The 143244-nt window shown below is 44.7% G+C and overlaps 2 protein-coding genes and 1 long non-coding RNA gene across 8 annotated transcripts; 1 reads left to right on the forward strand and 2 right to left on the reverse strand.

Annotated features, from left to right (window-relative positions):
* The first annotated feature begins 4640 nt into the window (after positions 1 to 4640).
* HPCAL1 (hippocalcin like 1) lies at positions 4641 to 85459 on the forward strand. Of its 6 annotated transcripts, none has more exons than XM_077175071.1 (6): positions 20814 to 21054; positions 36320 to 36366; positions 43323 to 43390; positions 79641 to 80043; positions 81161 to 81266; positions 84249 to 85459. In XM_077175071.1, the coding sequence occupies exons 4-6, from the start codon at positions 79666 to 79668 to the stop codon at positions 84344 to 84346; spliced, it is 582 nt and encodes a 193-aa protein (XP_077031186.1). In that variant the 5' UTR covers positions 20814 to 21054; positions 36320 to 36366; positions 43323 to 43390; positions 79641 to 79665; the 3' UTR covers positions 84347 to 85459. The 6 variants fall into 6 exon arrangements, with proteins under 6 accessions (XP_077031183.1, XP_077031186.1, XP_077031185.1 ...); XM_077175070.1 differs by lacking the exon at positions 43323 to 43390 and adding an exon at positions 73782 to 73904; XM_077175068.1 differs by lacking the exons at positions 20814 to 21054; positions 43323 to 43390 and adding an exon at positions 4641 to 4723.
* LOC143693536 (uncharacterized) lies at positions 5437 to 20617 on the reverse strand. The gene is made up of 3 exons (XR_013181297.1): positions 19190 to 20617; positions 15696 to 16177; positions 5437 to 6039 (listed from the first exon to the last, which is right to left on the reverse strand). It is a non-coding gene; the product is annotated as an uncharacterized LOC143693536 (long non-coding RNA).
* An 18265-nt stretch (positions 85460 to 103724) lies between the features above and the next one.
* ODC1 (ornithine decarboxylase 1) lies at positions 103725 to 113693 on the reverse strand. The gene is made up of 11 exons (XM_054628972.2): positions 113415 to 113693; positions 110414 to 110562; positions 110074 to 110247; positions 109733 to 109905; positions 109315 to 109449; positions 109052 to 109133; positions 108644 to 108727; positions 107202 to 107364; positions 107001 to 107113; positions 106515 to 106729; positions 103725 to 104202 (listed from the first exon to the last, which is right to left on the reverse strand). The coding sequence occupies exons 2-11, from the start codon at positions 110513 to 110515 to the stop codon at positions 104061 to 104063; spliced, it is 1383 nt and encodes a 460-aa protein (XP_054484947.1). The 5' UTR covers positions 110516 to 110562; positions 113415 to 113693; the 3' UTR covers positions 103725 to 104060.
* Between the last annotated feature and the right edge of the window lie 29551 nt (positions 113694 to 143244).

Below are 143244 nucleotides of genomic sequence, written 5' to 3' on the forward strand. Positions count from 1 at the left end.
AGGTGGATAGAGTGAGCTGGGGGAAAGCTGTGCTGGTGACAGAGCAGTGATATTGTTAATTCATACTGTGGTAACATTCAGAGGGCAACTTTTGGGTGTCTGCTCTGTTGAATGCTGGGTGAACATGTAATTGCCATCAACAAATGAGGACAAATGTCAGCTTTGCTTTGAGGCAAGAACACCCTTTAAATGAGGGTAAACTAAAGCCATGAAAGGCCCAAATTACTTGAAAATGTCATGTTCTGCAGTATGGTGCAGGGTAATACAGAGAAACATCTTTTGTGGGTAACTGAGCATGGAATCCTGGAGCTGTAACACTTGACCATGGAAGGTCTTCCATCAGCTTCTAACTTAATCTTGCATTTTCTACTTTCAGAAACTGTAACTGGGCATTTTAAAGGGGCTAAAGATGACTGCTAGCACCAAAATGTGACTTTTTTTTTAATGGCACTTGAGATAAACCTTGTTTAGTGTCTAATCTTTTATTTTACTAAATACTAATATTATTACTAGTAACTTGTATTTCATTACCTTTTCTCTGTGATTCCAGACTCTTGGAGGAGAAGAACATTTAAATTTTCACAGCTGTGTGAATTTAGAAATACTAAACAATTTCCTTTCTCAACTCCTGTTTTCAGTTGATTCTGCCTTGTCAAATAAGATTGAATCCAAATAATGACATATTATACTACCTATCCCAGAGGTTGGTGGCTTTGCAAGCTTCAGCAAATTCGATTCCATCACATTTGGAAAAAGCCTGACACAAACCAGTTTAATTTCCTTAAGTCAGAATTCTTGGAGCTCTTTAGTCTGAACTGCAGTGCCTCATTTTGGAGCAGGAAATGAAGCTCAGTAGGAGGGTTTGATTTGCAACTGGATCAGTTTTTTTTTTTCCCTCTCCTCAAATCTGGCCAAGACATAAACCTCTAAAAACACCCAAGACCCACTATTTCACTTACACTTTAGATATATGGTGCTGAGGGTGAGTTCTCAGGTGATTTCATCTCTGGACTTAAGGCTCCAGCCCAACATAATCTCAGGAACTCTTCCTCTGTAATCGGGCATGGGAGCCAAGGATGAAGGAATGCCACACTTGCAGTTCAGGCATATGGATGCATAAGGCAAAGCTGTGAAAAGCAGGTGGAGACAGACTAGTGAGTGGAGAACAGATGTAGAGATAGACAGGGTAATCTGGATGGTAGGAATAGGAGCAGGGTAAAAAGCACAGTAAGAAGCTGGGATATGAAGCAAGAGAAGACAGTGGGGAGGCAGGTGGGTTGGTAATCAATGGAACATATGACCTTCTAAGATCAAATTCAGGATGGGTGAGTTTCTTCAGCATGTCCAATAAATGGACTGGAAATAACATCAATTAAAATGTGAATGTCCTCCTACAGAGAAGGTGAAAGTTTGCTGTCAGCTCCATGAGCTGAGTTTGAAGGGATTCACAGATGGAAGCAGCCCATGAGGTAAGGACTGCTTCGGGGTGGAGCACAGAGGTGATTGAGGTGCCTCACACACACAAGAGATGATGGCTAGTGCATCAGAGGGAAGCAGAAATGCACTGAGACATTCCAGTATGAGGTCTCCTCAGGCACTGTGTGGGACAAGCCACCACAGAGGAACACTGCTGCCATATTAAGCAGACGAGTCTCTAGTGATAGCGTTTGAACAATACCATCAAAATGCTGGCAGACATGTTTCAGAACACTCTAATATCTTGTATAATATCAGCTAAGGAATGAATTGCTTTTCCAAGCTTCATCAAGAGAACTGGGACAGATTGGCAGAGCACATCATACTGCAGGATGCGTGACACTTTGAAGGAGGGAAGTACAGGAGACAGGATAGACTGAATTTAATACCTTTTGTATTAACCCTGACAGCAGAAAATAGAGCTCTGTGTGTTTCTATGCTAAACCTGAAGTGAACCATTCCCCATATATGCTGAACCCTAGAACTCATTGCCATCTGGGTTAAGGGTCTGCTTTTCTCCTCAAGGAAAGGACTGTGAAGGGTTGGCAGCATTTGAGCAGGGTTGATGCAGAGACATAATTAAAGGACAAGGCAGGTATTAAAATTAGTGGGTAGACACAGGGCATTGATCACAGGAAAGTGACAGTCCTGCAGCTGGAGCACAGACTGAGTGTGATACCTTGGCTGGGAGAAGAAGTGAAAAGCTGGCAAAGAAGTGAGGGATGCGGTGAGTCATGAAGGAAGGAGGATGGGGGGGGTGGGGTGTGGAGTGCTTTGTGCTTCCATTCAGTGCCAGGGAGATGTGAGCAGCAGTATTTCATTTGTAAATGACTGATGCAGGCTTGGTTTGAAGAAGTAGCTTTAAATCTCTGCAAAGTATTTTTTGGAGGTAACATTTGCAAGAGCAGTACATTTCCAATACGAGATCAGTGTTCTCAAATCCAGCTGAGGAGGCTTTTGTGGAAGGTGATTCACCTTGCAGGGAGATCAGGTGCACCCTTGTTGGGGAATGAGGGCCAGAAGACCACTGAGCAGTTTCAGCAGGCCCCCAGAGCAGCACTGAGGGGCTGTTGGCTCTCAGACCTCTCTTGAGAAGAGTTATGACATTCCCACATGGAAGGAACCTGTCCTGTGCTGCCAGTTACATCCTGAGTTTGACCACCTTGATGGGATGCAAAACAAGCCATCCCATGGTCACTGAATGGTTGTTTGTAGACTGTTAAAAAAATAATGGTTTTGTAAGAGCAAAATCAGTTAATTGAATTTACTCATTTGGAAATTTTTTCCTGAAGCCTTGTTTGAGATCTGCATGCATTTAGTATATGCATGTCTTGTAAGTGCCAGAAGAAATTGAATATGCAGGTCATGAAACAGACCTTTGGATGGCCTCTCATTTAGGGAAATGAACAGCTATTTCAAGCAAGACTGAAAATTTTCCCTCCAGGGAGATGCTTTTCTGGCAGAGATGGCCTAAACTGTCCTTTTTGATCACCATATAAATACAAAGAAGTGTGTTGGGGTCTTACTTTTAAAACTGGGCAGGTTTTAAACCCTCAAATACTGGATTTAGCAGAAACACATAATGTAACCATTTATTGTTAACAATATATTAATGTAAATTTCATATTGAGTGCTGCCTCACCTGCACTTGGACTGAGACTAAAACAGAGCAGTTCCTTGGCCCTGTCCCCTTCAGCCTCAGTCCCCAGCTGGGACCAAGCTCAGGGTTTCCTTCCTGCAGAGTGAAGGGAGAAGTTGCCATGATCAGAATCCTAACATGGACCTGGGCAATGTCTTGGTCCCTCTACATGTGACAGAGCCTTACAAATATTGTTTGTATTATGAATAGTTCCCTCAATAAGATTATTATTATCACTATGGGCTTTTCCTTGCCTTGCAAAGGTTTGCATTAGAGAAACCAGCCTTGAGACACATTTTCAGTGGAGAAGTAATGTGCTCAACATACCCAGAGAATTTAGGATTCATCCCAAAGTAACACTTTCCTGAAGACAGTTTCCATGGGACATTTTCTTTGAGTACTAATGATCTACCTTGGAAATATGATTTTACAACTTTACTCATGTTTTTCATATAAGTAAAAGAATATAAATCATGAGCTTTGGAGTCTGAGTCAGGGCAGATAGGTAACACTTGAGAGGGTTTGCAAACTGGTTCTCCTGCTGGCTGCATCATATTTCTATAAATGCCATTTTCACTGCTGATACCATCAATATAGGCCTAATGAAGCAACACTGTGTCGAGAGAAGGAAATACAGAGAGAAGGAAAAAAGCTTCAGTTTGGAGATGAAATTTACTTTTCTTTCTTCTTCTAGTCTCATTGGTTTTGTATTACTCATTTAATTCTGTGGTCACTTTTCAAGATCCCCCTGCAGGGGATTTTGCCTCTTTCTCTTCCCTGGGAAGAAGGTTATGCAGGAATTTTCCAGCTGTGTTCAAGTACTGAGCAAATATGAAATTTAAAAATGAATAATCTGTATTTTTAAAAGGTGAGAGCCAGACACCTTTCTCAGAGTTGCAGGAAATGATAGATGAAGTTTGGAAGGTTGTTATGAACATGAGTGGTGCTGCTGCCTGATCTATTTGTTATGTACTTAATTTGTGGCTTAGCTTTAAATGAAGCTAAATGCCAGCTGTCAATCTAGCTCAGAAATGGTACAAAATCTGGGATTCTGGCTGCAGAACTCATGTTGCTCAAGGCAACCTGCATTAATAGTTTAAGGTAGCCCGTCTTGCTTTTCCTACAGTACACAGCCATTTGGGTGATCTATATGCTACTGTCTACTGTAAGTGTTGGTGATACTTTCCATGTAGAAAATTCCATCAGTGTGACAGATATGCACTGCCAACACATCAAAATGGAAAGCCTGCTGCAATTCAAATAGAAATATCCTGGGAGGTTCTCAGCTATGTTGAATTAAGGCAGGAAGAATAGATCAAATGTTTTTTTCTGAGCTCAGTTAACTCCATGAGAACAGGACACAGCTGTGAGTCCCTTCAAGGCAGTACACTTGTCTGCCAAGTTAGAAGGCAATTATTCTTCATAAATCTGTCTTTTTAAATCCAGGCAGATCGATTGTCTCGTCCATCCTTTGCCTATGCAAGCAGCCAGAAAGGCTCTTTTAGCACCACCTACAACCAAGCACCCCTCTTTTCAGGAGAGCCCCACCATGGAGGTGATGGAAGCCCTGGCAGCCCTGCACATTCCTTTACAATGGTGGATGTAAAGGTATGTTCATTTTGCTCACATTTTTAGTGCTTTAACCAAGTTCCGGTTTTAAACATCATCCTGGCTTTAGGCATCTGACCTCTATGCAAAGAAATAGAATACTCCTAAAAATTTATTGTCTAGCTAATAGGCAGCAAAGTGTTGCAAGAAGACAGGGTGGTTTCCTTACATCCATGTCATGGTTACATCAGTGTAGAGCTTCCAGAGCTGCACTAAAATTGGCTTGCTTACAAGACAGTCATCTCCTAATAGCCCTATTTTGCCAAATCACCCAGGCTCTGAAAGTCAAAATGGCTTCTGCCCTTCCTGGTGACCTGTAATCATGAGTAGACATCCAGCAGATCCAGTGAAAGCAAAATCTGTTGTGAGCAAAACCTACATAAAAATATGTCCTCATTTTGATCTGAGTAACATGCTGGTGATTTCACTGGGGTTTTTTTCTTCTTTCAGATAGAGAGAATGCTTTTCAGTATTTGCAAAGTGCATTTTGAGATTGTTCCGACTACAGCCATTACTGCTACGGTGTGTCTTCTCTGGCTGACATTTGGCCCTAAAACCCCAACAAATGCTATAAGAAAGTGAGAGGAGCTGGCATAAATTGTTCTCTCCCATGCTGCAGTGGCACAGCAATGAAAGAAAGTGTGTTCATTTTTCTTTTCTTTGACTTTTATTTTAAAGACCATATTGATATATGTATCTATTATGTTATCATGAAACAAAGGAAGGAAATGAGATGTTTGTCCTTATTAATGAGCCTCCAGACAGAATCCAGCAAGAGAAGTGAGACAAGGAGAGATGAGGGGTAGGATGTGGTGTGGAACAGATTCAGCAGCAGGCCCTGGGCCAGCTGCTTGGTGGCGCTGGGTATGACTGGGGCAGCCTGGAGACACACCCTAATCACTGGCAACGTAAATACAGTGGAAAAGTATGTTCTTGGTCTGAACAAGTGTGGGAAATTCTGCTGGCATGTAGGAAGTTTCTGATTTAACTCTGTTGGCATCATAGAACAGTCCTCCAGCTCTTAGTCCCACCTCTGACCACAGTATGACCAACTTAAAAGTTAGGTGATATTGTCCACATTTCACTGAATTTTGAAACTCTAGGATGGAGAAAACATTGCTTCCCTGGATAACACATCCAATGCTGGACTATTCACCCTCATGATGAAAATGTCTTGCTTGATTCTCCTGCTGCATCTTTAACTTCTCTCCCTTGTCCTTTCAAGGTGTGTATCTGTGAAGAGGTGAAGCACCCTTTGAGATGCTTTGTCCTTCCCTGTAACCCACCATGCTATTCATCAGCAGGAGGCTTCTTGCCTGCAAAAAAGCAAATGAAGAAATTAGGCTTGAGCCAATATATTCATAATAGTTTCCGGGAGACTGAAAGGCCATGTGAATCTCAATTGTGAATAATTTCTGCTACAAAAGCAGAACAAATTCACAAAAGTGAACAGCTTGGCATTGGCACTTCCAGAACAGGAATTTGAGGGGGTTTTCTTTAATCTTGATTTTGAAGAGACTTAGAGATTGACAAGAAATGATGGAAAGAGTTAAATAACCTGGATGCTGAACAGAAACTCTGCTCTTATTTTGACCCATCTGTAATTTGTTGTTTATATTTCAGCTCCACACAAATGGACAGAAAAGCAATGAGCATTGCTTTCTCAGCTCCAGAGGAGACCAGAGCAAAGCCTGCTGGTGATTTCATGGGGGCTTTGCTCCAAAAGTGGTGAGGTGTCTTAGACAAGGGGGCTTCCACTTTCTCCCAGCATCTCCACTGCAGTGTTGAACTACATTTTTAAACCATGAAAATGTGGAAAACTGCAGCTGTGAATCCTCTGATAAATCACAGAAGAACAGGGCTAGAAAGAGTCACAAGGGCTCATTTAATTTTTTCTCCAGCCTCAAGGCAGGCTGTACCACTTCATCATTTCTAACCACCCCCTGTCTGACCTGCATGTAGGATGATGGAAATTTCAATCTCCCTAACTGCTGTCCTTACCTGCAGGATTTTTTTTTCCCATTCATGCTCTGAATTTTTGCTTGCTTTAATTCAAGCTCATTGCTCCTGCTTATGGTAGGCATCCATTTATGACAACATTTTATGTAGATGGGGGATTGTATTTCCCTTCAGGCTTCACATATTTAGGCTAAATCCATATTCAGTCAGCCTCTGCTCCTGGGGTGTTTTCTGCCCCTGTTTGGCAGCTGGGCTCTCTCCAAGCTCCACTCCTTAAGACCCAGCACATCACTCTGTCTGGTGTGGAAGGGTAATTTCCCATTGCATGGGCTCTTCTCCTACTATATCCACACTAGAACATCTATGTTTTCAATTGTCATTCTGCCCTTTTCCTGCCCACAGCTCCCACCTGCTTTGCTTTATCCATAAGCTTACAGGCATACTTTCCATTTCTCCATCATCTGAACCCTCAGCAGATGCTCTTCCCTTTAATTGACCCTAATGTTTTCAGACACAAGGGAAAAATATGTGATGCTTTACCTGCCACCCACTTTAGAGCCCTAAAAAGCTGAGTTTCAGAGAAATGGATTTTGTTCCCCTTGGAGCAGGAGCCCACAACAGAGCTGAATGCATTTTTGGCTGATCCAGTAATTCTTCCTTCCTTTCTCCATTTGCTTCATGTCGAGTCAAATAACTCCTGCACTTGCAAATGAAGGAGAGGATATCTGCTTATAGTACACACCCCTCTTGTGCACATTGAATGGCAATGGCATATAGGAGAGCCTTTTGCTTTGGAAGACACCAATGCTCTTGGTAAATGAAGTCTCTAGAAAATCTCAGCTCACCACTATGAAAAGAGTCCTTGTTTGATAATGTGCTAAGGCAGTTCCCAGTAACTTTGCCATAGCAGGGAGCTTGTGGGAACAGGAGCTGACACAGGACAGACCCTCTGCCAATTCACATATGTCCTCAGTCAGGAGGTATGACTGGAAGTGCCTGGTCCTGTGCCAAACAGGACACTGGACATTTAAACAGCTCCTCTGAAGTAGTGATAATCTCCTTGTTGGTCTCCTTGTGAGCAGCCTGCCCCTTCTGGCTTGCATAAAACTGAATTCTCAGGTGATCTGCTGCTGTTACTAAGGAAAAGCAATAAACTCCTGCCTCTCTGTGGGTATGTTCTTTTACCAGAAAACAGCAAATAAAGGCAGAGTTGGTCTGGAGGATCCTGTGTAGAGTCTTGTGGAGATCTGTGAGATGCTGAGGGCTCTGGGATTGCATATCTCTCATAAACTGGCTCCTCCAGCACTCAATTAAAACATGCCAAGTACACAGCCTGGCTGCATGTGTTAGCTCACAAACTATAAAAATGCCACATCTCCCTACCTGAGAGGGGTAAGTTAAATGGGCAATCCCAAAGATTCAACATCTAACTGGGCACAGAAATGACTGGCTTTAAACTTAGGAAAATGAAAGAAAACTTTTATGTTTGCTTGCTGATGACTCAGGGCTCAGGGTTAGTGTTCTCAAACTTGCCATGAAAACTATAGACTGGAAATATAACTGGTTAGGAAATTGAAGGTCTGTGTGTGCAAGCAACACATTAATGCCAGCATCTGGGGCATTGAAAAAAGCCTACATGTGATATGGTCTGCAAAAAACCTGGAATTTTATGAACTAGTGGTAACACAGTAGACATGGCAGTGGAAGCAATGTGCTGAATCACTGCTGAAACTCTTACAGGAAAGGTGACCCAGTCCAACACTTTCAGGAATACACAGTAGACATGGAAGTTGAAGGGAAACAGGTTAAACTAGCATGTAACAAAATATTTCAGAAAATATCACTCCCTATTTACACCTGGGGCATGAATGTTAACCTGAAACAATTGTGCTCCTTTCTTTCATGCTTTCCCTACCAAGCAGTGTTACTGTAGATTTCTTCTCAATTCACCAAGTTATCTGGTAGGGACTGCTTTCTCTCCCTGGGCTGAATCCACCCCAGGAGGAGCTGTCTGTAAGACTATACAATTCTGCCAAGTCTGAATTGGACCCACTATGCTCAGTTGTCCTACTAATGCATCTGTCTTGGGTCCAAGTGCTCTCCTGGTTTGAACTATAATTATCCTAAAACTAGATTTTTCTAAATTTCATTCCCTTGTAGCTTTTTATAGTTCTGTGAATTAATTATTCAGAGCTGTAGAAGTTCTCAGCAGTGCTTTTCCATAGCTTTTATGGACATGGATGCATTTCACTCATATAGAGCAGAGAACTTCAGATGGGGACAAGGGAAAGACTTTGTCCAAATGTTAAACACACTGAGTTCAGCACGTTCTCCTCTGACACCATCTTCTTGAATCTTTTGAGGCATAGATAATCTCTGAGGCTAAAATTCTCTGCATTCCCTCCCTGGCTTTTTTAGGCTTTAAAGTCTCCCTTTCCCTGTTAGAGGTTGATGCCACCTGTAGCACTGTGGGGCAGGTGGGGCTGCTGTGAGCATGAGGAGCAGGGTGGCTGCAGAGCTGAGCACTGCCAAAAGCACCTCCACATTTTGGCAGGGATGGGGCTGAGCTGCAGCTGGGGTGCAGTGGAGATGGGAGGACACAGCTTTCTAGCCTGGAACCAGAAGCTGGGGAGAAGTCAGCAATCTCATTTTGCTGCTGAGGGAGAGTAGATGTGTGTTTGGGAATGGCCAGATTCTTGGGGGAGAGGCATCTCTGGGAATGCAGGCAGGGGAAGATGTGTCCAAATAAATCATAAAGCTTTGTTTGAATTTCACTTGAGCAGGAAGTTAGTAGGAATATTTGAAGGTTCTGGAGGCATCAAATCACAGAATCATTGGGCTGCTACTGGCACAGCTCCTCTGGCTGGCTCAGCTAGGCCTGAGCAGTCCCCAGAGCAGGTGTGTGGGGAGATGTGCCCACATGGAGGTGCTGCTCCTGCTCTCAACAGGCTCACCCCATCCTCCCAGGGAGTTACAGCCCCTTCTTTCACTGGACCCTTTCCAGAGCACTCACACACTGGGGGTTCCCATCACCCAGAGCAGAGAAGGGGAAGGTCTGTGCTGCCCTGCCAGGCTGTGAGCAGGATGCTGCTTTCCCTGCCTTTGGCTCTGCAGAGGCAGCACAGCAGCAGCAGCAAATGAGATTGAGCCTCTTCTGCCTCCCACATCCTCCTCTGGGTAAATGCAGAGTGTGTACTTTAATTAGTGATGATACATGAGGGAGACAGGAGATGAAGCAACATTCAAATTAAGTATCTGCAGAGCTGGTAAGAAGGTAAATATGAGCTCCTAGACTTGGGGATTTTCTTCAGTCCCTTCTTTTGCCACAACAGTTTGAGTTTTAATTCAAAAAGCAAACAAATCGCTGCTGCAACATTTTTTTCCACCAAAACACAGCTTTGAGGTCCACCTCCACAGGGCTCTGAGCTTCATGGCACTGCAGAGCCCAGGGTGGGTTGATGGGGCTCCCACTGCAGCTGGGGCCAGGCCATTCTTCCCAGGCACAGCATTCCATCAGGCTGTTGTTTCCATGCTGCAAACCCACAGTGACACCTGCACCATGCCAACCCTCAACCTGCAGCAGATCTCCCTTTGACAGAGGCAAGCCACAGCAGGTTTGGAGTTTTTCCCCAGGAACAGAGGCTTCAGTGACTGCTAACTAGCCTGGCTCCTCTCTCCCACCCCTTTGCTCTGTCAGGGGAGCTGTGAGGACACCTCTGCCCCCAGCTCTGCATTTATTTCTGCTCCCATGATCAGGAATCCCTGCTCACAGCTGTGTCCTTTGTACCACTGCTCATCCTGGGACATCTGAACAGCTCCTACTGCACACTGAGCATCCTCTTTCCCACTGTGATGGACAGGACTTCAGAATGAAAGCGGGTGGGATGCTGAGCACAAATATTACACAGGTGCCAGAAGGATAAATTAAGGCTTATTGAATAATAAATTAACCTTGCATTAATTTTTTTTATAAGTGCTAAACTTCCTCTATGCCTTATATGACAGATTTTTGTTTGCTTTTGTAAGTAATAGAGTACTTAATTATTGGACAAAGCACGTTTCATAGCAAAAAATGTTTTTTAAAGCATTTTGAACTGATAAACAGCAAGTATTCCCACACCCTTTGCTATGATTTCACTTTAATAATGATTTTGGTGTTTCAGTATGAGTCAGTCAGAGGAATTGCTGAAGAAATTTTGCTAAAAACCTCTCTGAAAAAACAGTTATGAGTCAGAGGAAACACAACTGAATTTTACTGGCTCGGGACTGGCTTGGTTGGATCTGTAATTTCAGAAACCAAATTCCACATCTGGAGCTGTCTACAGTTTAGCTATTAATAGGATGTCTGTGTTTTTACTTCAATGCCACCAATGGGAGATGGGACCTTCCCTGAGGAAGGGGTGGCTGCCACCCATGCCAGGCACAGAGAACCCCACTACAACAGGAGAGTTCCTGCAGTGATGACTCAAAACAAGCAGCCTTGTTTCCAGTGGAAAAATGCATTGTCAGTCTGAAAGAAAAACTTAATTAGCAGAGGCCAGAAAAGGAAGACACTGGAAGACCCCAAAAGCTCCAGAGTCCCTACTTTTGCTTTCTGCCCTTGCCAGTGTAATTTGTTTATTTATCTTTTTGTTATCAGAAATTAAATTTTATGTGCCATTAAAGGCTGGCTGTTTCTGACAGGATACCGAAGAAAAGCAGCGGTTGTGTCATTTTTGGGAGCTCATGTGTGGAAGGCCAGAAACATGTTCTTTGCCTAGTTGAAGCCAAACTGTGTATTAATTAATCAGTGCTGAAACTCTTACAGGAAAGGTGACCCAGTCCAACACTTTTAGGAATACATCTAGTTTAGGAACTTATTAGATGCTCTTAATTATTTCTCAGTTTCTGTCAGCATAAAGGCATGCCTTTAAAACCTCTGTCAGAATAAATTTTGCTCAGATACCACCAGGATGGAGTAAATAACTGAATTTCTCTTACTTGCCTGGATATAATTTGATATGAAACACCTGGTATAATGATAATATAAAAAAATCTGGTGGTATTTGCATGGCATTTGGAGCTCAGAGGAGCTGCTGTGGCTCCAATAAGCTTTGTGCCTTTGAATGCTGTCAGGAGGATCAGCTGAGCATGGCTGTACCTTGCCAGGACACCAATGGGATGCTGATAATAACACAGCGTCACACATTGTCCAGGATCCTGCTAGTGGGCTCTTTTATTGGATTATTATCTGTTTGGAGAGGGGAAAATATCCTCTGCTTGAAGCAGATTGCCTCATGGTTTGTGTTGTGATAAAAGGTGATCAAACATCCATGGAAACTGTGAGATTTTTTTTTTAGTTGCAAAGTTGCTGCCTCTCTCTCTGTTGGTTTTATTTAAAAAGTGCATGTTTTGGTAGTGCTGTGGCAAAGGTAGTGCAGGATGCTGGGCAAGGCTGGAAAGCAGCCAGCCCTGGGGAGACGTCCTGCCATTCCAGCAGGAGTCCCCTACCCTTGGCTGTCACATCCCTCGGGGTGAGCAGCCCCAGCTGGGGCATCTGCTGCCCTGTGCCTGCCCCAGGCTGGCCACTGCAGCTTTGTGGGGTCCCCTGTTGGGCACTCACTTCAGGGAAACACACGGGGATGTTTCAGGCCAGGGAGTGAATGTGGCTGTCTGCATGCTTGGAATTAAGTGTGGTTTTCACTATTTGAAGTCAAAGCTTGAGGCAGGAGAATCAGGACATGCCTGCAGGAGCATGGAGGATCTGGTGATTATCTAAATGTGTAATCAATACCCCCATTTACTTACTAGTGTGCATTTGTCAAACGTCCAACAGTGTGATTACCCTATTTCAGTACTTTCTTCAGGCATAAAGCAACCTTTCCAAAATTACTAACTTTTTTCTCATTGAAAATGTTGTTAATTAATACTTTTAGTGTCCTCCCCTGTGATTTGCTTTCTCTTAATTACCAACATGAGCAATACAAGAGTGCTCAACTGCCAAAATTAAACTGACTTTCTCCAAATTGCACTGACTGATCCACATGGCTGTGCCTTCAGGTACTAAGCAGGAGATCTCAATCCCATGGGAAGTGCTGCTTTATGAGGCACTCTGTTTTCACAGAACCACAAATTTATTTGGGTTGGAAGGGACCTTTAAGAGTCATCTAGCCAAACCCCCTGAAATAAGCAGGGACATCTTCAACTAGATCAGGTTGCTCAGAGCCAACCTGCCCTTAAAAGTTTACAGGGATGGGGCATCCACCACATCTCTGGTGGATGTGCCAGTGTCTCACCATCCTCATCGTAAAACATTTTTTATTCTGTCTAGTCTAAATATGCCTTCTTTTAATTTAGACCCATTATACCAAGTCCTGCTACAACAGGCCCTGCTAAAAAGCCTGCCCCCATCTTTCTATAAGCCCACCTTAAGTGTGGGAATTAATGTCAATAATTAGTATTCCAGGGTGTTTTCATGCAGATGGGAGCAGCATGAGGACATGGGTGGCCCAGCAGTAAGGTTTGAGCCCTGGATGGGAAGTGCAAACATGGTGCCAAGGCCCTTAACCCCAGGGTGCTGGGGAAGCAGCATCCTGCTGCCAGTGCAATGGCCTGGCTTTTGCAGGGCTCTGGAAGATGTCCCAGAGTATGCAGGCTGGAAGGGCACTACAGCACCATCTTGTTGGCTCCAGCATCCCAGGAAGTGCTGTCAGAATTCTTTATCTTTCTCTTTTGTTCAGCCATATGAAAAAAAGTGGTCTCAGCAAAACTGAAAGTTGCTGTGGGGAAACACCAGACTTAGAATATTATTTTTCATTGCTCTGATTGAAAAAAAATACCTGGCTTTAGAAAAGCTTTGCAAGGCAAAAACTAATTTTCATTTAGACACATCAGTGGTTTTTTAATACTTATTTTCTGACTTTTCATTCTCCAGTTGTGTTTCAAAATAGAAAAGAGTAACAGCATTGGTACTTTCTGCTGCAGTGAAACACTTGAGTCTTCTTACTCTATTCCCCCTTTCTCAGCATAAATTTGCAATGTTCAATGACAAAACCAGAGTTCACTGTTACATCTCATAGAAATGAGTTGTTCAATGGCTACTTCTCTCTGTGGGAACTCATCCATTTCAAGGGCTCTCTGTTATTTTCTGCTCAGACAAATTAGACATGTTATTTTGTGTTTAGAAATTGCTGCTGCTGCTGCTGCCAGCATGAGGAAATAGCCTGGGTGGGAATGCCAAGCCCAGGTGGGAATGCCAGGGTATCATGGGCAGACACCCAAGGCCCTGTGGCTCTGCCCTGATGGTGGATATGTTTGTGCAGAGACCCCGTGGCACAGCAGGGCTGCTGGTAGATGCAACTGGAAATAATCATGAGCAGGCTATGGAGTGTAGGAAATTCCAATTTTTTTGCTAATAGATATAGCTAAAATGCCCCTGGCCCCAAACTTTGTTTGATGATGATTCCCAGCAAATACTGTAGCAAACCCCAGAGTGAAAATCTCTAGCAAAGCACCATAGCGAGAAATGAAGCTTTTACATTTCCCTTATTTAGCAAAGTCTTTCTCTTTTTGCGTAAGAAACTTGAATATTAAAATCTTGTCTAAAACACCTAACTTTAGTGTCTGACATAGCAACTGCAGCCTGGGAGGCAAAATCAGGTCCTTTTTAGGTTTCCATGTAATAAATGGGTAGACAACAGTAAATTAAATGAAAATGTGTCAGTTTAATTCATAAATTCTTCACCTCTGTCAAGCCTAATTTTTTTTAATATCTCCACCCTCAGTCTTTCTATTATGGGAGAGAAAAACCACGCAGCCAATTTTCCTTTATGTTGGTTTAATTGTTGCTCTTTTTGACTTTGAAAAGCATACCAAGTGTTCTCATATATGTAAATGTGCCTGATGGCTTTGGCTGTTCAAATACTGAGGCCCCCCCATAGGCACTGGGGTATCCCTGGGGTAACCTTAATACAAATGTAGGTAGAAAGTACATTTTTGTATTTGTCCAGCTGTGCAGGCTCACATCTGCTGTTCTCAGGCTTGGTGCCAGTCATTGCAGCTCTTTCCATTTATTTTTCCTCGCAGGGGAAGAAAGCACCCAAGACAATCACGCTAAGAAAAGAAGAGCAATCATGCAAAGGTGGACTATTGACACTGTTTTTGTTACTTTCTTTTTTCATCTATCTGATGTTACTGGCATTGTGGTAGGCATAGTAAGTAGGCTGGAGATGAAAAAGCATGCAAAAATTACATTACATATTGTGTTGTAGCTACATTCTCTGAACACTCATTTTCCCTTGCTTTATGTTATATTAGTTAAAGTAGACAAAGCGCCTTCGGAGGTAGCTAGCAGATTTCCTTCTCCTGCCTCTCCCCATCCTACAAGGTCATCTAAATTAGGCCAGGGAAGTACACTAGAAAATACTGCAGGGAACAATCTTGCTTTGGCAGGAAAACAAATTGTAAAAGTCTACCTGCTCTTTTTCACTCCCCAGTTTCTGTGATCCTGAACACTGGCAAAACCCCTTGGCATATTTGTTTGGGTAGTACATTAAATACTAGCTCTGCCTGTTCAGGTGATGCTGCTTGCCTGCACAGAAGATAAGAACCATGGATGCAGCTGGCATTTCCCAAGTTATGTTTGCCTGGCTGGTCTGACTTGGAAATGCAAAGGAGCACAAAGAGGGGTTAAAGCTCTTAAACAAAGAGGGGGCAAAGGTTCAAGCCCCAGCATCTGGTAGCAAAAATAAGAGGTTTTATAGATGAGTATCCATCAGTTTACCACTGGAATTCAAAATCTATCAAAGAAAATAATGTTCTGATAAACAATTTTTCCTATTTCCTCAAGCACCTGCCAACCAGCTTGGTTTTATCACAGGTAAATAACACAGGCTCATGTCTCCATTACTGTTCTCATTTGAATTTCTTTAAAGTGATCCCTCATTAAGGGATTTCAAAAAACAAGATTGAAAGAGGATTTTAAAAACAATTACATTGTCCTTTGAAAAGTTGCTTTCTTCTTCATCAAACATACCTTGTGAGGAAGTTCTGTGATGGAGGGGGCCTCAGGGCTGCTCCTCCAGCCTCTCCTGCAGCATTGTTCTGCAGATGGCCCAGCCAGGTAGGAGCTCCTTCCCAGGCAAAGCTGCTGGCCAGAAGCTTCCCTTGGGGAAGAGCTGTGTGCTTCCAGGTCTGCAGAGTGGGGGTGACCAGGATGTCCCAGCTCAGTGTCAGAAGACATGCTTTCGGCTGTCACTGCTTGCAGAGGAGGCAAGTCCTGGCTCTTCTGGGAGAGGCAGATCAGAGCCAGCCTGACCCACAACAGCCTCCCCTGCCAGATGCCTGGCCATGTTTGGAGCACTTTGTCACCTTCAGCACACCACCAGTGCTTTCCATCCCAGCAATCATGGCAGATATCAGAAGAGCAACGGGAAAAGAGGACCTCAATCCTTAATCCTTGCCAGCATTTTCTTCCTTTGCTCTTTGGTGCTGGGCTGGCCAGGTCAAGTCGATAAACTGCTCAAAAAAAGGTAAATACCACTTTAATCTCTTCCTCCAGTTAATCATGGCAAACCACAGGAAGGCAGATAGTAACTCAAGATTAGCAATAGCCTTATGAGGCTCACATTATTACAGAAGAAATTTTAAAAGCCACACACCTCAAATACCTTAGTTTCCATATAATCCTTTGATAATTAAACCCCAGACAGAAAAAAAAAAAAAAATCACACATTATCTTCAAATTCTGCATAGTTGGAATGATGCAAATGAATCAAATTTAATCCCTCTTTGTTTCTCACTCCTAACTGTGGAAACAGAATGAAAAGCAGAAAGAAAAATCAAACAAAAGGTGAGATGCCAAAGCAGTTTTAAATTTAAGTTTGTGAAGGTCCATGCTGGTCATCATGGGATTATTACAGATAGGCTTAGCAAACACATCCCATCAAAAGAAGAACTTTGAATAAGCCAAATATACCCAGTGGGACCAATTTTGCAAATGTTTTCACAGAATCAGAAAATCATTTAGGTTGGAAAAGACCTCTAAAATCATCAGGTCCAACAATTAACCTAACAGTGCCAAGCCCACCACTAAACCATGTCCTTAAGTGCTACATCCATGCATCTCTTAAATACCACCAGGAATGGTGACTATACCCCTCCACCCAGGGCAGCCCATTCCAATGCTTGACAATGCTTTCTATAAATAAATTTTTCCTAACATCCGATCTAAACTTTCTCTAGCAGCTTCCCTTGAGGTTGTTTCCTCTTACTCTACCACTTATTATCCTAGAGAAGAGACTGACATCCACCTAGCTACAACTTCCTTTCAGGTAGTTGCAGGAAGTGATAAGGTCCCCCATGAACCTCCTTTTCTCCAGGCTAAACACCCCGTCTCCCTCAGCTGCTCCTCATGAGACATGTTTTCTAGATCCTTCCCCAGCTCCATTGCTCTTCTGGGAGGGGAGAAGCAGCCCTCACAAACTCATTGTAGGAATGCATCTGCAGCCTCTTTTCATCTCAGATTGTTTGTGAGCAGTTGTCAGCTTTCTATGGCCATTTTTCTTAATTTCCCCAGGGATTTCTGTAGCTTAGGAATTGATCTTTAGCAAGCATTAAGACTCTAAATCATCTGTCATCTTGGTGGTATTTCTCTGATTGGCTGTCTATCTGGAGTGAACCAGCTTGCATGCTGGAAAGCTGCGATTCTTGAAGCAAGAAGTTGGGCATAAATAATAGCAACATCTCATTTGGATCTTGTTGTGTGTTCCCCAATAGTTGTTGAATACAGAATTATCTTCAGTGTTTATGCAATTTCTTGTGGGATAATACACATAACATTAGAGGGTCTGGAGAGAGCAGCAGCCACAGGCATTTTATAAGTAAGTACCCACTGCCTGTGGAATGTCCCTGACTCCCAACGCCGCCGGCAGTTCCTGACAGGCACATTCAGAGCTGGGCTGAGCAGGGTGCAGAGCAGCACAGAGACCCATCTGAGGATCCCCCCACACAGAACACAGTACTCACAGCTGCCAATCCCTGTTTGTTGTAGTGAGTTTTTATACTTTGTAATACTTTGAAGTAGTTTTGTTTTGTATCCCCATATTTTTCCCAAATGGTTTATCCCAAACTGTACCCCCCTCCCTTTACCTGTGTTATCCCTCTCCCAGGATGAGATCATCCCCAAACCCCCACCCTGGCTCTCTGTCAATCACTCAGCATCCCATCCCCTCCATCCAGAAGTTTCGGTCCAGGTCATCGAGTGATGAGCCAGAGGCCAGGCTCAGCCCCCCAAGCCTTGCCCCATACGCTGTCCTATATGTCTATCCCCCAGTACCCATCCCTCAGGGTCACTTATTGGTTGGTAAAATGTTATCTACTTTGGGTTTCCACCTCCCTTTAAATGTGACCTTGGCAATCTCCCGGGTCTCTCGGCAGGAGGCCCCCTGAGGTGCAGGAGCTCCTTTGGGATCCTAATAAAACCTTGGATTAACCCCTGCTAAGAGTCGGCCCTTTATCTTCTACCGATGTCTCTGGTGTCTCTTGTGCTGCAAAGGCGCCCAGCCCAGGTGCCCTCAGCACCCTCGGGGCACACACAGAGAGTGTCTCCCTGCCAGCCCAGGTGCCCTCAGCACCCTCGGGGCACACACAGACAGTGTCTCCCTGCTGTCAGCCCAGGTGCCCTCAGCACCCTCGGGGCACACACAGAGAGTGTCTCCCTGCCAGCCCAGGTGCCCTCAGTACCCTCGGGGCACACACAGAGAGTGTCTCCCTGTCAGCCCAGGTGCCCTCAGTACCCTCGGGGCACACACAGACAGTGTCTCCCTGCCAGCCCAGGTGCCCTCAGTACCCTCGGGGCACACACAGACAGTGTCTCCCTGCCAGCCCAGGTGCCCTCAGCACCCTCGGGGCACACACAGAGAGTGTCTCCCTGCCAGCCCAGGTGCCCTCAGCACCCTCGGGGCACACACAGAGAGTGTCTCCCTGCCAGCCCAGGTGCCCTCAGCACCCTCGGGGCACACACAGACAGTGTCTCCCCGCTGTCGGCCGTGTCGGGGCTGCCCCCCGGTCTCTGCCGACTCGGGACTGGCCCAGGGTTCCTGAGAGGCTCGCAGAGGGACCGAGACACCCATTGAACCTGAGCAGCCTGGAGAAGAGCCACTGCAGCCCCAGAAACAGGGTCTGCAGGTCTCATCTCAAAACCTGCCCACCACAGGTCACAGTGCCACACAGAGGGAAACCTGCTGCAGGTGACAACCACACTGATAATGAAAGTGGGGTTGAGCACCATAAACTGTTTTCTCTTGCCAGACGTGAGCCTGAGGGCTGTAAATCTTGGAGGAGGCCTCAAGTAGGTCACCTGTGCCATTGCCTCCTATTCCTGGGCAGGGAGGTGTTGTCACCTGTGCCAGCGCCCTGGCTGGCAGAGCAGCTGGGGAGGCACGGCCGGAGCCACAGCCCCATCCTTGAGTCCAGCTGTGCCTGCTGGCATGGGGAAGGCTTTGCTGGGAAATCAAGGGCATTACTCACGTGTCTCCTGAGAGGAGAATCCAGCTGCAAGCAGGTGAAGTTGGCAGCGTTGGTGGTTAGATAGAGTTTTCCATTATATGTTCCTGGTTGAATTGCTTCTTGTTTAAACTGTTCAGGTGCTTTAGTTTCCAAGTTTGTTCTTTTCCTTGGCTGACATTTTTATTATTTTCTTTTTAAACAGGCAGGATGGTTCAACTATTTCTGAAGGGCCTTGGAGAAAATGGTTATTGTTAAGTAACATTTTAATCTCTGTAACATTTTCTTCTCTTTGCATCTCTGTATCCAGTTTCAAGGTATTCCAGCTTTGGAGTACGTGTGAAAGGTTTGGTTTCTTTGTGTATTTTTGGTTGGTTTGTTTTTTTTTTATTTTTCCCTGTCCCTATGAAAATCTGTTGGACTTAATGCAAAGATAAGCTTTGAAAAACTGCTTTGATGGTTTGGAAATTTTTCTGTTTGTTTCCCCCCCCCGTTTTGTCACTTAATCTTTTAGTATCTTTTTCCCGGTGTGGCCTTGATTTCAGCTCTATTCAGTTCTTATCTCAAGACAGCCCTGAAGGTGCTTGTGGAGAATCCTATAAGGGGAGGCAGAGTGAAAGCTACCGATAAGGCACAGTGACAACTACATTAAATTCTCCATATATTTTTGACTTAAAAATGTGTTCGGCAGGAGCTGGGAGGGGGCAGGTGGGGAGGAATATCCTAACAGGAAGATTCACTTTATGCTACATGCCGTATTTCTTAGCAATGCTTCCAATCACCTCCCTCAGGAAACAGATTAGCATCAATCCCTAAATCCCCTCCATTTTGTGATGGGGTACGGGGAGATGCTCTGCGAGTTCATGTCTCGCACAGAACAGTGACCGAAGGGTGGGCGCCTGTCTCCAGCGAGAGGGACGGCACCCGTCCGGACTCAGCCGACGGCACCAAGTTCACCTGTGCCGCTCTCCACCCTGCTGGGGCCATGCCGGCACGGGATGGGGGCACTGCGGGGCAGGGGGCTTGTCCCATTGCTCTGCTCAGAGGGAAGCGCGGGGTCCATGTGCTGGGAAGGGGCTGCGCTCGCTTCCAGCACCCGCTCCAAGCGGCTACCGCTGCCGCGGTCCTCCCTCCGTCCCCGCGCACCCAGCGAAGCACTGGGCACCTTCAGCCGCGCTACGGGATACGTGCAGGGCCTGGGGCGAGCTGCGGCCGCGGGAGAGGTCCCTGTCCGGCGTTCCCTTGTTTGTTTACGGGGTAAAAACCACAAAAGAAAAAAAAAAAAAGAAAAAAAAAAAAGAAAATAAAGGGGGGGGTGGTGAAACCCTCCAATATCAAAAATTAGAACTTTTCCCGCGCCGCTCCCGGTGCCCGCGGTGCCGGTGGAGCCGGCAGCGAGCGCCAGCGGGGCGGGCGCAGCTCCCCGCGGGCGCGCAGCCCCCTCTCCGCGCTGCCCCCCCGGCCCCGCACTTCCTGCCCGCGGCGGGGCCCTGCAGGGCCGGGCAGGGCGATACCAAGTGTCCGGCGCGGCGGGAGCGGCGGCGGCGGGCGGCCCCAGCTCGGGGCTGGGCGCTGCGCACGCCGCGGAGCGGCCGCGGAGCGGCGGTGCGGTGCGCTCCGCCCCCCGGCGCGCCCGCTGCCCCGCCGGGGAAGTTGCGCTCCGTCCCTCGCTCTCCCTGGTCCCTCGGCGACGGCTCCTTCCTCCCCCTCCCTCCCTCCAATGCGCCTCCCGCTCATTTCCTCTTTTCCTCCCCGCTCGCCGCCGCTCCGCAGGCGCGCGGCTCGCCCGGGCGCCGCCGCGGAGTTGTAGCTCCCAGGAAGCCGCCGCGCCCCCGCGCAGCCGCCGCCGCCGCTTCCAGGCCGCCCCGGGACCCCGCTCCGCCAGCCGGGTAAGAAGCCGGGGCTGCTCCGCCGCTGCCCGCGGAGCGGCGCGGAAACTTCGGCGGGGCTGCGGGAGGTCTGCGCGCTCTCTCCTGCCGCGGGGACTGTCGGAGAGCGAAGCTGGAGGGAAGGGGGAGATTCCGGCTTTTGGCGGGGGTATTTTCGGGGAGAGAGGGCTCAGAACGTCCTGTCTGGATCGTGGGCGCGGGGCGCTCCGCGCATCTCTCACATCCCCGCGGGGCGCGGAGCGGGGCGGCTGCTCCCTTCGCCGCCCGGAGATGCGGAGCGGATCCAGGCGCCCTCTTCGCGCCCGGGGAATGCGAGCGGATCCCCCCTCTGCCGCCGCGGGGCTGCGGTGTCAGCGCTCGCCTCGCCCCGAGCGGAGGGAATTGCCAGCGTTTCCCCTGGCCTTAAAAAACCCCGAGCCGTGTGTATCTGTGTCCTTGCATGTCTGTGGGTGCATGGATATCTGTACATCTGTGTGTGCATATCCCCGTGCAGCCCGCGTGTGTGCTCGGCTGTGTGAGAGCCTCCCCGATGGTGAGGGGCGTTTCGCAGCTCTGCTTTATGGTGGTTAATGGTTTACCCGGAGAAGTTCCCGACGCATGAATGTTGCAGGGCCCTTTGAGTCAACTCCTACAGACCCGGACTTCCTATTGTCAACCTTCCCAATCGGCCTTTTAAAAATGCTGGCCTTTGCCTCTGGTGAGTTGGCTTTTTTGTCTGTCTCCTCGCCTGAGAGATGTTTGGGGCTGTGCTGGAAGCCGGGTGGCTGCGGCCAAGGTCACCCCAGTTCCCTGGAATCCGGGCAAGGGGGGACTCCCTACTCCTGTGAGGTTGTGGCAGCCAAGGCATCTGCCAGCCGCGGTTTGCATCAGGCTGCTGGGGGACCTGCTGGAGCACATGGCTCCAGCACACACTGCCAGCTGCCGAAGTAGGGAGAATTGCAAGAAATAAGAAATAAAACAAGGCAAGTGTGTTTACAAGAAAGTTTCTATGTAAATAAGTTCCTGCTCGGTTTGGGAAAAGGTCATCTAATGCATTGTCAGGAATGAAAGGTTTGCTGAGAAAAACAGCTGGGTGCTCAGTAGGTCTGTGTCTCCTGCTCATAGCTGGGTGATTTATACCTACGTGACAAAATCCTGAGCTTTTTCACAGGAATACTTGTAGTCAAGCACTATGGCAGAGCAATGTTCTGTAATCCCATTCACAAGTAAAAATCTGATAGGAAGGTCAGATTTTCTCTGTGTGAGGAAGAAAGGAGGAAACAATCACTCCCTCCCCAAAATATTTTCTGTTTTTCCTAATGGGAGACATTTGTCGTAATTTTAGGTTCAAAAGCTCCTCTTGCCTGACATGAAATTTGAGCAAAGGCTGGGGGACTGTTTCAGCAGCCACTGATATCATGCCGTCAATGCTGGAGTCCACCAGCATTGTTGGGTACTTTGGGCCAGGGAGCAGAGCCAGGAGGAGCCTCAGTGCTTGTTCCAGAGCCAAGTGTCTACCTTGCTCCTGACCCCTCAACTCTTCTCAGGTGCTTGGATGGGGACCCTGTGATTCAGGCGAATGGATCTTAGAGCAGAGTGTATTTGCCTTCATGTAGTGTGGTGGTGCCTGGGGAAGAAGGTAGATCATCTCACATTTTCCTTAGGTTTGGTGAGGAGGTGCTGGCCAGCCAGCATCACCTTGTCCTCACACCTATTCTCTGCATTTCCTTGTTTCTTGCCTTTCTCTGTGTAGAGGTGGAAGTGTAGGAAACTGTGAAGGGAAAAAATGGGTGCCACTGTCGAGTGGCTGTTGCAACACTGTCAGGAGCTCTGCTGAGGAGTCAGCTCTGCTGGCAAAAAAAGTGCTTTTGTTGGCATAGCTTAGCCTGTTCAGGGAATTGCTACAGTGCTGGAGTGGGGTTTGCTCTTGCAGCTGGCTGCTTGCACCGGCAGGAACTTGTGTAGACAAACCTTTCTAGCTCTCAGATGAGGCTGCCACTCTGTCGGTGCAGGCGATGCTTTGCTCGCTGCACGCCGCAGCTGGCACTGTGGTGCCCCCAATCTACCACCCGAGCTCATGGCCATGGAAGTAACATGGGCAGTTGTTGGGAGATGGGGATAGAGATTAATTTGTAGCCTAAACAACATTAAACTTGGATTATGACTCCACAAAAAAAAAAAAAAAAAAAAAAAAAAAAAAAAAAAAAGAAAAGAAAAAAACAGAAAAAAGAAAGCATGTAAGCATGTGATCTGGGTTTAGAAATGTTGCAATTAAAAATCCACATGTGACGTGATTTTTTTTTTTACAAGCAAGGCAGCATTCTTCTGAGTGTTGATTAATTTGACACAGGGGAGACAAGACTGCTGGTAGACCAAAGGGGCTGTGTGAATTAAAATTCTATATCATTGGGTTTTTTGCTCCCTTTCAGTGATGTGAAACTGTAAGCAATGATTTTGCGCTGTTTGCATGTGCAAGATGCAGTGATACTCATGGGAAGAGGATCTCACACTTTTCCGAAGAACTGCTGGAATTTCCTTCAAGCATGACTTTTAGGTCAGATTCAGGAAAAAATGCGATGTGTTTTACAGTTAATGGAAGAAATACGGACTCTTCTTTTTAAATGTTTTCCACCATATTCCTAGGATGCTTTTTTATATATGGGATTGGTTTCTTTTTTCATTAGAAAATTGTTTGTGTCTGGTATCTGCATCTTCATTGAGCTTAACTAGGATACAAGTTAAATTTCTTTTAGCAAGAGGCTTATCTTACATTGTGTTAACTGTGTTACTGTGTTGTGTGTGATCCTACCCATGGATAATGAAAGGATTTGCTTTTGCAAAATTGTTGAAGTTTAGCTTTAATGAACAGAACTTGTTTTCAATCACTGCCTAAAATTTCCATTGTTCCAATAACCCTCTATCAGCCGGAGAGTATAAGCAATGCAAACAGTTATCTTCACTACATCAGTCTTTTGCTGCATAAAAGGTTCCACAAGTCGGTTTTGTTTTGCTAACCTGCTAATTAACCCATTGATTTCTGCATTTCTCTACTCACCTGGATAGATATCCTCTGTTGTCATGCTCTGCTGGCAGAGTAATCGTGAATCCTTGAACAGTGAGGGCAAATGCCCTAGGAGGAGTTCCTTACTTTACCTCTCAGAGTCTTTCAGTGGATAGGAGAGAATTTGCATCTGACTCTCCTGGAAATGTGACCTTTCTGGAAGTCTGGTGTTGCTTAATGACTGGGAGACCCACAGGGTCCACCGCAGGATGAATTATGCATTCTCCTGCTCTGATTGTGATGGAATTAGAAGGCAGGAGCTGAGGGGGGGAGGGCAGATCAGTCTTGTAATCTAAGAAATGTGGCAGTTCTCCTGGATTGCACTGCATGAAAGATGCCTTTATTATTATTATTAAGAAATGCTGCTTATCATTTGCACAGTAGGTTTGTAGATCCCTGTGAGTAACCAGTGTGAAAGAAATGGCAATGTTACTTGGGTTGTTTCAGTGTTTCTTGTCCTGTAGGTGTGTATCTTTTTAAATTCAAAAAGACTAGCAAGTAATTTAAGGAATTCTCCCTGGTGATCAGTGTTAGTTGAGATACTTGGAAACCCATGCCAAGCAGTATTCTGTTCAGAAGATGCCAGCTACAACCTGGCCAGCCTTTTTCTTCCCTTGCATGCAATGTCTTCCCCAGTGATTGAGCTGCCTGTCTGAAGGGGCAAAATCTACTTGAAAAAGCAGCAAGAAAATTTAAACATAGCTGTAGTTGCATACACTTCAGGCATCAGCCTTTGAGAGCTTCTACCAGTTTTTTGGTGACTCCTTCAAATATGTTCTAACCATTTTTTCTTTTTCTGCCCTCTGTTTTTAAAGGAAATCAGGCTGTCTGATGGGGAAGAATGCAGCTTCATAATTGCATGTTTAACAGCTGGGGAGAAAAAAAGAAGGATGCTTGCTAGTATCTCAGTCGCTGTAATCTTAATGCTTTCAGAGAGGTGTTTAAGCTGATGGTATCCCCTTAAATATGCGCTTGGGTTGGAAAACGCTGGATTGGTGACAGAAACTTCAAGAGAGGAAGGCATGGCTTGCACCTACAGAGATACTTGCTGAAAAACAGGCGTACTGAGATCCTGATATGTTTGCCAAGAGCAACAGCTAAACTTGGGCAGCTGGTTTAGCAATTAAATAATGTTTTTGTTTTGGACAATGGGTTTATCATAATGAATTAGCTGGTGGACCAGTCAGAGTGGCAAAGGGGTTTGTTTTTGATTCCCCAACCATGCAGTATACCTGCTTTGGGCACTGGAAGTGCAAGAAGCATTTCACACGAATTGTCTGGGAGTGGGAGCGTGTACTTGTGTGTCCCTTGTGTGTAAACTCCAGATTCTTGTAATCTCTTGAAAATAAAAACGTGATGGATGATATAGCTTGGGCATGGAATAAGGAAATACATGGTGCCTTGTGCCTAGAAGTTGGCATGTGGCTCATGCAAAGTCATTTTAGAATAGTCGGGGGCGGCGGTGGGAGGAGGGAGGAAAAGAAATGCCTTCAGGGGGCTGGGAGCCAGGCGTGGGCGTGCTGCAAGCCGTCCTCGCCAGCCTTCCGTGCCGCTCCTCATTCACCTCTGCTCCGCACAGCCTGGCCTGCCTCTGTAGAAAGGAGCTTCTCCTTGCTCGGAGGTAGCAGGAATTTTTTTCGGGTTTCTTTTTTTCTTTCAAAAGGGCATTATGCGCAGGATGCTCTGTTCTTGGCAGCTCGCCCACTGTGTGAGGGGAGAGAGCTCACTGGTTTGGTCACAATGCAGATAGCCACTGTCAAAGCCAGTTAGCATAGGCAGGGCATCCTTTCCTTTTTCTCTTAAATATAGCTTTTAATTTTTTTTTTTTTTTAGCAGGCAAATTTAGTTTCTCCAAACACAATCACTTTCTCTTTCTTCAAACTTATCTGGGGAGAATTTCTTTGTAGGGCAGTTGGAGGTTGCTGGCTGGAAGCTGCCAGTGTGTGAGAGGGGAGTGGGAGTTCCATGGGAAGATGTCATGGATGCATAACCATTAGCACCAACTTTGGTTATGAAATGTGTGTTCAAAAAATAAAAGCAGCCAAACTTTGCAGTCCTTAGGGAAGGCCTAGAAGCAACACCTGTTCAGTATGTTAGAAGATGCTTGAAAACCCTCTATCTCCCTGGCCAGAGCTGAAGGAAAGGCAGCAGTTTGAAGCCACGGCTTGGGAGCAGGGGCCTGGCAGGAGCTGCCTGGCCAGTGCCTGTCACAGGCAGCTGCCTTTCATCATCTGCAGGGTGATCAAAGCACTGTCCTGGAACAAGCTGGGCTTTCTGCTTTTCCTTCTAGCTTCCATCCAATTCAAGGTTCTTTTTCAACAGTCAATACCCCTGTCTCTTGTGTCATCTCCCTGATCTCCCCTCCATGGTGTCCTCGCTTCTAAAGCTCTTGTACTGAGAGAGCTGGAGTCACTGTACAAGGGCAGGGGAGAAGAAAGTGGCATCAGTATAAAGCCCTCCATGGTTAGTCACCACAATTTTTCTTGGGCTGAGTTTTATTGCTCTTGAGCTCATGTATGTCATCTTTTCTTCAGAGGGGTTCTGGGAGGCTTTCCAGAAAATGGGTGCTCCTGTGTGGTAAGAGTTTATTAAAGGAGGCACTTATGCCAAATAAAACGTGGGTTGAAAACACAGATGTTTGACAGTAGTGGAATCACACGTGTTTCTGAAAGTCAGAACCATTTAAATGGGAATGAGCACGTGCTTGTGCCCAGCCTTTCTAGTGGCTTTGTGCAATGAACCCTGGATGGTTGCATCCAGGTGGAGGATGACAGACCAAGACCACCCCTGATGTAAGAAGCCTGATTTCCCCAAATCCCATGGCAAATGATTTCCCTTGGCTTAGGCATGACGTGAAGCAAACTGGCTGAAATCAGTTGTGGGAGACCTTTTAATTTCAGGTGGTTCCCTGCTCATCAGCTGGGGATGGTTTGCTGGGTGCTGCACTCTCAGGGATGCTGAAGCCCCTTCTCTGGATGTCAGGAGTTTGGTCACTGCACCTGCCTGTCCCCACAAGGAGCACAGTGTGAGCCTGAGGTGCTGTGATCCTCCGTGCCAGGCTCATCCCAGGAGCAGCAGCTCTGCCAGGACAGTCAGGGTTTCTTCTAGGGTTATCAGAAGATGCATCAAAAGATAATTTTTTTTTAATGGAAATTAGATTTCATTCCAGCTGAGGGTAATTGAAGCGGTGGTAATGGTCTGAAAGTAAATGAGATTCAGCTCTGTAGACTGCAGCCACAACTTTCTGTTCTGCTGGTGTCACGCTTCTTAAAGTGGCATTCATTCCTAAATCTGGCCCTAAAGCTCTGTTACAAGGAGCTCTGTTTGTCTCAGGAGACAGGAAAAGATCATGCTTTAACTCATTCTTTAGCCCTCATCTCCCATCTCCTTAAGGATTCCCTGAACCTGCAGGCTGAATTTCCCAGCCAGGTTTGTTCCCATGGGAAGCCTCCTGACCTGGTGGGATTTGTAAGGGAGCAAAGAATCCATCTTGTCCTGTTCAGATGGAGCAGCCCTCCAAAGCAGCTTGCAGTTTCAGGCTGAATAATCTGTGACTCCAGCAATGCTTCTTTACCAGTCACAAAGAAGAGAGGAATCTTTGCAGGGGAAATTCCATTGCTGACACCTGCCAAGGTACCACTGGACTGGACACCTCCATCCAGAATGGAGGATGGATGCAATTGCTGAGCCTCTCACGGGGAGGATCTCCCTGTCTCTCTTCTGACAAAATGTCTTGGTGTACATGGGGTTTGCCAGATCTGGTCTGTTCAGTCACACCAACTGTGGTTTCTCTTCTGTCAGGTTTCCTGGTGTTTGACTGTGTCTTTCATGGCCCCTGCTGGGGGCTGTTGGCAGGCTGTTCTCGTGTGTGCTGTAGCTTCCCAGAAGTCCTGTCCCTTAAGTAAGACACTCTGTTCTGAACTGATAGCACCAGAAACAGCTGAATTTACTGAGTGCTTGCTTTTATGGGTGTAATTCAGAAGGCACAGTTTGGAAATGAAGGTGCACTTGCTGGCCATTTTCAGAGGTCTGATTTGTTGCAGGACATATTCAAAGATGATCTTCCTCAGATTTGGCTGAGCCATCACCTTCTGAGCACTAGGGGCTTCATAGACAGGTGTTGGTTAGTCCCATTTGTGTTGGGACATTTTGAATTAGCTGTGCTGAGCTTTGTTTTCAGATGTTTGATGCCCACTGCTGGCGCTGGGGTCTTCAATGTATCCCTAATGGGTTTGATGGCTTTTTATGCTTGGTGGGGAGACATGCTTCTAACAAAAACTTCTGCATACTTGCTCAGTTCCAGGAAGGCATTGCAAAAACATTGTGGTAGAAATTTTGGTATCCTTAAGGTATATGCATGCAAAAGTCCAAACTGACTATTGAATATTAATGGCTCTTCAGTGGCTTGTGAGAAGTGTGCCTTGAGGTGGAGTAGCCTTAGACGGAAAGACGGAAAGACAGACTGTGGTATGTGAGTACCACGAGGGGTTTAATGCTGTGCCTGCAGCTCTCCATGCCAGCACACTCCCTGTGTCCTGCCCAGTGTTCAAATACAGGGGGGCCTGAGGAAGGTGTGCAGGTGCTGGGGCAGAGCAGTGCCACAGGCTGAGCCACTCAAGGCCAGCCACCACTGCCATGTCTCTCTGTGACAGTGACATCCCTGTGCCAGGTTCCGGGGCTCTGGCTGCAGCCTGTGGCTGCTGTGCTGCAGGGCTCGCAGGTGCCAGTTTGTCACTGCTTGTCTCCTCGCCTCCCCCATCTCACCCCGCTGCCCACATCAAGCCATGGAGATGCCAGGCTCCTGCTCATGATATCAGCCTCCATTTAAAGCCATTTCTTAACTGGTAATCAGAAGTGGGTGAAAGGAGAGGGAAAAATCCCTGACTGGAGTAGCAAAGGTGACAGGTCTCAAAGACGTCAGGGTGGTCACTGTCAGACTTCTCCAGGAGCCTGGCTTCTCACAGGTCATGGCTCCCACCGAGCAAAAAGACAAGGGGACTTCCAGCAGGGTTACCCTGGTGTCCCTGTGGCTCCTGAGGAGGAGTTTGCCCAGATGTGTTCCAGAGAGCCCTGCTGCTGGCTGAACCCATCTGCACGTGCCCTGGCTGTGCTGGGACAGGCTGTGCCAAGGTGAATTGTGGGCTGCAGGAGGGCTGCCTGTGAGGAAGGGACAGCCTGTCCTGGCAGAGCAGAGAAGACCCCTCAGCTTAGAAAAATCTTTGTCACCTGAGGTTGATATTTTACAGCCTCTGAAACTGCGATTGATGTGTGCTGGAAGTTTTGCACTTAATGTTGCTTTTCCAGCTCTCTGGAGGTTAACAAGACACTGGTGCATCTGGTTTTTGCTTCCCTTCCAAGATGGTTTTCCCCTTATAAAGATGAGAGTGTGTAGATTTTTTTAAATTAATAAATGATTTGCCCAGGAGCACTGGTTTGTGATAAACTTAATTTAAATGCAGCTGCATATTCTGTAGCTGGAGTGTGGTTTTATGTAGCATAAAAGAGCCTCAATATGCAGAGAGGATTAAGGTTATGTGAGGCACCTTGGCTCTGGCATAACAGCTTATACCACTATAATTTGGGGTTTGAATTAATTCAGGTTTCATTCAGTCCTTGGAAAATTTTTGAACTATTTCAACTATTGATCTCTTATATCCCTCCATCTGGTATCTTAGCTAATATAAATTAGTCTGCTGTAATAAAAGGCATTTGACATTAGGTCTTGTGTAGCTGATTAGCAAATCTTATTTTAGCAGATACCTCCCTATCTGTGACCTTCCTCATTCATTCTATCACTCCCAAATCTTTATTGTGTAACTTGAATGTAATGTTTAGTTTAGAGCATCCTATGAAGCAGGGAAATGCAACTCAAAAAGGGGCTAAAAAGGGGAAGAGAGAAACTTCCTGGCCAATGAATGTGTAATTGCACAATTTAGTTAATTGTATTGGAAAAAAGTTTAAGAGGAAATAGGATAAATAACTGGCACTGCTCTGTCCCTAGCTGTCTGTACTGTGTTTAGCTGAAGGCTGATTGCTAGTGTGCAAGTCAGACCAGGCAGTATGTGGCATTTGTCAATAGTCTTCTTGGGAAAAAAATCCCCAATATCCAAGCAGCTCTGTGATTCAGTAAGGGAAGTCAGGAGGGACAGGAGCCAAAACTGACATATAATGCAGAAATGCAACCTGGAAATTTGGGTTGGGGGAATTTCTTCTGCCTCCACCAAGATGAACATGTGGTGGAGTAGCCCATGATGTGTTTCATGAAAGGCCAGGTTGGCATGCAGGTTTCTCCTTTGCACAAGCTTCTTCTGGCTTCTGTTGATTTCCCTGCTGTTTCCCTTAACCTGGCAGGGATCACTGCTTGTTATGATGACATCAGTCAGAGATAAGACTCTTGTACAGAAGGCTTCAGGCTGTCAATGGTTTAACTACCACATTGCAGCTGTGTTCAATAAATAAACCTTTGGGAATTCTCAGAATGGGGGTTTTGGAGGTGTGGAACAACAGTTAGTCACTGCAGACCTAAGGTACTAATGTTGGTCCTACTGTTTTGGAATCTGCTCCAAGTGTTTCTGTGCTATAAGGAGAGCTCCAGCAGAGCAGATATGCAATGAACATATATAGGGCAGCATGGAGCATTTTCTAAAGTCCCACAGGAAAAATCTAAGGCAATAGATGTGTTCATTTGGTAGGATTTCTGTGACTTCTGTGAGCCCACCTCTGATGTCTCACAGCTAAGGCATGGTGTTCCTGCTTGGGCAGGAGTGTAAGTTACAGCCTTCCAGAGAAGGATGTTGGTCTCTTACTCACTTGGAGAGTTTATTTTAAGCTCCCAGGTGAATATCTTGTGCTCTCAAGGACTTGTTGACTTACCTGATAGACTGATTGCCAAGGGAAACTGAAGGAAAGCAGACAGAGATTATCCACCATCCCTGCCACACCCAGCAGACCCACTCTCCTTTGTTTTAATCTGGGTTTTTGTTTGTTTGGTTTGGGTTTTCTGTTTGTTTGTTTTGTTTTTTTGGTTTGGTTTTTTGTGGAATTAAATTGTTTTGGGTTTTGTTTGGTTTTTTGATGGTACAATAAGGGGTAATGGTTTTAAACAGAAGGAAGGTTGCTTTAGCCTAGATGGAAGGAACAAATCTTTTACTGTGGGAGTGGTGAATCATGGACACAGGTTGCTCAGAGAGGTGATTGATGCCCCATCCCTGAGAACATTCATGATGACATTGGAAGGCATTCTGAGCAACCTGATCTAGTTGAAGATGTCCCTGCTCATTGCAGGGGTGTTGTGCTGTATCACCTTTAAAGGTGCATTCTAAGCCAAACTTTTCTATGATTCTACCTCCACAATTCTTTGGGTTTTTTTCCCTGCTGAGGTGTGGACCTGGCTTTGCATTTCACTTCACTGTTGCAGGTTAAATTCACCAAGCAGTGTCAGGGTGGCTTTGTGAACAGATGTAAGTACCAGTGATACAGCAACAGGCTTCAGGTTGCACAAATTTATGTTGGAAGGTTGTCTAAGTAAACTGCAGAAGGGAAACCCTAGAGGCAGAGAGCTGGCAGGAATTGGACACGTGCTAAAAATGCAGGCTGCTTTACAGCATGTGAAATCAAAGCAGCCTGGGAGCCTGTTGAAGCTGTTCAGTCAATAGGTGTAGAAGATGTTCCAAATAAGCAATACATGGCCTCCAAAGAAGGTTTTAAACACCTCCCTGTTGCTATTTCCTGATACTATCAGTGCCTGGTGTTTCCTCCATGCTCTGGCATTCTTATTAATATTGTAGTTGCTGAGGGTGTTGCAAGCACATTGCAGAGGTGAAATGGTAATGGGAGAGGTGCCACTAGAGGAATCTGAGGCAGAAAAAAGGAGGGCAGCTGTGAACACAGCATCAATCTCTCTCAGCAGTACCAGCCTCTCAGGTGATGCACAGTCCAAGGTGTTTCTGCACTGCAGCCACAGCAGGGTATTGAGAACAGCACTTGAATTAGCTTTTACATTAGCCACTGTCTATTTCCCTAACTGTAGCACCCTGGAGGTCAGGAAGGGCTGCAAAACCTGCCCAGGAGCCTGCACTGGGCTGTGATGGTGTCTGGGCTCTCTTGAGTCAGGTTTGCAGTGCTCTTGGGCAGTGACTATCCTTTGGTGGCCAGAGTGAACTGACCAACAGCTCTGCTGGAATGTAGGGGCCTTGGGGCCTCTGTTTCTGCCAGGGAGTTTGTTTCCTGGCATTGTGGGTTGAGTCATATGTTGAGGTGGTTTCCAAGCATGGTGGCTTATGGGCTTGGTGTGAGAGATGGGGAGGAGAAGGGGGTGGGACATGAGTGGCAAGAGACTGTGCATTAGAGGAAGAGGTCAGTGGACACACTGCAGAGCAGTTGGTCAGCAGCACAAGTGCTGGCATGGCTGCATGTGCTGTCTGGATGCATCCAAAAGCACGTGCAGAAGTGAACAACCAAAGCTGAGGTGCAGTGCTGGGTGATGAGTGAGCTGGCTGGGGGGGACTGGAGGAAAGTTAGAGTAGAATAGAACAGCTCAGTTGTAGAGATCCTACAATCATCATTGAGCCCAACTGCAAAGCCACAGGACAATTAGTTCTTGACTGTCCATGGAGTATTGCTGCCCACACGTGAAGGGAACGGCAAAACTGTGTGTCCTACAAGCCTTCATCAGTTTGTATTTGCAAGAAAAAGGTTTAAAAAACCCCACCCCATATTTATAAAATAGCAGAGTCTACTTGGAAAAGAAATTGCAAATAAGGGAGTGCAGAGTCTTAGTGTAGTCCTGGGAGTATCTCGGCTGCTGCGTGCGGCGTTTGCAGGCAGAGCACGCCATCCACAAACGTGGCAATGTTAATAACAGTATTGATTTGTCCTAATGCAGTTATGAAAGCTGAACCTCAGAGGTGTGGGAGGGCTTTATTGGTAATTGGCATTGTGACTGATGAAGGATAGTATCAACCAAAGGGGAGCAAATGGATGCTAGAATAGGGCAGGGTGAAACAGTGACCAGTACAGGAAGAAAAGTGGCCACAGCACTTGAGGCTTCTCCATCAAGTAGAAAGAATCTGCTGAAAATGTAATGCCTATGACTCAAAGTAAAGGAATGGGGTTAAAATCACTTTGGAAAACAAGACAAAAGAAAAGGTGTCTGCAGTGCCTCTGGTACAAGCCAAGGCCTGTCCAAGGATTTTGCAGGACATGGCAGAGCTGCAATACCTGTGGGACAGGCAAGGCTGGGTGGTATTTGACCTCTCAGAGGGAGTTTTACCCCTGTCAGATCAAAATGTGTTCTGAAAAAATAATTTGTCACCTTGGTTTCTCAGGTCTCTCAGTTAAGCTCTCTTTGTAAGGAGGATCTTTACATATGATTGTTTGGAGCAGTCTTCTTAAGCTTTTTGCTAGCAGCTCTGAAAATAGCAGACTGATGCACTCACCTCTTCCTGCCCAGCCTCCAAAAGTTTCTGACATCTCTTCCTTTAATTCTGCTTTGTAATTGAATTTCTGCCATGAGTTTCTTTTGCTAATTCATTTATAGCATACTTTTAATTGTCAGTGAATTTGAATACTGCATGGACTGTAAACATAGAAATTAATGTGTCCTATCCAGTTACCCTCTACTCCTGCAGGTTGGAACAAAGCTTTTATATGATTTCAGACATCCCTGAAAGTCTTCTGGGATGCCAAAATTCAGCATCTGGACTGTGAAATTCCATTTACTTTGAGCATATAAATATGGCCAAATAATATTGCACTATTTGGCTTGTTGGATGGGGAAAGTACAACAATTTTGTAGCAGCAACACAGAAGAGAAAGTAGAAGTTAGTGGGTTGTGTTTCCTATTTTGCCATTGACCAAGTTCAGTCCCTATGTTGTTTTTCCATTGGAGTTTGTTTGTTTTGCGGCTTGGAGAAATAACATCCATCTCTCTGTAAGATAAGGATACTAAGTTTTTATCATAAAAAGATGTTGAATCTAAAATGATTTGCTTAAATGTTTTTGTTGCTGCCAGGTTGCAACATCTATGAGTGCCTGCCCAGGGATCTCAAGAGTAACAGAAAATTTCATGGTAACAGAAAATATATTGGAATTTACTTCCTGGGAGCAGAAGACTGGTGTAATTAATACTTGCCCTGATGAGGCAAGGAGGAGATGGAATTGCAGTGCAGTCACTCTGACTTTTATTACAGTCAGAGTAACTTTTTCTGGAAGTTAATAAATTATTTCCCACCTAGTCATCTTCTGGGTGCTTATGAGTAACAGTCAGCATGGGTTAGTTTGGAATAAATAATGTCAGACATGCTAATTACTCTCTGGAGCAGGCTAACATGTCCTGTAGATAGAAAAAGAGCAGATGATATGATTTACTCCAATCCTAGTTAAGTTTTTGGTGATGTTTTGATATTCATAGAAAAAAAACTAAGGAAAAGAAATTTGGTTGAAACTTATGGATAGTGCAAGGTAGGTGAGCTGATCATGATCCAGACCTAGCTTCTGTGTGTGATCAAGCTCAGAAGTAGTGTTGTGTGAGAATTTCCAAAAGTGGACCCTATGGCATGGGTCATTGTTACTGATGCATTTGATAAAATACTCAACAAGTAGCACCAAACTAGGGGATATCACAAGTACTTGGGGGGAGAAAATTATTTGATTTATTTTCAAGTAGCTTTGGACAGAACCAGAAGATGACCTTGGAGGGTCCATCATTCCCACCAGAAGGCTTTTAGTGTGGGCTTGCATTTATCTCTGGTGAAGGGGTTGGCTGTACAGAACACTCAGGGGTGCTTGGAGGGCCTCCACTGAAAAGTGTGCTGGGGTGATGGTGGGTCATACATTGCTTTTGCAGCATCACCCTGCCCCAACAGCAGCAGACACATGCTTCCATAAACAGGGGGATGGACTTTGTGTCCAGTGTTGGGATCTCCTGGTGCTTTGGCATTGCTGGAGTACTAAAGCCTGCTCGGGGCACTGCATCTGAGGGAAGATGTAAAAAATGGAAAAGGCCAGCAAGGATCTGAATAACAGGACTCAAGAGGAATGATGGGAAGGAATAAGGGTGTTTGGTCTGGAGAGGAGGTGTAGGATTGGCATGAGGAGTTTACAGTGTCAGCAAACAGCAGCAGCTTGCTGTAAGGGGAGAAATATGAAACCCTGTGTCTGTAGGGGTTAGGGCCAGTGGAAATGAGTGTGAGTGGTATCATGAAAAGCAGGAACTCCTGCTGGTAGGGATGGTGAAGTGTCAAAAAGAGGCTGTTGGGAGGCTGTGTCTGGGATGTCTGTGGCTGGGGTTTGACATTGGGCAGACCACATGTGTGTGCTAGGTTTGGGCTGGAGACACCTGGGGGCTAAACACAGTGGGATTTTGTTTGCAGAAGTTACAGGGTGACTGGGTCAGACAGGGATCTAGCAGGAAAGAAGTTGGTCTATTGGGTTGGAGAAGATGATTTCTACCCAGCTGAGCTTGGCCTTGCTGGTGGAGGAGAATCATGGTCAGCTCTGTGAGAGAGGGAGTCAGAGCAAGTCACTTGCTTTCGATTTTCTAATCCACAGATTTTGAGAGATTAGGAATCACGGGAGAAGGTGAACCTTGCTCCTGTGCTCTTATCTGTGACTCCTTGAAGGCTGATGAACCCTCAGCATTCAGAGCTGACAGATGCTGATGGGATGCAAATTACTTTATTTTTTTTCCTTGAGAAACATGCTCAGTGAAAGAAAAGTGATTTCTAACCTTTCAGAGCAACGCTTAGTGGCTGCAGTAAACTTGGAACTGGCTCTGTCATATTCTTCCTTTATTTTGTTCCAGTTTTTACATCTTGGTGTAGTAATATTCTGTGGTATGAGCTAAGAAAGCCTTCTGAATCTGAACTTGACACTTACTTATTTTGAAAGATGACTTTTTACAAAAAAATATTTAAAATAAAAAGGATGATTTTTTTATTGAACATCAGAAGAATTTGATGTCTGAATTCAAGACAAATCTGTACATTTTTCAACATGGAAATATTTCTTATTTCAGGACAAATAATAAAATGCAAATACACAACAAAGATGTTTCCCATTGTAGGCTAAGAACTGGAGCAGGGTTTTTGCATGTTTAGACTATTTCTGGGGTTTTTTTTTGAACTGGGAACAGTAGCTTTTACAGGAGAGGCCAAGAGTGTGAAGATTGTCACTTAGAGAAAAGCTGTAATGTAAAGCATGTTTGGTTTGTGCCTTCTCTTCCAGGTAATCGAGCCCTGTGGACCTTCTCTGAAGAGATTCCAAAATAGGTGGTGAGTACTTTGCAGACACTGCTCCTTTTGAGGCACTCTCTAATTTAGTAATAGTAAAACTAAATGAGAAATAGAAAATGCAGGCTTTTTGTTCTGCATTGAGGGCAGAAGTTTGCATTTGCTGAGTTAATGGTGTGCTTTAATTTTAAAGCTGGCAGGGCTAATCTTTAAGCAGGGGTTTGTTGTCAAAATGTTAAGATTTGCACTTAATAATAACCTTTGCACTAAAAATAATTTCCTGAGATTGCATAAGTGAACTGTTACATTAAAAAAAAAAATACTTGACTTAAGGGATAATCTGTAAAATTATGCTGCATTTTTTACTAAAAGCCTACACATCCCACTGGGGCGGTGTTTTCTGTGTCAGAAAGCAACCTTAGGATTTTTTTCCCTTCTGTTTTGTCCAAGGTGTTAATCCAAAGGAATGCAACTTCCAGTGAATTATATGAGCTGCATAACCCATGCTAATCTCTGCCACATGTGACTGATTTTGTTCTGCCTGCACCCAAGGCTTCCATGTATTTCATTTTTATGCACTTCGTTAGGTTCTTATTTGTAAGTAAGTGAAACATTAAATCAGTCAAGAGCTGCAGGAGGATGAGATTGCTAAGAACTGCCAATTGGTGCCATTGCAGGTGCAAAATGCTGGTGTCAATCAGTGCAATTTCTTTTCCTCTGCTGGAGCTGGTCTCTCCAATGGTGCCAGCTGAGACTCTGCTCTGTAACACCCTTTGCTGTTTGTTTTTGTTGTTTCTAGAGAAATACATACTCTATTTCCTTTTTCAATTCTAGATTTCTTTCCCATGAGATGAACCAAATTATATAATTACCCATTAATTCCTCAGGAAGTTCATTCTTTCGTTGCATTTCCCTAGTGCACAGGATACAGGCCATTAGAGCTCTTGTGTGTTCAGACTGACTAATGAACCGTGGCCAAGTGCCCCAAACCTCTAATGGACTCCTCTGTCTTCCAAATCTGTGCACTTCCCATAGATCAGATGCCTTTTGATACACATGGTCCCAGGCTGATTTGAAGTGTCCATATAGGTGAAATGTAGCCATCTGCACTGGTCATTTTTCAGGGCAGAGGAGGATGATGGAGTTTGGTGTGTCTGTCAACCTAAATATATGTTCATTGTGCTAGAAAATGGTTACTTGGTATTTATAAGGGGCTTACTTAACACCCCTTAAATGTATATCTTATCAACTCCCTCTTTCAGCATTCCTTCCTCAGTAAGCTGTCTTATCCTTATTTTCTATATTGAGCCTTACATTCTAAAACTTGAGTTTTACAAGCCCAAATCACGAATCCCACGTGCCTTTCACCAGAATGCTCTTGTGAGCAGTAGCTTATGAACCCCTCCTCTTTCCCAGCCCTGCAGCTAGGATAGGATCTGTATTGTAAACCTGCATGGTTTGTATTGCTAATTTCTGTATTGGGACCTGAATGTTTAGTGGATCTTCTTTGAGAGGTTGAAAAATGAAACAAAACTCTTCTTTTGAGGACAGAGAGGAGTATGAGATGGATGACAGTAATGCCATGTGTGCGAAATCCAGGTAATTTTAAATTGTCTCTTTAAATTGTACTTAAAATTGGATTTTCTTGTTTTCTTGTTTCAGGTAACACCTGAACAGGGTATGAGTAAAAAAATCACTGGTTGATACTCCAGACTGTTTGTTTAATATGTCTGACTCCTGGGTAGTCTCTTTGGGTAGTGCTTTGAAAAGCTCCTGTGGTCTTTCCTGGGAGCTTGGGCTCCTGATGCACTTTTGCTAACAGAGCTTAGAGTTGTTGGGTGGTTGCACATCACATTTTTTGATGCTTCAATGCTCTGTATTCCTCGTGTTTTCAAGTTCAGGTGTGTCCATGATTTCAGTTTGGGAATTCATATGATCCATACCAGCAGAAGGTACATCTCCAGAGCATAACAGCTCCTGTATGGGGCCTTACACTGGTCAGGCTGTATCAGTTCATGTTTAACATGAAGTAAGAGGCAGACTTGAAGGCAGACCAGTGCAGACCCGGATGGGCATTTTCCAAAATGTAATGTGTGGCCAGTGGCACATGGATGGCTTCAGAACAAAGTATGAAACTGAAATGTGTATGGGCCTGCCTGAAGGTAGCTTGAATTTTACCTCAGCTACACACATCTGGAAGTGAGGGTGCTGGCCATGGAGGGGGAATTGACATTTGGATGCTGTCCTGCTGGGATACCACAGGTCTGATGCAGCAAGCTGCTTACCTGTGTTTCTGCCTGTAAGCACATAAGCAGCTCTGGGCAGGGAAGACCAGGGAGCCAGACACATGATGGAACATGCACCCATCAAGGCCACCCTGCCCAGGACACCTGAATGCACAGCTGGGTCAGGGGCCCCGTGCCTTGGCCTGTTCCAGGGTGCCTGTGCTGGGAGGTCAGAGCTGGGATGTGGTCAGGAGTGCTGTCTCTGTCTGGGTGCAGTGCAGAGGGCTGTGGTGCTGGCATTGCTGTAACCCCTGTGCTGCTCTGGAGGAGCACATAAGTGGCTGTGGCCCATGGCCAGGGAAGGCAGAGGATGGGATGTGAGGTGGTGTGAGCATCATTTCAGAAACTGCCTGCTGCTAGCATGGACTTGGGGCTCTGAGTCTGCAACAGGGCTCCCCGCTTCTCTGGTCCAAAGCTGCTGTGTTTGATGCATGAAAGTGAAAGTTTTTGCAGCCAGATTGACAGATCTGTCCTACCAAACTGGCTTTGAGAAACATTCTATTTTTAAACTGAAAGCTGAGTTAAGACCTCTGCAGCCTTTGTGTTTTTGGGAAGGGGGGTCCCCTTGAGTGGGAGGTTGCAAGAAGTATTGGAGGGCTGAGCTTCTGAACATATCTCAGGATCACCTGTGGCAAGACATGGAAATCAGGGAATGTTCTTGCCATTGGTGTTGGGAAATTTGTTGGAAATATGTTGTATGTTCTGTGCACAGAGCAAGGCCATGGGCATGTGCCCATGACCTGGCTCTGGTCATCATTAGGATGTCCCCCCTCACCAGGATCTCCTCATCCTTGAGTCCTGGTGCCTTTCAGCTTGGCTCTGCCTCCACTGGCCTTGTCAGCATTTCTCTGCCTTCTCTACAGCCTACCTGTATCCCCATATCCAGGGTCCCATGGGATCACCCTTCCTGGGAACATTCAGGCTCTGCAGGAAGAAAAAATCCCAGCAGCAGTGCCAGGCTGAGCACCAGGGCAGAGAAGAAGGGAGCAGGCAAGATAAGTGGGAATTTAAGGCTGTATTCTCCTTCCCCTGGGCATCATCTGCACTACAGCCTTGAAAATCTGCCTTGTTTCAGAACTCAAACTCAAGTTCTCTTGGGGAAAGGAAGACCTTTCAGTTCTGTTAACTTTTCCTGTTACCTTTCCCTCCTGTCTGGAGGGAGCTGTGAGTGCTACATGTCTGCCATACATAAATCTATATTGTGGGTACAGGGAGGGGAGATGGAAGTGCAATTAACTGGAAAATGTGTCTTAAAAAAGAACAAATGGGTGCAGAATAGCAAATGAAGCACCTTTTGTGAGTAGCTTATGTAACAAAGTAATTGAAAATAATTCATTATGGTTTAATGTGTCTTCAATCAAAGCTTCCAATTTTTTCCTTAGCCACCTTTAAAAATTGCTATTTGAGTCTTCAGCTTTTACATTCTTATTATAAAGAGGTTTTACTGATGTCTTCTCTGTTTAGACCTTCTGTGTTGTACTGCACTTTTACTTTCCATATTCACTGTTTGCTCATTCAAGGATGTTAAGAAAAAAACCTCAGAATGACTGTGCAACACTGCTGTTCAGCTGTGTTTGTTTTTATGAATGAATCTCCTGAGTGCCCACAGGCTTTGAGATTGCTCACTTTTGAAAAACTTTTAAAATTCAAACTTTTTCCCTAATTTTTACTGTGATGGGAAAAAACTAAAGCAGGATTTCTTTCTAAAAAAGTAAACCCTTAGCCAAGATTTCCAAGTTGGAAGATAGTGAGGCTCTGTAATTGCCCTGTTTTCCCCACTGTGCTCCCCCAAACTCCACCTGCCTTCTCCATTTTGTAGAGATGTTGCTATGTAGCATGAAAAAGGAGTGGCTCCTAATGCAAGTATCTCGTGTTGATTCAGTGCTATACAACTGTTCATCCCCTAAGAGTGTGGGATTACCAAGCATTATCATGCTCAGATTGACTCAGGTAGTACTATTTTTATTTAAGCTGTATTAAGGTATCGTTGTGAATCTTTGGTCTTGCAGCATGGGTGTAATACGATTTACTATTTTTATAAAAAATCAACATGTCTGTACAAATCCTGTCTATGGCAAGAGCTGCAAAGATTAGTCATGAACTCAACACTTTTTTTTCCCCTCTTTCCTCTACAGTGAGTTACTACATTTTTAATGTTCCTGTGACCTCTACCGTGCTAGCCAGGCTCAGAATAAAATAAGGTGGTGCCTTGGCTTTTGCTGTCAGGGACTTGCTGGGAGAAGCTTTGGTGTAAGTGGGGGACTTTGTTGAAAGAGGGAGCAAGGTTTGGGAGTGCTCAGTGGAGTTTCCTGGGCAGTCACCAAGGGAGTGCAGTGGTTTTCACCCACCTGAAGCCTTGAGGACCCTTTTAATTCAAGTAAGTGAGACCTGCCATGACCAGCAGTTCTGTCCATCCACCTTGCTGGCTTTTATATCAGGCCCCACCAGTCTTAATTTAAAAAAAATGGTGATTTAGAGTGGATCCTTACCTTGCTCAGCTCCTTCTCATTACCCTGCAGCAGCTTGGTACCCTGGTAATGCAAAGATAAATGTGCATCCTAGGGTTGAGCTTGGCTAAGGGATGCAGTCAGAAATATCTCCAGACAGCATGTCTGTCCAGCTGCATGCCTGCAGGTTGGATAGACTGCCAACCACTGTGTTTCCAGAGGGGAAGGAAAAAACCCGTGGCCTTTCTTGGAAAGGGAATGCAATGAGATGAGGCCTGATTTTCCTCAACTGGGACAAATATGAAGGTGATCAAAATAAGTTCCTTTGCTGAGTGGAGGTACCACTAAAAGTCAACATGGTTTGCAAAGATGATGGGTGCAAAAACTGCTTCACTACATTGCTTTGGTGATCTAGGAATTGCATAGCAGAGTTACAGTAGCCCAGGGAATATTTCCTGAAAGCTGCTTGGATGCAGTTCCCTTTCTGGGGAACTCAGTAGAATGGAGATTGCCACTCCTAGACTTCCCACCTCCAGAATTCACTGGGATAGGTGTTGCTCCAGGTCTGGGAATGCAGCACTGTCTCCTGAGGGGGAGTTTCTGGGAGCCTTTCTGGCTTTCATCAGCATTTGGAAAGAGGGGTGATGGAGAGAGAGGCTGAACGTGGGCATCCTCCTGGGCTCTGTATCCTGGGACAGCCTGGCTGGTGAGCAGCTTAATTGCTGTAAGTGACTCATGGCACCCAAAGGCAGCAGGAGGCAGCCATGGCTGTGTTGAGTGTGGTCTGCAGTTGTGTATGACAGAGAGACAGAAGGAGCATTTCCATCCCCAGCAAGCCTTCATTTGAAATGAAGGGGGCATTTGGGAGGGGGGTTACAACCTTCTCCTTAATTACCAGGAATGAAGAATAACATTCAATAGATGCTTGACTACTGCCTTAAGTAGAAAAAAAATCTGTGGTAATGGTTGGATGCTCCACAGTTCAGTGTGGGCAGCAGAGTGTCCAGTGAATGGGGGAGAAGATGCTGTGGGTTTGCCAGTGCAGGTCCCCAGCCAGGTTCTTGCAGAGTCCTGTTCCCTGCTGACCATGAGCTGTTGCAGCAGGTATGGAAATCAGCTGGTGAATTCTGCTCTCTGTTATGCCAATTTAGGGTAGAGGAACATAAAGCGCCAATTTTGCCATTACAAAAAATATGGATAATTTTGACATAGGATGCACATTGCTTTATTAATGGTTTTGTTTGGCAGGCTTTGTTTGGGACTTTTTTGGGAGGGGGAGTTCCCCCAACAGCACCAAGTGTTGCATGTACATCTGCTGTCATGTGCAGACATTGCCCTCCTCCTGCATGGTGCTCTGGTGAAGTTCCAGCAGAGCATCTGTGGGGCTGCTGGGGTGCACACTTTTTGTGTGAACAAAGAGAGTCTCAGCTAAGCCAGGCTGTTTTGTTTCCTTCTCCCTATGCTTTTGGTATTTATAAATATCACCCTTGGGCTACCATAAAATCTGGTCTCTTAGCAGTAAAAATCATTGTTCCTTTCCAGAGAGCCAACATGAATTCCCAGGAAAAGCAGACATGGCCATCAGTCCCTTGTCTAGATTGTGTTGTTGTCTGGAAAGAAGCATTGGGATCCAACATGCAGTCCAGTTGGACTAGATCACTCTAGGTCTTCTTCCAACTAAACTACTTTGTTCTATTCAAGTGCAGACAGGATTGGAGAGCTGGAAGAAGACTGGGCTGTAGGTCCCAGGTGTAGCTGTGTTCCTGATTTCAAGCAGGAGTGGTGGGAGAGATTTTCTTTGCTAGATACTTGCTGGCTGACTATCTTATACCCTAAAGCCCAAGAATTCATTATCTCAATATTGAATTCATCAGTAAATTGAGTGTAGTAAATCTGTTATGGTAAAAATGAAGTGAATTAAACTACAGAACTTTTTATTCCACCCAAAAAATCGTGTTTGGCCTTCATTGAATTTCAAAGGGGATATAATTTGTCATTTTATTCAATGAAATGCCCCAGGCAAAATAATTTAGGAAAAATGTTACTTTTTGTAATTTGGGCAGGAAATTTCATTTTAGGTATTTACCATCCAGAAATTGTTTTGTGGCACATCAGTATTAAGACATATCCTTATGGGTGTAGATCATGTCTCATTAGTTGTTATTTAACATTACTGCCTATTTGTCAGAATAGTTAATTATCTAGTTCTGATAATTTATATTGGAATCACTAAGGCAACTTGTTTTTAAATCCTTTCTTTTTCTAGGTGAAAATACCTTCTCTCTGAATGATAATGAAATATTTTAACACTGCAACAAGGAGCACAATAGATAGGTATGTTAATACAAGTGCCTGAAAATATAAAATTGAGAGTACAAAATCTGTGCTCACTGGTTTCAGAATATGCCAGGAATACCTTCCCCGAGTTTTCACATGTTTTGTAACTGTTTTGAATCTGAAGGCCTTTTTCTTTCATTTTGGTTGGTTATTTGTATTAAGTTTGACCAAGTAGAGTTCATAGACTCAGCTCTTCAGTCACAGAGTGAGGTAAGAGGATTAAATGGTCCCTGTTCTCCACTATAAAAATAGTGGGAGGTGAATTTACCTGCAAAGTGGCACCTGCGTGGAGGACTGATAGAAGATAGCAAGCACGAAAGGAATTTCACAGCCGACAGGTACTAAATGATGCATTTTGTGTGGTACCTGGGAAGCGACTTCTGAGTGTCCTCCTGAATCAGTGTGTTTTAAAGATCATAGCCTAGGACTCTAGAAAAAGGGTTTGGTTTTGCAGGTTATCTGGTTCTTCAACTGCTTCCAGATGTTTAGCAACTTTGTGGTAGTGTTCCCCTCCAGCCACATTTTCTCTGCACCTGGATGAAGTGGGACTTAGTAGGAGAGTGGGCCTTGTCATGCTTTCATCCCCTTCCGAATCCTTCCCATGATGATAAAGAATGTCTAAACAAATGCATAAGTTTTAATTTATTTCTCATTGCATCTCAAGCATCCGTCTCCCAAGCTCTGCAAGATGTCCCAGCTGGGGATGATGATGTCTTTGCCTGGACAGCCAGGCATCCTGGGGGAACTGAGCAGAATCCACCTCCATGACAGCTCCCACGCAGAACACAGGGTTTGTTATGCCTAAACACAACTCAAAACTTGTAAGAAGTGGTTTAATAATGGGAATATCAGCAGACCCCTGAGTATAATGCTGCTGCTGTATGCTTTCATAAATCTGGGGTTTAGGTTATGACAGTTACGATACATGGCATTGGGAGTATGTGAAACAGCAGTCATTAAACAAAAATGAGCTTTTAAACTAATGACAGCTGCCTAAATGGCTTTGCAGTGAAACAGATTCCCTGAGGCTACCATTCTTCAAATAATACAGGTCCTATTGACTTTAAAAAAAGCAGGAAAATATTTTGTTTTCATGCTGTAGTACTGCTTTTGCATTCATCCCAAAGGTCAAGCTGTGAAGCATTCGCTAGGCTTTAAACTGGAGGTGTTAGAAAAAAATGAATGGTAATATTTCCAGTAATTCATTCACTGTTATTCCCCTGAATTAAGCCATATGCAATACCAGGAATTCACACCTGTTCCAACATGGGTTTAGAAATAAGTATGGGGACACTTTTCTCTATCTAAATTCAGCTTAGTGTTTAACTCAGTAGGTAGTTCTGCACAATAGCTCTGTTATACAGAATTTTATCCAAATGTCTTTATCAAAACCTCTTTCAACTCCTGCTGGTTTAAAATTATACACAATAAAGCAGCATGTTGCTTTGTCTCCTTTGAGGACATCATTCCCAGCCTAAAGCCAAAGGTTTAAAGATGCATGTTTTGTCTTTTGCTTCATGCCAGATGTCCTGATGGACCATGGCTACCCATATCTGAAATGCATTGGCCAGTTTCCTTGAAGACACATTTTAAGCAGGTTGATGGTTGCAGAAGACCAGCCTATTCACAGTCAACCACTTCCACATCTTTTTGACTTTGGCTTTTCCCCTGCCCAAGTTCGTTTTCTTCCTGAAAGTGCTTGTTTGGCTTCTGTCTTCCTGTCCCCCTCATTCTTCACCTTTATCAGAACTCATGGGTTTATTGTTCCTCCTTTTATTACTAGAGATAGCGGAGAGGACAGAATAACCCATACTGTGAAAGGATGTTAAACACCAAAATTTGGTTGTTTTGCATCATATCTCTTCATACCATAAACAACTTGGAGCCCACTTCTTGTTCTATAAACCCAGCTTCAGCCTCGTGCTGGCCTTGCTTGCTGAATAACTCCAGATAGTTCAATTTTTATATAAAGCAAGCAGTTCCACTACAAATGTATGTGAAATCTGTTGAGAGCAGTCAAATTTCATTTTCTTCCTGTCATGAGATGGCAATTTAAAGTTGAATGTTGAAGTGCTGTCTGATGTTCCTTGGAGCCCTGCAAGACTGAGCAGAGATTAGGAAGGATGGGATGGAGGGTGGGCCAGAGGTCTCTTGACAAACCAGGGATGTTGTGTGCAGCTTTCAGAACCTGACAAATTCTCTTGCAAACCTTGCAGATTTCTCACCAGAAATCCTGGCTCTCTGGAGGCTTTGGTGCTCCTGGGAGGCCTGGATAATACACTGTTCTTTCCACCACTTTTCTTGTTTGCCTCTGTGGCCTGTCCTAACCACAAAGGAGCTTTCTGTGGGCAGCTCTCCATGGAAGAGGAGGGCTGTCTAGTTGTGGTGACTTCAGCCATATTCTTCCTAGGGATTTGTACTCTCATCTTCCTGGGGAGTATGCTTGAGTTAGGAGAGAAGAGTGGAAGAAGAAGAGTTATATTAACTAAAACATGAACATTTGAACAGATGGCTGACCTCTGTAACACCAAGAACTGTTTAATTTTAGAAATTTGCAGGCTGTTTCAAGTTTGTCATGCTCCTTACAACCATCTGAGCATAGATACACAATGACTTATTAGCTTACTGCAAAGCTTTGTTGTTTAATTTCCCTGTTGTTTGAAACACTGAGCTTTAGGTTGAATAAGCAAGATCCTGGATCATCAGTGGGATTGGTTCCCTTTGTGACAACTTCCTTTGAACCATTGAAGGCTGAGGGAGAAGAGGTGCTCCCAGTTGTGGTGGAAGGAGTTCAGCTCCTCTGTTTTTCTCACTTCCCCAGCATGCTCAGCCCTAGCACAGACAGGGGCCATGGAACAGTTAATTGTGGACAGGGAGGAGACAGATGATCATCCTGCCCCAAATCACTTAAACGCCTTAGGAGTCTACCCTTGCCTGTCTGAATGAGCCAACTAATCTTGCAGTGAGCTGCACAAGTGAGCACTGAGTTATATATGGTACAAGCAGGGAGATGACACAAAATGATCAAATTCCTCTATCCTACCTCTGCCACAGCAAAACCTGTGCATCCTTTGCTTGCTTAATAGTAGAAGAACATCACTGTTTGAAGAAAATTGTTTCTGGCTATGGGGAGTTCTCATGCTCTGGAGGCTTTTAGGTCAGGGTTGCATATCTTTTGAAAACAGGTGCTACAGGCCAAATGGGTGGTGACTGGGTACCAAAATTCTTGGAGAAATTATTTGAATGAAAAGGTATTGGACTAGATCAGTGGTTCTCAATGCTTTTTGTGAGATCACAGTGAATTCCCAAGAACTGTGCTTCAGGCACTTGTGTGGTAGTTTGAAAGAGAAGTATATGCTTGGTGACCACACATAAAGTCTTTGGTGCTGTCCTGGAGACCTGCTGGGATGAGTGATGCCAAGAGTCCCATCTGGGATTCAGTGAGTCAACATTGGAAGAATAACTGAAGGACTTGAAAAATGTCTTTATAAGGAGTGTACCATGTTAGTTCACCAAAAAGTGCAAGAAAAAAATAAATTTGTATCAGTGTAGCCTGTATTTCTTTTATAGAGATCTGGCTTATCACTATGGTTGGCTCTTCTTAATTACTGCTAATGCTTCTGAAGGCTGTGCAGTTGGAAATGGAATGTGGCTGGCCCAGAGTCAGGGCACAGCAGCTTTTATCAGGGCCACTCAGAGGCAGACCATCTGCAAAATGTATTTATTTTTTCCTTGGCTGTCTTCTCTAAATAAAAATGTGATGCTGTGAGAATGTCCATTCCATCCTATTCCTATACTCCACCAAGTTGCCATTTTCCGACAAATTGTTTTTTTGAAAGTTGTATTTGGCAAATGTCTGTTGACTTAATTCCTCTTTTGTCATTGCTGCTTGTCCATCCATGAAACCCAAATCTCTTTGCATCCAAGCTCAGCTATAGCTCAGCTCAGAGTATTCTTTAAAGTGTAGTTGTTTTATGCTCCCTTCCTTTGGCAGTGGGGGAAGTGCAGGCACTTCACACCTGATGCAGGCAAAGCTGGTACCTGCAGAGCCAAGGGCTGTTAGGGAAGCCCTTGTGTGGGCTAACCTTGTGACCTGTGTGGTCAGGGTTCCTTGCTCATCCCAGGTGTTGGACCTTCAGCACCCCTGGCACCCCCTAGCTATAACCCAGGAGTTTAACAGGGATTAGCTTTGCCGGAGTGAGTGCCTTCTGCCTGCAGAAAAACGTGTGAAGGTCCTGCTGGCTTGGGTCTGTAACCAACAAAGGAGACTTCATCATTACCATCAACAAAATTGTCTTTACAGGAGAAGACTTGGAAGAAATAGCTCTTTTTTTTTTTTAGCAAGTAATTTCCCTGGTCATGGTGCCCTCTCTGAAGTGAACTTAGCTGCTTGGGACACTGGGTTTTGTTTTAGAAATAAAATAGTCCTTCATCATAGAGCTCTATTCAATACTGTGATGTTCAAATCAGTGGGGAAAAAGGGGCAGTCCCTCTGTGACACTGATTTTTATAGCAAATTTTTTAACTGATTTAAACTTTTAAAAGCTTTTTTTAAGGCTTTCCCTAAAAAAAGTGAGCTTAAGCAAATCATAGCATGTTTTCCCCATAGTTACAGTGATGTAATCCAGCTTTGGCCATCCTTGCCTAGCAGTGGGTGTTTCTGGAGGAAGGTAGAGAATAGGGACTGTAGTTAGAAAGGCAAATGCAATTACAAGAGCAAACAGTTGTTTATATTCTATAAAATTGGTACTCATTGCTCTCAGATTCACCTTCCTTGCCTTAAGGTTTTCTCATTAGAAGCAGTTTCTGTAAATACCATCTCTTCCTTTCCCCTTGGAGAGATCTCAAAGAGCTGGGCTGGAATTAGTGTCTGGGTAATCAATAAACTCTAATCTACATGATGGATTTTTTTTTCCTTTAAGTTGGTTCTTTCTGTACTGGAGAAAACATGTCTAAAGCAAATGTAAAATGAAGAAGGGTTAGATTTAACCTGACTCACTGTTACTATATGTGCTTACAATTTTGCAATATGAATGTCTTCCAAAACAATTAGAGTTAGTGCAAGGTTGACAACTAAATGATTAATCTACTGCCAGACAGCCAGTGCAGTAGTGTCTTTGAAACAATTTTTGTGCCTCTTTCCTGCTGTTCTTTTCCTCCAAGTCTGATTTGAAGACAAAACACTGACCATAAAATAAATTGTGATGAGTGGCCTGCTTCTTTTTCAGTCTTCTCCTTTGCCTCAGCATTGTGATTCTGTCTTGCATTGAAAAGTGTGTAATGAAAGGATCTGAAAACTGCCCTGAGCCAGAACATCCAGTCTTGTATTTCATTTGAGGCACATGCTTAAATTATCTTGGGGTTGGCTGGATTTGTTTGTGCACTCAAGTGCAAGCGCAGTTTTAATCCAGGTGAATAATGATACTTGAAAGATTTTGTTGATGGGAGGTCACAAGTGTTTTGCTTTGTGTTAGTGGCGTAGGTGCAGAGCATGGGAAAATATTCATTGGGCATCTTTTTGTCTGGAGCAGTCCTTGTAAGGGGAATACCTGCTTATATTCTGGTTTTCTTCTCAGGAGGTCTCTGCTTTTGGCTACGTAGTGTGGAGGGAGAACCTTTCATGCTTAGTTAAGGAGCTGAATATGCAGCTGAGTTTAGAGAGGTGACTAAACACTGTAAAATCCAATAGTTTGTGACAGAAAAGGCAAGACCACAGAAAAGATTCCAGTTTGGTTCTTCATGCGTTCTACAGACTTGTACATTTTTAACGTTTTTACAGCTACAAGTCTTAACACTGTGTACTATGCTGCATCGAGACAACTGACTCAGAAGAACCCTCTCAACACCTGTTGATGCTGTGGACCTGCCTCTGTGCTAGTTCTAGTTTTAATTGTCTTCCTTTTTAAAGAGATGTCCTCAAATGTGACCTGAGGTTAGAGGCTAAGCTGTTCCTCATTACTCTGAATAGCAATGATACATTTGGTTGGATGCCCCGTTGAGCCAGCTTGGAGCCAAGGAGCAGTAGTGGAGCTGAGCATAAGTCATGGAGTTACTCACAGCTTCTTAATAATTTCCTTTAAGTTGTTTTCGTTAATAATACAATGTAATAATAATTCTGGACAATAAAAGGTTTGCTTCTCTGGCTTGTGTGATGCCAATTCTGTTGTTGCAGAGGTTTTGCATTTAGCTCTCAATAAACATCAGGCACAAAGCCAGTTGCTGTGTGCATGGTTGACCACAACTTGATGAAGCTATAGCACATTTTGTCTGCACTTGGAAATATTTTCTTGTCCCTTAAAGGCAACTCTGTGCTCTGACAGTGACACTTTCATTGGAGAATGAGAAAACTTTGACACTGGCCTCTACTGCCCACCTTTACAGTCCCAGCTTTCTCAGGTACATGAATTGCCTTTCTTAATTCCATACAGTGGAAGAAACAGTCCTGAAGTGCTCATAAATTATGTACTTTGCATTTGCTCAGTATGCTGAATTTTGGAGTGAGCTTCAGGGAGATATCTGTGCTATGTTAAGGATATTCAGAGTAAAGCTTGGTTTTGGTCTTAATGCCTTTGCTACCAAATTTTAGTAGATAAAGGTGAGACAGACTGCTCAAACCTAGCAATAAATTATTATTGTTTTGTGGGGCAGCTTTGGTGTCTCTTCAGAAAGGACTCAAATGACCAGTGCTTATAAATAAGCAGTGTCCCTTCCTCTCAACCTCCAAGTTTGGGAGACCTGTGCTGAAGTCAGAAAAGGGATGCAAGGGGAGCATCAAGAGCACCCTTGCCTTGGGGTGCTGTGGGATGAGGCTGCAAGTGGAATGATCCCATTTAACCTCATTTTTAAGATATTTTGCTACATTCTCATCATCACACCATCACACTCTCATCATCCTCGTTATGTTTCTCTGTGAGGTGTTTGTGGTCAGCATATTTCAAAATAGCAGATTTCATGAGGTTGTGTTGATTGCAAAGCCCAGTCTCCTGTAGTTGCAGGGAGTAGACTCCAGCCCAAACAAATTGCTCCCCTCTTGGATGCTTGCCCTGGGGATAGGCTGTTCACCTCCACCCTGACTAGAAACACCTTCAGTTTCAGCTTGATCATGGGCTGTTTAATAGTTTGAAGGGGTTTTTTGTCAGTGCTGTGGGTTTATTTTTTTCCATCTGCTGTTCCCCATCCTGATGCAGTAACAACAAAAGCTCTTTCTGCTTTTATTTTAAGATACATCAGCCAAGTGCTGTCAGTTTCCACTTTCTGTACTTTTTTAAAAAAAAATTGTATCGTTGAAGAACGTTTTGATCTTTGCTCTTTATTTTTATTTGCATGACCTAATTCAACTTGACTTGGGCAATTTCTCTTTCCCCCTTTGTTTCCTGACCTCTGACACAGCTGTCTTTGATGAGTGGCCCTTCTTTTCCATTCCTCACATACACTCTGCTTAGCCCTAAAAATCCCTTTTTGGTGATTTTTTTTTTCCTCCATTTAGACTGGGACTCATTCCCTACATATCTCCCCTACTTTGTTTGGGGTTGCTCAGTACCAACTTTTTTTTTTTTCATCTTTGCTGTACAGATACTCTAAGCTTCTTACAAGTGTGTTCCTGAGCACTTCCATCCAGCTGACTTCCATGCTGAGTTCCTTAGATTCCTCAAAGCTTATGAGGAATTTGAAAGATGAGTTTTTGTGTTTCCCTAAATCACCTCTCCATGATTACAATTGCCTCCAGAGTTGCTTTCATTGAGGACTTTTAGCTACTTACTGTGTCTAAATTAGAGCTGCCCTTTTCTAGTTCAGCAGCTGGAGGATTACAATTGTCTTCTGCTTCCAGGAATATCTGTGGTCAGCTCTTTACGTTAATAGTGGGTTCTTCAGTTGAGTATTTTGGGAAGTTGCAGTCCCACAGAAAGATAAGCCCTGTTGGCAGTTCTGTCTTGCTGTGAACCTGGGAATCTGCACTGCACTGCCATGCAGGCTCTGTAGGGTGTAGGATAACCTGTGATGTGGCCCCTCCTTCTTCCAATTAGTGTTGATTCCATACCACTGCAGTCCTTTGGAGTTTCTTATTTTTCTACCTGAGTTTTCTCTTGCAGTGCCCTTCCTCTTGGTATCAGTATGTTAATCCATGCTCTTGTTTCTTACTCATCATCTGTGAATTCTGACTAATTATCTAACACCCTATCTGACTGCTGCTATTAATATTCATATGCTCTTTGCCCTCCTAAGTTTGGGTGTTATGTGCTTTTTTGTCCACATTTACCAATCCCCCCATCTGTTTATTAAAACCAGATGTGGGAATTAACTGATTTTCCTGATTATCCTGTCTCTAGAGGTGGTTTTTCTGTAGTTTAAAACTCCTGTCTGTGCCTGCTGTGATCGCAGAAGGACGTATCTCTTACACAGAGAAATGTCCTTTTTTTCCATGAATGCCTTCTGCTGGTGGAACACCCTAAAACTTCCCTTTCAGTGTCAGCACTTGAACCATATGGATGACATTAACTTGTAATAGCTTTTCCTTCCTTTTGTAGCATTGAAAGGTCCTCAGGGATGATGCTCAGAGTCCAAGTCTCCCCAGACTCTCTATAGCTGAGAGGGAGGCAGACACCACCAGAGAGCATCTAAAATAGGCTCCTGCTCCAAATTGCCTTCCTGGTCTACAGGCAGAAAGACTATCCTCTTCTGGGCTAAATTTAGTCCTGAGCCTGCTTCATGCCTGTGGTTGAGTTCTCCATCTGCACACTGAGACCAAGAGCCCTTCTCTTACTGGAAGGCCAGAGATAAACCTCTGGGGGAAAAAGGAACTAGAATACTCTTAGTAAGAAGAATCAAATGAAGTGGTATAAATAAACAGAGCTGAGGACAGTACAGTGGAGCAGCCAGGGGTCACAGAATGGAAAAGAAGATGGGGAACTGGAATATGACGGATAAGAGTCAGGCCTCCAACGTGTGAGCTGTGGCCTTGCAATCAGAAGCAGCTGAAAGACTTTCCTGGTGCAAAGACATCTTGCATCATCTCTCCAAGCAGGAAAAATGAGTCCAGATTGCTGTGTCTAAAGAATTTTTGTTTTATTTCCCATTAGGAGGGTAGACACAAAATCAGATTTCCACTCCAAGTTGTCTTATATTTTTAGCCTGTGATTGGATTGCAAATGCACACTGGATATTTACATTTCTGGAAGCAGACTCTGGTGCTGTTGTCTTAACCAGGATCCAAGTTAATTTGCTGAGCTTCCAGATGGGAGCCATTTGTTTCTCTATTACACATTTGCAGGAATGCTTGATTTAATCTAGATTTTCTAGCTCAGTAATTTGCCTATTTTAGCATTCAAGCATTTTCCCTACCTCCCCCTCTGCTTTTTTTCTCCCTTATCTTTGAGCTGAATTATCCACTGTGCAGAATAAAGAAAATGGGTTTTGCAAAAGGAGCCACCTGTCCATCATCCATCCAGTGCGGAAGCTCTTGGGGAGCTCATTGTCCTTCCATCTCCTACAAAAGGTTTCCTAAGAGGTGCCTAAGTGCAAGGTGTAGCTGGTGCAGCCTCTTAGCCCTGTTTTACTTGCTTTGTTGAGGCTCATTACATTTTGCTATTGTCTTTGTTTTAAACTATTTAATGATCACTTTATTCTGGTCTAGGCCTTGTGCTGAATATAGATGTTGCTACACTATTGGCTCTTTTTATGTTGTGGGTAGATAAGGATATTTGCAGGAGGAGGCTCATAATTTTCCTTAGCAACATTCAGCCTCCAGTGCATTGAGTGGCTTGTGATTATATTATAGCCATTTCTTTAATGAAATTTTGAACTACATGACTCTCTTGCAATCACTTCTGCCTGGGGTTCTTAGATAGCCATGCAAGCACTATGTGTATCACTGCTGTGATGTACAGAACATACTGAAGGAGCAGATGAGGTGCAGACAGGTAATGTTAGCTCATGAGCCAGCCCTTTTCTTCATTGCTGCATTTTCCATAACAGCTAAGACTGTGGTAGGAAAAAATGATGCACCATGTTCTAGCTACTTTAGTTTCAGAATGAGCGTATTGAACCAGCTTGAGGTCAACTTTATTATTTCTTCTTCTTGTGTTACAAATTCCCAGTGCTCCAAATAGCCAAATGTCATTCCAGAAAAACACAGAAGTGCTGCACAGAGAGCTTGCATCCCTAAGCCCTGGGAACACAGCATGTCCAGGGTGACAGGCACGACTGAGAGCTCATCTTGAGCAGGTTGGGCCCACTCTGTGCAGTAGTGAGCATGTGGATGGATGTGTACAACTGCTCTCAGTGGTTTCTGTGTTGCTTGTGGTGATGGAGCAGCTGAAGGAGGCTGGGGCTGGCAGGGAATATGCAATAGGCAACTGTCCTGTATCATTTCTTGCTGAGGTAAGTTGTCTGTGAGGCGGTGATGATGGGAATGATGTGAGGCACCAGAAAACATCCTTTTATTCTTCATCTGTACAACATAAAGTCTTGCTGCCTCCTGGTCTGGGACTCATGCCCCAGATCTTAACCAGGATCCAAGTGCTGGGGTGATATTTTCAGCCAGGTGGTGCCCAACCCTTCCAACTACGGTGCAAAATGGGATAGCTGCCTGTGCAGTCAGGTACCTTGGTACTTGTGCCTTTTGGGCATAAAAGGGTCAACTTTGGCTTTCTCCACAGCACATGAGCAGACAGGTTTTGGAGTGCTTCATCAGGTGATGGAAGAGATGAGGCAGGTGAGGTGAAGCAATGCTGTGGCTGTACCCTGGAAGGTGGCACAGGCTCAGCAGCGTGGCGCATCCTCAGGACCAAGGGCAGGGCATACATCTGGGACATGCTCGAAGGGTCAGGGCAAAACTTGATGATTCCCAGCACCACTGGCAGGCTGCTAAGCACCACAAAGGCAAAGGTGAGGTAGTGGAAATATTACAGCAAAAGATTATTTTGTTAACAGTACTCAGGTCGGCCTGCCAGGTTAACAGACAGTAACTCAAACAGGGTGGAACTTCTTTAGAAGGAATAAAGTAGTATAAGAGATTTTTAAATTCTTGTCTTACATATTTGAAGACAATAATGAATCATTAATGGGAGAACTGGTTTAATTTACTTACAGGAACTGGAATGACATGATATATTTGAACAGGAAAGTAATTTTTTACATTATTTGATATAAAACTTATGTGTTTTATTAGAGTATTGTTTCTTACCTGTCTCTACCACTGTAAAAAAGGATGAATATAAAGAAGAAAAAATTGCACTTGTAGTAAGTTCTGATGTGTAGCTGGGAGATAAGCTTGCTGCATGGAAAAGGCCATCCTGGAAGTTTTCTCCTGCTTATGCTGTGCATGCAAACTCATTACAACCCTCTAGGAGTTTCTCAGACTCTTTTCCTGCCTCAGTGTGATCAGGACACTGAAAACACAGGATAATCCCCTATGCTCCCCCCAGTCACAGTGGCATGCATGTGTTGTGAAAATGGCTCAGCAAGGCTGCCCTGCAGCAGCCCCAGCTGGTTCAGGCTACCTAGGAAATCCTATTAAGTCACAAGTGTCAGTACAGTATGCACAACTTTGGTGCAGAGGGGACTATTTATAGCTTCAGTAAGAGTATTGTGTGCACAGGGCTTTTCTTTCATGCCTAATCAGGGACCTTGACAGACTCACAGTCTCTTTTCCCTGCTCAGCAGCTCGGGTGGCAGAGCTCTGAGAGCAGCAGTGTTTTAGCTGGAAATCCTCATCATCTTCTAAGAGCAGCTGGGGGCCACTGGGGAGGAGGAGGCCGTGATTTTCCACCTGCCTCTCTGCACACCATCTCCTCCTCTCCTGACTCACTGGGTTCAGCCATTTGGCTCCTGGGGCGTGCAGTGCCCTGCTGTCACCATCAGCCTTGCTGTGGCAAAAGGAGGGGTGCCATATATATGTCAGTGATATCATTACATTTCTGAAGCTCTTCTCAGTCATGAGTGAGCTTTGTGGGGTAAAGTGTGTATGATCAGGACGTTGGAGGAACATAATGTGGCAGAGCTGCAGGATTGGTAACAAGGCAAGGTGCTTAGCCTTCATAGGAGAGGTTATTTTTGCACCCCACTGGCAATGTCTGTTCATGTTTTGTTTAAGTCTGACTGGGGAGATAGGAAGGACTCACCTATAAGAAGTTTCCAGGCTGGAATAATCCAGTGGTGGAGCAAGAACCTCCTTTGTGAGCGTGTGTGTGTTCATACTCCAGTTTTAAGCTTTGGCATTTGGCAAGCACACTAATAGTATGTCAAGGAATTAACATGAATTAGTTTCAAAATAACACAGCATTGAGTGGAGCACAAAGAACAAAGAGGAACATGTTCCTTCCAGCAGCTGGCCTGGGCTGGGGTCCCCCCACTGCTACCAGCCCCCTGAGATCCTGCCACAAAGTGCAATCCAATGTGTTAACAAAGTGTGTGAGCTTGTTGCAGGCTTACTGCATCATATCAAGTGAGTTGATTAGAGAGACTCTTGATTTTCCTGGGTTTTTATGTTCTTATTGGGAGCCATTTGTCAGTCTGCACAGAAATCTGATTAGCTGAGAATTGCTGTCTCTCTGGTATATGTTGACCTATAACGTGAAGGATGCAGCAATAAACACAGTCAGCTGGGCTGCTGGGAGAATCTGTAGGATTCTTTGGAGGCTGGGAAGGAGACACTTGAATGCTTTTCCTTTGGGAACTTGATGATGTTTGGCCTGAGGGTTCTGTGCCAGCATTCCTTGACGGGGCTGGCAGCATGTTTCAGCCCTCTGGTGCTGCTCTGTGGGGTGTCTGTGCCCACCCCTGTGGTGAGACAAGAGGGAGCTCCCTTGTTATGGCAGGGGAGAAGGAGGCTGATGTTACTGCAGTTTCAAATCTACCCTGTTGGCAGAGAGGTGGGGCAGAGCCTCAGGCAGTGGGAAAGGGAATATGCTGCTCCTGCAAAGCAAGGAAATTGTAGCTGACTGTGGTGTTTCTGTGATGCTTGCTAAGAATGAGCACACTGCTCCTTGCACAGTGTGGTTGGTTAGTTAGTTAAGTAGGTTTAAATTCAAGGCTCCTTCAGGAAATGGGGCACAGTATAAGGCTTTTCCTTTGCCCAGCAAATGCACCTCTCCATCACTCCACAGAAAATAACCTGCAGTTCTTAAGCAAGGGGATAATTAACCTTGGCACCAGGCACCTTGGTGCATTTTCAGAGGGTGCTGGTTGGGCACAGTAAATAATTGGATAAAGCATGGACAAGGTGGCTAATGACATGCACAACAACCAGCAAAGAGCTGGTTTGAAAACCCAGTTTGGCAGGTTGAGATGGGCCAAGAGGCCTGAGCAAGAGTGGAGCAAGGGATGGTTATTAGCTAACATAATCTGCTGTCCTAACGCCAACAGCTTACCCCGTTTGTTAGGTTGGACTTGGAGAAGATGTTCCACTTCAGCTCTGCTTTCTAAAATATACAAAAATGGTTTCCAACAGATTTTTGAATTAATTAAGGTATCGGCAGGGCTGCATTGAATCTACTCTTTATCCTAGTATAGAGGAGCACAGTGGTTGGAGTGACTCAACCATCTTAGCTTCCACCTTTTTATAAACACAAACATATTGTTTTTGTTGAGGTTGTGGAGCAAAGTTTATTTCTTCAATCTTGTAATGCTTGAAGCTGTCCACTCCATCCTTGAGCTGCTGTGCAAACTCACCAAATTCTTCTTGTCTTGGAAGTAAAAGTCAGTAGGGAGGTATTAAAATTGAGGCAGATGCCTTCTTGTGATTTCAAGTGCCTTGTTTTATCTCCTCAAGTTTGTTTTCATCAAAACTGATGACTTACACTTGCTGTCCAAGCAGTATGGTGTTCAGCAAGTAGTGAGGACATTTTTCTGCTTGGGATGAGGCATTGCCAGCAATCTCAGGGTGGTGCAGAGCTGGCATGGCGTTTGTAAATGATCACTCATAAAGCCAGTGCTGTGATTAATTAGTGTTTTCAGAGCTCTGAAGCAGGCATTTCTGCATGAATAATGTTCATGTCTAAGTGGCACTCTGCTGGTATGGAGTTTCTCTTTGAACAGAAGTTGAAAACAGGTAATTTTGCCATTAGAGCCTGAATGTAGCCACATCAAACTGTGGGCACAAACTGGGCCTTCTGTTAAATGTATTTGCTCCTTAAAAGTTTTTGTTGCTCAGATTCAGAAGTCTTGCTGCTCAGGATGTAGATATGTGCGTACTGACCTAATGCCCCCCTCCCTTTTTAAGAAGGTGAAGTTTCAATAGACATTTGGGAAAAACCAGGGGATCTTTCAGCTTTTTATTTTAACTTTGAGGGAAGCAAGGTTCTGTACCAAAAGTTCCTAAGGTGAATGGGTGGTTTCGTCCTAGCTCAAAAGTTCAACCTGTTGACTGTAAAACTGTCTGCTGCTGGGAAACCCTTTAACTCTTTCCACCTGCTGCACCTCTGCAACTAAAGTTTGAGGAGTCACTTGAGATCCTGTAGCTTGTTTATCTGAAACACTCAAAGGAGTTACAAGGAATGACATCTGAGGAGCTGCAGAAGAGAAGCAAGACCCAGCTTCTAGTTGGTAGGGATTCAAAGCTGTGGTTGAACTCATGGGAAGGAACTCATAATCCCACACTAGCTCTTCTTTCTCTGAAGAGTCTGCAATGAAGCTTTGGAAGTGTGAGTTGCAACTTCTGCCAGTGTTCCTTGATGTCCTGGATGGATTTTGGGAAAGAGGAAAAGGGGGAGACAAGCTGAGAGCAGAGTCACCCTCACTGATCTCTTTCTTCAGGCTTTGCCTGCTTCTTGGAGATATTCAATTCAGTGTTTGAGAGACTCTTATTTTGCCAGTGTAGGACCAGGGCTACTGAGGGGCATAATGGAAATCTGTGGGGTGATGTCTGCTCTACATCATTGCCCAGGAATTTCTGAGCGTTGGAAGGATGCGAAATGTAAAACCCGTCACTGGGTGGAGTGAGTGCGAACATGTGGTTTGCGCATGTGGTTTTGCTTTTTATTTACGGGAGGAAAAAAAAAGCTAAAAATAAACTGCTGGCTTGCCTCCACTTCCTGGTTCACACAGGGCTGTGAAAGAGCAGCCAAAAGGATGGGGTGGCCAATCCAGCCTGGAGATCCTCCTGCCTGAGCCCAGGGCACCTGGAGGGGTGAGGTGAGAGGGTGAGTACAGGGCAGCCAGCACCCTCTTGGGCAGCCAGTGAAGAGAGGGGCTGGTGATGTAGGGCTGTTCCTTCTCTGGGTGCTGGGGAGTGACACTGCAGTCAGTTGGTGTCTGTTCCAGCTGGGATGGCTCTACACCAAAGTGCAAAGTTCCTCTACACCCATAAATATTTGTTGTGGGGTGAATGTTTAGGTCCTCCATCAGTCCCAAGTGTATGTTTTGGCAGTGAGGGAAGGGGTCGGCTTTAAACCCTAAATTCCAGAGAGCAGTTTAGAGGTCTAGAATGGCTTAGAGGTCTAGGTGAAATGGGTGAGCAAGCAGAGAAATGGTGAAGCCATCAAAAACATGTAATGTAATGGCAGCCCCTTGTGCTGACGCAGCAGTGTGGCGATAGGGTGGTGTCACTGGTGCCAGAGCTGAGCCACTGGGCACTGTGGGACAGCAGCTGTGCCAGCTGCAGAGGGCTTGGCTCTCCAGCCAGGGAGGAGCAGTGCGTGCTGGGGTGGTTTGCTGAGCCGGTTCTGGGAGAGCTGCAGGGAAGGGAGAAAGGCATCCCCTGGCTGAAGGGATGGTGCAGCTGTGTTTGTCAAGAGTTGCCCTGAGAGTTTATTTTTCCATGAAGGTTACTACATTTTGGTTGTTTGTTTGTTTTGAAAGAAAACCTAATGACACTGTGTAGGCAATGCACAGGTGATTAAAATGTTCATAATACGAAAATGTTTATGAATAAGTTGAAAAAGCAATAGGAAGTTGTATCATGTTCTCTGCTCTTTACAGGCAGGATTGAAATTCCCCAAGGTTGTCATCAGTAAGGTGTTGTGGAGCCTGGTTCTCGCCCAGGCTGCCAGCAGCGATATTTATGCTATCCGTGTGAGCTAAATTTGTTTTACTCCACCTTGTTTGAACCTCCATGAAGCTGCCTTACTTGTCTTAGATCTAAAAGAATGATTTGGAAAGATTTGTCTGAAAATCCTCCTAAATTTTATCAGTGATTTAATGTCATTAGTCCTACCAACGTCTCTGTATTTACATTGCATATTTACTTCACAGCTTGGTAGTTCTCAGAGGTTTAGAAACCTCCTGGAAAAATTTGTATCAAGCAGTGAAGCAACCTGATGGGTAATCAGTGGCTTTGGTCTTTTGTGATCTCAGTTTTCTGGTCTATATTAATGTATTTTCCCACAGCTTGGAGGAGGTGGTGCAGGCAGGTTCAGCTGTGGGCTGGTGGAGTGGCACCAGGAAGGTGTGGGCTTGTTGAGCAGTGGGTTGCACATCGGGGGTGGCTAATGAGAAGCATTTTAAAAGCATCAGAGGATAATGGATATTATGTCTGTATATAAAAGGTACTTTAGACAGTGTCAGGAGGGGTTGCAGATTGCCCATCTAGCTGGCAAAGCATCTGAATGTCAGAGCTGTGTGGAGAAGCACCTTGCCATACTTGGGACTTTTCTGAAAAAGAATGAAATTGATTAATGTAACTTTGGGGAGAGAGAAACATGGCTGGTGTGGTGCAACTGGGCAATCTGGGTTTCTTTCCACCTATTCTTTTCCTAAAGCAAATCCCAGCCCTGGTGGCTCCTTCTCTGTTGCATGGCCCTGTGGGGATGCTCTGGGCTGTGGTCACTGAGCACCAAAGCATCCAGGGAAGAGATGCTCCAAGGGAAGAGGTGCTCCAAGGGAAGAGGGGCTCCTGCATTGACTGGAGCACTGGCACAAGGGCCATTTGTTTGTTTGCCATCACCTCATCCTTGCTGCTGTTGCAGCCCAGGGATGGCTTGTGGCTTTTTATGAGCTGCAGACTGTCCATCTGTTTGGTTTGCCTCTGTGGGGGAAGAATTGATTCTAGCACAGGGATGCTCTTGGAGCATCTGACAGTTTCAGCTCGCCTTGAATTTTGTGACTAATTGCTGCAGCAATTGAATTTGGTGTCTGAAGGCAGCACTGCAGTCATGCTGGATGGGAGGGGACAAAACTAATTTTTCTGTTTAGCTTCTTTGAACAATTATTTTAATCCAGCCAGTTTGGCCAGTTTAGTTGTTGGGTTTGGTTGGGGTTTTGTTATTTTGAGGTGTGTATGTGTTTGTGGTTTTTTTTTGTTCTTAAGAAAAAAATAATAATCTCTTGCCTCTTTTATGTAATAATTAGACAGCAGAGCAAACTATTGAATGGCTCTGGCTAAAGCTGTGAAAAAGTATTTTTAACTTCATGCTGTTGCATGAAGGGTTTTCCTTTTTTGCCTTTATGATGCTTACTGCTCTTTTATATTTTAGCATCTGTTCCTGTAAGAACGTAGAAAGAAATGAGCTAGCTCAGCAGAAACTGAAACCCAAACTAATCTCCTGCTGTAGTAAATGCTCAATAGTTTCATTGTCCACTGACAGTTCAGCAGCGAATCCGGGGGGTGGGGATAGCAAAACCACCATTAAACCTGAAATACATGGCAGAAAAAGTACCAAAGCCCTTTTGATGTTTTCCCCAGCATCCCACAGGCTTCACTCTGTGGGCCATGAGCACAAAGGCCAGCAGTGAAGCACCTTTGTGTCTGTGGCTCTGTGCTGGGCCCTGCTGCCAGGGCACTGCAGGCTGGCTGCTGTCACCTGTGCTGTGGCTCTGGGCTGGGCCCTGCTGCCAGGGCACTGCAGGCTGGCTGCTGTCACCTGTGGCTGTGGCTCTGGGCCGGGCCCTGCTGCCAGGGCACTGCAGGCTGGCTGCTGTCACCTGTGGCTGTGGCTCTGGGCCGGGCCCTGCTGCCAGGGCACTGCAGGCTGGCTGCTGTCACCTGTGGCTGTGGCTCTGGGCTGGGCCCTGCTGCCAGGGCACTGCAGGCTGGCTGCTGTCACCTGTGGCTGTGGCTCTGGGCCGGGCCCTGCTGCCAGGACACTGCAGCCTGGCTGCTGTCACCTGTGCTGTGGCTCTGGGCTGGGCTCTGCTGCCAGGGCACTGCAGGCTGGCTGCTGTCACCTGTGGCTGTGGCTCTGGGCTGGGCCCTGCTGCCAGGGCACTGCAGGCTGGCTGCTGTCACCTGCCTGGCGGCAGGGCAGCCGGGCGCTGCCAAAGCTCCTTATGGGCTTTGCGAGGCTGGCTGTCCCGCAGAGCCCTGCTGTCCTTTCACCCCGTGCTTCCCTGCTTGCATAACTGCCTGAGGTACTGCACTCCCTGCCCTGCTTGCCGTGCCTGCAGCACTCCTGCATCACTCAGCCTCTCTGCTCCAATAAATTGCTTTACAGCCGAGTCACGCCTTAGGTGAGGCTGGAAGTGTTTTGAGGCAGAGGCACCAAGTTTACATTCTTGCCTATTTTGTTTTGGGGATCTGTTTCATGCCTAAATTCACTGGGATTATTTACTGAAAGTATATGGAGAATAACATTTTTCATTACAAAAAAATCCTGGTAGCCTGTGAACCTGTAGTGCTTTCTCTGGTCAGAAACTGAAAGTGAAATGGATTTTTTTAATTGCTTTATCAGACTGAGGGAAGTGTGGAGATTAGTAGAGCATACACAGAAGGAAGCAAAGCATCTCTCGAGTGCTTTAATGATCTGAGTGGCTAATTTGTTTAGTATGAGTTGTCACTGAACCTTCAGTTTGGCACTTAGGGTTTTAGTTTGTTAAATAGGAATAAATAAAGCATGGAAATGGAGTTTCTAACTATTGTGGCCCAGTTTCTAACTATTGAAGAATATATTGCATATATTCTTCAGTCTGTCGGGCAGGTTTGCTCAATCTGTGTTGGTATTCCCCAGCTGGGCTTTTCCATGTGAGATGTTGACAGGTATGAGAAAGGTGTTCCTGACCCTCTACTTTGGTGGGACCGCACCTGGAGCACCGTGTCCAGCTCAGGAACCTTCAACACAGGCAGGGGCATGGACTTGTTGCTGTGAGTCCAGAGGAGGGTCATGAAGATGGTCAGGGGGATGGAGCTCCTCTCCTATCAGGAAAGGCAGAGAGAGTTGGAGTTGTTCAGCCTGGAGAAGGGTCCAAGGAGACCTCATTGCAGTCTTTCAATATGAAGGGGCTTATAAAAAAACATGGAGAAGGGTGGGGTATTTTGAGGGGCCTGTAGTGACAGGACAAGGAACAATGGTTTTAGACTGAAAGAGGGTAAGTTTAGATTGGACATAAGGAACAAATTTAATGTGAGGGTGGTGAGAACCTGGAACAGGTTGCCCAGAGTTGTGGATGCCCCATGTCCTGAAGTATTCACAGCCAGGTTGGATGGAGCTTTGAGCAACCTGTTCTGGCGTAAGCTGTCCCTGACCATGGCAGGGGGTTGAACTGGATGATCTTTAAAGGTCCCTTCTGACTCAAACCATTCTGTGATTATGTGATTATTTCAGTCTGATCTGGTGCCAAAATTTGCATCTGTTTACTGGCAAGGACTAATATTTATACTGTACTTTAACAACTGTTGGCACTACTGCTTGATGAAGGTAAGCAAAATTCCTCTGAGTGGAAAAACTGTTCTTCAAGTTTAAGACATGAGACCTCTAATATTTTCAGTCATGGTAAATGTAGTGATATTTAATGGACTGGGAGGCAGCATAGGAAAAAGGACCATAACTTTTTTTTTTTTAATTTTTTTTTTTTGCTTGCCAAGCATTGCCATTTATCAGGCAGCTCCTCTATCTTAGCCCACCTTTAGACCTGCTAAGGACTGACTTGAAAGGACTCTCCACCTCATCAGTGCAGGGTGATGTTTGCTGCTGCAAAATGTGTTTCTGCAGCCAGCTGCTTGGCAAAGCAGGGAAGCCCTATCAGCTGCCTTTCAGCTTGAATTACCCACTTTTTGGCACAGCAACAGGCTCTATTTGGCCCAGTACATAGTGCCTGGCACAGCAGAAGCAAGATCTCAGCTGCCACTTCTCTGCATTGCAGCAGGAGCTCTTCAGCATCGTGCTTTTGTTTTGGGGCAGTCACTGGCAGGTGTTCCCCCTTGCAGAGCTGGAGCAGTAGGCTTTGCCACTAGTTAATTTTAACTTGTACTAGCCTTGGATGTGCTCTTAGTGAAAAAATGGGAGTTCCCACTGCTTGCGTGAATGCTTGAAACTGGGCTACTCGTATCAAATGTAGCATGGTCTGGAGTGTGTGCATGCATTTCCATGGATTTCTCCTGGAAAGCTGCAGGCTTGGAAATCCTGGGAGTAACAGCATCATCAAGAAATTGGATGTGTTTTAGTGAGGTTATTTGTGGGCAGAGAGTGGTGCTGTTTTTCAGGAGCTCTGTGAGCTTTTCCTGAGGTGCTCCCAGCAGCCCCTGTGAGCTTGTGGTGCAGCCTTGAGGAAAGTGCTGCTGCAGCTTCCTCCCTGCTGAAAAGAGCACATGGTGGAGAAGCACTTTCCATTGGAAAAGTCAATATGGGGGGTTTTATGCACACACACAAATTTTCTTCAGTGCCATGCTGAGACATTTTTAATGAGTCACATATCAGCAATGTTGGGCCATCAGAGTGAGTGCCCAGCTGAGCAGAGCTGTGCCTGGCCAAAGATGCCTGCATGCCCCAGTGTACATCCAAATGCCATTATGGCATAGCCTGAAGCTCTGGCAAACTTGGGGTATTTTTGCACAGTTTCTCCCCATCCATTGGCTTGCACAGTGATCCAGTCCAGAGGGACTTTCTGGTTTGCAGATCATGTTGTGTTATTCTGGTACAAATGCTGCTTGGAGCTAGGGGAAGAGTTGTGCTAGATCACCATGGGTTAGAGCAGCAAGGACACATTTCTTTCGATGTAAAATTTCTTTAAAAAGGGAAAAAAGTGCTTTTCTCAGCAGCAAATCTCTCATTGACTACAAGCACCATGGATCTGTAAGTGTACATGAATATTTGCTGAACTGTTTCTGCTGCCCCTACAGTGGATCCTGAAACTCCTCACACTCCAAGAGGCCTGCAGCCTGCTTGAAGCATTCAGGGGTATTTTCAGTCACCTTTTCACTGCTTAGTGAGGGGGGATTTCTTTACTGTATTTTCAGATCAAACTGCCTGATGGACTTTCTGCTTGTTTCAGCTGTTCCTCAGATGTGCCAGATCTGAGTCTCACCCTTTATGAGGAAAAAAAACCTGTTTATTTTGAATAAAATAGAAATATATGTGTGTAATACACAGATCCTGAATAGCAAATAGAGAGTGATTGTGGTCTCCCCTAGTTGAGGGTGTGGTTACATTTGGTTCTTTGGTTGGCTTTGTCCAGCCCTACTATTTTGTTTTTAAAACAAATAGGCTATTATTCCCTGTTCATGCACTGGATGAGTGATAAAAGTGGTCCTCCTCATTCACCTGTCACTGGGAGCTAGAGAAGAAACTGGAAAAATCCTTGTATGACTCTCACTACTAGGTTTTACACGTGGAGATGTTCCAGTAATGTGCTGGATCACTTACATCTTGGCATTGTTTTTCCTCTGAGCTTTACATCTCATCCATTAGACCTTGTCAGCAGATGGGTTTTGAAACTCCACATTCAGGGATCAGATCACGTATCTGGTGCCATGACACTGCCATTTGCCATCAGCTTGGAAAAAGATCAGGATGTCATTCTGAGAGAGCAGGACGCCCCTTTGGATGGCAGGAACAGAAAAGGCATGAAACAGAGGGGTAGTCTGCCCCTGAACAGGGAAGAAGCTGCTCCCTGGAAGTGTGGAGGAGAGCCCAGGCAGAGCTGAACACAGATTGACCCAAGGCACTAAGGTCAAAAGGCAAATCCCCTTCTTGGAAGCGTTCCCAGTGCAGATAAGGAAACTTGGTGTTGAGATGGTGCGTGCGGTGCCAGGGGTCAAGAGGCTGTCACTGCACAAAGTGCAGGGGAGGATTTCTGTGACACGGGGACAGGACACTTTGTGTCTGAGAGGAGGCAAGAAGAACCTGCTCAGGTAAACTAGGAAAGCCAAGGCTGATGTGGGAGTGATGGCTCTCTATCCCTGTGTGCAGCAGAGGGGAAGTTTCAGAGAAGACAGTGTTGGGACCAGAGCAAATGTGGTTACCAGCACTGAATATATTTGAGGTGAAGTTAGAAGTTGATTTTTGAGCCAGTAGAGGAATGAGGCCTTGACTGGAGTGGTGGGAGCAAAGCCTGGCTGGCTTTTGGGATAAAGCTCAGGAAGAAAGCCAGTGACTGACACTATATCTGCCATATCAGGGCCTGAACATAGTTTTACCGAGAGGAGCAGCTTGTCTTCAGGAATACTGGAAATAATGAGCATTGACTGCATTAAAGTATATTAAGCTACATCCACTCTGACATAGGTCTGTACAGAAGCCATTAGGACAAAGCTGAGTAACAAAAGCTAGTAGGACATTAGGACAGCTTGGAAATAACAAGAAATAGAGAAATATATATATTTCTATAATAGCTGTGTTGAATTTGCAGGAATAGTGGCAATCAACATCTTTGCTTCAGTGCATGCCAGTGGTGGATATGCCTTTCCAGGGCTGGCAGTTGAGCAGTTCTGCTTCTCTCACTCTTGGCTGCAAATTTGGTGTTGGCATGGGCTGCTTCTTACTGCACTTTGTCTTATTTCAGCCCAACAGTAATGCCGCCCCCCACAGCAGAGTGCTAGTCAGATTGCCATGGGTTGTGAATTAGCAGGGAAAATCCAGGAATTTTAAAAGAACAGTACATTTATTGAGAGCAGTTTGCTGCCCAGTGAACCCAGAGCCTAGCAGATAATTGCTACAAGAAGTAGTTTTGACTCTTTTGCTGCTTTGTAAGGCAGGACGGCAGTTGAGAACTTTCTCTCCCAAATTTGGACCAAGTACAATTTCAATGGCTGTCTCGGCAGGTCAATATCACAGATGTCTGTTCGAAACTGCTGGGTAATTGCTTTGTGCAAAGACATTAATGAAATAATTGTTTTCCTCCAGGAATAGTAAATTTGCTTATTCGATCCTATGAATCCCATTGAAGAAATGGCAAAGCCATTTCTTACTGTAGCTGAAATGTATGCACAACTCAGTTCTTTCTGACCTGCCTGTAGCTTTGTTTTTGTTGTGAGAATATAATTTGGAGTATATTTTTCCCCACATTGCTTCTTAATCTGTCTAGCCTGATATTTTTCAGACCTGTGGTTTCCTTCCTTCTCTTTCTTATTTTCTATTATTAAATCTTCCACACCACTGAAAATGTCTGAGATGTAAATTTTAGCAATTTTGGCACAGCACAAGTCTTCTTTTGGGTTATAATCAATGGATGCTCTAGCAGACTAAGGACAGGTTGAAAAACAACAAACAGGTTTCTTGCTGTGGGCTGATGCTCAGGATGGAGAACAGGGAAGATTGGGGTTATTACAACTAGTATGTACCCTAAAATGAATGGATAAGCTAACTGATGTGGTACTGTACAGAGGAAAGATCTGGATGGTTTGCAAGTATGTATTATTGTATTTAGGGTCTGATTCTGTTACATCCAAGCAAAGTAAATATTCCACTGGTATTTGTTAGGAGGGGGATGGTTTTTTGTAAGTGCCAGTCATTTTCTCATCAGTATTGCTCCCAGTCCTGACTCCCATGTTTATGGTCTGTGTGTGGGACCATATGAGAGGAGGGAGAGAGGCAAGGCTGGAAGATCCCATATAGCTGCAGAGGTGGAGAAGGTGGAAAGGAGCTGAGGGGGATGGAACAGAATGAATGTCTCTGTCCATCAGAATAAGCATGCTGCTGCAGCCTCATAGGCCACGCAAGAAAGGGCTAAAGAGTAAATGGGTCTGAGAAATGGCATGATGTTGGAATGGCTTTACAAAGTGTAAATGTACACTTTGATATACCTTTTTCTTCAAAAGATGTGCTTGATGGGCAAGTCTGGCTCTGTACCTTTGGTGGCAGAGCTGAAAGCCCTGTCAGAGGTTTTACAGGCCTTTTTGTCTAGTTGATGCCAGTCACAATGGGATTGTGGGCAGCCCTCCCCCCTTCCCACCAGCACGCTGGAAATTCCAGCAGAGCAGCAGAGTTCCCTAGGAGAGCCCCATCAACCTTCAGCTGGGTCCCAGTCAGACAGGACTTTCTTTCAGCAGAGCTCAGGAGGAGGTTTATTTAAAGACCTGGTCCTTTCTGTGGAGGAAGTAGGAAGCGCTTCCTCCCTGTAGATCTCTATCCAAAGCTTTTGTCCACTTTCTTACAGTCCCACCCTGCTTGGAATCGCTCCAAAAACCAGCACGCAGCCAGAGCTGTGTGCTATTGTTCAGCAGGGTCATCCTTAGCTGCAGCTCCTCTCCTTTTCTAAAACACAGTTTGGGCACCAAATGCTGAAGAGCTCTGTCCTGAGCTATGGCATGTATAAATACCCATCTGTCTACTCTGCCCCACCATCCTCCTGCAGCTGGAAATGTCAGCTGCAGAGGAAATATGAGGGTCAACCTTCCTTTGGGAGGCTGTTTGATTCTTGCCACTGACTTTTAGTTGTGAAACTCAAAGAAGGTCTCAAAATAGGTCTGACAAGTCATGATCTCTGCAATAGAGGGTCAAGAAGCTAAAAAATTAATGTTAACCACAAGAATGCAAGAACCTAAAATGCTTTTAATGTACTACTGCTTACTCTCTTCAGAGCAGGGGTGGGGAAATGTGGGATTATTTCTGTTATGCTGGGTTTATCTCAGAGAAGTCCAGCAGCAGGATCACGCCTGTTTTTGCAGGGGGGTAAGAAGAGTCTGAATGACAACCTCAGTCAGGGGAGAGTGTCAGTTGGAGGATGTACCTGGTTCTTCCATCGTCCAGACTTGCTTCAGCTGAGCAAATAAAACCTCATCTTCCTCTGGCAGGAATCTCTCCCCCAATGCCATCTCTCCCCCAAACTCCAAACATCTCTATCAGTTGTAGAAGTGACTCCTCTGACCCTGAGGGTGGTACATTTGCCGGCCTTCCCTTTTTTTAACATATGTAGTGCCAACAAAGAGCTGTTAGCAGATTTGAAGGCAAAGGGAACTTGCTATTGTGTGCTGAAAGATGTGTGTCACCCCCCAGGAGAAGGCATCACTTCAGAAACTTTCGATTCCTGCACCATCCTCCACCATCAGAGCCCTCCTTTTAACCACTGCCACAGCCTTTAAACACTTTTTTCCTGTTCCTTTCAAGAGGAAAAAATAAATGATAAATTATTGTGTTGATCTTACGCAAACGTTGCATTTACGGAAAGATCTTGTTGACATGGTTTCTCGCACAGGATACCTTCTCCTCCTGCAGAAAAGTTGCTGAAAGCTTTCAGGGAAATAGATAATGTTATCCTTGGGGAAGGGAAGTTTAAAAAAAAAAAAAAAAAACAAGCCAAAAATGCCAGCTTGGTGTGGATCTTGGTTTGCAAAAGATGCAGAATTTGGTTTAGTAGGATTTTTTTAGTCCCATTAGAAGTGGAGCAGACTAGTAGTTGGTACCAGGTGTATCTTAGGTCTTTTCAGAGTCCAGAGTGATAAATTAAGAGGTTACAAAATGGCTGAGGTCAGTATCCTGACCACCTGCTGTGGCCATACCCAGGAAAGCTTATCTGTCCATGGCCTGATATGCTACAACCTTACAGATTAGGCACTCTTTTTGCATTTGCTAAAATGAAGTTCATGAAGATCCTTCCACCTGAGAGAGCAATTTTAAGGGGATATCAGGAACAGATTTTCTCCCTCATCCCCTTCTCCTCATGTGAACATGAAAGTCCATCTTCAGCATCACTGTTGAGAGAAGACACGTTTCCTGTTTTTGCAATCGAGACCTTCACCAATGCGGCACCAAGGCGGTGGGACAGGATGTGCCCCACATGTGGTCTCAGGTGCAGGTCAGCTCTTCTCATCCCATGCCTGTTGGGATGCTTCCTGCTTCAAAACTATCACACCTCCTTCCTGTTACTATACCCAGTTAGGGAAGAAAATACACCCATTTGGCCACTACTGGCATCAATTAGATATAAATATAAAATTCAGCATGATTTGATTTTCCATTTGTTTCTTACCCAGCCTGCTAACAAAGGCTCAGCTCCAGGCAGCCCTCACCCACAGTGCTCAGAAAAACACATTTGGTGTGGGTATTGCTGGGGATGGAGCCCTGTGGTGGAGGTTAATGAGAAAAGTGATGTCTTGAGTGCAGATTGCATGATTTGCTTCCAAGATGATTTGCATTGAAGTGTTAAACGCTACACAGAAATGCCAGAAGAGAGAAAGGATTTTCATAGGGCTGTTCTTGGTGCCCCTAAAATTACCAACATCTCTTCTTTCTCCTCTGATGTGGAGCACTCCCTTTCTTGGAGACAGACAATCATATTGTTCTTCTGCATAATTTATAGTGAATGCACTTAAGAGCAAATCAAACTCTTGAGTGTTCAGGATTAATGGAAGTTGCAGCTACTAAATGTGTGGGCTGGGACTGGAGGTGTCCTGCCACGCTGCTGCACCAGCCTCCTCTTGCTTTGGTATTGACAGCTGGGAGAGTCCAGTCAGTGCTCTCTGACAGCTCAGTGAAGGGATGGTGTCCATTTTTGTAGGGATTTTAGAGGAACTAGTCACAAAATCATATGGTTTGCTGTTTTCTGGAGAAAACTCTCCCATTTTTAATGATGAAAGCTGAAGTGAGAGCTGAGAGAAGGTATTATTAGATCCCTGAGCATCATGCATGGCCAGAGAGATGGTCTGTCATATCAGTGCTGGTCAAAAGGGCCCACTGTGTTTGGGGTCCACCTCACAGGAGCACCACTGCTCATCCCTGTGATCATTTGGTCTGGAGTTCACACCATCAAGGCACTGCCTTGGGCAAACACCCACGAGTGCCCTTGTAGGTGGTTGCCTGTGGGGAGCCACCAGCCTGGGTGTGCCTTGGCATGGGCATGCAGGGAGGACAGCAGGACAGTGCAGGACAGCTGGGTGTCCACATCCCACCATAAATGTTGCTATAATCCAACACAAGGTGCCTGCCATTGTGTTCTCAAGGCACAAAGGCTGCCCTGAAAATGACCTGAACACAAACCTTGCGTCATATTCCTGGTGTGACACTTTGTCCAGGGTCCATGGCTTTCCTGCACAGGATAGTAGTCACTGTAATTTTGGCTCCCTGGTTCTAAAAATTAATTTTGAAAAATCCCTGTGAGATTGGTACAGTTGCATGCACCAACTTGAGTAATATCCTTAGCTATTCTAGAGCTCGGGCTGATTCCTACCAGCAGATTTGGTCTTCTGCTCCTTGAATTGCTGCATCCAGCAGAACCAGGTTCCTTCCTTATGAGTAGGATGCTGTTCTCATGTAGTTATTTCACTCTCAGCTTTTAATTCACATCTCTGTAAGGAGAAAAATCCAGGAAAGTTATACTCTAGGTTTGCTATTAGATTTGAAACTTCAATGTTTTTCTCATTCAACAATAGATAAAATAAATAAATAGAAAAATAAAGCTGTGAAACAATTTGATTACTATTATTTACCACTGAAGGGGAAATAAAATACTGTTTTGAGAAAAAATTTGTTTTAGTATTTTTACAAGGAATTTAACTAGTAGCTTTTATGCTATTTTGAAGTGATGATCAATTAAAAAAAAGGTGCTTTAGAAACCTAGATTAATAAAATGAATGGTTGCATATATATTAGATGTCATATTTTTGGAACAAAACCAACCTGTGTATTAGTAGTAAAAATTGTTAGCCATAGCTGTGAATTTGGAGGTTGAACATGTTGGTAACAAAGAATCTTTCTCTTTTGGTTGATTTTTTCCCCTCCAGTATATCTTAATACTTTTAGTTTATGTTGAAATTTTGTTAGAGCTAGCTAGTTGGCATATCTCCAAAGCCACATTTTGTAGCATATTTTTGATGCCTTAAGTTTTAGCTTTCATATTTTCTCGATTCTGTTCTACATTGGGGTGTAACTCTGAACTTCATATAAAATGTTAGCAAGTTTTCTTCACAGTTTAGTTAGACAAAACAATCCTTTTCCAGCCAAGAACCAAGGATACCATTGCAGCTTCAGGCCCAAAAAGTACAAACAACAGCAAATTGAGGAGAGCAAACTGGGAGGATGGGACTTCATAACCTGAAGCTGTAATTGGACAATTAAACCCAGTATGTAAATGGACCTAAACTTATAAAAGTGTAAAAACTTGTGACTTGGAGTCCATCTTGGGTGTAGCCTCAGCTGGGCTCTTGTACTGCCCAGGGTGTATCCTTCAAAGGCCTTTTAAATAAGTACCTACTTTATTCCTTTAACACTGTCTAGCCTCTGTTCAGGGAGCCTCTCAAGGCATCATTTTCACTAAAGATACACCTGCTAAAGAAAACTTTTTTAGTTAAATAAAAATGTTTCTTTTCACTCTTTGAAAGCAAACCCAACTCTCTTCCCTGCTCTTTTTCAAAGTAGCTACCCTGAAATCCCCTTGATTCCTCCAAGCCCCATATCTCATCACAGTACCTGCTGCTGGGGAAGGAAAGGATGTCAGATCTTTTCCTTGTTTTTTTATTTAGGTATCATTACCAGCGAGGATGGTCTTGCAGACCATGCCTGAGAGCTGGGTATCATCTGTCATTGTCTAGTTAGCCAGTGTCCTTGTCCCCAAACTCTCCATCTTCTCCACAGGAGTGGCTCTGATGCTGTGGAATTAGCTCAGGTGCCATTGGCTGGCTCTTCTTACTGCCAGAGTTTGACTAATCATTCTGAAATTTAATCCGGATTCCTTTCTCTCAGGGCTGTGATTATTCTGTAGAGAATTTTTCTGTGATTTACCTTCATCAATTAAATAAATGCATCATAGGAAACTTCTAAAATCTAATGACAAAACAGCCCAACTGTGCTACTTCTGTGGTTTTAATTATATTAACAACACAGTGCCTTGTGCTAATTTTTGTCACTTTTCTTCTCTTTTTCTAAAAGTGTTCTCTCTGATTTCCCAGTTCCCATCAGGAACCTTCCCCTATCCTGCAGGCCAGCACTCAATGAGTTTTATTAAAAATTATGTAATACAATACTACATTCAGTGAACATGACGTGGGTTTTTCCTCATGCAACCCAGCCTTCTCAGAAAAAGACCTTGTGCACTAAGACATTGTGCAGACATATTTTCCTTGATCTGCAATATTGTGTAAACAAACTGTAATTTTTTTAAGCCTTGCCAACTTTGCACAGCATCTGAAAAAAATAGGACTGGCTGCTTGTCCCTTGGTTTTGTTTAAAAAGAAAGGACAAAGGGAGGAGATGAGGAAAATCCACTCATGATTTTCTTTTCCTGTCTGCAATCACAGGCTGCATTACTGCCCAAACTGCTCCCACCCAAATTAACCCAATTTCCTAATTTACTTGAAATATTTCTGTGCTTTTCTTACTGCATTGGGAATATTTGCCCTTTACAGTAATAAGCTCTCCTCCCTGAGATGGAGAACATCATGGAGAGCTCCCCAAAGAGCTGCTACGTTTCTGGTCCCGACATGGGTCTCATTTATTACTCACTAGCAACAACTCATGGATGTTTGGGGGTAGTTTGTGATTCTTTGGCTTCTTTTCAGTAGCTTGTAACCATACCATCCATGGCAAGCTCTCCTCTGCTGGTGGGGGTCAGTGTTGGTGGGCACAGTGGGCAGCAGTGAGTGCAGCAAGTGTCAGCATCCCCACGCTCTTTGCAGTGTCTCCAGCACCTGGGAAGATCCTGCCACAGGGATCTGCAAGCGCCTCTTCCCCACACACTTGTGATCTGAATGTAAAATGGTTCTTAGGTTAATGTACTGATGCTCCATGTCGGTGACTAACTGATTTTTCCCTGTAAATCAGGAATATAATCCTGAATAAAGTGACTTCAATAGATGGCAGCAACCCAGACACCTGTAAGCGAATTTATTCTGTTTCAGCCTTTGCAGCTGACTCTGTGAAATGACTGTGCCAGCCTTTGTCTCACATAGCTGTTTGCAGGGTTGGAGTATTTGTAATTATATCGTTCTTTGGCAAGGTGAGGGGTAGGTGGCTATTTATAATGGATTTTCATCCCAGACATGGAATCAGGTTTTCAAGACCATATAGTTCCTGGGTATGTGTTTATGGATAAACTTAGACAGTGAGGTGGCTCGAGGTCTCTTTACCAATTCACTCTACCTTTCGAAGAACATTCAATGAGCATATGTGAATTGTGAAACTGAAATGTGGGTGGTACATTGAGTGGTCCTTCACCCACTGTTTTTAATAAACTTCTGAAAATGATTGAACTTGAAAGTAAGTTGCAAATAAGCAATGTTTCTTATATAAATAAAAGCAGATTTAGTCACTGAAAGTGAAAAATTTAAAAAGACCATTTATTTATTTAGACTGGTCTTTTCTTCACTTGTCAGGTTTCGTTTTTCTTTCTGTTTCCCTGAAGGCAGCAACAGAAGCAGCTTCAGCCCCACTTGACAGGAGCCTTTTGCATCTCAAACCCTGCAGGCTTTGAATTTTTTGCGGCATTATTGATTAAGGTATTTCTTTTATCTCACTGCTAAATTATTAGCTTTTCAAGAGGTGATGATACTCCTTTTTGCAATTCAGACTTTATCAAAAGGTGTTACTTTTGGGCCCGTGTCTGCAGCCTGGGAAAATGCGACAGGTGCAGCAGTGGCTGGTATGTGGGTGTCGGCTTTTGCCGCAGGGCAGGAAAGAAGTTCACACGAGTTTACCAGGCAGGACCAGATATCTATAGCAACGTATTTGTATATCCTGTGCCTTGTCTGTTGCAACGCTCGTTGCTTAGGATACTGACATTAAAACATGTAACAAAATCTGCTCTTCACTCTGGAGTTCATTATCTGTCCCAGCCCATGTAACTGCGCATTTCCCCCCATCCCCAGCTCAGATCAGAACCCCTGAGCAGCCCTTGGCAAAGCAAGGTCCAGAGGATGTTGTTATAATGCTGTTCTGCAGCCTGTTGCTGCATGATCATTTTTTACCTAAACATTTGTCACTAGCTGGGGTGTGTGGGAGCCCATCTCCCTCTTACAGCCTGGCCCGCGGGAGCTGGAGGCTTCCTGAACACCTCTGTGTGTGGCTGAGCTGGTGGGAGCTGTTGCTGCTACCCGTGCAGGAAATGTACTCTCAAGGGCGTGCTCCTGAGCTGTGCCAACACAGATCTTCAGTGGCTCAGGCTTGCCTTTGGGCTGCCTGTGGGGAGTTTTTTGTGGTGTTTTGTTTGGTTTGGTTTGTTGTTTGTTTGTGGGGCTTTTGTTTGGGGTTTTGTTTGCTTATTTGTTTGGGTGGGGTTTTTGTTGTTGTTTTTTTGCTTTGTTTTAGTTTTTAATACAAATATCAAACTTTTAAAGATAGAGCCTCAGTGACAGATCTGGTGCTTTAGGTATTTCAATAAAAAAATATTCTACCCCTGTTGAAATGGTTCTTGCATTTCAGACCAACCCAGAGCAATGTTTGCTGCCTGGCTTATGCTGTTAATTTTCTTTGGGTTCCTGCAGTCATGGAGCAGCTTCATGACTATAACAGATTTGACACACTTATTCTGCTTTATAAGTGAGCACTGCAAGAGAAACGGTGCTTCACTTCCCCCCTGCAAAGCAGATAGCTCAGATAATATGAAGAGTATTTGTTCTGTTTCTCTGTGCACTGCCTTTCTCAGCTGGAAAGCACCTCTGTCCTATAGACAGGCATTTCATCAATTTTCCTCTTTTTATTAGCACTAAATTAGTATCCAAGGGGGTTTGCACAAGGAAATACATATCTAAGGAGTTATTCTTCCTTTTGCAGCTGTAACTGATTCACTGAGAGGATCCCATGATGAGCTCATTTCAAGGCAGTTTTGCTTTCACAAGCTTTGCAGTAAAAACCTGGTTTGGTCTCTGGCTTTCTGGGTTACATGGTCAAAGCACACTTCTACCGGCTGTGACTGGTGGTTGACAGAGAGCTCTTGTGAAAGTGGGATGCCCTGAGCTTTGTTACAAGTATTTCAAGTACTTCAGTGTGTGGAAGCTGACAGCCAGTCCATCTGTTGGTTAAAACACAGAATTGCTACTTTAGCTGTTTCAGACTTTGCTACAGTTACTCACCCTGTGCTGCACAGTCCAATCTTGTGGTTTAACCCCAGCCCGCAGTGGGATGAGGATGAGAACTGGGGGGGAAAAGTAAATCTGTGGGTTGAGATAAGAACAGTTAAATTACTGAAATAAAAGAAAATATTATTATAATAAGTATGATAACAATTGTAGTGAAAAGGGAGATAATAAAAAGAGAGAGAGAGGTAATATCCAAGAGAAACAAAGGATGCACAGTACAATTGCTGCCCAGTGCCCATTGCATCCCTGAGCAGTGATCAGCCCCCTGCCCTGACAATCCCCCCCAAGTTATATTCTGACCATGACAGCATGGAGTGTCCCCTTGTTCAGTTCAGGGCACCTGTCCTGGCTGTGCTCCCTCCAAATTTCTTGTGTACCTTCTCACTGGCAGAGCACAGGAAACTGCAAAAGTCTTTGACTTGGGGTGAGCACAGCTCAGCAACAACTAAAACTTCAGCATGCTGTCAACATTATTTTAATTCTCAAATCCAAAACACAGCCCTGTGCCAGCTACTAGGAAGAAAATGAACACTGCCCCAGCTGAAACCAGGACACCAGTGTGTGTCTTGGCCTCAGTAAAAGACCTTTTTGCTCATTGTTAGGCTTTTGCTATGAGATTATTGCTGATTTTTTGTAAGCCTAGAAGGACAGAGTTTACATTCAGGTGGGAGTTCTCTGGCAGCTTGGTTTTGAGCCTGGCTAGAAGTAATTAGAATTGGAACAGGTGCCACATAATTTTAACAAAAATTTTGGTGTGAAACTGGAACAAAAGTGCATCTGCATTTCCCCCTGTTTAAGCCTTACATGGCCCGGGGTCTCTTTGATGAGCAGTGATTGACTTGCTAAGGCCTCAGCTCTGCATTTAGACAACCAAGATGCTCCTTGTCTGATCACCTCAAGGGCATTCCTTCGATTGTTTTTCTTACTGCTGTGATAGAGCCAGATGCTCTGAGGGTTTTTGCTCATCAAGGAAAGCAGGGACAGACCTTGCTGCAGTGTATGTGATATCTCTTCCCTGGATTTCACCTTGGTGTGATGGGAATTGAGGGAAAGGCAAGCTGTGCTGGAGTAAGGTCTCTGCTAACTGCCCAGGGCAATGTTGGGTGCAAGGATGTCTCTTCTGCTTTGCTTTCTACACCCACTGCAATAAGTGATTTAGCTGGTAAAGGCTTGTTAAAAAAAAGCAACAAAACACAGCTCTAATCACAGGACTGACCAGAGCATCCCTCCCTGTGATTTCCATTAGCAGCCATCCTCTGAGTGGTCTTGTGGCTAAATCAGCTGCTGAGCCTCTGGAAAGTGATTTGATGAAAGCATTTTATAGCAATCGAATGAAATGTCAGTTGGATGCCAGCAGCAGGGGTTGCTGTCATGATTAATGAGATATTTAGGCATTTCATTTTGAAGGAGCTACCTGCAACACAATTTACATCAAAGCTGGTTTTTTTAGATGGGCTTTAATAAATTAATGTTAATGTTGGTTATTTAATTATTCACATGAAATTGGTTACAACTGCAGGATTGCATTTGGGCTGAACACGTTATGAAGCCTTTCAGAAAGCTCATATGCAAAAAAAGGTTGTGTTCAGAGCATTGCACATCTTCTGATATAAAGTGATGTGAAAGAGGAGGAAGGGTTGAAAGGGCCTGTAATCTTTTGAATGCAAAGATTGCTTGAATATAGAGGTTTTGAAGCTGATATTTAATGAGCATCTCTTCAAATAACAAGATGTATCTAGGAGAAGTAGTGACATCTAGTTCTAGATTTATTTATTTATTCTATTAATCTAGAATTATTACCTTACCTCTCTGCTGTCTAGGGGTGTCTATTTTTTAAGGGAACAGGAATGATAAAGATATTACAGGAATAGGGAAAGATTAAAACCTCTTTTTAACTACCAGTTGTAAGTTTTTCAGTCCTTAACCCTGAGAGTCAATAAAGCTGAGACAATTTCTGCTTATGTGTTAAGTGGGCTCTGCTGTTCCTCCTGCCCCTCTCCCAGGGAATTCTGAGGCACTGGTTGGTGAGGCAGGGACTACTTTTCCAGACACTAGTTGTTACAAAGCACCTGAGAATCATGAAGTGGAGGGGCTCACTGAAGGCTGGAAACTGCAGACACCTCCTCACTCAAGGAGAGGAACGTACTATTACAATTTCTGCTCTTTAAAGAAATGGATCACATCTGATCCATTATTTGCTCCAGGCTGCTCTTTTCTGCAATTTGACTTCAGCAGACTGGAATACTGTGTTTTCTGCCCTCGGCACTGCAAGGATGACTATCTGGAGCAGAGAAGATTTGAAGATGGAAAGGCAGTGGCAGTAGCTGAGAGTTAGTGGTTTAACTGGAGGGCAGCCTGATGCTCTCCTAGGGGTGATAATGGCAGGGACCAGGAGCTGTAACATCCCTGCAGGTTGGGAGCAAGCAGAGGCATGTCAGGTATATGGAGAAAACTCTGCAATATAATGGAAAAAATAAAACTTTGGAGTTGAAGTATTGGCAACTTTTCTGGAAAACAGAAGTGCTAATGATAACACAGTTGTCCGTTAATGCACGGAACTAACGAGCAGCTGTTTGTCTCTGAGCATTAAGCCACAGAGCAGGATGTGGATTTTTTACATTGCTGGGGCAGTGCACAGACTAAATGGAATACAAATAAAACAAGCTTACATTCTGCTGTAGAGCAGCTTATTTTTTGCTGACCTTTAGCATTTTAAATTTTTTTGGGTTCTTATGCACGCTTGGAATTTTTACTCTCTGGGAAGTGCTTAGCCCCTGTTTTTCCTGGTTTCTGCATGCTTTGCAGCCCAGCTCTTGCAGTTTCCAGGTAGTCTGCAGTGTTGGCCTATGACTAACCTGTCTTCTGCATTGGCTCTGAGCAAACGCAACAGGCACAACAGCCTGTGCAGAGAAACATCATTTATGCAAACCAGTCACAGGGGTTTGTGCACACTTGTGAATAAACTTCTTGAATATGAGGAAGCTCAACCTCTAGCTCAGCAGCATAGTTTATATTGCTAGGTAGCCATGAAAGACTGCAAGGGATAAAAGTAAGAAATTATCAAGGTTTTGTTTTTTCCCTGTTGTTGCCTAAGTGCAGAATGAACATCTTTCATTTTGCTAAAGGATCTCTCCTATTGCTGGGCAGTCTCACCTTGTGTGGCACAACATGGGCATTGTCAAGAGAGAGGACAGACCCAGCCCTCTCGTGATATCCTGATGAAATTCTGGATTTAAATGTGCTTTGGCCCTGGTGAGGGAATATTGAACCTACTGAAAAAGCTTCTCTAAAAGTATAAACCCAAGTAAACCTGAAAAGAGTTGCTTTGCCAAACATTTTGCTTTAAAAAGCCTTATTTTCTGGGCGGGCTGGAAAGGATGAAATCCCTTGTACTGGTGCTGCTGTAGCAGTGATCCATCTGCTCATGCTGCCTCCACGTCTGAGAAGAAGAGGGAGAAGCCTTTTGGGGTGCTGCTGCTGAGCATGAGCTTACCCTTGCTGCACCCTCCTGTGACCCTCAGGTGCCACAAGGAGCACCAACCAAGGTCCACCATACAGGACCAAGCTCCCACTGCTGTAGGGCAAGGGATGTGGGGAGGGAGGAGAAGCTGTATAAGCCAAAGGGTTTCAAAGAGCATCTGGACAATGCAAACATGACGGGCACAGAGCCACCTGCCCTTCTTGCTTCTTGTTCAGCTGCATTTACTTTCACTTTTGAATAGATGGATTTGTCTTTTCATCACTGCTGCTGTCCCTGCCTGCTCCCGCCCAGTCATTGCAGCAGATCGGCCTGTGTAGGAATCCAGAGCTGGGCATTGCAAGCTGTGTGGTGGAGGAGTGGGATTGCAGCACAGAACTAAAATATTGAGCTTTATTGTTTACCATATAATAAGGATTAATAATAAGAATGAATATTTCCCAAATACTTCCTCCTGAACTATTTCCCCTCCACAGCATATTAGTCACTGAGAGAGCCTAGAGGAGAGGAAAGGGAGCCAAATTAAATGAGGTCTTTTCCTGGTGATTTATAGCATCCTTTTTCTCCTCTTTCCCCCTTGCCCCAGGGGGACCCTCTGTTTCTAGCAGGGTTCTACCTCTCCCCAGCCCCCTCTGCCTAGTGTGGCTGGAGCTCAGGCAGATTTTTCTCTTGCTTTGCAGCTGCTGAACCCAGACCCAGAAGAGGATGGGGAAGCAGAACAGCAAGCTGCGCCCCGAGGTGCTCCAGGATCTGCGTGAGAACACCGAGTTCACAGACCATGAGCTGCAGGAGTGGTACAAGGGCTTCCTAAAAGATTGCCCCACGGGCCATTTGACTGTAGAAGAGTTTAAAAAAATATATGCAAATTTTTTTCCCTATGGCGACGCGTCAAAGTTTGCGGAGCACGTCTTCCGCACCTTTGACACTAACGGCGACGGGACAATCGACTTCAGGGAATTCATCATCGCCCTGAGTGTCACCTCCCGGGGCAAGCTGGAGCAGAAGCTGAAGTGGGCGTTCAGTATGTACGACCTGGATGGCAACGGGTACATCAGCCGTGGGGAAATGCTAGAAATAGTGCAGGTGAGCATTATCTCTATTGGACATCTTCTTTGTGGTGATGTAACCTCTTCACCATGAGACAGCTGGAGCTGGAGATGAGGGATGTGCTGAGCTGGGTCACTCCTGCCCCGGGGAGGCTCCTGAGCCCATGGTCTTATAGGACCCATGATGGGACCTACAAGATGCAAATGAAGAAAGGCCTGAGATATGAACAGGGCACTTGTGCAGCTGGCCTGCAGCCAAAATTCTGCAGCTCTCCTGGGGGTTTCTTAGCGTGATGTTCACAGGATCAAAAACCCTAAATGCAAATTCTGTTGACCTGATTAATCTCAGAATTAATGCTTTGAATCTTCAAATCTGAGTCAATGTGAACTCTGGATGAAAGGCTGTAGCATGCCTTTGTGTCCCAAAGGGAGAGGACCTGTATACCACAGGCTGTAGTGGGGGCAGGCAGCACAGTCCCCTGTGCCCCTACCTTATGTGCTGGCAGGGGTTTGGCCTCGGCAGTGGCTGCTTGTCACCCACTGTGCAGCTGAGATGTGTGTCCTGTGCAGTGCAAAGGAGTCGTGAATCAGCCAGTGCCCTAACACTGGTACTCATGGCTGGGATGGGATAATTTAGGTGGAAGTCTAGGACTGCAGACACTCTAAAGAGGTCTTATCATTATTCATGTTCTTGTAAGTCAGGAGAAGCATTTCCTTACCCATCCCCAAAGGCAAACAACCCCTATTGCTGTATATTCATATTCACCGTAATCCATGTAGCACCCCACATGCATACATACAACTGGGTGGAGGGTGAGAGGCAGACAAAGAGGCACTGGCTTAGCCCTGCTGCACCATTGTCTCCTCTATTTCAGCTCAGTCCTGCTCATACATTAATCTAGTCTCTGACTTTCAGTTAAACTGACCCAGCTCTTCTTTTGAAGCACAAATGAATACAGGAAAGAAAAATAAATAAAAAGCTGCAGTCAGAAATTCCCATTCATTTTGGTTTATAAAGTCCTGCAGCTGCCTGCCTGGGTCAGCTGTCTTTTTTTGTTGCTACAGGCTTAAATTCTTTGCCTCTGTCCCATGCTTTATCATTTGGGTTATGTTTTTCTTATATCTCTTTTTTTTAACTTTTTTTTAATACTCAGGCAATTTACAAAATGGTTTCGTCAGTAATGAAAATGCCAGAGGATGAATCCACTCCTGAGAAGCGAACAGACAAGATCTTCAGACAGATGGACACAAACAATGACGGTAGGATTGCCACTGGCACCCCTTCCTAAGCTCTGGAAATAAAGGTTTTCTAGCAGATGGCAGAATTTCAGGAGAGCAGAGAAAGGGTAGTAATCTCCCCACTGGTGCCTCTGGTGTCTGCCTGGCCTTGTTAAGCATCTCTGTTCCATGATAAATAGGATCAATAAGTGAGCAGTGAACAGAGGGTGAATTTTCCTGCTGGGGGGCTGATAGGGGAATCCCCTTCTGCAAAGGCTCCTCTGAAATCCCCATGTCTTTGGATTATTTTCTCTGGGCATAGCACAAACCTGGCACAAGATTTTGTTCCCACTGCCCTTGGTAGGGTTGCACTTCTGGGTTTGTCATCAGTAACATGAGTTCTGAATGTGGTTGGGCACCTGAAAGCAAAAATTCCCCAGATCCATAACACTTATTTTCTGTGTGTGTTTATAGCATGTATAAACACATGGTCACACACCTCTGTTGCACTATGAGCATCAGGGAGATGTAGCAGCTCCCAAGCCAGGTTGTGGAGCTCCTTGATAAATTATCTGACAGTGTTCACATCACAACCTCTCCACCTGTGTTGGCTCATTTCCTTGGGTTTGAAAAATACAGGCAAAAAATGATCAATTTCTTCTTCTCATCAGCCTGATGACATGTTTCCTCTATTCCCAGCTGAGGTGGAGCTTTTGCCTGGGAATTACCCTGTCAGAGGCTGAGGTGGCAGCTGCCCACATCAGTCAGGAGCTGCGTCCTATTGATGTGCTCAGTGAGAGCAAAGACTTGATTCTAGCACTGAGATATGGAGACCTGAAAAAATACCATTTTATGTACATAAAGGGTTTTATTTAAGAGGATTTTATGGCTGCATTTTGGTGTCTGCTGCTGCAGTCCCCAGGGCAAGTTCCTGGCCTTGCTGAAGTCCTCAAGTATTTTACCTTTGACTTCATCAAAACTAGCACTTCATCCCCTGGCTTAACATGTGGAGGGCCCTAAAATAACATGATTAAAATATTTTTGGTCTGCGGAAAGTAGCAATGCGTGCAGATGTGTAACAGAGTAGTGGTCCCAAAATCTGCCATATAAATGCATCCTCCATCTGTTGCACTTTGTTGCTGAAATAAAATCATCCTATTCCCAGTAAATTATCAGCTCTGCAATCCATGCAGTGCCAAGGAATAACATCTGCACATGTGTGTCTGATGGCTGAAAATGTTTCTTCCCCATCTGACTGTTGGGCATTGCAAACAGATTTTGATTTGGGCTTTGCTTTTAAGTAATACAAGGCAAAGGGCAAACCAGTAAATATCCTGATAATTAGGAGACCTCTGCTTTTGTTAAAAACACTTGGTTTGGGAACATTAGCTTAAAAGCCAGAAATTAGTGTGCCATGGGTTTTTAAGCTTCTGTAATTTCTCTAAGAGGAAGGCCTGCTCATTCATGCAATCACAGAGCTATGTCCCTAAGTGCCACATCTACACATTTTTTAAATGCCCTGGGCAGTCTGTTCCAATGCTTGACAACCCTTTTGGGGAAGAAATTTTTCCTAATAGCCAGTCTAAACCTTCCTTGGTGCAACTTGAGGCCATTTTCTCTTGCCCTATGTCGTGTTACTTGGGAGAGGAGTTCCTCCCTGTTCAACCTGTTTTCGGTGCTGGCCACCAGGGTCATTCCTCTTCCATCCCCACAACAGGCTGGTAGCATCCTGGGGCTGGTCCAAACGGGCACAGCGAGCTGGTACCTCTCTCTCTTTGGGTGCATGTGGCCAAAAGTGGCAGCAGGCAGCTCCCAAGTGCAAGATGTTTGTGTGTGGACCCTGTCTTGAGCATAGCAGTTTGGGGTGGGTAAGGATAGCCCCAGGGTGTTGTATGAGGGTAGGGTAGGTGACTGCACAAGCTAGTAATCTAGACATGTCTAGTAATCAATCTAGTGTCTGGGGTGCAGCATATGCTTGTTGCCTCCTTTTCATAGGGAAAATTTCTTTGTTCATTAATATTGCCACATCCTATTTCTGCCGTGGTTCTGAATGGTGGAGCAGGGGAGTATTGGTGCTAGCTACCTGCCAGGGCGCTGGGTCACCCCACCATGAGATCTGAAGGACCAGATGGAATATTTCCTCTTTGCTGTATTATGACATTCCATGGGACTGTTGGAACCAAGGGACGCTGAGGTGGTTGCTCCTTCAGAGATCAATTTTCAGACCCTAAGACTGTTACAAGGTCCATCCAAGTCAGTTCCTCCAGCCTAAGTTAAAGATGTATAAAACAGAAATGCTCAGGAGCAACACATAGCAGTAGGTGTGCCCCAGGGCTGGCTTTGCTTGTAAAAAAAGAAAAAACAAAACCCATCCTGTTCCTGTACACCCAGAAGGGCACAGCAAGTGACTTGCAAAGTCATGGAATCATGGAATAGCTTGGGTTGGAAGGGGCCTTTGAAGGTCATGTAGCCATACACCCCTGCAATGAGCAGGGACATCTTGAACTAGATCAGGTTGCTCAAACCCTGGTCCAACCTTGTAGGTGCCGGAGAAGCCATGACTGCTCAGCCCCACGTGTCACAAGAAACAAGAGGACAAAGTGGGGATATTTGGAATATTTAGGTTTCAAGTGTTGTAGTAATAAAAGCATCATTTCAAAGCATACATGTGTTTAGGTACCATACCTTGTGTTCATGTGTCACGTTATTCATATAGTCTGATTCTGAGCAAAAAGCTGCCAAATGGTATTGGAATAGTTGTTTTTAGATTTGGGACTGTCTTTTAAAATAAAGAAATAGCAATTATTATGCTGGATTGGTTTGCAGAAGAAAAATGCATTTGAGCTTAAAGGCTTGAGTGGGATTTAGCTGCCGCGCATTGCGCTAAATTCCCCTCAATGCCTTTGCGTAGATTAAATAGATGTTACATTGCCTTGGTGAAGAGGGATTCTCTGCTACAACAATGGTGACAGGAACAACTGACTCTTAAAAAACGATTTCCATTTTGCTTGTCCTCCCTATCAGGTAAACTGTCGCTGGAAGAGTTCATCAAAGGTGCCAAGAGCGATCCCTCCATCGTGCGGTTGTTACAGTGCGACCCCAGTAGCGCGAGCCAATTCTGATGAAAGCGGACAGTGTGCTCAGAGAACCTCGGCTTGTGTCCTTCAAGCTTTGCTCGCAAACGGATGCCTTCTCAACCATCCCTCCACACTTCGCGGATAAGACCCCGTTGCCAGATTGTGTGTGTGCGTGTGTCCGAGCGAACCAGCCCTCGCTCCCCCACTAACACCAGTGCAGTTCTCCTGCGGCAGCTCCGGTTCTGCTTCCCAGTAACGTTACCATTCACTCTGCACATTTGAAACATTAATCGAAAGGTTTGTTTACATGCAGCTACGAGAGAGTTCAATGGCTGGCGAGATACCACTTCACTTAGTCCGTGAGAAAGGTGATGTTCCCATAGTTCCCGAGAAGATGCTAGGTAGGACTTTTACCCAAAATAGCAGATGGTAGATAATTTATTTTGCTTCAGAAATTACTATGTTGGGGGGGGGAAAAAAAGAAAAAAAAAAAAGTGGACTGAATGGAGTAGAAAGTTAAAAAAAAAAAAAGCAAAAAGGAAAAAAAAAAAAAAGCAGCTTTCCTGGGCATGGTTCCAATTTTCTTTTTGAGGAAAATTGCTTGCACTTATCTAATGGTCTTTACTTTCTTTTAATATATATATAAATTATATATATATGGTGAAGTAAAATTTTAAATATTTAGGTCATCTATTTAAGGCATAAAATAGAATTCAAGCTTTGTTTCTTCTAGTCGTCTGTGATTTATTCAAATCTTGGAGATTGTTTTTTTGTGATATTTATGCATTAGCAAATTGCTGTTCCAAAAGAAATGCATGACTAGCAGTTTGTGGATATTTCACTCTGTTTAATTCCTGAATGCAAATATTTGTTCATTTTTACTGTCAGTCGTTCTGGTATTACTGTATTAACAAAAGACCTGAAAGGAGTTCATCCTCATTTTGTATTTCTCAGTGGAGTCCTACTTTCTGGTGGTTGCTGCGTTAAATGGCTTTTGAGTGCCCTGAGGTGACGTGACTGGCACTGCTGTTCTCAACTTGGCTACACCTCCTCCCTTTTGCTGTCGATATGTTAATAGTCTTGTGCATTCCAGTGTTATTTAATATCTGCCTAATGCCAAGAAATATTAATTGAAATAAAAGACTACTTTTCTTGTCACTGCCTGTCTTGATCTAAGCCATGCACCAAGTTCCTAGTGTCAGGTATTTGGGGAAGGGCAAGGATGGCTCCCTGCACAACACCTCTCAGTCTTGTCTGAGACACATTGCCTTTAAATGCATAGGGGTTTTGGGAGCTGGCTGTTGTGGCTGGGTTAACACAGTGGTGTTGGTGCCTGTGGGATCCAGCTCCATCCCAGCTGAATCCAGGGTAAAGATTGCAGAAAGCTGACAACTCAGTTTCTGCTGGATGCAGAGCAACTCAAGGCAATGAAGGAAAAGCTGCTGGTCCTGCTGGCTGGGCTACCATGGTCACAGCTTTTTAAACTAGCTCCTGTCAGGTACCAGGTACTTGCTAGATTAACATTTGACATTGGTATCATGGGAAGCAATTTTCTCCACATTCATCAGGTCTGCCAGTAGCTGTATAAGCCTGCCTTCTCTGCAAAATAAAGTATCAAAAAATTATTTGGCCTGAAGCTAATGCTGAGCATGTAATGAAGGATTTTTTGCTATGTAGAATGTTCTAGTAGTGGTGAACTAGAATGTTCTAGTATGTGATAATACTTTAAAAGAAAGAGAAAGAAATATTTGCAATTTCCAAGTGGAAATACATATACTCAGACTTGGTCTACAATACAAACTTGTGTCAGTGCTGCCAGCAAAAGAGTGTGTTCTTTTTTCCCCTGGAAATTCAAATTTGAGCAATTAAACCAACAGTCCTTTCAACCACAACACCCTGCTGATGAGGCAACCTTGAAAGGGATGTTAATCAGAAGCTTGCCTCTTTCCCAGAACAAGCCCAGTAAAAAAAGCCCAACTATTGAAAAAAGTGTAATTCCATGGTAGCTGATAGTCTGTTTCCAGCCTGCTTGTGTTCATGCTGTCAGTCTGTCTGCCAGGAGATGCTGGAATGTTAGATATGCTGCAGGTGTTCTTACACTAATGACTCTTCTTGCATGGGTTGGGTCCAAAAGCAGCTGTTTAGATGTGAACTGGCCACTGGGCTTTATCATTTCTGTATTGTTCTGAGTGTGAAAAAATGTCATTGACCTTGTCCTGGGATGGTACCTCTGAGGTGGACCACAACATTTGAATCTTGTTTCTGCATTCTTAAAATGAGTCAGGCATAATCATTCAAGCATTGCATGATATCTTGGGTACTAAAGATTTAAAAACTGTTTCACTGCAGCATTCATAAATGCAGCAGCTCTTTTTCATTTGCTTCTCTAAGTGGAAATTTTACTGCCTTTTCCTGGCATCTCACTTCTTCTGGTTTCCTTTGCTGACTGTAGTGAATAGAAAGTTTAAGTAGCTGTTTAATAAAGCCCAAACTCTTCTCATTTGGTGAAAAAAATCTCCTTGCAGAAGCTTATTTTGATAAATAAGCTTACCTTGTTTTTGCAGAAAGAAAGTGAAAGAACCTAAATTTTAGAGGTTAGAAAGTTCCCATTTCTTTGATGTTAGAGTTTTTTCTCTGAAATGTGCCAAGATATCCATGATGGAGTTTGCTGCCTGCCACAGTTTGACAAGCTCCTGCCCAGTCCTGTGCAGACACTGGGATTGTGTCCTGCTTCATTGGACCCAATTTCTTCTGTCTTTCCCTTTGCCTCTTTAAACTATCCAATCCCAGATTTGGGGGGTTTTCCAGTTATCTCTCACTGTTTTCATGGCTTTTAAGGAATTTCTTCTTTTCAGGGCAAGATGATTTCATTTCAGACTGGGACTGGCACAAATTATGTGAGTAAGATACTCCCAGCTTGCCTTCTAGGAAGAAGTAAAGGAAGATGCCCAGGAAAGGTGGACATGCATGGCATCCCAGGGAAAATGAGAGATGGTCTGAAGCCCAACCAGGCTGAGCTTTTCAAAGGTGGCTTCCAATATGGGGGACCTTTTAATTAAAAGGCCAGCTAAGTACTGGAAAGGGTTTTATCTGCTGCTGCCAAGCAGCTCTCTTAAAATCAGACCTGCTTCACAGGCTGAGGTGCATTCACAGTCATTGGGTGACTTTGGTCATCTTGGCTGTGCTTGAGCAGCTCCTTGGAGGATGTCTCTGCTTTCCTGGCTGGTAACAAGGACTCAGAACAATTTCCAGGCTCCTTCTCCAGGATGTCATTTGCATGTTGATAAAGGGAAAGTTCAAAACTAGCTGAGAAATCAATGAAAAGATGAGAGCTTTACTGCTTGTTGGGCTCCCAGGAATGTCTTTCATAGAGAGACTTGTGTAGAAGCGTTAATCATTTGGGAAATCAAGTCCAGATGATTAATAGGAAACTTCAACTTGTAAAGTGTTTAAGTGTTTTTGTGAATTGTATTTTTAGTAAAAAATGGAGTCAAACATAGCAGAAGTAGTTTAGTACAAAAAAAAAATCTCATCACTGTATCCATTTTTACCTCACTTTAATAACCTATGTGATTATTTTCTTGCCATGGAGATATTGAACACTCTGAGAGCTCTGGCTAATTACTACATAAATTCAGACCTTTCTGTATGAATTGCAGGTCTTGTTAAGCTAATTCAGAATTATGTCACTGCCTTTCAGATAAAGTCTGTCTGGTTGCAGCCTAACTCCAGCGTGGTTGGCAGAGGTGCTTGGGTTCAGTTTTGGGTGTCTCCCTTGCCAAGTTTGAATTGGCCCTTTGTTTTTAAATCAGGCCTTTTGCAATGTATTTTTAGCATTAGCCTCTGAGTAATAAACTCCTCTGAAGAACAACATGAACATTTCTGCAAGCACGGGGCAGATGGTCTCCATGGATAGTCCTTGATCCATTATGCAGGGCTCTATTCATATTTAAAGGTTAGGAACAGCCATCGACTTTAATAGTCCAGTGGGCAGACTGGCATTTTGAGCTCCCTGTGCTGCACCAGGGCAGATACAGTGCTGATGAACCTGATAATTGCTTTTATCTCTTTTGGGAGGAAAGATGCTTTATTGAAAAGAAGGAAAAGGGTGGGAGAGGAGAGCAGAGCAGAGCATCTCTGTGTAGGAGCTTTGGAGACATGCCTGCATCACTGGGAGCAGCGTGCCTGCAAGCAGACCTTACCTGTTGCCTACACATATCCACTGTGGTGGTTTGGATGCAGACACACTTCTGAACACTCTCATGTTCACTGTGCCTAAAGGGCAGCCAGTGCATCACCAGAGGGTCAGGTAAATCCCAGGCTTTCAGCCATGTCACACGAGTCAGAAACCACTGCCAGAAGGAGGAAAGGAAGTGTCATGGCAGCAGCCTGGTGTCTGTGGGGACAGACGGGCAAGGTCACCATCACCAGTTGGGTGGGTTATTTTTAGAGCTAGCTGGCTCTTCCTGATGGAGGAACAATTTATCACAAACAAAATCTGTATTGATTGAGCTGTCACTAGAGGGACTTATCTCTCACATGAAGGTGAGAAGCAGGATCCCTTCCTTGCTCCTCTCTACACACATTCCCACACCTTGGTGTTCGGAGTTGCTGGGGCCTGGGTGGGTCATGATCAGCTCCCTCAAACCCTCCCTGCCTGTGGACTGTAGCTTTGAACACATCTTTAGTGTCTTCTCTACACTGTACCTGGCACTGGGAGCTGTGTCACTAAACCTCTGACCACTACCAGTTCACAGCTGTGCTTCCAGGGCACCCACCCCAGCAATTTTTTTTACTGTTCCAAAACAATGCAAATCCTTTGCCCAGGACTTTGGTAGGTTCCTTAACATTTTTTTTTCTTTGAATAAACTGTTCCATAAAGCAGTATGGGAACTTAGTGCAAAAGGTGGGTCACACTCTAAAATTCAAGATGGTCACAGATATATTATAGCAATTATGACAAATTGCATGCTGGGTGAAATTTGCCTCTGCAGTGTTATCCAGGCTATTCTTCAGGAAATGAGGTGTAAGCAAGGGAGCCCATTTTTCTCTGGCACTTGGCTGTACCTTCTCTTTCCCAGCACTGGGGATGGGTTCTCTGCAGCAGAGAACAGGAGCAGGGACAAGTCCTGCCTAAGGGTCTCATCATGTCAAAGTCACCCACAACATAAATTTTCATTGATTTGCCCAGGTCAGGACACAGAAAACCTTCCAGTTACTATTTGCATTTTGCTTTTTAGTTTCCAAGTAAGTACTATCCTTAAAGCCTAATGTGAGTATATATACATTGAGACAGAATTGAATCTAGATTTTCATCAGCAACATGTGGAGAAAAGTAGCCTGAGAGAAGACCTTATTGCTTTCTACAACTACCTGAGAGGAGGTTGTAGCCAGGTGGGGATGACTAACATGTAACAGGATGAGAGGAAATGGCCTCAAGTTGCACCAAGGGAAGCTTAGGAATAGAAGGAAAAATTTCTTCAGTGAAAAGGTAATCAAGCATTGGAACAGGCTGCCCAGGGAAATGATTGAATCATCATCCCTGGAGGTATGCAAAAGATGCATAGATGTGGCCATGGTTTAGTGGTGGACTCTATGACCTTACAGGTCTTTTCCAACCTAAATGATTGGGTAATTCTGGGCTCTGGCTGTGCATGGTTCTGCTCCAGTCTTTCCTCACTCACAAGAGCAGCCATATATTTCTTCTATGTATTAAAACACCTCTAATCCTTCCTTGAGACTTGTTTGCATGAGAAGATTCAAACTGCTATTCCCCCCTGGTGTCTCCATTTTGGGTACCTGCAAGGAGAAACACCTTGTTCCTCCCATGTGGGGTTTGGGTTGTAACCAGCCCAAGTCAGTACTGTGCTGAGCCTGCACCAGCAGTCGTGAGCTCCAAAGGAGGTGTCTGGCAGGCAGCCTCTCCTTTTCACCTCTGTAGGACCCTTGTTCCTGCTTCTAAGAACTGTTCTACTGCATCTTTGAATTTTCTTACTGCATCCTCGCAGTGGTCGTGGCTGCAGGGACAGCCCACACTTTCTACACATAGCTATGAGACTGTGCTGAAGATCTGCAGAGCAGGGCTGGGGTGTTCCTTGCCAGGTCTTAAACCAAACATGAATAATGAGCAATAAGAAATATCAGGCTTGTTTGAAGAAACACTGAGATGCCCAGCTCAGAAGAGAGTGCCAGCTAACTCATAGGATATTGGCTCATCCCCTCTTATGGAGAAACAGAACTGGGTTAGGGAGAAACAGAGCTGGTACAGATAATCCTCTGCCTGAATTTGTCTTTCATTTGGGTTTTTTGGGAGCAAGATGTGTTTGTGAATGGTTTTTAAAGTCTTTTGGGAGCAGTCTGGGGAAATGCCATGTGCTGAGCATCACAGCATGGAGCTGGGAGCATCATCCTCTTGGGGACACTGAGCCCTCATTTGCTGCAGCTTGTAAGAGCAGCAGGCTTCCCGTCTCCAGCTGCCTCTGGGTTGCTGTGTGGGAGCTTCAGCCTCCTCGCTCTGGTGCAAAGGTTCAGTCACAAAATGGGGGTGGGAGAAGAGACCCCTCCTCCCAGGAGACCCAGCTGGTGTGAACAAACACCCCACTCCTGGGGCTGCAGCAATGACTGAACACTCGTGTTTTGTCTCTTTATTTTTTTCTTTAATATTTTCCTGGACCCTTTTCAGGGTGAATTCCACTGCTGAGTGGATGCATAGGCAGCAGGCACAGTGCTGGCAGCTGGTTCCTCAAGGAGAAGGTGGGTGCACGGACTGTGCCTTAATATGCTATTAAGGATCAGGAACAAAACACAAACATTACAGACACTTTCTGCGGAGAAAATAAAATAAACTCAGCTAATTTAGATGTTAGTGTTGCACAGCCATGGTTATTCCTTTGCTGCTTTCCTTATGAACTATTAATACATGTGAGGCTCACAACAAGCAGGTTTGATGCCTGCTAAAGGACACAGGCAGTGCCATTGCGTGTGTGGTGACACCGAGGAGCAGGGCTGCCTGCACGCTGTGGACAGTGCTGGTGCTTGAAATGGGTTTCAGGTGCCAGGGTTTACCCCACACTGCACCATGCTCCATCTCACCAGCAGCATCGTGTGCAGTGAGGCCTGGGGGAGCCGCTGCTGGCAGACACCCTGACCACTCTGGAGAAATGTGATCTCTGGGGAAACTGGCTTTCACAGCCTTGCTGTGCCCCACCTGGATAGCCCTAGGGGCTAAAGATTACTGTGTGTAAAAGAAGAACTTCACTTTTAATCAGGAATAGCTTAAGTCAGCTTTAAAAGCAGCTGTTGAACCCTTCTGAATTACTTGGCAGGGGAATTCCACATCCACTTTTCATTGAGCTGCTGGTGCCTCAGGCATGTCACCACGAGTCCCCTGTGGGACCTGCTGACAGCTGCAGCATATAGCAGGGCTCCTCAAGCAGCCCCCTGTGGGACTCCAGCTGTCCCATGAGGATCCCAATGTCTTTTGGGACCAAGGCATCATGGGCCACATTGGTTAAACCTTCAGGACTACTCTTTTGAGGAAACTCAAGAACTCCAATTCTGCTAAGATCTTTAATAACTGCCAGCACTGCTGCTAGAAACTGTGAAAAAACAAACAAACGAAAGGATGAAGAATGGTCTTTTCCCTCTTTTCTTTTGAGTGTGATGCTTTCCGGGGGTGCCTGTGAGGGAGATGCTGGCCACCCTGCCTGCATCTTCATGTGGCCCCTCCTGTGCCCACCACACTGTATCCAGATGATGCTGTCCATACAGCAGAGGCCAGGGACACCTCAGTTGCTATGGAAACACAAAAAAGGAGCCAGGAGTTTAATTTGTTTTTCTTTTCAAAGCAAAGCCACTTGCTTGAAACCCCACTTTCTATTTTGGGTGACTTTGCAGCCCCCCATGTTCACATTCTCTGCACAGTTCACACATCCACGCTAGGCAGGATGCTTCAAAGGAATAAAACATCCCTGCCCAGCAACCATGCATGGGATGGTCTCGCAAGCAAGGCAGTGGAAGGGACCCAAGTCTTCTCTTTCTCTTCTCTGACCTAGCAATTGTCTGGCAAAGTTACTTTCAAGGCACTTGTGTTTTGCACTCCCCTGCATTTTTGGTGGAATTTGGCATCACCTAGAATACAAGGAAAGGGACAAAGAGGACTGTGAAGGACAATTAAGATGAATTTCCATATTCTGGTAGCTGATTCTCAAGACAAAGCTCACAGCACCAAGCCTGACAGAGTCCAAGAAGTGTTTGGACAATGCTGCTGAACACATGGTGTGAGTCCTGGGAATGGTCCTGTGCAAGGCTGGGAGCTGGACTCGAGGATCCTTGTGGGTCCCTTCCAACTCAGCACATTCTGTGATTCTACCATCAACCAGCAAGTTCCTTGCATTTACATTTTTCTAATTTTATTTTCATTTTTCTAATTTTATTTTCTTCAGTGCCAGCTGCCTTTGTTAGGCTCCTTCCACCCAGCTACAAGTTTCAGTGCTCTTATGTGACATGTGTTTTTAAACTTCCTTTTTATGCTTGAGCCAGCACCAATTGATGGTACCTCCCTCAGCAGCCCATGCTTGCTTGCTTTGGGTGTCCCACAAATAATCCCAGCAAGCCACCTCACAGCTGAACTTGTGGGCAGGCAGCAGGCACCGCTGCCAAGGGGACTTTCTTGAAAATATCCATCAGCTGATGCCACCAGCAGTGCACAAAACTGATGGCACTGACAGTGTGGTTCCTTACTGCACTGCTTTATACTCACAAGCACTTTCCTAAGTACAAGGCTAAATGTCCTGCCTCTGGGGTTGCCTTGTTCTTCCCTAGAATGAGCAATTCCCACCTTTGTCCTGAAGTCTGAGTCACTTCAAAATTTTCATCTCCGTCAGCACCACAGCTCTGTCTTAAAGGCTTTTTCTGAAGATAGACTGCTGAAGTTGATTCCTTCCTCAGTAATGTGATTTAAATCACCCTTCAATCACTAGTCATTTCCTCACCTTGTGGCAATAAGGACAAATTAGCAGCTTAAATAAGAGATACCTGCTTCTAGGAAATGGGTTCAATTTGGAGTGGGTTTTTGAGAAGTGGCTGTCAAGCTTGGATCAGTTGGTTTCTCTGCTGGGGGTGTATGAAGGAAAAGGGCACAAGCAGGAAAAATGGCACATTCTCATGCTGATCATGACAATGATGCAGAAAGAAAGGGTTTCTGAGTGCTGTAGGGGGGTGCTACTGGAGCACTGTAGTCATCCCTGCCTGCACCCTCTCTTCACCTGCACCAGAAGCTCATTGCCACAGTGGGTAGATTTTTCTGGGTGGCCCAGCACACCCTGAAAGTGCTTAATCAAGCCCTGAAAGGTGAGGGACACTATCCCACTGATGGTATGTAGCCACCTGTATTGTTGAACAGCAATGAGATTTACCCTCCAGCTTGCCTCCAGGTCATGCCTTTTCCTTTAGAACAGGGGAAAATTATTTTTAATATGAAAAGGAGTGATCTTGGGGAGGTGTTAAGACTCAGCTTTAGGGGTTGGCGTGGTGGACTTGCCTCCGGAAACAAAGCTCAAAGTTCACTTGCTCTGCCCATGGGATTGGGAGAATTATTGGTACTTCAGAGAATTGACCACAGCCTTAGCAGGCTGGCTGGCTATCTTGGATGACTAATTAGTGATTTACAAGGAGTTGGAGCCCATAGACATGCTCTGCTGTGTCCTGGAAGAGAGGATGGAGTTGCGCAGTGAGGACCTGGGTAAGCTGGGGTTTCATACAGGTGAGAAGAGCTGAAGTGAATGCATTTGACCCAGGCAGGTTTTTAACTTTATCCATGTATCTTAAAGTAACACGTTTTTGTTTTTTTTTTTCATCCCAGAATAGTGATATTTCACTCTTTATGCCACCAGCATGGTGGTGAAAAGCCAAGCTATTTAATTTCTTTCCCTTAAGCAAAGTTGCAGCTACTGCTATGGGTGACAGCGACCCAGGCTGAGGAGCTGCTGCCACCTGAAATGCCACAGGAAAAGCTTTCCAACAGCCTGCTAAAATGAACAGAAAGAAATTGCTTGGATCAGATGGTAGCCACATGAGTGCATCCAAAGAACAGAAGGATGAGAGTGTAACCTCTTTCTAAAATCAGCCTCCAGCAAACATGATACCAAATTATTAGCTGGAGTTTCTTTTAGTCACTCCAGGACATGGTCTAAGGAACTCCAAATCAGTAAGTCTCATGTCTGGACCACAAAAAATCAGTAGAAACTATAGCAAAGTACAGACATTGCAGATGCTAGATAAATATGATGTATAAAGGGAAGAGATAGAATGAGCTCTCACAAATGGAAGTTGTGCCTGATAAATCTGATCTTTACAGGAATGAAGAGGTAACACATTCTTAAATGGTCTGAAAAGGGAAGAATGGATAGCTAGATAAATATAAAGAAGTTTACTGGTGATACAAGATTGTTTAAGATCATTAGAGATTAGGCAAAATATTGAAGAAGTTTTTCTCCATATTGATTCTGAGGCAGCAAACTACTACCCATTAACTAAAGCTTAGTTAAGTTACCTAATATTAACTAAAAGAAAAAAAGTTCTCTAAAAAACAGTAGTTCTATCCATTCATACACTTTAAAATCAAAATTTTAATGGTATTGGGATCACTTTGGGTAGAGCACTCAGTGCTCACCTTACAAGACAAAGAAGCTTTTGGAGAGCTTTACAGTTTAGGATGTTACTGACCTGGGTAAAATGGTTCCCTGAGCATTGCACTCATCAAATGGGGTTACACTGGCCTCTAGAACCCCTGCTCTGGCACAGCATGTCCCCCCTGTGCAGCCTGCATGCCCACGTTTCTGTGCCCTTAGCTCTTTGCTTGACAATTTAAACTGTCTACATGGCAGCTGGTACCTGGCTAAATCATATACAGTGTCAGCCATAGCCGTGCAGGGTAGTGGCAAGAGGCTTCCCAGCTGCCTAATGCAGGCAGGGAACATTTTGATCAGCCCCTCTTGACCCTGCAGCTAATGCAGGCCAGACAATCTGCCTTGGTAATTTGTGTTCCAGGCTTGTACCTTTGGCCTGAGGCTGGAGACAATGTCAAACATCTGCTGCTGGACTCCTGAGGGTGATGTCAATGCTCTTTTGTCCTAAGTCTGGTACCAGCTCAGCTGCATCCATCTCTCCCAAAGCTAAATTGTACTTTATCGTGTGGTATTGCTCAGGACAGAAAAAAACTCATTAGATATCAGCAATTCAGCACTTTACACTCATAGTAATAAATAATGACCAGACTAGCATTTTTTCCTCCTTTTCACTTTACCTTTCTTTTCTTCCTTTCTGCTGGTGCACAGACTCTCAGGAAGAATAGAGGAGCTGGCAGGATGGCCAAGGATGGTTGCAGAAGGTCCCTATGCATTACTGGGGACAGTATCAATAAGCCAGGGCAGCAGAAATGTGCTCTGCCTTTCTGCAGTCCCACTGGTATCCTCTGCCCAAGCAGGGTGGTTTTCTGCAGAAACAACAGCAGTGGGAAAAACTCAGGGCCTCTCCTAGGGCATGTCTTGGGGTGCATCCAAGGGCACACCCAGATTAAGCTGTCCAGCCCTAGGTAAGGGGTGACCTCCATGCATGCAATAGGCACTGTAAGACATCTGTCTCCAGCCTTCCTTGAGCCTTCCTTGGGATGTTTCTCTGATTGAGAGTGCAGGGACCTGAGCAAGGCTGGACTCATCTGCTGAAGAGGTTTTTAGGGAACTCTCACTCTTCCAGCCTGCCCTTATCTCTCATCAGCTGCAGACACTTCAGGGAGTCTCTATTGAGTCCTACAAACCCCTGGACTTGGTGGCATTGGGCAGAAGAACACGGGGAGCTCCTGGCAACCCACCTGGAGGGATGCACCCCGGGCAGATGTACTGGGCCTCTCTGCTCTGACCTCTTCCCTCCCCACCATCTTTCCTTGAGCTCAAAAGCCAAAGGTTTAAGGAGTTATGTTTTCCCTGCAAGCTCTGTTTCCCTCTCAGCTTGCCTCAGTGCCAGTCAATTTATTTGCTGGTAATAAAGAAATTTCCTTTCTTCTCCCAGAAATGTGGTGTGCAGGCAGTAAGCACAGCCTAGGGAAGGTCTCGGAGCTGAGGCCTTGTGCTGCTGAGGGGCAGGCAGCAGCAGCCGAGCTCGCAGTGTGGGGATGGACGCGGCAGGTGCGGGGCAGCGAGGCCCTGGCGCGGGCCGCTGCTGCCATCTAGCCATGGTGCCGCTCAGCCCTCACCCGCGCCGCCTTCTTCGGCTACGTCCTGCCCACGGCACTGCTTCGCTGCAGCTTTCCTCTTCTGAGCCACCGAGAGAAGGCATCTTTAAAGGTGTCTTCGTTTGGCCCACCCTTTGCAGGAGTGCAGCGGTAGCGGCTGCAGGGCCGGGCCGGGCCGTGCGGGTCGCTGGGCCCTGCTCCCCGCAGGCTCTGTGCCCCGCGTCCTTCCTCCCTGACATTCACCTCTCCTGGGGGAGGACACCCCCGTGCCCTGCTGCTGGCATGGTTACTGGATCCAGCGGCTCTCCCACTGTTCTAAGGACACCACCAGTATCCTAAACCTGAGGCTGGGAAGGCTTCTTAGCTTTTGAAGCCCTTTGCTCCCTCCAAATGTCCCCAGCTCTCCCAGGAAGAGAAGCAGTGATCAGTTCATTCAGCTGGGGATATAGGAAAACTGCTTTAGGAGGGTGAGAGGCCACCTTACAAGGGTCAGGGCTCCTGGGTGAGGAATCTTCACGCCATGGAGCAGGATGAGACTTTTCCCTTTTTTCCAACAGCGACACTGTGTCTTTGGTTTAATATCCATTACCAGTTCTTCCCCACTACTTTTTCATTTTTCTGAGGCAGGAGTGGGTCCTCTCCCTTCAGCAGCTGCTCAGAGGCTGCTGCCCAGTTTAGATCCATTTTAGCCCTGGAGCACAAACCCTCACCAAGGAGAGCCCCACAGAGGGGCAGGCAGCCAAGGCTGGTAGTGCTGGCAAACCCCATTGCTGAAGTGAAGGAACTGCTCTACAGGGCTCAGCCCCATGGCACTGCCAGACCCACTAGGGAGCAGGGTGATGGCAAGCACACTAGGGTTGGAAGGGACTTCAGGAGGTCTCTAGCCCAGATTCTTGCTCCAAGCAGGATCAATTGCAAGATCAGCTCAGGGCTGATCTGTCAGGTCTCAAAAGCCTCCAGAGATGGAGCAACCCCAGCAGTCCTGGCTGTCCCCATGAAGCAAGTTTCTCCTTGCATCCAGCCTGACTTCCAGGTTTCAGCTTGTGTCCACTGGCACTTAACATCAGCAATCCTGCAAAGCTGCTCTACAGAAGGTGGCATAAATCAGTTCTATACACTTACTCAAAAAAAACCCCAAAGAACCAAAACAAAAAAAAACCTGACAACAGCAAACCTAAATAAACCCCAGCAAGAGAGAAGAACAAAAAACATCACAGAAGTAGCTACTGAAAGAACCAAGTCTCAGGCTGGGCTCCAAGCAGGAAACTGGAAGCTGACAGGACATTTGAGGTAACAGCCTTAATAAAAAATTAAAGAAATCCCAGCTCTTTTTGAAGTTTTTTGTGTATTTAAACCCTCACATCCTCTGTTTCCCATCTCTGTGAAGGGATGAGATGAGAGCTTTGGCTGGGGCTTTTCTGAGCTGTGCAATAGCTTAATTATTACTTTGTACATACTTTTTCCGTGTACATACTTTCTTATTTGCATTTGTTCACTCTCGTAACATCTCACTCCTGCTGTGCTCTAACATCAGGAGTGTGGGACTCATTTGAAAGCTTCCCGTTTCACTCCTTTCCTCCTCCTTCCCTGGCTCTGACCGACAAAGTTTCTTGGATGCATTTTTTTTGAGCTGAGCTCCATCTTGTGGGCTTTTCCGTGGCTAATTAGTCACCACGTCCTTATCTCCGAGAGGATCTCCCTTGGCTCCGGTCACAGAGGAACAACTCCCTGCTTTGTTTGCAGCCAGCTATAATCATAGAATCAATCAGAGTTACAGAATGGCTTGGGTTGGAAGGGACCCTTGAGGACCAACTAGTTCCAACTAGGTGCCTGGAAGGGGCACCTTTCCACCAGACCAGGCTGCCCAAACAACCCACAGGGGAATGAGACCCAGATGGCAGAAGAAGGTGAGTCCCATAGTACCTGATCTGTGAGGAGTTTGGGAGCCATTCCAGTGGGGTGCAGGAGCAATCTCTCTCCCCAGAATGAGCAGTCTCTGGCAAGTTGGATTTTCTTTTGCTTTTCACTTCAGTCAGATACTTTAATTGTTTAACACATGCTTTGACTGCAGAAAAGTGGGACAACAATTGCTGAGAAATATTTACTGAGCTGTTACTGTGAAATGCTGTTGCTACTGATGAACTATTGTTAACAGCAAGTAAATAGTTTTACTACTTAAAAGTTCTTAAGTAGGCTTTTTTTAATCTAACAATGCAATAGGTTATTTTCTTCTTATCACAGTAAGGGCAGCAGCACTTCTTACTGGAAACTGCATCCATGTTATCTTGTTCAGCATTGCAATCCTGTGCTTTGCAAGATTGCCAGTATCTTCTTTTTTCAGCTACTGAGCTTAGTAGCCAAATATAAAAGGTGATGCTTATGCCAACTGAGTGTCCAAATCCTGTTCTCACACAGTAGGGAAATGCTGTCTCAAGGTAGCTTAAATAATACCTGTAAAATATTTTGGGAATTCTTTGTACTGAGCTGCTACAGTTGCCCTTTCTCAGCTCGTTGCTGAGAAACTCAGTGCTTGCTGACTTCTCAAGGTACTCTGAGCCTCCTCATCCTTAGCAGTGATAAGGTGTTGGTAGCAACCCAGCTGGAAGTTCTGGTCTCTGCATCACTGTTCTGAAAGTGTCTCTGCCTTTCCCTCCCTTCCTGAACTGCTGCCCAGCTTTGCTGGCTGCTCTCTGGACTGGAACATGGCAGCTGGCTCCATAGCACAAAAGCAGGCTGAACCAATTAGTCCTTTGAAAAGCACTTAAGAGAGCATGAACTGAAGAAACTGTAACTGGAAGGCACTTCTTTTTTGTGGGAATACTGTGGGTAAGACTGGGATCAAGTCTCTAAAATGAGTGAGAAAAAGAAGGGTTGGATTCAGCATGCTAATGCTTTTGTCTCCAGGCAAAGACTAACACATAGAGGAAATTGTTGCTGCAGTATAAGCATCAAGAAACACATTCAAATAAGAGTCTAATATTTACTGGACTGTAGCAATACTTGCAAGACTGCATGGACACACAAAAGACTGCAGTGTGCTCCCTTGAGGGACCTCCCTTTGTTTGCCAGTGATTTCTCTGTAACACTTGTGACTTCTCTGTGCTGAAGTGGAGGGAACTTGAGGAGCCAGTGTTGTTCATGCCCAAAGGGCTCACCTTCACCCTCAGAGTTATCCTGCAAAGGGCATCTTGGTGGCTGTGCCCCCCTGGGTGCTCATCATCAGCTTTCCAAAAGTGGCATCACCGTGGTTGAGTTGCTCTAAACACCTGTACTGAGAACTACAAAACCAACTGAAGAGCAAGAGCAAAGCTTGCCCAAACCTAAGTCCCAGCCCCAATATGCTCCCTACTCTCAATATATTTTTAGGGTGGTCAAATACAGTGCTTTAATGAGCTTAAGACAAATTTGAATCGCAGGCATTTGTGACCATGGGTCCTGAAACCAGACCATGACCATGGAGATACCAACTGCCTTCAAACTGTAAAGAAAGTCAGGTGATGCAATCAAAACCAGGGACACTCTCCAAAGCAAGTCTCTCTCACTTCTTTTTGTACTGATCAGTGCTTCTTTCAAGAGAAAATGAAAAATAATAATTATTGCAAGTGATTATATTTTTCCTTTTGTCAAATAATATTCATCTAAGCTCCTCTTGCAATACTTGTGATAATAATGATTTTATAATAATGATTTTTTTAACTTTTTTTTTGTGGAAGAGGGTTGGTTTTGATCTGGAAATCTTGCTGCAAATTGATACAGTGTTTAGCTATAAAACACCTATTTAAAGGATAGTAGTTTCTGGGGATAAGGTCTGTGGCAGAAGAGCTCCCTCCAGCAGCACCACGTTTGTTTCTGCTCCTGCAGGTGGAGTCACGGGGTCCCTGCTCTGCGCTGCTCCCAGCTCTGGGTTTCTCTGCTGGTGAAAGTGAGGCAGCAAAATTGATTCTGCCATGGCACTGACACTTTGGCTGCAAGGCCTGTGGGGTAGCCTAGAAGACAGCAGCTTAAAAAGTAAAACATGAGTTAAGTGGTCATGCAGTAAGACAAGGGATCTCTGCTGCCCTGTGGTACGCTGCCATCAGCAACTTCCCCTCGTCCCTTACCTCCTCTCACTCAGTGTCAGTATTCTCCAATCTCTCCTAAAACATTTCCACCTTTGATTTTCCATCTGATGTAATTCCAGAGGATGAGTGTCTCTCAGCTTTTTTTTGGTATATGAAACTACCTCTGCATCAAAGAATGTCAGCTGAACTCCAGTACAGGACATATATGGCTACATGGGGACTAAACACAAGGTCTCAGCTATACCTCAAGTTAGATCTCAAGTATCTTCACTATACACAAAAGAGAAATGGGGTGATGAGAAGCCATCTCAGGTAGATGTCTTGGTATTTTCCTCAAATATTACTTTTGTTTTACACGTGTGATCCCAAGAGAATCAACATCACCATCACTGGTGCCAGCGAGTGGAGTGAGCACCAGGGACATTTGGAGCAGGGATGCCACAGTCCCTGCTAATGTGCCAGCAAAGCCCACAGTGAGACAGAGCACCACACAGAGCAAGGCTAGCAAGGAGCAACCTGAAAGGCATAGGCTATTCTTGGCTCCAACTTTAATATTTGTTGAGCTAATTACATCAGACAGATGCAGCTGATCTCAATTTTTCTGGCACGCAGCTCCTCCCTTCCTCCTGTATCAGACAAGCCTGCCCCAGGGAGGAATAATTAAGATGTGCAGTTAGAACAACTAGATATGATTAATATGATTAATAAACACAGCAAAACAGAGCAAAGGCTTTAATGTCCCAAAAGGCCATCAAGGGGAGGTCAAACTAAACCATATGAGCTCACTGCTTACTTTGCTACATCTTTGGTGTCCTACATGGTCCTCACTTCAGCAATAAACAAATTTCCCTACTGTGGATTGTAGGGAATACCCACGGTCACCCTATGACCAAATGCTGTCACTTGGAGTATTTTAAAGTCAATTAACAAATGGACAACTAAGATTCCATGGAAGCCAGGAGCCAGGCACCCGTGACATGAAGTATCCCAAAGCCCAGAACATCTGTTCAGCATAACTTGAGAAAGTTAAGTCTTACTTAAAGACACACCAGCATTATTGTAAACACTTATGACGCCCAGAAAGTACTAGAAGTCCCTTAGCAAAATTCATTGGGATTGTTTTTATAGAGAAGATGCTTCAGATTAGCTGTTTTTAAACACTTGACACACTTGTTAGACATGGCTTAGAGAACATCAGCCAAGTCTATGACATACCAGCCATAGGAGAGAAAGGTAAAGAATTACAGTCAGCTACATCTCTTTTGGGGAGCATCATATGGATCAAAATGCTAGTTAGCATTTCTACAGTCCTGACCTCCAGTAGAGATGTAAATTTTGGATTTTTGAGATAAAACCTAATGAAATAGCTAAAATAACCAATCAAGTGAAATGCAAATGAAGAAATTAATTGGCAGCCTGCCAACTTCTCAGTGAAGCTCCCTAATTAGTTTCCATAAGTGATTGCCTTCAAACTACCACCTGGACATGGTCTCCACCAGCTGTGAGTAGGGGAAGACAGACTGTGCCACTTGCCCATCAGGACAGTAGGTGCTAGTGCAGGTATCACATAAGGTCTCACTACAGCTGAACTTCCTTCTGACTCAAAATAGCCCCAGCCTTCCAACAAGGCACTTAGAAAAAGTAGCTACATGTCCCTTACACAACTGCAGCTCCTCAGAGTATATTTTCTGCACACCTGTTCAAATGCACTTAGTTTTGGCAGAGCAAGATGTGGAATTGTTACAGTATTAACATTTGGTTACCATTTCCTACCTCTGTTTACAGAGGTAATGTAAGAATCATTACATTTCCAGTTGAATTTGGAGAAGCTAAAGGAAACCCTGGTTTGGATGCAGTGAGTTTCTATGAGATTAAAGGCTATGGCTCCACTATGTGTATGTACTGAAGTCTGCCATATGCATAAGAATAAAGGCAACTGCTATTTTAATCACAAGCTTAAGTTGGGAATAAAGCAAATAAAGTCACTTGGGATGCTTCAAGAGACTCAGGAATGAGGTACCATCACTCTTGTTTACCCTACTAATTCAGCTAATGGAGAGATTCTGCTGGAAGCACAGAATGGAGGTTAAACATTGCCTTTCAGAGCTGCTTGTACACAGCTGAAAAAAAGCTTTATTCCTCTTCTTGCTGGTGTCACTGTTTCTACCAGCAATGCCAACCTTTGGACAACCTTTCCAACTTTAACACTTACTCCAAGTTAGCTTAAGCTTTAAGTATTTACTCAATACATTAAGATCTTTCTCTTTACACATCAGGCATTTGCTATGGCATGCCTGCAGTCTAGGACCCTCTGGCAAATAGATCAAATCCAGCTGTAGGACAAATTAGTTTATCAGAAACATTTTCTAATTTTAGTGCAAAAAGTGGCAGCAAACTGGCATAGGTTAAACATAAGTAAGGATTCTCTGTTTCAATAGGCAGACTATTTTATCACCAACACCCCCTGTTAGATGACACTAATAGGAGCTATCACATTTAATCCAAAGGCAGAAGGGTAGCACATCTTTTCATAACATTAAATAAGAGCTTCTAATTGTATTGCACATACAAAAGATGTCAAGTCCCCTTTCTTATCTCTTTTATACTAAAGCCCTAGGCAACACAGGTCAGAGAGCCTGCCAGGCACAGTTTCAGCTTCCTGGGTTTTCCTGCACCAAGTTTTAGTTCTGGCACACATAACAAGCAGGGTGCCACCCGTGGAGCCTGTGCTCTTTTCTCTCATTAATGACTAGATATGTTTATAAACAGCCACCAGTGCTGGCCACAGCACTTGCAGACTACCTTGCAGAAAACCAGCACACAGCACTGAACCTGCAATATGCAACTTGGTACACACATGTTCAGCAGTGAAAAACAAACGTGAATTCACAAGAGTTCACACAATATTCAATTTGTTGACAATCAACTTTCTTCTAATCACATATGAAAAAAGACAACTCCATTTCCCTATCCATTGAGGGGGTTTCCTTCACTTCAGCTGACAGAGCAAGGGTAGGGGAGATCCATTTATTAGTAAGTTCTGGGCTTGGAGCATCTGGTGTGCCCTCACATATGCTCTAAGACTCATCTATGACACATTAATTTTCTACAGATTAATGAAACACAGGGCAAATTATTTCAATATACTTTATTTTAAAACAGGTAGGTCACAAAGCACTAAGCTTAGCCCGTTCTGCCATACACAAGCTACAAATACTTGTTTGACAGTTGAGGGTCAGTCTTTAGTAGCATACATGAAAAGTGAATAAAAATCCATATAAAACAATATTCAAATAGTTTCCATAGGAACACAGATAATTGTGACCCATCTCCTAGTCATTTTTCTTGCATTTATGCCAAACCTAAATGTTAAAAAAAACACTTAAAAATTCTACCAAGAATTAAGTTAACAGTCCCCCAAATGCCCTAAATTCAATGACTAACCTTGCACTTAGTTACTAAATATTACCTATACATTAATACTAGCTGAAGCACAAGTTGCTGGATATTCAATTCCACTTTCCCAGGCACAAGAGACTGGCAGACTAGCAACATCCTGCTCCTCCACCTCAGCTAGGAAGCCTTGCTCCTTGATCTGCTGCATTAGTTGCCTAGAAAGAAAAAAAATAAAGAGTGAGTCAAAAACTGTTTCACTGCAATCTGCCTAAAAATGTAAGATACATTTTTTAAATTGCCAGTGAGTATGAAATTAATTCTTTATGCATCATCTGCAATCCTAATATTATCATAGAGGGAAAAAAATTAAAAATAATAAAAGCAGAATCCATGCAGGTCACTTGTGGCTGGCTATGCTTTAGGGTATGTGCCAATACCAAGCTGATTTTACCATTTCTGTGTAGGATTTAGATTTGCAAAGATGCACCTATACAGCTACGTCTGTATACCTTGTGCTATACAGATTTACTGACTTAGTGCTCAATAGTTCAGAATTTCAGATGTGAAAATCCCTGACAATTTGACTGTCACTTATCCCACAGCCTCACATTACTGGGTAACTTGAATCAAAAAGAAGTATGGATAACAGACTAGGAATATAAAGGAGCTGACCAGACCAGTAAGAACCAAGCAACTCCTTCCATGTTCAGACAAGAGTTGTACCAAAACACAACCTCATAAGAACTTTAGTTAACTGAGTTTTTGGACTTAGTTCATAGATTCATAGAAAAGTTTGGATGCAGCCCAGGACAGGTTTGGCTTTCTGGACTGTGAGGGCACACGGCTGGGTCATGTCCAGCCCTTCACCCACCAGCACCTCCAAGTCCTTCTCAGCAGGGCTGCTCTGGATCTGCTCATCCCCCAGCCTGGATTCATACAAGGGGTTGCCCCCATCCAGCTGCAGCACCTTGCACTTGGTCTTGTTAAACCTCATGAGATTCCCAGGGTCCCAATTCTCAAGCCTGTCCCTGTCCCTCAGGTGTGGGGTGGCATCCCATCCCTCAGATGTGTCAAGCTTGGTGTCACCTTATAAGTCTAGTCATCTTAGGTATGCAAGGCAAACAGTTGTGCCACTGCATGGTTCCTCATGTATTACTGGTTTTTATTTAGACATAAGTATATCATCTTGTCCATTATCTTTCACAGTTACTAGTCACAAATTTAGTTGTTCACCTCCAGAACATGTAGATGACATTCCAAAATACTTTTGCCTGTCCTAGAAAGATCTGCAGCATAATCTCATTGATACATGCCTCTCAGTTAAAGGCCAGCCTTTATCAGAGAATTCTCTTGCCAAAACAGAAAACACACATAGGCCTGAAAGAAAGCTGTGCTGTGGCCTTGGATTACAGATATGTTTGCATAATTAAGTTCAGCATGCCTCAGACCAAGTATTAAATTTTAACAGCAACCTAGTGATACAGTGAAAAAGCAAATTATTCTCCCACAGAGCCATTTTTAGTTCAATTAGACACAGTTTTGGAGTGTTAAGGGAAGTCTAAAGGCTGCATATGTTTTGAAAAATGCTTCAATTGACTCGAGGTTTCACTAAGGGAAAGAAAAAATAAAAGCCCTGCTTATACCAGCAGAGTTAGCAGAAGAATAGAGAAAGCTTCCTCTTACTTTTATGTCAGAAATTCCCCTGAACTTAAAGATTTTCAATAAATTCAAAAACAACCCAACAGCAGAGCTAATCATGCTTTAGGGTAACACTTCTGCCCAAAAGTCCTCTGCCAGTTCAGCAGGCAGGTACCAGTAGAGAGGTAAGGGCTTCCTCTTACAGGAAACCCCACCTTTAGAAGGTGCAATTCATTAACCTGTGTTGCAATGCAGAGCACACAGGTTACTTTAAACTGCTGTTTAAGTTGCAGTTTCACAGTATCCTTGCACTTAAAAGGTAGTCCTGCTTTCTTTACTTACCTGCTTAATAACTTCCCATGGAGATCTAGCACTCTGCACTGAGCACTGAGCCAGAGCTCAACCTAAACCAAGGAATAGCTCTCAAACAAACATAGAGATCATACTGTGAAGCAACACTGTTGAATATTCCTGCGTCCTGCAGTCAGGATTTAGTAAGCTACTAATTTAGAAGACAACATATTATAACTGTGATTGACTGGTCTCTGATTACAAGTCACAGAAGCTAAATGTAAAGAATTCATAACAGTTCTGTATGTTGTGCAATAGTGAAAACACTAGCTAGAATCCAGATTAATGACATCTCCTAGCATTGCCCCTTAAAAAATCTCTCTCCTATAAGCATGTACAACAGAGAAAAGTAATTAGTAGCATCAGCATTTTTCTAACCACACAGCAAAAGCTTTCAGAAGCACTGCCTTCTTCCACACCAGGAGGTTTTACAAGAGCTGTGCCACCAAAACTACCCTTGCTTGTTAAGGGGTTGATACGAGCTGTTTATTACAGTGATCTCAGAAGTACTGATGGATCATGCTACTTAGTTACTAACCATGCTGGTCTTGACATCACATAGTGTATTGTTGGCCTCTGGAATCCATTGAAAGTAGAAGCTGCTGCAACAGTATAGGCACCCATGTTTTCAAACAGGATCCAGTCACCAACTTGCAGCTCGGGCATGTTGAACCGCTCAACAATCCGATCCAAGCCATCACATGTTGGTCCCCAAATGCTGCAGGAGTAGCAGCTGTCATCTGGCTTAGGCCGCTAAAGAAGAGAGTGGAGTTTAATTAGTTGACTATCAAAACAGAACTTCCAGAAGCAATATCATAGTGTAACATTTCCCCTCTGAAGAAAAGGAAGAGCTGCTTGCAGGTTCTTCACCTCTGGCTTTGAGTTAATTCCACTGCATGCTTCATAAGTTAAATGCCAGTCTGGCAACATGAAGGGAGCAGTGAACTGAGAAATGACTGCTGTGACAAGGATTCTCTACACCCATGATATATGACTAGTATGTGATACTTCTGAACAGGCATACCTTTTGCAGGACTGGCTTAACATGTGCATGATCATACAAGATGCAGTTGAATGATCCATAGACCCCATCATTCACGTAGTACATAAGTGTTTTGTCATTTGTATCATCTTCATCTGGAAGAAGTTGAGACACCAGTGAGAAAAAGTCTTGGAAAGACACACACAGTTGGCTAGATGTAAGTCTAGGGCTTGATTTACATACCATCAGAACCTGTTTGCTCCTTTAACACAATTTTCTTTGCAATTATGTTGACTGCCAGAGTGAATGCTGATGCAACATAGTATCTTCCTGGCTCTGCAATAATATTTATTCCAGAATCAGAAGGGAAGTATTTGTCCAGTGCTGGGTTGATTACACTTGTGATCTAGGGAAAAAATCAGATGCCAGTATTAGAACTTCAGCTGCTACTCAGGTGCTACCTTAGACATCTGAAATGAAGTAAGACCCTTAAATTCAAAATTATATACTAGTGAAACATGTAACATCTATTAACATCTATTGTAATTTCTATTGACTGCTTTTTCTTTCTTATTCAAAATCTTGTTTGCAATTAATTAACTATATCCAAAGCAACAAAAGCAGACACAGCTTGCAGCTTAAAGTTTAAGTAACAAAGCAGGTCATGTTTGGGGCTGAAGGAAATCACCCCTCCTAGGCTCATTAAACCATCATTAATGCCCTGCAAGTCCCCACACTTCAAATCTGATTTGTAGTTCACTTGTAGTGCTGCTACTTACGCACTCTTCCACAGCTTACTAAATCCTAAAGATGTCATCTCATGGGATCATAAGCATACAGAGGGCTTTCCCATCATACTTGAAATTCAGCTGCCTTCATGAACAGTTATTTCCAGGTTCTGAAGTTATCCTGAAGCTGCCTCCAACTGCAACATGACTGTATTGCGCCATGGAGCCCAATGACATAATTTGCTTTTGATGCCTCACACACGCCCATACTGCACTATGAGAAGCCAGACTTCATTAGGAGCTACCAAAAGGGTTACAATGTTGGCTCACACTATTACAAGAAAATGTTTAATGTAACCTGCTGTATCCTTGTGTTAACATGTAACATTTAACACCTCCTTGGATTAGAAGGCAAGGTGCTCTGACAACACTGCTTTAAGTGGAAGTCCCAGCAATATTCAGCCCCCTTGTCTCTTCAGAAAGCAGAGCTATTGCTGACATAAAGCAGACTGGAAAACACTGAACAACTTAATTATCCAAAAGCCAGTCCTAAATCAAATCTGACACTGACCTCATATGCTGCCACCCCTAAGGACAGTATGGGCTCAGAACTACCCTTTCACCCTGTTTGGGAGCAGTGCCAACCTATTCAATCTCAAGTACAGCACCAACTGAAAGAAGTCTATGCCAGTAAGAATCAACCCTGTAGTTAAAACTGGCTTTACTTTTTTGAGACTTCAGCATGCTTGTGCAGTCATTTAGCTATGTATCTAATGAACTCATCTAATTTCTAACTTTCAGATTTATTCCTCTTTCCCTCTTAATTACATTTCTGACCAAGCAGACACATTTTTGCAAATGTGTTTGCATACAAACAGAAAAAGCAAGATTTTATTTAATCCAGATCAACACTCAAAGCAGACTCCACAACCTGAGAACTTCTTAGCAAAGCTATACCTCTTCAAATTTAAGCTTGACATCTTCAGAGCCAGGGAAGCCACCACCAATATCAAGCAGATACATATTGAAGCCAAGTTCAGCCTAAAATGAAATGAACAGCAACACTGTCAAGAAAAGTTTATAATTTATGTCAGTTTATAATTTATCATTTTAGCCTTAAAAATAATGTGAAGTCATTTCATTAACACTTGAAATAGAGCTAACACATGTTCAAGTAACAGTAATTTGAGTTTGAGCTGCCAATTTTAGTTCTTCCAAGCTGGTCAAAGTAAGCTACCAGGACCTAAAAAATTCCAACAACATCAAGTCAGTGACTTAGCTAGCTTTTAACCCCATAACAGTTGTACAGTTCATTCAAGTTTGCCACAACAGTTGAGCAGTAGTTCCAGAGAAAGTAGAACTTACTCCCATATCGAACACACAGCGGGCATCAGAAATGGCTTGAACAAAGGTCTCTGGGTCTGTGCATCCGCTTCCAACATGGAAACTACAAAAAGATACAAAATATCAGTTGCTATCTGGCAAATTACTCAAGAAATTTTGTATAAACTCATGTCATCACATGGAAAGGCATCTCTATTGTCAGGTAGACCTGACAATAGAGATGTTTAAAGGAAATTTAAAGGAAATTTATTTAGTACAACTGTGTTTTGATACTATCAGCTCACCTAACTCCAACAATGGCAAGGTCAAGTTCTTTTGCACGCTCCAGAAGAAGCCTGCTGGTCTTAAGTGTAGCTCCAAATTTAACACTCAGACGACAGACTGCTTTGGAGTCATCGGTGGTAATGCGCAAGACCAACCTAGAAACAGGAAAAATGAGAAGTTTCAATATAACAGACATCATCACCAGGCATGGTATGATCTCAGAATGAGACTGAGCTTAAAGACAGAAGCTGCTCTGCTATCTCTTCCTAAAGTGCCAGTAAACTCTACAAGATTAGATTTCACTGGTTAAAAGTATGTTTATTATTTCACAGTTTTGCAGACTACCTTAAACTAATGAAGAACAAGTTTCAGATAAAGCAGATATTTCTGTATCTTGGGAACCCATGGAAGAATTATAGAACAATTAGCATTACTTACTTGGCTTTTGGATGGGCCCTTGCAACTTTCATTAGTTCCACTTCACTATCAAATGTCATCATCTGCACACCACTGCTGGCAGCATGTTTGATTTGAGATACTTGTTTGCAGGGATTTGCATATATTATTCGCTCAGGAGGCACACCAATGCTCTGTACCAGCTGTATTTCAGTCTGAAGAAAGAACAGATTGCACTTGTAGAAGATATTTCTTGATAGATGATTAATGTAATCAGAACTACAAAAGCAACACCACTCAGTTATGCTTAATTTTACACAAACATGGCTTGTAAGGCTGAACAGACACCAGCATCACAGATCAGAAGACAGTTGAGATCTCACCTTACTGGCACAATCAAATCCTGCCCCAAGAACAGCAAGTGTCTTCACAACAGCTTTGCTGTCATTGCATTTTACGGCATAGAAGGGGGTCACCCGAGGAAGGGCCTTATGCCAACGCATGTGCTTCTTCACAATGTCCCCGAGGTCAGCAACATAGAAGGCATCTTTATCATCCTAGAGCAAACACACATCTTAACCTTACAAACAGCAGATAACAGGATAAGCCTAGAGGTCGGTATTTGAGGGGGCTGTCTTGTGGATCATTTGCAAGGACAACTTGTTTTATTAGTTTATAAGTTTGTAGCATCATGAAATGTAGTGGTTTTCCCATCATACTTACAGAAGATGACACTTCATTTATTTTTTGGTCAAGGATATCCTTGGCAGTAAAGCCTTCATCAAGGAAGGTCAACTCAAATTCTTCTTTGCTGAAGTTACTCATGACTTCCAAGATTTTAGGTTTCTGTGAAAGGACTTGAGTATGAAGTGCTGGAAAAAAAAAGTTAATTATTTAATTTGAGTTCATATAGTTTACAATCCATACTTCACTTACATTCATATAGTCATTATATGACCACTACTTTGTGCTCATATAATTTACAATTATACAGCTCCTACAGTGATCACTAATAGCTGCGTAGATTAGACACTTGCATAATGACAGAACAGATGTAATCAGAACCAAGGAAGCAGGCCAAAATAATCTTGCTAGCTGGAAGGCAAGTTCTCTTTTGTTCAACAATTCTATGATGTTCTGAATCTGCTCAAAGAAAAAACCAATCAAATAAATACTGTCAGTTATTATTAGACTGGCTCCCTGGAAGTTTCTGCTCTCTTTTCCTTCACATCAGAGCTATTAATATTAAGGCTAGCATCTACTTATGACCTTTTTTTTTAACTCCTAAGCACTATTTTAGCTCACCAGTTTCAGAAGAAAACGTTTACTTGTTATTGTCAACAGAATCCAAGACTTTACTGACTTTTAAGTAGTAACAACTCTCATTAGATCCAAGCCAGGTAAATATTTGGATTCTCAATACAGTTCAGACTGTGCATAAAGCAGACATGAGAAGAGGGCTTTCCTTGACGCTGCTCTGTTGGTAGCCAGAGCTTCCCTGTTCCACTCATGACCTCCAAGCTACATGAGAACCTCAGCTGTCACAAGTGGCAGATACACACTTGAGACTGGTTCCTAACTCTGACCTGCAGAAAAAGTCTTAACAGGGATCCCAATTAGCACTTTAGAACAGGATTTTACAAATCTTCATTGCTAACAGAAATCTACCTGTTAAGTAGAAAGTCCCATGAGAACTAGAACTAAAGAGCAAAAGCACTCCTCTGCCATCCAGGATCCATGAAGTCCATGGGCCCCCCTTTCACTGGGTAGTCCAAATACAGAACAGCAGCATTCTCCATCAAGCTGCTAAGCAGAGTGTGTGCTACCTTTCAAAGACCTCAGCACTACAAGTCACTCATCTAATGGGATCCAGCCTCCTTCCTTCTCTCAGCAATTTTTACACTCAAACTAGTCATGCAGACTAGGACTGAAAATTATGCAAACTCTGAATTGCTCACTAATATTATGTTACTGCTTCCTTTATTTTCAAAAAGTCTGGCTATAAACTAATTGAAAAAGGATGTTTTATAGCTGTTACAGTTTAACAAGACCAACAGAAAAAACCCAACAGAATCATTAATTCCATACATGTGTATAACATTATTTGAATTTTATTGAATAACTTTGAAACATCAGCAATTATACTTCATTTCAACCTTCAGAAACATATGGCAACAAGAACTACTTCATATCTTTTGATCATTTCTCACTCATCAGAGACAAATCAAATTTGAGATTCAAACTAGATTAAGCTTTGATTCTAATAAGCCCAACAATCCATTGAACCTCATTTTCCTTCTGCTCTCATTCACGTGCAGTGATAATTCTACCACAAGCTGGATTAAAGTCTTCTCTTTAAAGCCTCTTTGAAAGGACCATAAGAAGCAGCAAATTAAACACTTCTCAGGAGGTGCTTGTTACTAAGGAGAAGTTGCATCTCATCATAGACTTGCAGAAAGCAATTCAGGGACTTCAGCTGTGGTTAAGAGATGTGAACACCATCAGGAAGAATTTAGTTTAACCACCCCTCTGCAGAGAACGGCATAACCAGCACTTTTCCTTTTAACATGTAAAAGGGAAATTACTTTTACTGGCCACAACAGATTTTGTTAAAAAGTTCTTGCAAGCTTTCCATCTCCACCTCATTGCACAATTTTAACTACAGTGTAATTACACAGCATACAGACAGAACACGATCGTGTAGGTGCAAACTGTAGCCTCCCAAAGGATGTTTCTACTTGGACTGTGAGCAAAGTGTCTGCAGCTCCCCAGAAGAAAGGCAATTTATGCTCACTTAGAATTCGTTCTCCAGAACATTTCCCTATTTAGCAGCTGTACTTAGAGCTGAGTCATGCCTGCAGGCTCGGTACTCAAACAGCCAAGCTGCGTCTAGAAAAGGTGCCCGAGGCGCCCCTGACTGCGGAGCCTGCAGAGCGCTGCGGGCTGCACGGACGGGGCCGGCTGCCCTGCGCTCCGGACGCCTTCTCCCTGCAAAGCCACACGGTCCCGCAGCAGAGCCCGACGCGGCCGAGCTGGGGCAGCGCGGCATTGCGGCTTCCCGAGGAGGCGCCTGTCAGCGCCGGGGTGCACCTTCATTACAGCTCACATCACCCCGAGACGCCCGGGGAGCAGCGCTCCGGGGGAGAGGGGCTCGCTCCCCAGCCCTCGGGGTATTCAAGGCCAGGTCGGACGGGGCTCTGAGCAGCCGGGTCTAATGGAAGTTGTCCCTGCCGTAGGCAGAGTTAGACCTGGATGGTCTTTAAGGTTCCTTCCAACCCAAATTGCTCTGTGATTCTCTGATCCGCTCCCGGCCCAAGCCAGTGCCCGCCGGGTGTGCAGGGGGGCAGCGCCCCGGCGCCGCTCGGCCCAAGGGCGAGCCCGGCCGCCTCAAGCCCCGTTCCTGCCACGCACCTGCCTTTCCCCACCCCGGAAACAGCCCGGCGGCCACGGCGGGGCCGTCCCTTCCCCCGCTGCCGGAAAGCGCCGCCAATGCTCCCCAGGCGAGCCGGTCTGGCCCGCTTACAGCCGCCCGGAGCCTCCCGCCTCCCCACCGGGGCCGGGGATTCCCCGTGCCCGGCGGCAGCAGCGGCTCCCAGCCCGGGCCGCGCCGCTTGCCAGCGGCCCCGCAGACACGTGGCTCCGCGCCGGCCGCTTCCGCCGTGGCCCCACCGCCCGCCCGCTCCGCTCCTCGGCACAGCCCGGCACATCCCGCCGCCCGCCTCACCTCGCAGCGGTGGCGAAGCTGCTGACAAGCCCCACAGCGGCCGATCCCCTCGCTCCGAGCCGCCTCCCCCTCCTCCTACGAGCCGGGCGCGGTGCGCGGAGCCGGGCGGGAGCGCCGGACCGGCTGAGGAGGAGCGGGGCTTGGCGGGGCGAGCGGGGCGCCGCGGCTGACAAAGCTTCGCCACGGCCGCCGCGCTCCTATTTATAGCGCCGCGGCGTCGCTGTGGCAACGCACCAGCTCAAACCAGCCGCGATCGGCTGGGACCGGGCGCGCTCCCACCGCTGCTATTGTGACGTACGGCCGAACATGCGCACGGCGCCCCCCGACCGCCCCGCCCCGGCCGGCCCTGCCCCTGCCCCTGTCCGGCCCCGGCCCCTGTCCGGCCCCTGCCCCTGCCGTGCGTGCCGAGCCCCTGCGCGGGCTGTGTCCCTCCCGCGGCCCCTTCCCCCGTGGGGCCGCCCGGGACGGGATCCACCTGCGGGGTGATGTGCGCGACCACAGCGCTGCGGGCTGCCAGCAGGTGCATGGCCCGCGCCGTCCCCGCCGCCGGTTCCGTACCCCCGGGTCGGTACCGCAGCCTTAGCGTGAAAAAGCGGCTGCAGGAGGCCGGAGGGTTGCGGCTTCAAGCGATGCCTTTGGCAGATGTTGGAGGAAAGCGCTGCTGAGCCAGGGGACACGGAGTGTGTCACAGCCGGCGTGTCGGTGGGATGACAGAGCCATCCAATTTGTGCGGCTCTCGCAGCCGCTGTGCTCGGCACTGGCTGCTGTCCGCAGCGATGCTGCCCCTGCCTGCATCTCTGACCACCGAGGGTGTTATCCAAAACACTTCCCGTAACACTGACCAGAGTTTTTCCATCCGCCCTTGTTCTGACACTGGTGGCTGTTTCCACTGTAAAAATAACTTTGTATTACTGGCTTGTTTTAGAAATGGGCGTCCAGGGTAAGAAGGTATCAATTGATCCTTTCAGTCCAGTTCTGGTTTAGCCCTGAACGACTGTGCTTTCTGCCCTTGTCAGGACAGACATTTTCTGCCCCTCTCCTCCTCTGTTTAAAAAGTTCAAGCCTCACCCCATTGTAGATGGACTAAGTCCCTGCCCTATGGACTGAGTTCTTGCCCTGTCAATGTTTGTGGGAGGATGGAGCTGCCCTTGCCATGCTGAAAAAGTGATTTTTACACCCAGACACCTCTGGAGCATTTATAAGAGAGGCAAGGAACCTTTCTGCAGCCCTTGCTGCAGGACAGAGCTCAGGGTGCTCCTGCTCCCCATCTCCAAGTCACTGAAGGCTCTTTTAATGGTTTTATCAAAGTAGATATCTGGGCAGCCCCTACCCTCCGGCAGAGCTGTGAGTGAGCACTGCAAGGTGGAGAAAACCTTCCATCCTACATGGGGAAAAGTGATGGGAAATGCTGGCTGCTGTGGGGTGTGGGATGCTCTCATGGAGGTATCCAAAACAAAAGGTTGTGCTCACTGGCCTCAGAGGTTCCATCCTCCCACCTCTCCCACCAAGCTCAGCTGGAAAACCCACTGTATTTCAGGCAGCAGCAGATCAATGGGACGTCCTTGCCCACCCCATATCCCCTGCTTTCTGGAGCTGGGCTGGGGGTGGAGGACACCAGGCTGGAGCTGCAAAACAATCCCTTAAAGGATTGAAATAAATGAAAACACCAAGATCAAGCAGATAATGAACAAAGGTGGATTGGGACACAGCCAAAAGAAATGTCAGGGGACAGAGGTGCTGGTTTTGGTTAAAATAATTTAATGAAAGAAGGAACAAAATATCCTAAAGTACTTTAAATATATATATATATACTTGATGTGTGTGTATGTCATCACACATCCAGGCATCAATTACAGAAAGTTTTCTAAATAAGAGCAAGGAGTGGGGAAAACCATCCCATTGTGTAGCACCTACATCAGCTGGTCCTAATGACACTACCTGCCCTCAACAGTAATTCTGCTGCAGTGGGGCCACAGCACAAGCATTGTCTTTGCTGAGATAACTCATCAAAACCCCTGAGGAATTTCACACCACCTTCCCTGCCAGTTAACAGGGCAAATAATGGGGCTCACATGCCTCCAGATTTGGCTCTGTGGGCAGCAGATATAAATTAATTTCATTTTTCTTCTGCTGACTGTGAATAAACGGGGATTGCAGATTCACAGAGTAGTCTGAGTTGGAATTAAGCATTGGAAAAGCAGACAGAGAGGGAAGGGAAGGGCTGTGCTGCCACCACAGGAGCCAGCTGCTCACTGAGCTGGCTCAAAAGCAGGGGCTGTGGTCCAGGTAATGACAATGGCCATCACTTGGCCCCAGCACTCCAACACAACTCTGGTACTCTCCACCTTTTCTCCTCTGGCTGGGGCTGGAGCAGAACCTGTGGCTGTCCCAGGGGTGTCCCACTTGACTGACCTTGGCTGGGACAGGGGGACAGGGACCAGTGGATAGCCACTGCCCTGGTGTGAGAAAAAATGGAACTGTACTGAGGCTGGGGAGCAAAGGCTGGGCTGCTCCAAGGGAAAGAGGTGACAAAAACAACCACAGGATGCAATTCCCTGAGGAACTGATGCATTTTGCAGATACTTAATAGCAGTGTTTAATCAGCTCCTCAAAATGATAGGATTACAGAATATTTAATCCTCCTTCCAGTTCTTGTCTCTGGAGGATCCCTGAGAGCTGGTGGTGGCAAGGGCTGGCTTTGAGGATCATAATGTTTGCAGGAGGTGCTCCAGTTCAGGACCCCGAGTCTCTGTGCTAGAGGACAGTCAAGAGCAGCTTTCAGGCATATCCAGGTACAAAAAAGGAGGTTTGTCCTTTGCTTCCTGTTTCCTGGCTAGTGCCCTGAGGGTCTGGCCAAGCTGCTCTGAAGGGCATGAGCAGCTGCCCAGCTCCACCAGTCACAGGGGCAGAGCAGATCCTGGGTGTGAAGGACTGGGGGATGCTCCTGCAGTTCTTGGCAAGTCACCACCAGTCTCAGACTACCTTATATGAAGCAGTTGCTTGGGCCAAAAACGTTTTCCAGAAGAGGGCACTGGAAAAGCATTTGTTAGTAGGAGACTGTGGCCATATCTTCCTGATATTTCTCCTCCTCACTTTCTGTCCATGCAGGGCCCTTGCTGCTGTGGAGGGACAGGGGGTGGGGAGGACTCTCTGACTCCCTATAGCTGTCAGTATCTCCTACAGCTTGCAGTACAGCAGGAGCAGCCTGGTGGGCCCTCACCCTGCTGAATGATGGGTGTCCTAGGTCTTACAGACCCCTGAATTTGGGAGGAGCTGGAGCCAAGCCCCAGGTTCCTTGAGCTTTTGCCAGGTGGGGAGAGCTGCCCAGTGGGAGAGAGATTAAGTGGCCAGCACCACCACAGCAGCTGGAGAAAACCTCAAGGCAATGCCTGGCATTTCTCAGCTGCTTTCCTTCGCTCTGAGCCTATCCAGGGTCTTTGTGCTTCTCAAGAAATTAAGCCCTGTCACAGCTCATGGGGGCTGGTAAATAGTACCTCCACTTTATGGATGAAAAAGTCACTCAGAGGAAGATTCAGTGAGTTACCAAGGATTGCAGAGAGTAAATTCCTGATAGGGGTGTGCTGAGATGTAGGGCTGTGTGAGGTGGAGGTACTGTGTGGGCTGTGGGATGCAGGATATGCATGGGGGAATCTCACGGGGCTACCTCCAGCTCTCTTGGGGTAGCAGCTCTTCGTTACCTTTCAGTCCATTGACACAGAGAAAAGAAAACCTACAGATCGTCCCAGTCATCCAACAAAGACTGTTAGAGAAAACAATGTTTCCAGGATACATGTTTCATCATCTTTTATTACACATTTTCTAGGCATTTGAATACAGTTTCTTGCAACTCAGTACTATAATGTGATGTCGCATCCTTTTGAGTCAGAGCATCCAGCTTGAGAGCCAGTGTCTGGCAGCACATCCACACAGGGATGGAGAGCAAGAACAAATTCTTCCTCTGCACGCAAAAAACCCCCAAACAACCTAAACAAAAGGAAGAAAACCATCCTGGGAAAAACTACCTCTGACAACTAAAATAACTCCTTGCAACAGCTAAATTGAAGGAGACAGAGTAACCAAAATTCCTGTGAAGTGACTGGAAAGCTTGGCTTTGCAGCTCAACTCCAGAAATGCTTATGAATCTGTTTTCTGATTTGCCTTTTTTGGGCTTAGTAGCCCAGTTAAAAATTAGTTCAAAACCTCACATGCCATGAGGTGAAGCACATAACTCTGACATTACTGCACCAGTTTTGTGCCTGAGCCTTGTCTAATCCTTCACAGTTACAGATTCGAGACAGATATATAAGAAAAATAAATTTTGAAACTCAGTGCTCTCATATGCATATTGTTAAATATACTTGATACATCAAGATGTTTTGATTATCATCATCCTCAGTAAGAGCTTGGCACCAACCAGAAGTGAGCCAAATAATGAGATTTGACTCTAACATTGTTATAGTTAATTCATTGATTCTGTAGGCAATATAAAATGGTATAGCAGAGTTTAAGCACTTTGTATTTTAATAGACTCCTCATCTTGCTCTCAACAAATACAATGTCATATTCAGGGAATGAATGAGTTGTAATGTTCCCTACACACTACCCACTCCAAACAGCCAAAAAGCAACACCTCATATTGAAAACCTCACCTTTTAGATATGACTGGAGTTTAACTTGGGATTAGTTTAATCTGGTGAAGAGCAGTTTAAGAGGTGATTATCTCAACAGTAGCTACAAAGATGATGCAAAATTCTCAGCATTGTCAGACATTATAGGGAAGAGCAATGGCCATAAGTTGTGCCACTGGCAGTTCTGGTTGGATATCGGAGAAACTTCTTCTCCAGGAGAGTAGTGCAACCTTGAGACAGAGGTAGGGTGCTCATCCTTGGAGGTTTTCAAACTTCAGCAAGAAAAAGCCGTGGCTGACCTGCTCTGGTGCCTGCTGATAGTCCTGCTTTGGGTGTGAGGTTGGGCAGGAGACTTCTTTTACAGCTGGTATTTCTGGTACTGTATTCAGATAAGCCCATGGGTAATGCAAATAAACCTCATGACATTTTTTTTACTCAGTCCTCTAATGGTGTGAGTTGAGGAGTCTGCATGCCAGAGATGTGGCAAGGAAGGCACAGAGACATGTTGGCACGGAAGATGGGCGGCCACTTCTCCCAGGACCCCTCTTCCTGTCTGTTGCACAGCCCCTGTGTTGGACCAGTGCTTCAGACAAGGACATTGACCAGGATGGTCAAACACCTTTGCAGGCAGGGGATAGGAAGTGTGGTGCTTCAAGCCTGTGCAAGGGGGAAGGAAAATCAGAGAGCTGTCTTTGGGACAGGGTCATGGGTCTGCCAAGACTGTGCAGCTGTGGCCTGGCTCCCTGCAAGGGGTAGTCCTTTGGCAACTTGTGCCTGAAAACCTTTGCTTGCCAAATCACACAGGGGAAAGGGCCAAGGAGTCACATCTTATGTGTCAGGAATGACATTCAATCCTATATCCGTTAGTGGGCTTTTACCTCCCTTGCTCTCTAACAGGTTAAATAAGCCTCTGAAAATCTGATTTTTGGAAGGGTCAGAATTCAGATCCAGATTTTGTCATCCGTTCAGTCATTTCATTAATAAGATGGAATAACTACTGGCAGCAAGTAATGGTTTTATGGAGTGAGACAGAAAGTTGTGTGTCTTAATGTGAAGCCTGGAGGCATACAATGGTCTTTTCCTAAACAAATTGAATCCTACAATTGTGCCATTGATGGGACCTGCCTGAAATCAAGGGCAGCTCTATGCATGAAGTGGTAGAGGAGTAGGAAGGATCAGGCCTTCAGAGGTACATTTTCATCATAATGTTTGAAGATTTACGTGTATAACTACGCAACTCAGGGTGAGACTGTGCCTCTAAGGCAAAATATATGAGCTCATATAAAGAATTTATCATGATAATAACAATTTGCATTTCTATAGAACCTTTAATCTTAGGATCTCAAAGTGCTTAACAAACACAAATTAATTAATCCTCACAACTCTCCTGCAAGGTAGACATGTATAATGGAGAGTCGCTAGCAGCTAGCTTTCCATTATAAGTCTCATTTTAACTACCTCCTAACTTTGCCAAAACTAAACCAATACACACAAAAATTTCACAAGAATGATCTTGTCCTGGGGTAGGATCTTTTTAGAAATTGTGGAGCAAATAGGATAAGATAGTTTAAGATAAGTAGGTTAAATGGGGAAACCAGAAAGACATCTCTGAATGAATTAATGCACATAGTCCATTAGTCCAGAGGGGAGGGAAATACAGAATTGGGACAGACACATGCTTCTTCATAACTTGCTGGAATTGAAATTCCAAGGTGATAAATGATTATTCATTATCCATTCTATTATTTACAAAACTGGTCAACTAGACGAGTTCAGGAGGTGATCTGCTTTTTTAAATGGAAGAATCCTTTACCAAGAGCTTCACTCATCCCCAGATATGAAGAGGAAATCACTGGGAGTGACATATTTCCTCCTTTGGAGAGTTATTCTGTAAAACCTTAGGGAAAAGGCTGGATGAGCAGACCCAGCCATGGTCTGGTGTTGTAGATGGAATATTACCTTTAAAGGGAAGATGTCAAATCCATCTTGAGAGCCAGTGTCTGGCAGCATGCCCACACAGGGATGGAGAGCAAGAACAAATTCTTCCTCTGCACGCAAAAAAAAAATCCCAAACAACCTAAACAAAAGGAAGAAAACCATCCTGGGAAAAACCACCTCTGACAACTCAGAGCTGCTTAGACCTGAGGCCCAAGGCGTGGAGGAGAGAGCCAAAGTCTTTCCTGTTCCCTTCCTTCCAAAACAGGAGGGTGAGGTGTAGGTGGACAATAGGGTGGAGGCTTGTCCCTTGGCCTCCGATTGGGGTTTGCTCTGGCAGGCTTACATGGATAGCAAATTACTGCCACTCCCAGGAGGAAGGAGGAGGACAGGGGATTATGACTCAGGTGTTTGTAGGGTGGTACAGCCTCCAGGGATGCTTCCTTAGCCAGGTGCCCTATGCCTGCTCTGGAGCGCCACTGAGCACCTCGTCCCCATGGAGGCAATCGGTGCAGCCCTGTGCCTCGTGCTGCTTCACAGCTACACCTCTGCCCTCCCCCGGGCATGCGGGATGACTCAAACACTCTGTGTCCCTGTCACTGCTCTGTGTCCCTGTCACTGCTCTGTGTCCCTGTCACTCACTCGTGCCCATGTCCCGCTGTTGGTGCACAACTGCCTGGCTCAGCAGGTGCTGTGCTTTGGTGACTCTTCTTAAGTTGTGCTTGAGAAAAATAAAGTCTGAAAATAACTCAGAAAGGTTGTGTAAAATCTGTGATGGGCTGGTTGCTGGAGCATTTTTCAAAAGTATGTGGTTTGGATGTACAGAAGGTAGTACCTGCAATGCTGAAAACTTTTGATATAGAGCCATCAGGGAGATCCAGTGGTCATTTTTTATTAAAAAATGGGATTTTACTCAAAATGCGGAGTGGGACAGGCTCTGCTTCTAGTACAGTCCTTTGGATATAGACAAGAGGAAGAATCTTCTTTGCAAAATCCATCAAAGAAGGGAGAAGGGAGGTAGAAAAGAAAGTACCGTTTGCCTTTTGCAGGCGTGTGGGTCCCCTGGCCCAACCTGGAACACTGCAGGGACCATGCAGGCAGCCCTCAACAAAGCCAGCAGCACTGTCTGCTGCCAGAGCAGAGCCCGGGCTCCTGGCCAGGGTCAACCCGGGGCGCCCCAGATCAGCACTGCCTCCCTTTCACCGCTGGAAGATTGCACAGATCAACCCATTGATATTGAAAAGAGCTCCGGAGGTGCAGAGATAAGAATTATTTATGACTAAACAAAATAGAACCAATGGTAATTGTTTCACAGCAGTTCATAGTCCAGTGCCAGGACTTGGTTGTTATCAGGCCACACATTCAGCCAAATTCTGGGCATGTTTTCTTCTGCTGTGATCAAATGACCTTGTCCTTGCAAAGGCAGGTAACATTTAGCCTTTGTTTTCATTGCATTTGTAGCTGTGCAACAGGTACAGCACGTGGCCTGTTGTTATCAGCCTTGTTACAATGCTGTTACCAGGAGAGAGTGGAACTGCACTTCACTGTGAGACCAAAGTATTTTGTATTCTGAGGAATGAAGACCTTGAGTACTCTGCTCCTATCCATGTCAAATTGTAGCTTGCCCTTCAGACAACCTTTTGGGTTTCAACAGGATGAGAAGATAATCTAAATATTCACTCGTAATGACTCTAAACCATCCTTCGATGGTTGCCTAATTTTTCACATGCATGTGCTATTTCATAAAAAAAAGGCATGAAGAATAAAAACCAGAATAAAAATGAAACATGGGTTATTCTCTACTAGTCCTTCTGGTCAGAATTGCATTCCCCTGTGAAGCTGCACACATCTGGCCTGGGGCAGTGGCCTTCACTGCATGCTATTGTCAACAAGTGCTGGGAATTCCGCCTCAGACACAGAGTGGCACAGGAGGAGAAATGCCTTGAGTTTTAATCCATGAGTACTAACATACTGAAGCAAAAAGTATGAGAGAATTGATCAGAATAGGCAGCTTGTTCTGTACAGGTAAATCATACTGCAGTTATCCAGTTGCTGTTATTTTCTTGAGTCTTTCCATGGGTGACAACAAATTAAACTGATTACTGTGATATAGTAAAGCCTTGGATTTACCTTTAACTTTTTCTTTAACCTGAGAGCATTTTGAGAGTTTTCTTCCCAATCCAACTTCCTGCTCAAAGTTGGCTGAGGTCTGGTGCTAGAGTATTTTGTTAGAGGTTTAGTTTTTCCTGTCCCCAAACCATCAGATGAATGCCCTGATCACAAGGCCAGAGTCAGACTTTCTCCTTCCTGCTTTCCCTGCTCTCACGTTTGGCTGCTCAGTGACTCAGCCTCATGCAGCACCTGGGTGTTCCCAGGTGAGATAGCAATAGCAGAGATCTGTCATGGCACAGCATCAAAGTTCTCCTTCACAACTTCTCCACTTGGCTGGTGTGCAGGAGGAGAACACTGTGCTGTCACTACCCATGTAACTTCTGAGGAGTCTCCAAAATTAACTCATCTTGGCTTCAAGTCCCCTGCACAGATGGACTCTTAGCACCATAGAAAAGTGAGAGCTCTCCAAACTGGATATGGACATCCAAACAGCTGTCAGACCAAGCATGGATATGCCCAGTGAATTTACCTGCATGTAGGGTTGGTTACCCAGTCCAGAAACCAGGCAGACAGGATTGCTGGCTACAAGGCAAGTGGCTTTCACAACCCATGTTCCAACTTCGGGGGCATCTCATTAGGTTGGATGCCTTTCAGTGTGCATAAATGCACAGCAACTTCAATACACAGCAGCTCTCTGCAGGTGGATTGTGAGAATCCTTTGTGCACTTTACACTTGCCTACATTAAGATTTGTATTAATTGACACTAATGGTAGTATGTGTGTGCAGAATTATATTAATAACTCCATTATTTTCTCTATTATAAGTATCATGTTTCTTAAACATTTCCTGTGTGGAAGTTGCAGTATTTAAAAGATAATTGTGATAGATTTTATCAGGAGAATTACAGTATAATGAAGGTCCAGGAAGGAAAACCATATCAGAAACACACAGGGAAAATCGCCAGATCAGCCTGTGCTGTAGGTGAAATCAATGGTAATAATGCTGATACCCTCCATTGTGAAATAAAAAAAGGCAATTAGGGAGACTGTGATGATGTTTGGATTACTTTCACAACGGAAGACATTAATTCAAGGACATTTCCACGGCCAAAGACAGCAACATTTCATGATGATTCATGACCAGCAGCTGATTTGCAGTGTCCTTGGTGGAAGCAGAGCAGACTGGGTGAATTTCTTGTCATGACTCTGGCTGCTCTGGACTTGCAATAGGAGCATGCTGGTTAGTTCTGCTTCCACCTTCCCCCACAGAGCCATTGCCAGAGGTAACACAGCAGTGGGGAGATGAGGTTTCTCAGATAAAGTACTTCACACAGGATGTTTAGGAGGCTCCAGAGTATGTTGAGTGCATGTTTCTTTCAGTAATTTATCTACTATACCATCAGGCATGGGCAGACAAAAATTGCCCTACCACAAACCCAGCTTTAAATCTTGTCTACACAAGGACCTATGTGTCAAGGTTTAACCCCCAACAGCTGCCAAGCCCCACACAGCTTCTCACTCCCTCGCCCATCAGCAGGATTGGGGAGGGAATCAGAAAGGTGAAAGCTGGAAAACTCCTGGGCTGAGATAAAGGCAATTAAGTCTGTGCATGCAAGCAAAGCAACGAGGAATTAAATCACCACTTGCCAAGGTCAGGTGTTCAGCCATCTCTAGGTAGCAGGGACCCATCACAAATAACAGTGACTTGGGAAGAAAAACACCATCACCTCAAAGATCCCTTTCATCCTTCTTCCCCCCACTTTATTATACTGAGTATAATGTCCTATGGTATGGAATGTCCCTTTGGTCAGTTTGGGTCACCTGTTCTGGCTGTCTCTCTGACTAACTTCTCATGTACTCCCACTGCCCTTGCCAGTGTGGTAGTAGAAAAGCAGAAAAACCTTTGCTTCTGCGTAAGCCCTGCTCAGCAAAAACAAAAAACATCTCTATATTATCAACTCTGTGTTCAGCACAAATCCAAAACACAGCCCCATACCAGCCACTGCAAAGAAAATTAACCCTACCCCAGCCAAAAGCAGCACATCATGCTAGCCTGGCAGCCACGGTAATGCTGAAGGCACACCTCATCATTATTTCAGAAAGAAAGAGAGGGCACACAGAATGAGGGTGGGAATCAGGAGCTGAGCTCTGTTTCATTCTCTGTTGTTGAATGAGTAGAAACCAGGCACAAATGATCAGGCTCTAGTTCATCCCCCAGACTTTAGATTTCTGACAGCAAGGCACCACAGGACTCACGGGTAGCAGGGAGTCACAGAGGGGACTTATCCCTTCCGGAAATGGACTCAGATCTCCCTGCATGTGCATATTTTGCTGTCTTCCTTCACTGACGGCAGAAGGATCCTAGACGCCTAAAGCTAGAAGGAACAGCTTGGCCTTTGTCTTTTTTTCCCTGCCATAAAGGGAGGATAATGATGATGACCTTTTTAAAGAGCTTCTGACATCCACAGATAAAAAATAAAACTTGCAAGGGATTATTATTGTTGTTATATATCTTTGAACAGAGGCAGCAATGACGTTTCTATGACATTTTATAATCCACATGAAATGCCATAATAAAGATAATGACACGTACAATGGACAAAGTATGCTTAGTTGTGGTATTTGGCACTGATCATTTGGCCTATTCCTTTTCCTATGTATTTTATGCAGAAGAAAAAGAAGAAAAAACATTAGCAGACACCTCTTGCAAATCCTGCTAAATTCAAAACTCTGCTGAATTGAATGCATACAGAACTTTTTCAGGCTTTAGAGAAAATACACAAGCTATTTTAGAAACATGTATTTGAAAATGGAATTGTTGATCTCTGTGGATGGCACCGTTACTACACTGATAAGAACACTGACCTCCCTGAAGCTGACCCTCCTGCAGGAGCTGGGTGTGAGTACTGTGCTCAGCTGCATGATTCTGATTCTTGACTCTAGGTATGATGTTTTGCCATCTGCCTTTGAGTGGGTTGGGCACTGCAGAGGTCTCTCAGGAACAGTTAGCCTAGGCTCTGCTTTGCCTTGTGTCTCCTTCCCTTGTGCACACCAAGCAGATACTGACATTAGAAAGGACCTGAAGTGTCAGACCAGTGATCCACACAGGCAGGGTCTGAGGACAGCAGCAGGAGATGCAATTGAAGGAGAGCATATGAGCATGGTCACCTTCCTGGTCAACTGCCACATCCAGGCCTGCAACACCCTCCAACCATTTTAGTATCCATCTATGGACCTCTCACCATGAGTTCATCAAACCCCTTTTGGACCCTGTGGCCAGGACCCCTATAGCACTCTGTGACAACACAAGAAGTGGGTCTGTGGATTAAACATGGTAAAACCCTGGCACAGGTTTCCCAGTGAGATGGTAGGTGTCCCATCCCTGGAATCATTCAAGGTCAGGTTGGATGAGTTTCTGAGCAACTTGATCTAGTTAATCTCCCCATTCATTGCAAAGGGATTGGATTAGATGACCTTTAAAGGTCTCTTCTAACCCAAACAATTCTGGGATTCTATTATTGGTCCATGGCTACTAATGATATGGTTTCACTTTTCATTCTTTTTGTAAGAGTTTTTATTGGCTATCTTCACTCCCTCATTTTTCAGAGCAAGCTTAGCCAGGCTGATTTAAGTGGTCAAGTGAACCATAATGTAACCAGATCCTGAGATCCATTGCAACTGACTCCATTAATGAGGCTGAATGTTGTACATGGCCACCAATTCTGTGGCTGGAAAGAAGGCACTACAAAATGTCAATATGACACATCCCCATTTAGTAATAAAAAGGAATAAAAATTTTCTTTCCCCAAGAGTATTTGGCAAAAGTTTTCAGGAAATAGAAGGCAGAGGGACACCACTGGATGAACTAAATATGAAATTTAATATTCATATGACAGGCTCAGTAATACTGATTTTTGGTATTTCATGGCCAGAACATATCAGAAAAAAAAATTGAGGGTAAATATTGCAAGAGAAGCTCTCATGAAAATCATTGTCCTCAAATCTAAGACAAAAACTTTGATTTAAAATTAAAAACAGTTAAATAAATAAAGTTAAAGTTAACCCTGGCTTAAACACTGAGTCCTAGTCTTAACCTAATCTATGTTTGTATTTATGTATCTGGCCCACCTCCAGCCACAGCAAGACTTGGAAAGAGGCAGCCCACTGCTGTATGGAATGAAACATTCCAAAGGTTTGGCAAACAAGCACTTCACCACCAGACATTCTGGAAACCATACTAAAACTTCTCCACTCATGGAACCAGACAGTCAAGAATGAGGGTAGGGGGAGCACAAAAAGGAATGAACCTTTCCTCTGCAGAAGCATCAGCAACACCTGCACTGGCAAAAAAATTGGGCTGTGGGTTTTTTTGGTCCTGAGGCCAACAGAAGGCAAAACAACTCAAGTCTCTGAAAGAGACAGTCAGGTTGACATTGAGAGATGTGCTGTTGGTGGCCCTTGACCCATACTATCCCCTGGGCTGGGCCTGGCCACTGTTTGGGACATTACTGGATGTCTCTACCAAAGCCACTCCAGGGACTGTGCCAACTGCATGGGCAATAATATGCTAAAGCCCAAGAAGGCAACTGCAATTCTTAAGTGTGACTCAGATAAAACATTTGACCCTCCCATAGCTCACCTCTCAAGTGCTCAGCTGCTTGTGAGAAGGTTTGTGGGAAAAGGAGAAACAAAAGGATACTGGCACTTTTGCTTCTTCCTAAAGTCTTCTTCCTGCTGGGCTAGCTGATAAAAATGCCTTTGCAGTTGCTCATCCCCAGAGCTGCAGGAATCCTGGGCACGAGGGTGAGCCACCATGAGGCTGCTGGAGGGAGGTTTGGGTCTGTGTACATGTTACAACATTTCTGGCTGCAAAGCTACTCTGGGAAATGCTGTCCTAGTTAAAGTCATGGCTCCATTGTGCACCAGCACTGTTTCTTTCTGCCTTTTTAGATGAGCCAACATGAATGTCTCTTAGGTGATCCACAGGGACTGAAAGAAAAAAAGAAAAGCAACCTTTCTTTGGAAGAAACGAGGTAGCTGGTTGAAGCCATCTTTCATTTTTCTAATCTTTCATTTTTCTGTTTGGAGATCACAGTGCAATATCTGCTGTGAACAAATTAATCCTCCATTTCTAGAAATTATCGAATATATCATTTCATCTTTAAGTCTCGTTGTGTCCCCGAGAGCTTTTGGTATGTTATGAGTAGTGGGTAACTCATTTCAGTGCAGCTCATCTGAGCACTACTGGTGTCAGTGACTATAAAAGCAGCAGCCTCCTGACACCCACCCATGATTTTTACCTCAAAATCACAGAATCACCACAGTTGGAAGAAACCTTCTAGATTATCTAGTACTGTAAACCCAGCACCACCATATCCCCAAGTAGTGCCAAGTCCAGACACCACTTGAACATTTCCAGAGATGGTGACTCCACCACTGCCCTGGGCAACTTATTCCAATGCCTGAACCCTATTTCAGTGGAAAAAAAAATCCTAATATCTAGTCTGAACCTCTCCAGGCATGATTTAAGGCCATTTCCTCTCATTCTTTTACTTGAGATTTGGCAGAAGATACCAACTCCCACCTCACCAACCTCCTTTCAGGTAGTTGATGAGAGTGGTAAGGTCCCTCCCCAGGTCTCCTCTTCTCCAGAATAAAAAACCCCAGTTCTCTCAGCTGCTCCCCATAGGACTTGCTTCCCAGATCCTTCACCAGCTTCATTGCCCTTCTTTGGACATGAAGGCTTTCACTGAGATGCATCCTGCCCTCATACATGGACACCAGCTATAGAGCCATGGTCTTGGTGCAGAAAAGGCCTTCCTCACACGTTCAAATTTAACCTACAGTTCAAATCCTGCAAGCTACTGTTCTTTAGCATACTTGTGACTGCTGGTTTGAACTGGGGCCTGAGATCTGAGCCTAAAAGATACTGGAGAAGGTCACCTTCACAATGGCTTCATCAGTCTTTGAAACCTTCCTTGCTGTCCCGTCTGCTGAGTCAGAGTCAAATTAACCAAAGCATATTCTTCAGAGGAGTCAGAGTAAGCATGCACCAGTGGGGTGGTTCGAGTTGTATTTCTGGATGGACACTTCTTTCCAACTCCTCCTGCCTGCAATCTGACAGGAGCTCTGAATTCCCCTTGGTCTGGTGGCCAGAACTGCAGGGAAGGTCCTGCATCTGTGCAAGTCCCTTCATACTGCCAGGGGATCTCCCTGGAGTATGGCTGTACACATGCACAAATCCAGGTGCCAAATTCGGACTGTGCATTGCACTCCCCATGGTGCAGGGGCCTTGTCATTGGGGAATTCTGTTTCCCACCCAAACATCTGCAGGATCAGGGCCCTTAAAGTGCAGGGGAGATTAGGATCTGGTTCTGTGTGGTATTGCTTAGAGGGCTGTGCCCAACTCAAATTGCACCTACCGTTTTGAGCTAAGCACTTACCAAAGGGAAATGCCTGTCTTGAAATGAGCTCATGCTGCTCCACTGTGTTCTGTGCCTGTCAGCACTTTTGTGGGCTCTCGAGTTTGCAGATATATGAATTATCCCTTGGCAGATGGCTGGTTTCACCCTCTTCTATTCACATATGTGCTTAAAGTGAATATAAAATTGTATCTTTTCATTCATAGTCTTCTTATTTAGGTGGATAAGAAAAGAGGGTCCTATGTAGGCACGTTGTCAGCCCCAACAAATTATTCTGCAGGGCAGGATCAATGAAAAGGGACTAGGTGATCTTCTGGGGTCCTTCCAGCCTTATAATTCTCTGAAAAGACTAAGGACAAAGCTGATCTCATGGCAGGTTAAGTAATCACAGTGTTTCTATTATATTGACTCCTAATTGTGTAAATTAGACATCTCTTAATACTTATTTTTCATATTCCATGTAAAAAAAAAAAGGCACAAATATGATCTTTGTACACAGATGTCTGTAGGTAAAGGCAAACACAATCAGTAAATTGAAATCCTACCACTTCTTAATTCTGCTTCTGTGTATCATTTGATCAAGGATAATTCACTTGTTTTACTTACCAAAGGCTATAAATTATATATTTAATATTTACTTATGTATTTATTGGCGTTTATAAGGCGGGATCACTTCTGGAGCCTGGATTTGCCTCTCACTTTGGCTGTAGCCTGACTTTATGCGACCTGAGCATTCTCCCCCTGTGTGTGCCCAGCTCCCCTCAGGGCTTTTTTCCTCCACGCAGAACACGCTGCCCCACCCTAGGCTGGCACCCCTGCTTGTGAATGGACAGGATTCACAGAGGCAGGACACTCTGGCAGTGACAAGAAGTAGTAGAAACAAGTGCATAAAGCAATAGAATCATTGAGGTTGGAAAAGACCTCTAAAATCCTCAAGTCCAACCATTAACTTCACACTACCAGGTCCACCAATAAACCACACCCCCAAGCACCACATCTGTGCAACTTCTCAATAATACCTGAAGGGATGGTGATTCTACCTCTTATGTGGGTAGCCGGTTCTAAAGCTTGGCCACCTTTTCCATGAAGAAATTTTTCTTAATATCCAATTTAACCTCCCCTTGTGCAACTTTAGACCACTTCCTCTTTTCTTACACTTGCTGCCTGTGAAAGAAGACTGACCCTCACCTGGCTACAACCTCCTTTCAGGTAATTCTAGAGAATGGTAAGAACCTCCCTGAGCATTCTTTCCTCCAAACTAAATCATCCCAGTTCCTGCAGCCTCTCCAGTGGGTCTGCAGCCTTCCTCTGGGTCCTACAGAGTGCAGGTTGTGCCATGGCATAGGGTCCCTTTGCTGGCAGGAAGGGAGCCCAGCTGGCCCCGAGGCGCATGGGCAGACCGCACAGCACAGCACGCAGTGTCCTGCCGAGCCCATTAAATTGGCTAACAGGGGAAAACAACCCTTTCAAACATGAGGCACTAATGAGAGATTAATCCACCCAAGAGAACAGTCATAAACTAAAATGGCTTATAAAATAAAACACATCATTAAGTACAATTGAGGTACTAAGTAATAAAGTTTGGAATACAGGATGAAATTTCTTCCTGTGTACAGGGTCAGTGACTACCCCTTTGCTCCATACTGGGATTGGCAAATGGACCAGGAGGAGTTTTTGACTTGGTCAGAGGACTTCATAGTCCCAAGTGTCCCTCGGGACAGTGATGACCACTCTCTTGTCACTGAGTTTTGACACAACACCCACTCTGCTAAAAATTCTGTTTGCAACAACATGAGCAGGTCTCTGGTGAATAACTGGCCAGAGCACCATTTTCTGCCAGGGTGCAGTCCATGGTGCCTCTTCAGGGGATCAGGGTGCAGAGAAGGTGATTGTACAGTTGTAGTGTCCAACAAAAGCAGCCTCACATAGACAGACACCCCCAGTGATGTTACTGGTGATGATGTATTTGGCAGTGAGAACCCAGCTGAGCTATGGGAAGCTAAGTCAGCTGTGCTGGAAAGGTGTTAGCAGATGACACCATTTGTAAATCCAAGCAAACTGGTGAAGTCATTGAGACCTCTTGGGTGAACACTCCTGCAACCCTCCAGCTTTTAGAGCTGTATGCTAGATAAGAGCTGTATGTGTTTGACTGGTTCTTGCTATAGACATGTATTTACCCTTCCCTAATTCTATTCAACTTTTTTTTTCAACACTCTTCAGGCAAGTAGGCAAAAGACCAAAATGGCTACGCCTTGCAAGATAAAATAAATCTGCCTTCTTTTTTTTTTTTTTTAAAAGATTTCTATCCTGAGTTCTATGTGCCCTGGAAAATATTAAAAACAGAGAGTGGGATTTTCAGAAGAGTTAGGAACTGCTTGTCAAGTTGCAACCAATGACATCTGCTTGAGATTTTTGCCTTCTGCTTGTGATTCCTTATGTCTCACCTGATTTTAGAAGCAAACACACAGTGACCCACCATGGATAAACTCCTCCAAAATTCTCCAGACCTCAGAATAACGATAAAGTTAGAGAACACAGGAAATCTCACTTCATAAAACTAGACATTCAGCAAGGAACTGTCCCTACCTCCATCACTGAGTGTTTGTGGTATCTTTTGTGCGGGCTCTACATCACCTCCTTTCCCAAAAATTATGGGCTTTGCATCAGGCTAAAGGGCAGAACACGGGGCTCACGAGATATGAGTGAAGAAAAGGGATGGGTGCTCCCTCACACACCTTCCTCTTTTGAGTGGAAATTTTAATTGATGGACACTGTTTGATGGATCATCTTGACAGGGAGGAGAAGCAAGGCAGAATGCAGTTATGAATCAGCTGGCAGGTCTGTGAATGCAAAAAGGGTGGAATATTGTGAGTCATCATCAAATCTATTTCTCAGCTCTTCTGCAATCAATCTTTTTGTCTCTTGCAGGCTTGACAATGACTCATTCTTTGACATGCCTTTATAGAGCTGCTAAGTGCACAGCTTGCCAGCCTCCCTGGTGCTGCTCGGACTATCTGCTGCACAGTGCCAGCAGAGGTTGAAAAATGCAACACCTGATTGCTTCAGGATCACTTCAAGAAAAAAAGCAAATTGCTCCTGTGGTGATGTAGGTAGGGAACATGGTGGCACAAGGACTTGAATAGCACTTGGTGCAATTCTAATGGATTTCTAAAATGTTCATAAAGCATCGTCTCCTTGAGCACAGCAGAGAGAAAGATGATGAGTGCTGAATCCTCCAAGGTCTGTGGCCCAAGAGGCTCTTCCTCCCTCTCTGCAAGGTCTTGTTGTCCACCTCTGAACTCTGGGCCCTTTGCACCAACTGTGTTTTGCCACCCTCCCAGATTCTGGCTGAGCTCTGCCCAGGCACTGCCATGCTTCAGGTTGTGCCTTTCATTGATACAGTGTGTTCTGTGCTGTGCTCCTTTGGCCCATCCTTAAAGAAGTCTGCTTGACATTGGCAGTAGTGCTAAACAGGTCTGAGATTGCAAATGGCCCTGATTGCAACATTAATCATAATAGAGACACATTCAGTACAGACTTCTCTGGGCTGGAGCTAATCTGAGACTTTCCATCAGTCAAGGCAAAACTGAGCTCTGTGTCCCTGTGGGTGAAGTCTCAGGGTTTGGCTGCTCTGGCCATGGCACAGGAAGGCACAGTGATTGTCCTAACCAAAGACAGCCATGGGGCTCACCTGTCCCTTGCTGCTGGCTCAGTTTCTGAGTACCTTGATGCAAGCCAAGGAGCACCACAGCCATTTGTATGCAACTTCTCTGAAATCTACTCCCCCTCTGCTGCTGCCTCCCAAGCTAGCCTCAGGGCAGCCTTGTCTTAAATCCTCTTCCACCCACCCCACAGTGACCATTCCCATGGTCGAGTCACCTCAGGGGTGTTTGGTCTGCAATTTCCTTCCCTGTGTCTTTACACTTTCCTTGGTTTTCATCATCTCACTGCAAGGAGTGACTGACCTGCCCAAGAGCTATTTATCTGCCTTATCTTTACACCCAAGCTGAGATCAGAAAATGAAAACTGACATCATCCTGTTCATCAGATCTGCTCTACAAGTGCCATACTCAGGCCAAAATAAATGTTTACATCACTTTTTTTCTGAGTAATGTGGCAAAGCCAACATAGCCAAGACAGAGTAAGTGGATTTACTTCCTGCAGAATCACTTGTTTCTTTGTCACTGGAAACAAAGAGAAACGTTCAGAAATGGGAGTTATCTAACCAGCTTGCAGAAATGGCTAAAGGGAAAAGTCCTTTTTTATTGCATTTACAAATTTGCAAATTAAACTTGGTCTTGTGAGTGTCCTTTTCTGCACCTGTGATGGTCATCATTGTGCTTTACTAATCACTCTGGATTTTTGCCATTCCTGCTGCAGTTACTGATAAGGATATAAAGCATTTCTCAACTGAATTCTTATCCTCTGTAGAGCGGCTTCTCCTTCAGGCTCATCAGCTTCCCACAGGATACATCTGTCTACCATCCTCTTTTTTTCACCATTTTGTAATTATCATTTCAACCATTTTTTTTTTCATTCTTTTGTAATTATCTCATTTGGTGCAATAACAAAAGACTAGATCTGTTGCAGTTTCCAAGGTATCATTTGTTTAGAAATGTGTTAATTCTACAGTCTTCATATTTAGATGAAGCGCTTTTTCATTTCCATTTGCCTACATGACTTCAATTAGTTTTTCAGTCACATTTCTAAAAAAATGTGTTTACTTCTGTGTAAGACTAATGGCTCAAGGTTCCCAGATGGCTTTCCATCCACCTTTCAAAGCACTATGACTGCAACCTTACAGCCAGGATGCATCAAGCTGGATTTGGTACCCTGACTCTTCACTGTAACTGCAATTTCACCTAGAAGCTCTTTAATTTTGCCAGAAAAATACAATCAGCTCCCTTTGGCATATACACAGTGAATCCTTTGGCTTTTGCTTCCATCACACTGCTGTAGTTGTCATTTACATAGAGAACCTTGTCTCTCATTAGACAAGGTGTCCTTGCATACAGGTTTTACCCTGGTGTCCTTGTGACAAACTTAAGTGAAGTACTCATTTCATTTTGGAGCCAAACCTATATTATCTTTCATCTCTGCTGCTTTTCACTGCAAAGCAGAACCACCTCCTCTTTCTTGTTCTCCTTTTATTTATAGAGCAAAGAAGTCTGCCATTTGTTACAATCCATTTTACAAGGCTGAAATTGGTTGGGTTTTGGCAGTTGTCCAGACCCTGTTTTCCTTGCTGATCCATGCTTTGCAGGCTTACTGCTAACTCCTAACACCATGTATCTCATCTAGTCTGGCATTACGCTTGACAGGTCTGTGATTTACTCTGGCCACCTGTTATAACTGGTTGTCAAATTGACTCCCAGAACAATTTATGTGGCAAGCTAGGATACTTTGCTGTTCTCTGCAAACATGAGAACAACCACAATAGAAATTCTTCTTGGTCAGTAGTGCCCATTTGAATAGACCCTCCTTTTGCTTGCCCACATAAGTCCTAGGTTTTTGATATCTGTTTTTGATTCCTTCTATCTACAGGTCTCCACAATTTCTTTCTCTGTTATGCTGGTGTTAGCTACATTTTTTCAACTCTTTTTTACTGCTTGGTGTCTTTATCTTTGCTGCCTTTTTTATTTGCATGTTCCTGTCAAAGAGATGGACCTGGACAAGGAGGGTATATGCAACACCACCACATATGGAAAAATCTATCTTGTTTAAAAGATTTCTTTAGGATGAAAGACAACTATTGAGGTAGATTTAGAAACAGACCAAGGAAGCAAGGTGATAAAGATGAAAATCACATCTTCAGATTCTTGTCACACTTCTGTCCTTGTCTGCAAGCATCCATGTATCCCAAAGGTCTTCTCTTACACCAACTTTACCAAGCAGTAGGTAGACAGTTTTGCTTGTTTAAGCATAACAAGCAGATAGCAGGTTCCATATCTAGCCGGCTTCATTGTTTTCTGTCTTTCTAGGCTCCTTTTTGAGACTGCTTCAGTAGTTGCCATCATTTTTTACTGAATGAGATGGTTGTCCCCCTTATTTTTGTATTACTCATCATAATGGTTATGATAACATATTCAATACAAGAAAAAGGCATGTAAATTCCATATACTATGCCAAAAGCATTTGTGGGACATAAATGGGTCTTCCATGTAATGGTGGAAAGATCCTGGCCTAGGGTGATTCCTAGAAGGAAAGAGACAACACCAGAATTCAGCCGACTTTCAAACAGGAATAACGGAGTAGTAACATCAGTGGAAATTCCAGAACATTATGGCAAATTGTTGCTTTTAATTAGGCTGTCAGCACCAGGCCTATGGGACTGCAAAACAATTACAGACCCACTTACAACAAAATTTCGCAGGCATCAGCCCTGCTGACCTTCTGCTGACTTCAGTGCACAGACGTTCACCAGTTTATTGAGGCAGATACCATCTCACTCTGAGATACTGAGGGAAGATTGCAAAGGAGCTTCCTTTGGGATAAAGGTATGTTTGATGGGGGATGGTGGGCACTTGACAAGCATGAGTGGGAGGCTGTTCTAGGGAAAAAGGAGAGATGAAGCATGGTGCCAAGTCAGCAGTGAGACACAAAGCCAAGGGAGTGGTTAAAGCAAACACAAGGAGCAGGTGAGTGTGTGGAAACAGGATCAGGCAAGATCGTGTGCCAGTGCTGATCCCCTTGACAAATACTGATGATTGACTCAGAGTTTAGTATTTGACGGACTCCTTACATTCAAACATGAAAACAAATGGAGTAAAAATTCCGTTCTGAAACACCTGATTTCATACTTTTCCAAATAGAACAGAGTTATGTTGATGTAGTGAAGAGCTCACAGCAGCCAGGACACATGAAGAGTTCTTACAGAAGCTGCAAGTGGTCTTTCCATTTCCACTTACCTCTTGTCCTTGGGAATTGTGGACCAGATTTGCCCAGGTACTTTAGTGCCAAAACGTGCAGTGGACAATTAAGCATAGCTTCAAAACCAGCAGCCCAACCTCAGTAGAAGGTTGGGCTGCTGGTTACAAAAGGTCGGTATTCAGCAATCTATTTTTTGAGCTACTTAAATAACTAGGAAATTCATTTTATACAGTCACAACTGAAAAAAGAAATACTGACAAAATTCCTAAAGGTTTATTTTACTAACAAATGAAGAGTTTTTTGATTTGTGAGAAGAAAATTTTGTGAAGTCATACTCACAAACAGTAAAACTAATTCTTTCCCGGTAGCCTCTGGATAAATGGGCTCAGACAGGGCATTTTCCTTCTGGAAAGATGGTATTTTGCTTTGAGTGTCTCAATCTACCTTAATCCAGATATTAATTATGACCTTTCAGATATTAATTTCTAAGGCAGCGGCAGAGATCCCATTGTTTTTAATGGGGACAAGATTGGGCCATTGTAAGAACTTCCACTGGAATTAACATGGCTTCAGGGGAGAAGGGAAAACAGGGAAAGGCCAAGGAATGGCTGAGTAATTAATGCAAACTTCAACTTTGCTCTCTGGGATCAGTTTAGGAGAGCGTGAGGGTTGGCATACATCCCCTAAGTTTCAGCAAAATTAATGATGCTTCTCAGTGAATAATTAGTAGAAATGGTCTTGACACTACCACGGCACTCAGTGACTACCTGGCAAAGATAGGTGAGCTCCCTGCTTGATGTCACCGTCAAGGAATGTCACCGGTTCTGCACAGCCCAAATGACACATGGATTTACCTGAACAACCTGAATAGCAGGTGGGTGACATTTGAGTTTTCCAAAGTGGTCTGTGAGGATTTTCCCAGCTGACCTGCAAATGACATGCAGGAAATCTGCAGCAGAGCAGAACCAAATATCCTGTCCCCTCTATGTGTCTGCCCCATGCACCCATCTTTCAGGTGCCTGTAGGAACCTACTTCTGTGATTCCCAGAATGGCAAAGCCTGTGGAGATGCTGTGCACACCAAAGTAGTTTTAATCTATGCACCTTTATTCTGTAATCACAAGGCATGAAGCAACACAATGCCTACAAAAAGTGCTTTATTTGCATCCCTATATGGATACAGCCTATGGCAGATATTCAATTCCTGTAATCTGCCAGAAACATCAAACCTTGAAGGCAAGCTCAGATAGGAAACAGGTCATTGACTCACCCTTCTGACTTGATAATAATAATACTTAGCACTTATTTAATTCTTTACACAAATTAAACAATAAATCAGTCTTCACTATGTGACTGTAAAACCGACAGACATCCCAGTTTTAGAGATGGAGGAGCTGAAGAAGAGTTCAGAGCTTTGTCCAGCAAAGCTGCTGATGATTCTACAATTAGCATTCCTGTTTCTGTGGTGCCATGTGAATCTGGGGGCTTAGAGAAGTCTCAGAAGCATTAATTATTTAGAGCTAGTGCTCACACTGTGAGAAAAGCCATTTCACAGTCATGGTTAGTCCTGACATTGCATTTATGATCTGTATAAATAATCTGCACTCTAAATAAAGTCACATGGCATTGAGATTTCACTGTCTGTTTTTCACAGTAGGGAAGAAGGGGCAGAACAGTTAAATTAATTATGCCATACTCTAGAGAGATTCAGCATCTAAACCAGAAGACCTGAGTGCTTCTTCCTTTCTTTTGGTAACTGAATTCTGAAAGAAAACCCTACTCACTCCAGCGTCTTCTATGAAAAATATGATCTTTTGAAGCAATTTTTCTTGAGTTTATTTCCCAGCAGTTTAAAAAGGGGTGACCTCTGTTAGAGGTTGATGTAGCACACACATCTCCTCCAGACAGGAGTGCCCAGAGAGGGAGTGCATGTGTAGTTTGTGCATACCCTGGGCTCTAATGGAGGGTATCTCCAGCCAGACATCAGCTCACTGTTACAAAGCACCAGAAGGCCCCTCACTCTGGCTGTGCCATGTCCTGGGGCTCAGCTGTCTCAGCCCACTGTGGCTGGGGCTCCTAGGCTTTTTTTGGGCAGAGCAGCCAGCTCAGGGCTCTCTGGTCTGCCTTTGGAGGAGATGCAGCCTGTTTCCCATATGTCTTCTGGGATAACCTCACCCAGTCAAGGCTCACCACAGATGCTTATGGCAATTGTTTTGTACCACCAGAAAAGGCAGCTTCCTCCCCACAGAGAATTGGCAATCCCATGGATCCCAGCTCTCCTGGAGTGTCTTTTGTCTTGGCTCTCCACCCGTGACCTTACTCTTGGTTTCTGGCAGGCCAAGCACTGCTGCTCCCAGCTTCAGTTGTGCAAAGCATCAGCAGATAAGAATAGGAAGGTCCTTCACTGGGAGGAGCAGTTTGGGTTTTTTTACCATGAAGGTAAACCACTCATTACTATTCATAGCAAGTGCTCACAAATGAGACATAAGTTTTCAAAGAGCAGCTTCCTACACTTGTTCCTCTGAGATGAAGCTATCCCTGACTGGAATTCCCAGACCTACATAAGACTCCTTAATATACATCTCTCTAAAACATATCCCCCATTTCTACATGACTGAATTTCTATATTCCTGTCAGTTCTTCAGCTCTTTCACCATGTGATGCAGGCTATTACAGACAATTTAGCTAATATATTACATACTTGTGTTCCTTCCATTTCTTAACTCTTGAGCATTACCATGTTTATTTTCCATTTATCTGCCTTCTGGTCACTTCTCTTTGTCTTGCCACAGCTGTTTCCTTTGAGTTTTGTAGGTTTTCCACCAGTTTGTTGGACTGAGGATAATTGTACTGGATGGTTTCATGCCAAAGCCCGTACTTGACAGCAATGTGCTTAAACAGCACTTCTTTAATTGAAAGACAAAATTGACTTCTTTAATTGACTTCTTTAATTGAGGGACAAAAGTTTCTAATAACACCTTCTTACAGAGACTCCATCTTCTAACGTGAGCCCTGTCATTCAACAGATCTGTGCTTTTGACATTGGGAACTTCTCTCAACACTTCCATTTGCTCTTCTTTAGGGTTAGGATAAACCACCTGAGGCCTTTCCTCTTCTCACATGGCTTTCACACATGTTTTTTGTAAGTCTTTCAAAACAACTTAAGAAATATCCATCTCAGTGCAGTCAATAAAATGTCACCTAGCCTTGAGAACCTCTTCTTAAATTCATAGTGGATCTGCTGAGTTACCAGCATGAACTGCATTGCCTTTCAGCATTTGGGGTCCCACATTTCAGAAGGCAGTCCACATTCTCATCTGGATGTTGTGGTGACTTCTGCTCAGTAAAATTCAGTTATTTCATTAGAGGATAATTTGGAGAGTCCCAGAAGGAGACATTGTCCATCTCACTCCTGTCACATTACTTTCAGGGAGATTCAGCTCCTCTGCCCATTCCAGTGTCAGAGCAGCATGTGGGCTGGTGGCTGCCCTGTGCTGGGACCATGAGGACTCCCTATGGAGATCTGTCAGGGCAGGACTTGGCAGCCAGGACCCATCTGACCCCCAGCTGGAAGCGAGTAACTGGGTCAGTCTGAGCCCCACGCTCCAGGCAGCTCCATGGGGACAAGGACAGTGTGGTGGTGGCCAGCCAGACTAGAAGCCACGGCCTCAGGTCAACTGCAAATTCTCAGGTGTCCTCTTCTTGCTCTGTTTAGCACCCTATTGCTCATGAGTTCTATTTTCATGTGGCACTTAGCATCTCTCAGATTAGTGTCCTGTCAGATGAGAACCCCTGAGAGCATCCCCCACCCGACAGAATGACAGCCACAGTGCAGTGCTGCAGACATATTTATGCCAGAAAAGTGAGTGGGTTTTTGTCTGCTTCCCTCCTGGCACCCATTGCTTAACTATATGCAAACAAGTATGGGTTAACTTCTCTCTGCTTCTAAACGTGTGGTTTAGATTTCCTATTTTTCCATCTGGCTTCCTTTCTTCCTTCCACAAATAACTCAGAGCCAAGGAGTGTGCAGAATTTGCAACATTTGGTGCCAAATGGGTTAAGAGGGCTAAGAAGCAGAGCAGAACCTGCTCAGTTCCACTGGGCTGTCCCTATAAACTTTAACTTTGCCTTGTATTTTTTTCCACCAGCTGTAACGATTGTCATCCAGCCACTGCACTGTTGTCCCTTGCTGCACTGTTGTCCCTCAGCTGGTGTTTAGGTCCTTGCCCAGAGAGCCAGACCCATGAGCACATGGAGCTGAGATCCACCTTCTAACCTTTGATTCCACACTGAGCAGAAAAGGGTGCTAGGTGATAATTTACAAAGCTGCTATTTTTGACAGTTTATAGGCTTTTACAGAATTTACAACAAAGAAGTTGTGCAAGACTTGTTCATTGGTCAGCTTAACCTATGCATTTCTGCACATGCTCTGAGGTGATTCCTTTTTGTTGACATTTGCCTGCTCTCGTCATTCTTGTGTTCCCTTGCTGTGATTCTCCACTTTGAAGACCACAGTGCCATGGCTGGTTTCTTCACAGACCTAATACATTCTGGGTCCATTCCTTTTTATGAATGATATGTTGGTCCAAGAGTGCTGTCATGATGCAACCATGGCACAGGTTGGTCACCTGTAGGAAGGAACTGCACTTTTCCCCTTCAGTGTTTCACTGTGTCATTTGTAGGTGAAATAGGTGCAACCTAGGAAGACTTCTCCTTCCCCTAGACCAGACGCCATCCTATCTTCACACCCAAAGTGAAGAACTGCCTGCTGCTGAGAGAGCTTGAGAGGAAGAAATGACTGAATCATGGCTTTAGGTTCCTGGAGAAGCTCCTTGACAGCCATGGGAGGGGTGAGGCACACACCCTCAGAGCAGCCCCACAGCCTTTTGGAGAGCTCAGCATGCCCCCTTATCTGCCTACAACCAGGACAGCATCCCACCCCACAGCAGCTCCACGATACTGCTCTCCCAACAGAAATACAGCCCAGGGTTGTAGAGGAGGCTTGGTGCAGATATTCAGTCTCCTTCTTTCAGCAGAAGACCACCCAAGATAACCACAATCTCTCCATGTCCATGGTTGCCAAAGTAGTAACAACCAATGCTGCATGTGGAGTGTCAAAAAGGTGAGAGGGATGGCTGGATATCACAACACAAGCAACACATGGATTCAACACAACAACTCTGCATCACACAAGTTTGAAATAAGGTTCTTTCTTCTACCTGTTCTGTTACAAGCCACAAAACTCCTTTGTTTTGCTGAGGAGAGAATCTGTGTTGCCATTTCAATATGCTGCAGTGAACTATATTAATGTGCAATTAATTGTAGAGATTAATCATCAGGCAGTGTTATCAGATGAACACCATGACATACACGAGCACAGGCTAACCCCTGCTTCATGCTTTGGCAGGCTGAGGAAATGATTCTTGTGTGGCTGAGCCAAGCTCTCAGGCTGGGTGGCCCACATCTCAAGGGTGACCTTGATTCTTTCATATGCTGCATCCACTTGGTTTCAAGCACATGAAGTACCTCAGCAGTCCCAAAAACGATGTCATCTCATCCAGCATTTCTTTCCAAACAAAACTCATTATGAAGAAAGTGCTGCTCCACCTGACATCACTGAGCACCCAGCTCTGTTGCTGCACCTCTCATACATAGATTTTTGGAGTACAAGGCTATAATTCGACTACAGACACAGCTCAACACTTCATAATTTGCCAAGTTGAATGACTTAATAAATCTGGATCAGCCTGAACATTGCACAGGGAATACCAACACCAAGACCACCCAACACATCTGGCTATATTAGACAAACTCAACCAGCTTTTCTGTCTGCACTGCATTTCCCTCATAGAAATGTTGCTCCTCTTTTCTGGATCTGACTTAAACATGGGCACCTCAGCAGCCATTTTGGGCCAAGGACAGCAAAAGGATTTGGGCAGTGGTGTCCTATGGAGTTGTTTTAACCATAATCTCGTTTCATTGAGTTCATACCATTGGTGGGATCAAAATTGTCCAAATGCTGGAAAAACCCTCTTTTGTCTTCCTGTGAAGAAAACACCTGCATTCCTAAGAATGCCCACGTGTGCCAGATCAAGGATCCATCTATCTCAGGATCTTTTCCCTTCCTGGCAAAAAAGAGATGCCAGGGAAGAGTATAAAAGGACAGGCTTATAAAACTGCTGCTCTAGGATGTTCTTCCACCCTTCATGGATATCCTGGAGCAGAGGTTGCGGTTTTGTATTTAATAACTATCAATGGATAATTCTTCCATTAATTTGAGCTTGTGTAAACATTGAGCACCTACCTCCTCTGGCACCACTGGGACCCACACCTTTACCTCCTCCCTGGGAGCACAACTGCCTCCTTTCCTTTGCACTGACCTTGCCATCTGGGAGTTTCATTTGGCATCCCCAATTCTGTTACTGGAAGATACAGTGATCCCCTAGGTACTTTCTTCCTAGCAGCCATGACTTTGTGGATGTGTATCTCATCCTTCTCCAGCCATCTCTCTTCCCAGTCTGTTCCACCCCTGGACAGGAGCCATTCCTTACCTTTGATCTGCCCGGTGGTCTTTTCTATACTTTTTCAGCACTGCTATCCACACAGGAACATTAGAAAAACCCTACAAATTAGAAGGCATGCCCAGCTATGGACAACTACCCAGAGCTAGAGGAGCAAACAGAATGGTCGCCTTCTTCATGCTGAGGGACAGTCCCACACTTGACTCCTGGCCCCGTCCCCTGCTTATCCAGACTCATATTTCACTCTTTGGCAGAGCACAGCCATGGCACCTTTCTCTTTGTGTCCTCAGCTATGACATGCATGTCACTGACTTGGTCTGTGTCCTGCTGCACAGCCATGCCAGGTGTGTGGCTGCTGCTGGAAGAGCAGAGGCTGATGCTCAGAGCCACAAATGCAGGGGGTGCCTCACCTTATTCTCCAAACAGCTTCACAAGGAGGAGCACCTCCACCACGGGGATCTCATTCTGTCTGGACTGGCTCTAATAAGGACAGCTTCTCTGAGGAAGCTGGAGCATCTCTCACTTGTGAACAGGCTCCCACCGCCACCAGGGACCCTCCTGCCCAAGCCTTGGACCAACACTAAGAGCTCCCAGGCAGTTTCTCCTCAGGCACTGGGCTGAGATTTATGAAAAATCATCAAACACATGATGATTTGAATGCAGTATTTTGGACAGTGCAGTGATAACATTTTCAGAGAGAAGAACTGAGGCCAGTCAACCTAAAGCTCCTGATGAAAAACCGAACAGCTCTGCAGCGTCAAGAGGCTGGCCAGCAAAATTCAGTGTCAGCTCATGGAAAGTGGCTCACATAGGAAGATCAGCTGTAAGTATATGCAAGCAGCAAGAGGCTTTCCTTCACCATGGAGAAAACATGGAGTCATGGCTCTCTGAAATATGACCCTGGTATGTGATGTGCACACAATTATTGTCACCAGCGGCAAGGAGTTTGTGCAGGTCCGTGAAACTTTTCCAGGAAGATAACAAGCATGAACACAAGTATGGAACAGCTTTGCCATGAGGAAGGGGTAAATGGTACTGGAAAACTGAGTAGAATTTCTAAAAGGATGATTCTGTGAAGGAGACAGATTAGGAGAAAATATTGAGCAAGTATTATCATTAGATGAGAACTAAGGGCCAGCTGGAGAAATCATTGTGTAACGGGTCTGGACCAAACAAAACCATGTTATTAACCATTGACTAATAGCATTGTGGAATTCATTACTACATGCTTCTGTAGAGCCCAGATGCAGGGTTTAAAACCCAATGCAGCATTTTAAAATTTGCAGTTCCAAAGTGACTGAGAGACAACTTCATGGGAGATGGATACACCACTCATCCCAACG

Source organism: Agelaius phoeniceus, chromosome 3 (genome assembly GCF_051311805.1).
Source record: "Agelaius phoeniceus isolate bAgePho1 chromosome 3, bAgePho1.hap1, whole genome shotgun sequence".
Classification (NCBI taxonomy): domain Eukaryota; kingdom Metazoa; phylum Chordata; class Aves; order Passeriformes; family Icteridae; genus Agelaius; species Agelaius phoeniceus.

Coding starts and splice junctions, on each gene's coding strand:
- HPCAL1 (XM_077175068.1), top strand. CDS start 79,666: ATGGGGAAGCAGAACAGCAAGCTGCGCCCCGAGGTGCTCCAGGATCTG. Junction 80,044..81,160: donor AAATGCTAGAAATAGTGCAG/GTGAGCATTATC, acceptor TTTAATACTCAG/GCAATTTACAAAATGGTTTC. Junction 81,267..84,248: donor GATGGACACAAACAATGACG/GTAGGATTGCCA, acceptor CCTCCCTATCAG/GTAAACTGTCGCTGGAAGAG.
- ODC1 (XM_054628972.2), bottom strand. CDS start 110,515: ATGAGTAACTTCAGCAAAGAAGAATTTGAGTTGACCTTCCTTGATGAA. Junction 107,114..107,201: donor GGAGCAAACAGGTTCTGATG/GTATGTAAATCA, acceptor AACTTCTTCCAG/ATGAAGATGATACAAATGAC. Junction 104,203..106,514: donor GTGATGTCAAGACCAGCATG/GTTAGTAACTAA, acceptor TTTTCTTTCTAG/GCAACTAATGCAGCAGATCA.